Source organism: Hemitrygon akajei, chromosome 4 (genome assembly GCF_048418815.1).
Source record: "Hemitrygon akajei chromosome 4, sHemAka1.3, whole genome shotgun sequence".
NCBI lineage: Eukaryota > Metazoa > Chordata > Chondrichthyes > Myliobatiformes > Dasyatidae > Hemitrygon > Hemitrygon akajei.
In genome coordinates this window covers 98,767,139-98,911,317 of record NC_133127.1, presented here as the reverse complement: position 1 = coordinate 98,911,317, position 144,179 = coordinate 98,767,139, and the positions used below count along the sequence as shown (strand labels likewise).

General features: G+C 43.5%; 1 protein-coding gene across 1 annotated transcript; it reads left to right on the top strand.

The window, feature by feature from the left end:
• Window positions 1-47,701: 47,701 nt before the first annotated feature.
• Window positions 47,702-123,499, top strand: cpe (carboxypeptidase E). Its single transcript, XM_073043084.1, has 9 exons — window positions 47,702-48,025; window positions 92,503-92,699; window positions 96,924-97,088; window positions 101,601-101,718; window positions 107,428-107,610; window positions 118,170-118,309; window positions 118,803-118,902; window positions 120,263-120,381; window positions 122,325-123,499. The coding sequence occupies exons 1-9, from the start codon at window positions 47,767-47,769 to the stop codon at window positions 122,421-122,423; spliced, it is 1,380 nt and encodes a 459-aa protein (XP_072899185.1). The 5' UTR covers window positions 47,702-47,766; the 3' UTR covers window positions 122,424-123,499.
• The last annotated feature ends 20,680 nt before the right edge of the window (window positions 123,500-144,179 follow it).

The window sequence follows — 144,179 nt, the reverse complement described above, 5'->3', positions numbered from 1 at the left end:
AGTGTGCTGACTGGCTGCATTACGGCCTGGTGTGAGAACACTAATGCCTTTGAGTGGAAAATCCTTCAAAAGGTAATGGATTCAGCCCAGTACATCATGGGTAAAACTCTCCCAACCATTGAGCACATCTACATGAAAAGTTGTTGTAGAAAAGCAGCATCAAAGATCCTCACCACCCAGGCTATCTCCTTTCTCACTGTTGCCATCAGGTAGAAGGTACAGGTGCCTCAGGACTCGTACCACCAGGTTCACGAACAGTCACTACTCCTGAACCATCAGGCTTTTAGACAAAAGGGGATAGTTACACTTGTTTGAGGACTCTTTTATCTTGTTTTTTCATGTCATTATTTATTGCTATTTATCTATTTGTATTTGCAGAGTTTGTTTAAAGTTTACAGCTTACAGTTTATAGATCCTGGTTATGGTTACTGTTCTATAGATTTGCTAAGTATGCTCACAGAAAAAAGGGAATCTCAGGGTTCTATGCAGTGATATGTAAGTACTCTGATCACAAATTTTACTTTAAACTTTGAAAAGTAGAGGGCTGAGGATGCAGCCTTGTGGGGCATCAGTATTGATGAAAATTGTGGCAGAGGTATTACTGTCTACTCTTACTGATTGCAGTCTGTTGCTCAGGAAGGCATAGAAACATAGAAACATAGAAAATAGGTGCAGGAGTAGGCCATTCAGCCCTTTGAGCCTGCACCACCATTCAGTATGATCATGGCTGATCATCCAACTCAGAACCCTGTACCTGCTTTCTCTCCATACCCCCTGATCCCTTTAGCCACAGGGCCATATCTAACTTCCTCTTAAATATAGCCAATGAACCGGCCTCAACTGTTTCCTGTGGCAGAGAATTTCACAGATTCACCACTCTCTGTGTGAAGAAGTTTTTCCTCATCTCGGTCCTAAAAGGCTTCCCCTTTATCCTTAAACTGTGACCCTTCGTTCTGGACTTCCCCAACATTGGAAACAATCTTCCTGCATCTAGCCTGTCCAATCCCTTTAGAATTTTATACGTTTCAATAAGATCCTCCCTCAATCTTCTAAATTCCAGTGAGTATAAACCTAGTTGATCCAGTCTTTCTTCATATGAAAGTCCTGCCATCCCAGGAATCAATCTGGTGAACCTTCTCAGTACTCCCTCTATGGTAAGAATGTCTTTCCTCAGATTAGGGGACCAAAACTGCACACAATATTCTAGGTGCGGTCTCACCAAGGCCTTGTATAACTGCAGTAGAACCTCCCTGCTCCTGTACTCAAATCCTTTTGCTATGAATGCCAACATACCATTTGCCTTTTTCACGGCCTGCTGTACCTGCATGCCCACCTTCAATGACTGGTATACAATGACACCCAGGTCTCGTTGCATCTCCCCTTTTCCTAATTGGCCACCGTTCAGATAATAATCTGTTTTCCTGTTCTTGCAACCAAAGTGGATAACCTCACATTTATCCTCATTAAATTGCATCTGCCATGAATTTGCCCACTCACCTAACCTATCCAAGTCACCCTGCATCTTCTTAGCATCCTCCTCACAGCTAACACCGCCGCCCAGCTTCGTGTCATCCGCAAACTTGGAGATGCTGCATTTAATTCCCTCGTCTAAATCATTAATATATATTGTAAACAACTGGGGTCCCAGCACTGAGCCTTGCGGTACCCCACTAGTCACTGCCTGCCATTCTGAAAAGGTCCCGTTTACGCCCACTCTTTGCTTCCTGTCTGCCAACCAATTCTCTATCCACATCAATACCATACCCCCAATACCGTGTGCTTTAAGTTTGCACACTAATCTCCTGTGTGTGACCTTGTCAAAAGCCTTTAAAAAATCTAAATATACCACATCCACTGGCTCTCCCCTATCCACTCTACTAGTTACATCTTCAAAAAATTCTATAAGATTCGTCAGACATGATTTTCCTTTCACAAATCCATGCTGACTTTGTCCAATGATTTCACCTCTTTCCAAATGTGCTGTTATCACATCTTTGATAACCGACTCTAGCATTTTCCCCACCACTGATGTCAGACTAACCGGTCTATAATTCCCTGGTTTCTCTCTCCCTCTTTTTTTAAAAAGTGGGGTTACATTAGCCACCCTCCAATCCTCAGGAACTAATCCAGAATCTTAGGAGTTTTGAAAAATTATCACTAATGCATCCACTATTTCTTGGGCTACTTCCTTAAGCACTCTGGGATGCAGACCATCTGGCCCTGGGGATTTATCTGCCTTTAATCCCTTCAATTTACCTAACACCACATCCCTACTAACATGTATTTCCCTCAGTTCCTCCATCTCACTAGACCCTCGGTCCCTTACTATTTCCAGAAGATTATTTATGTCCTCCTTAGTGAAGACAGAACCAAAGTAGTTATTCAATTGGTCTGCCATGTCATTGTTCTGTATGATCAATTCACCTGTTTCTGACTGTAAAGGACATACATTTGTCTTGACCAATCTTTTTCTTTTCACGTATCTATAAAAGCTTTTACAGTCAGTTTTTATGTTCCCTGCCAGCTTTCTCTCAATCTTTTTTCCCTTTCCTAATTAAGCCCTTTGTCCTCCTCTGCTGGTCTCTGAATTTCTCCCAGTTCTCAGGTGTGCTGCTTTTTTTTTTGCTAATTTATATGTTTCTTCTTTGGACTTGATACTATCCCTAATTTCCCTTGTCAGCCATGGGTGCACTACCTTCCCTGGTTTATTCTTTTGCCAAACTGGGATGAACAATTGTTGTAGTTCATCCATGCGATCTTTAAATGCTTGCCATTGCATATACACCGTCAACCCTTTAAGTATCATTTGCCAGTCTATCTTAGCTAATTCACGTCTCATACCTTCAAAGTTACCCTTCTTTAAGTTCAGAACCTTTGTTTCTGAATTAACTATGTCACTCTCCATCTTAATGAAGAATTCCACCATATTATGGTCACTCTTACCCAAGGGGCCTCGCACGACAAGATTGCTAACTAACCCTTCCTCATTGCTCAATACCCAAACTAGAATGGCCTGCTCTCTAGTTGGTTCCTCGACATGTTGGTTCAGAAAACCATCCCGCATACATTCCACGAAATCCTCTTCCTCAGCACCCTTACCAATTTGGTTCACCCAATCTATATGTAGATTGAAGTCACCCATTATAACTACAGTTCCTTTATTGCACGCATTTCTAATTTCCTGTTTAATGCCATCCCCAACCTCACTACTACTGTTAGGTGGCCTGTACACAACTCCCACCAGCGTTTTCTGCCCCTTAGTGTTATGCAGCTCTATCCATATCGATTCCACATCCTCCAGGCTAATGTCCTTCCTTTCTATTGTGTTAATCTCCTCTCTAACCAGCAATGCTACTCCTCTTACTATCTTTCCTTTCAGTTAGTCCTGACGAAGGGTCTCGGCCCAAAACGTCGACAGCGCTTCTCCCTATAGATGCTGCCTAGCCTGCTGTGTTCTACCAGCATTTTGTGTGTGTTGTTGTTTGAATTTCCAGCATCTGCAGATTTCCTGGTGTCTACCCCACCTTCTTTTCTTTCCTGTCTATCCCTCCTGAATATTGAATATCCCTGGATGTTGAGCTCCCATCCTTGGTCACCCTGGAGCCATGTCTCTGTGATCCCAACTATATCATATTCATTAATAACTATCTGCACATTCAATTCATCCACCTTGTTACGAATGCTCCTCGCATTGACACACAAAGCCTTCAGGCTTGTTTTTACAACACTCTTAGCCCTTATACAATTATGTTGAAAAGTGGCTCTTTTTGCTTTTTGCCCTGGATTTGCCTGCCTGCCACTTTTACTTTTCACCTTACTACTTTTTGCTTCTACCCTCATTTTACACCCCTCTGTCTCTCTGCACTTGTTCCCATCCCCCTGCCACATTAGTTTAAATCCTCCTGAACAGCAGTAGCAAACGCTCCCCTAGGACATTGGTTCCAGTCCAGCCCAGGTGCAGACTGTCCTGTTTATACCGGTCCCACCTCCCCCAGAACTGGTTCCAATGCCCCAGAAATTAGAATCCCTCCCCTTTGCACCATTTTTCAAGCCACGTATTCATCTGAAATATCCTCCTATTTCTACTCTGACTAGCACGTGGCACTGGTAGTAATCCAGAGATTATTACCTTTGTGGTCCTACTTTTTAGTTTATCTCCTAACTCCCTAAATTCACCTTGTAGGACCTCATCCTGTTTTTTACCTATATCGTTGGTACCTATGTGCACCACGACCACTGGCTGTTCACCCTCCCATTCCAGAATGTCCTGCAGCCACTCAGAGACATCCTTGACCCTTGCACCAGGGAGCAACATACCATCCTGGAGTCTCGTTTGCGGCCGCAGAAACGCCTATCTATTCTCCTTACAATCGAATCCCCTATCACTAGCTCTCCCACTCCTTTTCCTTCCCTCCTGTGCCGCAGAGCCACCCATGGTGCAATGAACTCGGCTGCTGCTGCCTTCCCCTGATGAGACATCTCCCCCAACAGTATCCAAAACAGTATATCTGTTTAGGAGGGAGATGACATCAGGGGACTCCTGCACTACCTGCCTACTGCTACGCTGTCTAGTGGCCACCCCTTCCCTTTCTGCCTGTGTAGCCTTTACCTGCGGTGTGGCCAACTCACTGAACGTGCTATTCACGACTTTCTCAGCATCGCAGATGCTCCAGTATGAATCCAATTGCAGCTCCAGACACTCAATGCGGTCTGCCAGAAGCTGCAGTTGGACACACTTCCTGCACACATAGTCGTCAGGGACACTGGAAGTATCCCTGATTTCCCACATGCTACAGGATGAACAAACCACGGGGCCGATCTCAACTGCCATGACCTACCCAATACTTGCCTCAACTTTTGAAACTTTCTCCTTTGAAAGGAACTTACCTGGCCTTACCTCACTTGGAGTGAAGCTCGATCTCTGCCTCTTTTCGTTGAAGCCTCTCGAGTCAAAGCCTCAAATCTCCACTCCTTCACTGGCCCACTTACCCACTGGCCGCTTTCCACAGGCCGCTCTGCTTGAGGTAACCCTCTATTTATTTGTTTGAGCTTTTCAAACTGCTTGGTCACCTGACCTCGATTGCCCAATCAGCTGCTTTCTGCTGAGTCTGAGCTATTCAAATCTTGATTGACTTGATTGCACAGTCCAACTGCCAAAACGGCCAGAATCTCTCGAGTCAAATCCTCAAATCTCCACTCCTTCACTGGCCTACTTACTCACTGGCCGCTTTCCACAGGCCGCTCCGCTTGAGGTAACCCTCTATTTATTTGTTTGAGCTTTTCAAACTGCTTGGTCACCTGACCTCGATTGCCCAATCAGCTGCTTTCTGCTGAGTCTGAGCTATTCAAATCTTGATTGACTTGATTGCACAGTCCAACTGCCAAAACTGCCAGAATCTCTCGAGTCAAAGCCTCAAATCTCCACTCCTTTACTGCCATCCTTCACTGGATGGCAAACATCCAGTTGTAAAGTTAGGTGCCGAGTCCAAGGTCTAGGAGTTTCGAGACGAGTTTGCTTGGAACTTACATAAATTTGCTGACGTCATTATGGTTATAGGATGAATTACAGTTGCAATGAGTCAGCTTCCTGGAGTGAGATAGAGCATCTGGTTGAGTCGTGCCACAATGACAACCTCTTGCTCAATATCAGTAAAACTAAGGAGATGATTGTTGAATTCAGGAAGGGGAAGGGAGGTGACATACATCTCAGTACTGGGAAGAGTCACTGAGCACTCGAACAAACATCTACAGATGTACTGCATTATGTCTGGTATGGCAACTCAAACGCATAGGAATGGAGGAAGCTGCAGGACTCAGTCCGATACATCACGAGCACATTCCTCCCACCATTGGTGACCTCAACAGGAGGCACTGCCTCAAGAAAGCAACATCCATCATGGAAGAGCTGTCTTCTCACAGCTGCCATTGGGCCGGCGTAGAAGCCTGGAGTCCCACATCAGCACTTCTCTTCAACCACTTGAGTCTTGAGCCAACCAGCACAACCCTATAACTACAGTTTAGCAATCTGATCACTTTGCATTAAAATCGACTTGCTTTTGTTCATACTGCTTTCTTTCTTATTAAAATTTCATATCATTTGATATTTCTTGTGAATGTTGCTTCTATGAAACTGAAATTCTCTACTACAGAAGACAGTGGAGACTGAGTTATTAAATATATTCAAGAACAAATGAATATGCATTCATCATGCCAAGATATCAAGAGAGGATAGAGCTGGGACAGAGTTCTGAGTGAAGCAGGCCATGAGCCCATGGATACATAGAAACATAGAAAACCTACAGCACAATACAGGCCCTTCGGCCCACAAAGTTGTGCCAAACACGTCCCTACCTTAGAAATTACTAGGCTTACCCATAGCCCTCTATTTTACTAAGCTCCATGTACCTATCTAAAAGCCCCTTAAACGGCCCTATCGTATCCTCCTCCACCACTGTTGCCGTCAGCCCATTCCACACACTCACCACTCTCTCAGTGAAAAACTTACCCCTGACATCTCCTCTGTACCTACTCCTCAGCACCTTAAACCTGTGTCCTCTTGTGGCAACCATTTCAGCCCTGGGAAAAAGCCTCTGACTATCCACACGATACTCCCTCACTATTCTTCTTTTATACTATTTACTTATTTGTTGTAACTTTTGAGTCTTGCACTGCTGCTCCAGAACAATACATTTAATAAAAAATGTCAGTATAAGAAAACTGCTTCTATGTAGCCAGAGACAACCCATGAAGCAAGCAAGTTAGTCTTGTTAATTATAAGATAGACTTGAATGTGTAATGACTCTTGCGCTGGTGTGTGTACTGAATGAGTGGTTAAATTCATTTGCATTCCAAGATTAATCATAAATGTCATGCTGATTTTAATTTTACGTATAACGGGTAAGTTTTTTAATGCAAAGTGTGGAGAGTGCGTGGAATGGGCTGCCAGCAACGGTGGTGGAGGTGGATATGATAGGGTCTTTAAAGAGACTCCTGGATAGGTATATGGAGCTTAGAAAAATAGAGGGCTATGGGTAACCCTGGGTAATTTTTAAGGTAAGGACATGTTCAGCACAGCTTTGTGGGCCAAGTGGCCTGTATTGTGCTGTAGGTTTTCTATGTTTCTATGTAAGAGCAGATTATTATTCAAATAGTAAAATATTGGAGTATGCTGTTGTGCAGAGGGACTTGGGAGTACTTGTGCATGAATCACAAAAAGTTGGTTTGCAGGTACAATAAGTTATTTTGCATGTACAATAGATTATTAAGAAGGCAAATGGAATATTGGTCTTCATTGCTAGAGGGATTGAATTAAGAGCAGGGAGGTCATGCTGCAACTGTACGGGGTACTGGTGAGGTCGCACCTGGAGTATTGTGTGCAGTTCTGGTCTCCATACTTGAGGAAGGATATACTGGCTTTGGGGGCAGTGCAAAGGCGGTTCACCAGGTTGATTCCAGGGATGAAGGGGAGATTGAGTCACCTGGGACTATACTCTCTGGAATTCAGAAGAATGAAAGGAGATCTTATAGAAACATACAAATTTTAGAAAGGGATAGATAAGATAGAAGTAGGAAAGTTGTTTCCATTGGTAGGTGAAACTAGAACTAGGGGACATTGCCTCAAGATTCAGGGAAGAAGATTTAGGACAGAAATGAGGAGAAGCTGTTTTTCCCAAAGAATGGTGGATCTATGGAATTCTCTGCCCAGGGAAGCAGTTGAAGCTTCTTCACTAAATATATTTAAGACATAGTTAGATAAGTTTTTACATAGTAGGGGAATTAAGGGTTATGGGGAAAAGGCAGGTAGATAGAGCTGAGTTTACGGACAGATCAGCCATGATCTTATTGAATGGCGGGGCAGGCTTAATGGGCCAGATGGCCTACTCCTGTTTCTATTTCTTATGTTCTTATGATACAGAGATAGGTGGAGGGGTAGGTAGTGTCGAGGAAGCAATGCGATTGCTTCAGGACTTAGACAAATTGGAAGAATGGGCAAAAAAGTGGCAAATGGAATACAGTGTTGGGAAATGTACAATAATGCATTTTGGTAAAAGGAACAATAGTGCGGACTATTATCTGAATGGGAAGAAAATTCAAACATCAGAGGTGCCGAGGGACCTAGGAATCCTTGGGTAAGACTCCCAGAAGGTTAATCTACAGGTTGAGTCTGTGGTAAAGAAGCCAAATGCAATGTTGGCATTTATTTCAAAGGGGAATAGAATATAAAAGCAAGGAGATCATGCTGAGCCTTTATAAGACACTAGTCAGGCTGTACTTGGAGTATTGCCAACAGTTTTGGGCTCCATATCTCAGAAAGGATGTGTTGTTATTGGAGAGAGTCCAGAGGAGGTTCATGAGGATGATTCCAGGAATGAAGGGGTTAACATATGAGCAGTGTTTGGCAGCTTTGAGCCTGTACTCAATGGAATTTGGAAGAAAGCGGGTGGGGGGGGGGGCGGGATCTCATTGAAACCTATTGAATGTTGAAAGGACTAGACCGAGTAGCTGTGAAAAGGATATTTCCCATGGTGGGGGAGTCTAGGACAAGAGGGCACAGCCTCAAGATAGAGGGGCATCCATTTACAGTAGAGATATGGAGAAATTTTTTTAACCAGAACTTCGTGTAATTGTGGAATTTGTTACCACAGGCAGCTGTGGAGGTTATATTGTTGGGTGTATTTGAGGCAGAAATTGATAGGTTCTTGTTTGGACATGGCATCAAAGGTTATGGGGAGAAGGGCGGGAAGTGGGGCTGAGGAGGGGGAAAATGATCAGCCATAATTGAATGGCAGATCAGACTCGATGGGCCAAATGGTCTAATTCTGCTCCTATGTCTTATGATCTTATCAGTCAATAATTAGTGCTAAGGGGAGTCATTGTGCTCAGAGAAATAGATCTATACACTACAGTTCCTTCAGTTCAGTTTAGGGAAATAGTTTCCTCTTACAACAATTGTGTTAATTAGGGGCAAGGGGAAGTGATTTCTAATTGCTAATGAATAACCCCTTCTTGGGCTTCCAGCCAGGTGTGGGTATCAATTTTAACCCATGTTTCGATGACAAACTCTGCAATCTTCATCAGGGATGATTCCTGGGCATGTCTAGTCCAGTGGTATTTATACCCCCCCCCCCCCCCCCCCCCCCCGTTAACTGTCCCTCCTGATTGGAAGAAGATGGCAGAGTCTGTCATTGAAACTTCAGTTAAAACCGATACCTGTACCCTGCTGGAATCCTGAGAAGAGTTTATTTGTCACTTACGCCGGGAAAACACTAGGTCCCTTTACAGCACAGAAACAGGCCATCTCAGCCCTTCTAGTCTGTGCCAAATGCTTACTCTCACCTAGTCCCACTGACCCGCACTCAGCCCATAACCCTCCATTCCTTTCCTGTCCATATACCTATCCAATTTTACTTTAAATGACAATACCGAACCTGCCTCTACCACTTCTACTGGAAGCTCATTCCACACAGCTACCACTCTCTGAGTAAAGAAATTCCCCTTCGTGTTACCCCTAAACTTTTGCCCCCTAACTCTCAACTCATGTCCTCTTGTTTGAATCTCCCCTACTCTCAATGGAAAAAGCCTATCCATGTCAACTCTATCTATCCCCCTCATAATTTTAAATACCTCTATCAAGTCCCCCCTCAACCTTCTACGCTCCACTTTTTCCTAACTGTTATTTTGTTTAAGTCCCTATAACCTATGCAGTGTCTCTGGCTCCCATTTTTTTTTGGTTACAAAGAAGAACCCTGTTCCTTATGCAGAGGTGGAGGGTCTGATTAATCCTGAGGCAAGAGTCGCTTGAACATACTTGTCCAGGGCCAGCCTTTGCGTCCTGACAGAAAAAAGAGTCTCCCTTGCAGTGGTCATTCCCTGACAATAACTCCATGGAGTGGCTGTGATCTGCTTTCGAAAAATCTCAGGGAAGTTGGAATACTTGGGAGATGGGGCGGTACTCTTTTGAGATCATCAGAGGTCACAAACTTGGGAAGGTCAGAGGCAACTGGTGGCAGAATCGGGAACTGGGGAAGCTTTTGGGAGGCAGGCCTTATGACAGCTGGAAGTCCAGCCAGAACACTGGCATTAGACCATTAGACTGGCATTAGACCAGTCTATAACAGGGCCATGTTGCAACACCACAGATACCCTAAGATAAGAGAGACCCCAGAGGAATAGGTAAGGTGAAATCTAAGCATTTCTAGTGGTCCCCTATCTGGAAGCACAGGAGCACTGAAACAAGTGTCTACCATCAAGAGCGATGGCTGTCAATGGATGGTTTAATGGAGACTGGGATTCCCATCTGCTGGGCCACCCCAGATCTAAAAAAAATCACCTGTGAAGCTGGAGTCCATAGATGCCTAAAGGGCTAGTTCCTTTTTGCCTCAGGCCAGTAAAGAGGGCATGTGTACCCCAGAGGCCATAGGATTAGGAGGCATCTTCGGGACCATCACAGACCTTCCTATGAAAGATAGCCTTCAGATCCATTTGCCCAGGGCTGAAATGGCTGGCAAAAGAGGGCACAGTTTTAAGGTGCTTGGAAGTAGGTACAGAGGAGATGTCAGGAGTGAGTTTTTTTACACAGAGAGTGGTGAGTGCATGGAATGGGCTGCCGGTGATGGTGGTGGAGGCGGATACGATAGGGTCTTTTAAGAGACTCCTGGATAGGTACATGGAGCTTAGAAAGATAGAGGGCTATGGGTAACCCTAGGTAATTTCTAAGGACATGTTTGGCACAACTTTGTGGGCCGAAGGGCCTGTATTGTGCTGTAGGTTTTCTATGTTTCTATGTTATCTCTCTGGACAAGTAAGTGGAAGGAGCCCTGCTTCTCCACAATAAAGGCACTGTCTCTCTCATCTTCCTGTTGTGCTCAACAGGGGCGAGACTGGTCCTGCCAGCTGCGTGGGTGCTCAGTTGCGGTAGCGGACGCTTGCGGTGAGATACTTGGATGTGGGTGAAGAGTAATCATACCTGGTGAACTCACCATGACACTCCCTCTGGAGCTCCGACATCTGATTACCCATCGAATAATAATCTGAGCAGCCAGTATTCATCGAGGACCTGAACTGGTTCACCTTTGAGCTTTTCATTCAGTCCTGTGTAGGACGTGACAATGAGTGCTTCTCCGTTCCACCTGCTCTCGAGTGCCAGTATCCAGACCTCGATGGACGACGTGGCATCACTCAGCGAACTTTGTCACATACGGGGAAGTTTGCTAGCTGATCTGTAATGGGGTGATGGAAGACCCGTCTCATGATACCCACAAACATGCCAATGGTTGAACATTCTGGATCATCTCTCTCCCACAATGCCATAGCCCACGCCAGAGCCTGACCCGACTGGATGTGCCATCTTGATCCGTTCAGTGTGGGAAACTTGAAAGGTTGCAGTTTGAAGACAAGAGAGCACTGCGTTAGGAACCCATGGCAAGACTTGGGGTTCTCATCAAAACGTTCAGGATTGGGGTGGTTGGGAGACCTTTGGACACTGTCTGGCCCAGTCAGGGATGTTCCTGACTGTCTAGCTCTGGATTTTGGAGAGAGTCTTGATGGACGTGACTAGCTCGAGCAGCGTCTCTTCGTGCCAGCTGGCTGCCGCACCTCACTGCACCATGGCTAACAGAGAGTCGAATCCAAATGGATCCAGTCGTACTGTCACATTGTATCTGCAGGATCACAATGAGACTCAGGAGGGTCAAACAAAACTAAGAATTTATTAACAAATATACAGTAGAACCTGCAAAGTCTTGGAGAACTTAGCCAGAACTTCACTAGTTGAGGATCAGGATGACTGAGGGTTAGCAGTGCCTCTTTAAATACACTCCAGGGCACAAAAGAGTCTGTGCCCAACTGATAAAACCCCAGACTAATAACAAGCTTACAAGGATACGTAACTGGACACCTTAAAAGTCGCGGAAAATTAATTGGAAGTATTCAAGGACAATTGCAACTTAAACATAAACTAGAGAAGACCTAAGAATAACACTAAAGAAAAACATGTAACAAAAAACTTAAAGCCCTCAGAACACTGTACCAACAATCCAAGGTTGTGACGGTATCATTTTAGAAAGAATTATCATTTAGCAGTAGTCCAACTCAGAGTGGCAGTACACTCCGCCCAGCACTATCCTGGTTTCCCATAGTCGCACAGGCAACTGCTTGTCGATATTGTGAATGTATCAATAGTATATCATAAATATGGGATGATACCCTGACTGCTCACTGCTCCTCAAACTGAACATGGTGAATATCTTTTCTTCAGGCCAGACACTGGAATGATGAAGGGATTATAGAAGGAGATTTTTTAAATATCAGAAACCAAATTCGAACCTCATGATTTACAAGCACATCCTTTGTTATGAAGACATACAGCTCAATTTGCAGAGTCCAAAGCCCTGGAATTATGACTAAAACAAGTAAATGAAACAGAACCAGTCTTGATACGTACTGACTCTATGTTAGGAAGAAAGAGGTCTTTCCTTCTGGTCAACTACTGGATGGGATGTACATGGAGATTAACTACTTCCACATTTGTCCATTTGGAAGAATATTTATGAATTACTATTGACATGACCAATAATACAGTCGTTATATATTCTAGGACATACTGCTGGCCACTTACATAGCTGGAGTAATAAGCTAACCAATGAGCAAGCAAAACAAGACGACAGATTGTGTGTTTCTGGGGAAAATGAGGAAGGTGCAGGACACATATTGTATATTCCAAAAATGAAGAAATACTCAGATGGTAAAATAGTACAATTGTGGCTGACAAGGGAAGTCAAAGCTAATGTAAAAGCAAAAGAAAGGGCATACAACAAACCAAAAATTGGTGGGAAGATATAGAATTGGGAAGTTTTTAAAAACCTATAGAGAGCAACTAGAAAATTCATTAGAAGGGAAAAGATGAAATATGAAAACAAGCTAGCAAATAATATCAAAGTGGATAGTAAAAGTTTTTTCAAGTATGTTAAAAATAAAAGAGAAATGAGAGTGGATATAGGATTGTTAGAAAATGAGGCAGGAGGAATAATAACGAGGGACAAGGAGATGACTGATGAAGTAAATGAGTATTTTGCATCAGTCTTCACTCTGGAAGACTCTAGCAGTGTGCCAGATGTTGTAGTGTGTGAAGGAAGATAAGAGAGAAAGTGCTTAAAAAGTTGAAAAACCTAAAGGTACATAATTCACCTGGCCAGATGAACTGTACCCTAGGGTTCTGAAAGAGGTAGCATTAGAGATTGTGGTGGCATTAGAAATGATCTTTCAACAATCAATGGACTAGGGCATGGTGCCAGAGGACTGGAAATCGCATAAGTTACTCCTCTCTTTAAGAAAGGAGGAAGGCAGCAAAAAAGGAAATTATAGATCAGTTAGCCTGACCTCAGTGGTTGGGAAGATGTTAGAGTCAATTGTTAAGGATGAGGTGATGGAGTGTTCGATGACACAGGACAAGATAGTACAAAGTCAGCATGGTTTCCTTCAGGGAAAATCCTGCCTGACAAACCTATTGGAATTCTTTGAGGAGATTGCAAGTAGGTTAGATAAAGGGGATGTAGTGGATGTTGTATATTTGGACTTTCAGGAGGCCTTTGACAAGGTGCCACATATGATGCTGCTTACCAAGTTAAGAGCCCATGGTATTAAAAGAAAGTTACTAACAAGGTTAGTAACCAATAGGAAGGATCATTCTCCAACCCATCATGGACCCTAGTGTACCCACCACACTGCTGCACTTTCCCACACCACTGTGGCATTCCCTGGGGGGTCGCAACAGGCTACATGAGGACCTGGTCTGCACAACAACCGAGGCCATGCAGCTCCCCACGCCGTCAGTCTCGCCAATGAACCAGTGAATTGGACATACAATATTCGGCATTACCAATGTCCACCAGGGTTTTGCGATCACAAGAAATACTTTCAAGACAATTGTTAACACCATATGTTGGATCACACTCCACCTCCACCTCCACGCACCGCTTGTGACACCTTCCTCCTTGGGTGGCTTCAGCAGGCCGTAGCAGGGTGAGCAGCAAGTCAGGCTTGACTGCTGTCGAGCAGCTCATTAGTGGGGGAGGCCTGCAGTACTTGATGTTCTGAATATCTAGCAGTGTCTTGCAAGAGTAAAAGAGATGTAAAGAATGTAAAATGCCCTTTGTTTGGACCCAGAGAGGCAGCTGCAACCAGCCAACTGACAACTTGATATGCATCAACAAAGACCAGATTAAACTCAGTCAAATGAAAAGAATATCTCTCAATACTCTGAGCTGACACAGCAGGTGTTATCCTTAGTGATTAAGTCAACTCTTATCACAAACGACAACATGGAGGTTATTGCTGTTTAATAACAATGACAGCAAGTGATTACTAGCCTGACATTAGGACAGGTCCCTTTGGATTTCCTTTCATGTCGTTTAATCAGCCAACTCTTACGTACTGACAAACGAACACCTAGCCCTAATGGAGGTACCGCCAATACACTCTTACTAAATGTTCATGAATTAGATCTCAGTTCTCGGGTGGAAGGGATCGATATTCACTAGTAGCACCCTCCTTCAGTTTATTGGCATATTTTATTTCTAATTTCTGTGCCTTCATTTCTGACAGAGTCTGTCTATCTGATAACACATTGTCTGGTGAACTTAGGGTACACCCTATGTCATCGACTCAGTTCATTCGATGGTTAAACAGAGCCTCCATACCAATGGAGCCCCATGGAGAACTGAATATTTCCAACCTTACTGAACCCTCATGTAGCCCTCTCACCTGAGTTAGCCATTACTGTGAGTACAGCCTAACAATGCGTGGGAATAATGATGAAAAGGTCATTTCCATTAAGTAAACATGTCTAGGGTAAATATGATTCAGGTAAATAGAACCATAAAATGTTGAATGAACCTTCTAAGGAAAACGAAGGCAATTACTTGTATGAACACTGAAACAGCCATGCAAATTTACTATTCACCAGGAAGCAATAAGCCAGTATAAACTTAGATTGAAATTGAGAAAATACTTTAAACTATAACAAACACAGTAATGCTACATAATACAAAATAAAGAAAAGGCCTGTCACTTACACATAAATATTAGTCTATATCATGCATGTAGTTGCTGGACCTCATTTTGTGTAAACAATCCAGTTTGCGGCACTTTGTTTACTCACGATACTGAAATACTTTTGCGCTGAAGAACCCATCCCAGGAAACAAATATTCATACAACTTCCAAGGAAAAAGCATTGAACTTTCTCCAATGTCGTGTGCTAACTAAAAGCTATCTGTACTTTCTCGATGAGAACATTTCTTCAGCGGTTTGAACGGGGCACGACTGCGCAAGCGCATGGAGGTCGGCCAGTGAGAACAGCGGGAAGAGTTTAAAAAGAAGACAGAGTTACAGTGCAGGTGATGGAGTAGGGGAGACAGAGTAAGAAGGCTTTGGTGATAAGGGGTCGAGGCCAGGTAGGTTATCTGTTCAAAATAAAGACAGAAAGTATGTGTGTGAGGCCGGTTTTCTGTGCTCAGTGTCAGATATGGGAGGTCCTGGAGACTCCTGCCCTCCTGGACGACCACATCTGCACCCGATGTGTCAAGCTGCAGCTCGTGTTAGGGAACTGGAGCTGCAGCTCGATGACCTTCGTCTGGTCAGGGAAAATGAGAAGGTGATAGAGAGGAGCCATAGGCAGGTAGTCACCCCGGGACCACAGGAGACAGAAGTGGGTAACAGACAGGAGAGGGAAGGGCAAGAAGCAGGTGCTAGAGAGTACCCCAGTGGCTGTCCCCCTTAACAATAAGTATTCCTGCTTGAGTACTGTTGGGGGTGGGGGTGGAACTACCTGGGGGAAGCAACAGTGGTTGTGCCTCTGGCACAGAGTCTGGCCCTGTGGCTCAGAAGGGTAGGGGAAGGCAGCAGTGATAGGGGACTCTATAGTTAGGGGGTCAGACAGGCAACTTTGTGGACACAGGAAAGAAACACGGATGGTAGATTGCCTCCCAGGTGCCAGGGTCTGGGATGTTTCTGATCACGTCCATGATATCTTGAAGTGGGAGGGAGAACAGCCAGAGGTCGTGGTACATATTGGTACCGATGACATAGGTAGGAAAAGGGAGAAGGTCCTGAAAACAGACTACAGGGAATTTGGAAGGAAGTTGAGAAGCAGGACTGCAAAGGTAGTCATCTGGGGATTACTGCCTGTGCCACGTGACAGTGAGAATAGGAATAGGAAAAGGTGGAGGATAAATGAGTAGCTGAGGGATTGGCGCAGGGTGCTGGGATTCAGATTTCTGGATTATTGGACCTCTTTTGGGGCAGGTGTGACCTGTACAAAAAGGACGGGTTGCACTTGAATCCCAGGGGGACCAATATCCTGGCGGGGAGGTTTGCTAAGGCTATTGGGAAGAGTTTAAACTAGAATTGCTGGGGGGTGGAAACCGATCTGAAGTGACAGAGGAAAGGCAGGTTGGCTCACAGATAGAGAAAGCTTGGAGACAGTGTGAGAGGGAGGTTAGGCAGATGATAGAGAAGGGACGCGCTCAGTCAGATAGTTTGAGATGTGTCCATTTTAATGCAAGGAGTATTATGAACAAAGTGGATGAACTTTGAGCATGGATCAGTACTTGGAGCTATGGTGTGGCCATTTCAGAGACATGGAATGTGCAAGGGCTGTCTTGAGACAAATCAGAGTAGATAAATCCCCAGGACCTGGCAGGGTATTCTCTTGGACCTTGAAGGAGACTAGTGTTGAAATTGCAGGGGCCCTGGCAGAAATATTTAAAATGTTGATATCCACGGGTCAGGTGCCAGAGGATTGGAGAACAACTCATGTAGTTCCGTTGTTTAAAAAGGGCTCAAAAAGTAAGCCGGGAAATTATAGGCCGGTAAGTTTGACATCGGTAGTAGGTAAATTATTGGAAGGAATACTAAGAGATAGGATCTACAAGTATTTGGATAGACGGGGACTTACTAGAAAAAGTCAGCATGGCTTTGTGCGTGGTAGGTCATGTTTAACCAATCTATTAGAGTTTTTCAAGGAAGTTACCAGGAAAGTGGATGAAGGGAAGGCAGTGGATCTTGTATACATGGACTTCAGTAAGGCCTTTGACAAGATCCCGCATGGGAGGTTAGTGAGGAAGATTCAATCACTAGGTATACATGGAGAGGTAGTAAATTGGATTAGACATTGGCTCAATGGAAGAAGCCAGAGAGTGGTAGTGGAGGATTGCTACTCTGAGTGGAGGCCTGTGACTAGTGGTGTGCCACAGGGATCAGTGCTGGGTCCATTGTTATTTGTCATCTATATCAATGACCTGGATGATAATGTGGCAAATTGGATCAGCAAATTTGCTGATGATACAAAGATTGGAGGTGTAGTGGACAGTGAGGAAGGTTTTCAAAGCTTGCAGAGGGATTTGGACCAGTTGGAGGAATGGGCTGAAAAATGGCAGATGGAGTTTAATGCAGACAAGTGTGAGGTATTGCACTTGGGAAGGTCAAACCAAGGTAGAACATACAAGGTAAATGGTAGGACACTGAGGAGTGCAGTAGAACAGAGGGATCTGGGAGTACAGATACATAATTCTCTAAAAGTGATGTCACAAGTAGATAGGGTCATAAAGAGAGCTTTTGGTACATTGGCCTTTATAAATCAAAGTATTGAGTATAAAAATTGGAATGTAATGGTGAGGTTGTATAAGACATTGGTGAGACTGAATTTGGAGTATTGTGTGCAGTTTTGGTCACCTAATTACAGGAAGGATCTTAATAAGGTTGAAAGAGTGCAGAGAAGGTTTACAAGGATGTTGCCGGGACTTGAGAAACTGAGTTACAGAGAAAGGTTGAATAGGTTAGGACTTTATTCCCTGGAGTGTAGGAGAATGAGGGGTGATTTGATAGAGGTGTATAAAATTATGATGGGTATAGATAGAGTGAATGCAAGCATGTTTTTTCCACTGAGGCTAGGGGAGAAAAAAACCAGAGGTCATGGGTTAAGATTGAAGGGGGAAAAGTTTAAAGGGAACATTAGTGGGGGCTTCTTCACACAGAGAGTGGTGGGAGTGTGGAATGAGCTGCCAGATGAAGTGGTGAATGCGGGCTCACTTTTAACATTTAAGAAAAACTTGGACAGGTATATGGATGAGAGGGGTTTGGAGGGATATGGCCCGGGTGAGGGTCAGTGGGACTAGGCAGAAAATGGTTCGGCACAGCCAAGAAGGGCCAAAAGGCCTGTTTCTGTGCTGTAATGTTCTATGGTTCTATGGTTCTATGAATGGCCATTTCAAGTGCTGGGTTTTAGATGTTTCAGAAAGGATAGGGAGAGGGGCCAAAGAGGTGGGGGTATGGCACTGTTGATCAGAGATAGTGTCATGGCTGCAGAAAAGGAGGAAGTCATGGAGGGGTTGTCTATGGAGTCTTTGTGGGTGGAAGTTAGGAAATAGAAGGGGTCAATAATCCTACTGGGTGTTTTTTTATAGACCACCCAATAATAACAGAGACATCGAGGAGCAGATAGGGAGACAGATTCTGGAAAGGAATAATAATAACAGGGTTGCAGTGGTGGGAGATTTTAATTTTCCAAATATTGATTGACATCTCCCTAGAGTGAGGGGTTTAGATGGGGTAGAGTTTGTTAGGTGTGTTCAGGAAGGTTTCTTGACACAATCTGTAGATAAGCCTACAAGAGGAGAGGCAGTACTTGATCTGGTATTGGGAAATGGTCCTGATCAGGTGTCAGGTCTCTCAGTGGGAGAACATTTTGGAGATAGTGATTATAATTCTATCTCCTTTACCATAACAGTGGAGAGGGATAGGAATAGACAAGTTAGGGAAACATTTCATTGGAGTAAGGGGAAATATGAGGCTATCAGGCAGGAACTTGGAAGCATAAACTGGGAACAGATATTCTGAGGGAAATGTACAGAAGAAATGCAGCAAATGTTCAAGGGATACTTGCGTGGGGTTCTGAGTAGGTACGTTCCAAAGAGACATGGAAAGGATGGTAGGGCACAAGATCCGTGGTGTCCAAAGGCTGTTGTAAATCTAGTCAAGAAGAAAAGAAGAGCTTATGAAAGGTTCAAAAAACTAGGTAATGATAGGAATCTAGAAGATTATAAGGCTATCAGGAAGGAGTTTAAGAATGAAATTAGGAGAGCCAGAAGGGGCCATGAGAAGGCCTTGGTGAACAGGATTAAGGAAAACCCCAAGGCATTCTACAAGTATGTGAAGAGCAAAAGGATACGACATGAAAGAATAGGATCAATCAAGTGTGACAGTGGAAAAGTGTGTACAGAATCTGAGGAAATAGCAGAGGTACTTAATGAATACATTGCTTCAGTATTCACTACAGGAAAGGATCTTGGTGTTTGTAGGGATGACTTGCAGTGGACTGAAAAGCTTGAGCATGCAGATATTATGGAAGAGGATGTGTGGAGCTTTAGGAAAGCATCAAGTTGGATCAGTCACCGGGACCGGATGGGATGTACCCCAGACTACTGTGGGAAGCAAGGGAGGAGATTTCTGAGTCTCTGGCAATGATCTTTGCATCATCAATGGGGATGGGAGAGTTTCTGGAGGATTGGAGGGTTGTGGATGTTGTTCCCTTATTCAAGAAAGTGAATAGAGCTAGCCAAGGAAATTATAGACCAGTGAGTCTTACTACAGTGGTTGGTAACTTGATGGAGAAGATCCTGAGAGGTAGGATTCATGAACATTTGGAGAGGCATGATATGGTTAGGAATAGTCAGCATGGCTTTGTCAAAGGCAGGTCATGCCTTACGAGTCTGATTGAATTTTATGAGGATGTGACTAAACACATTGATGAAGGTAGAGCCGTAAATGTAGTGTGTATGGATTTCAGCAATGTATTTGATAAGGTACTTCATGCAGGGCTTTTTGAGAAAGTTAGGAGCCATGGGATCCAAGGGGACATTGCTTCATGGATCCAGAACTGGCTTGCCCAGAGAAGGCAAAGAGTGGTTGTAGATGGGTCATATTCTGTCTGGAGGCCCGTGACCAATGGTGTTTTCTGGGACCCCTACTCTTTGTGATTTTTATAAATGACCTGAATGAGGAAGTGGAGGGATGGGTTAGTAAATTTGCTGATGACACAAATGTTGAAGGTGGTGTGTATAGTGTGGAGGGCTGTCAGAGGTTACAACAGGACATTGATATGAGCAAAACTGGGCTGAGAAGTGGCAGATGGAGTTCAACCCAGATAAGTGTGAAGTGGTTCATTTTGGTATGTCAAATATGATGGCAGAATATAACATTGATTTTAAGACTCTTGGCAGTGTGGAGGATCAGAGGGATCTTGGGGTCCGAGTCCATAGGACACTCAAAGCTGCTAAGCAGATTGACTCTGTGGTTAAGAAGGCGTACGGTGCTTTGGCTTTCATCAATCATGGGATTGAGTTTAAGAGCCAAGAGGTAATGTTGCAGCTATATAGGATCCTGGTCAGACCGTCACTTGGAGTACTGTGCTCAATTCTGGTCACCTCACTACAGGAAGGACATGGAAACCATAGAAAGGCTGCAGAGGAGATTTACAAGGATGTTGCCTGGATTGGGGAGCATGCCTTATGAGAATAGGTTGAGTGAACTCAGCCTTTTCTCCTTGGAGCAACGGAGGATGAGAGGTGAGCTGACAGAGGTGTATAAGATAATGAGAGGCATTGATCCTGTGGATACTAGACACTAGAGACTAGAATACTACAGCACAGTACAGGCCCTTCAGCCCTCGATGTTGTTCCTTTATTCCTTAAAAAGAAGTACTAAACCCACACTACCCCGTAACCCTCCATTTTTCTTTCATCCATGTGCCTGTCCAAGAGGCTCTTAAATACTCCTAATGTTTTAGCCTCCACCACCATCCCTGGCAAGTAATTCCAGGCACCTACAACCCTCTGTGTAAAAAAACTTACCCCTGATGTCACCTCTAAACTTCCCTCCCTTAACTTTGTACATGTGCCCTCTAGTGTTTGCTATTTGTGCCCTGGGAAACAGGTACTGGCTATCCACCCTATCTATGCCTCTCATAATCTTGTAGACCTCTATCAAGTCCCCTCTCATCCTTCTACACTTCAAAGAGAAAAGTCCCAGCTCTGCTAACCTTGCCTCATAAGACTTGTTTCCCAATCCAGGCAACATCCTGGTAAATTTCCTCAGCACCCTCTCCATAGCTTCCACATCCTTCCTATAACGAGGTAACCAGAACTGAACACAATACTCTACGTGTGGTCTCACCAGAGATTTGTAGAGTTGCAACATGATCTCTCTACTCTTGAACTCAATCCCCCTATTAATGAAGCTAGCATCCTATAGGCCTCCTTCACTACCCTATCAACCTGTGCAGTGACCTTGAGGGATGTATGGATTTGAACCCCAAGGTCCCTCTGTTCATCCACACTCTTAAGTAACCAACCATTAACTCTGTACTCAGCCTTCTGGTTTGTCCTTCCAAAATGCATCACCTCACACTTATCCGGATTGAACTCCATCTGCCACTTTTCTGACCAACTCTGCATCCTGTCTATATCCTCTTGTAACCTTTGACAAACTACAGAACCATAGAACCATAGAACACTACAGCACAGTACAGGCCCTTCAGCCCTCCATGTTGTGCCGGCCCATATAATCCTTAAAAAAGTACTAAACCCACACTACCCCATAACCTCCATTTTTCTTTCATCCATGTGCCTGTCCAAGAGGATCTTAAATACCCCTAATGTTTTAGCCTCCACCACCATCCCTGGCAAGTCATTCCAGGCACTCACAACCCTCTGTGTAAAAAAACTTACCCCTGATGTCTCCCCTAAAATCCCTCCCTTAATTTTGTACATATGCCCTCTGGTGTTTGCTATTGGTGCCCTGGGAAACAGGTACTGACTATCCACCCTATCTATGCCTCTCATAATCTTGTAGACCTCTATCAAGTTCCCTCTCATTCTTCTACGCTCCAAAGAGAAAAGTCCCAGCTCTGCTAATCTTGCTTCATAGCAACAGCTCCTCCAATCTTCGTGTCATCCGCAAACTTACTCACCCATCCTTCCGCCTCTTCATCCAGGTCATTTATAAAAATCACAAAGAGCATGGGTCCCAGGACAAATCCTTGTGGCACTCCACTAGTCACTGACCTCCAGGCAGAATACTTTCCTTCCACTACTACCCTCTGCTTTCTTCCTGTAAGCCATTTTTTTATCCAAACAGCCAAGGTTCCACTGATCCCATGCCTCATGACTTTCTGGATGACTCCCTTGTGCGAGACCTTGTCAAATGCCTTGCTAAAAACCATGTAGACACCACCTACTGCCCTACCCACATCAATTTCTTTTGTTACCTCTTCAAAAAACTCAATTAGGTTCATGAGGCATGACCTTCCCTTCACAAAGCCATATTGACTATCCTTGAGTAGACTGTACTTCTCCAAATGCTTGTAGATCCTATTCTTAAGAATCCTTTCCAGTAGTTTGCAGACCACCGACGTAAGACTCACTGGCCATTTCCCACTTATGTACTGTTTTGATAATTCTGACCCAATCCAAACCTGAATTTTCCTACGAAACAAAAAATCTTTTATCCAATTAAAATCTCTCCCACCAACCCCATCTTGTGCAGTTTAATTAACAATCTTTCCTTCAACATCATGTCATAGGTTTTTTTCTATGTCAAAAAACACTGCAACTACTGACTCTTCATTTGCCTGGGCCTTTCTTATTTCAGTCTCTAACCTTATCACTGAGTCCATGGAATTCCTTCTTTTCCTAAAACCACTCTGATAACTTGCCAGCGTTCCCCTCTTCTCAAGCTCATACGATAACCTTTCTGTTATCATCCTTTCCATTATCTTACATATATTTGATGTTAATGCTATTGGCCTGTAGCTAGTGGGTTTTGACAGATCCTTGCCAGGTTTCCTTATTGGAATTACTACTGCTTCTTTCCATGCACTTGGTAATCTTTCCTCCTCCCACACTCTGTTATAAAAATGCAGCAACTGTAATAGCGCTCCTTCTCCTAGATTTTTTAGCATAACATAGCATATTAGATCTTTACCTGGGGAGGTTGGTCTTGATCCCTTTATTGCTTTCACTATCTCTGATTCATCAATTATATCATCAGTTTCTTCCTTCCTGTTTAACACAACTGGGTATTGACTCATTGTTCTTTCCCTTCTCCTTTTCCCTTCTTCAGACAAATTTTCTGAACTGTGTATCTTTACAAATGACTTGGCCATGATCTCAGGCTAATCCCTGCTGGAGACTGTTGTTTCCTCCTCAGATATCATTACTGGATATTCCCATTCCCTTCTATCTCCTCCCATCCTCTTAATCATTCCCCATCCCTCTCCCACAGACGTTGTTCTTGTTACAGAAACTCCTCCAACTTGCCCTTTTAGCTTGACATATAGTTCTTCTCACCACTGCCTGTGCCTTCTTATATTGAATCAAATGCTGCATATTATGGGTTCTTTTAATAGTCTGAATGCTCTATTTCTGTCTTTTACAGCCTGACAACATTCCTCTGTCCACCATGGAACCAGTTTTCTATTCATCCAATTTTAGCTCCTCGGTATAGATCCTTCTGCTGCCATACTTGCTGAAGTCATCTGACTGTTTAATTCATCTATATTTCCAGAAATGTCAATCCTGGTCAATGCTTCTTCACTCAACTTCTGGAACTTACCCCAATCTGCTTTTCCAAACACCCACTTTGGGATTCCACCACCTGATCTTACTTCAATTCTTTCACCCACTGAACATGAAACTGGGTAGTGATCACTGCCTACTGTTGAAGCAGTCCAAACTCCCCAGTTACTAACTCCAGCCAAGGTATTAGACACTAACGTAATATCTAATACTGACTCAGTTCCTGTTGTTATGTTTATCCTTGTTCCTCTACCATCATTCATACACACCAAATCCCTTTCTTCCATCAAATCTTCAATTACCTTTTCATTTGAATCTGTAAACAAATCCCCCCATATTGTGCTGTGAGCATTGAGATCTGCACATCACACTACTTTATGTCTGTTTTGTCCTTGTATCCTTAGTAGGCTATCCAAATCCAACCTTTTACATGGATTATAGTAGTTAATTATAACCACTTCCTCCCCTCTCTCCCACACTTCCACCACTATGTATTCCTGATCATCTCCCTTTTCCAGTACCCTATATACCTTGTTTGATTAATGTAGCACAACCCCCTCCTCCCCCTAGATTTCTATCTTTCCTTATCATTGTATACCCACATACCACAAAGTCTAAAATTAGTTTCAACCAAGTCTCCTGAATACACACTACATCCGGTTTTACAACCATTTCTTTAATAAACTGCTTTAATTCCTGGCTATTGGTCAGTAAGCTCCTTGCATTCCATTGCAAAAGAATCACCATAATTAGTATTAACCAACCCATGACACTTCCTGTTTTGGCTGATTAGTGAGGTTCTCCCTCACTTTTTCCCATGTCAATCCTACTAACCCTAAATGGTTCACTGCTGCTTTGACCACCAGCTGAATTTTGTCACTTCTTGACTTTACCTCAGCTGTGCTATTAATCACTCCTGCAATGAATGTTACTAGAGGCTTTTTGTCTATACAAATCCTGTCATTTGTTCTTTGTTGCATCTCTTGCATCCTTCTTGCTCCCTGTTCATTAGGAGCATTATTCTGCTCTCTTGACATTCTTACAGCTTCTGCATAAGTGATATTTCTTTTCACTCTTATTTCTTTAATTTTATTCTCCTGTATCCTAACCTCACACTCGCTATATGCCACATCATGAGCTCCTCCACAATTACAGCATTTTGGTTGCACTCCTGTTCCACACTTTCCATATTGATGATCACCCCCGCACTAGCACATCTCCTCTGCCTATTACAGTTTTTAGCTATGTGTCCAAACCTTTGACAATTATAGCACCTCAATGGCTTTGGCACATACACCCTTACTGGGTAACTCATGAAACCCAGGAGAACCTTCCCTGGCACTTTTTCTTCTTCAAGTTCAATCAATACTCTTTCACTTTCCTTTTTCACTCCCTCCTTTGTTGTTTTCAGTCTTTGAACATTCATTACTTTTCCCCCTTTGATATTCCTCTTTAACTCCTCCATATTTATACTCATTGGTACTCCCGTGATCACTCCTTTACATCCATCACCATTTCGTGCTCCCACGCTCCCTGTGTATTCCACCTTACATTTTCCTCTCTCTCTTAATTTGAGTGCTTTCTCAAGCTGTTCCTCATTCGCACATCTTACCAATAGGTTGCCATCATTAAGGACTTTTGAAAATACTATTTCCCCTATCTTATTTGCCAGTGTTGTTGTTAGCACAAGTGGGTTAATTTTCTTCATGTTTCCTTGAGCCTTCTCATTAAACCTTATTATGACACCACCTTCTCTCTGAACTTGTTCATCTTCCTCACTTTCAGAACTCTCTCCACTATCATTTCTTATTCTTTTACTCCCTTTGTCTTAGTTTTCATTCATCCGTCCCCTCACTATCTCCTCATTCCCTTTATTTCTCCCTTCACAAGCATCCATTTCTCCATAGCTGCCTAACTTTGATCCACTCCTCTTCCCTCCGCCCCAGCTGGGAACAGCCTTGAAACAAAACTACTCAAAGAAAGTTGACATATAGACATGACCTGGCCCTCTCTCCTTGCCGTTGCTCCCATCAGAGAAAACCGCGTGCCTACTGTCTTCTGCTTGTTATCAACGACACCCTGGTCCCAAGCTTCCCTCGGATTGACAGCGCTAAGCAACTGAGATCCTTTGTTTGAGCTTTTCAATTTTCGATTGCCCAATCAAACTGCTTGGCCACCTGACCTCGAATGCCCAATCAGCTGCTTTCTGCTGAGTCTGAGCTATTCAAATCTTGATTGACTTGATTGCATAATCCAACTGGCAAAACTGCCAAAACCTCTCGAGCCAAAACCTCAAAGCTCCACTCCTTCACTGATAGTCAGAGGCTTCTTCCCAGGGCTGAAATGGCTAGCATGAGAGGGCATAGTTTTAAGGTACTTAGAAGTAGGTACAGAGGAGATGTCAGGGGTATGTTTTTTTACGCAGAGAGTGGTGAGTGTGTGGAATGGGCTGACGGCAATGGTGGTTGTGGCGGAAGCAATAGGGTCTTTTAAGAGACTCCTGGATGGGTACATGGAGCTTAGAAAAATAGAGAGCTATGGGTAAAACCTTGGTAGTTCTAATGTAGGGACATGTTTGGCACAGCTTTGTGTGCTGAAGGACCTGTATTGTGCTGTAGGTTTTCTTTGTTTCTGTGTTTCTAACATTGTCTGCGTGAGGATATTCCCACAGCGGTATCTGTCCTTCCAAAAGGGTTCTGGGAGTGTTTCACTATGTTCTTCTCTGATTTTCATTGTCCACTTCCACTCTCCTGTGCTCCCTCCATCCTGTTCCCAAGACAAATCCTATTGGCCAATTCAACAAATCAACTTATCAATCAATCGAATTTTTCTTCTAAACAGCAAAATTAAATACACAATTGTTTAATATAATAAAGGGAAAATGTGTCAATTCATCTCGGTTAGGCCCAATCCTTAACAAAGTAAAAAGAGAAGACCTGGTCAATTATACCCAGAGTCCAGTATCACCAAAGTGGGAAGAAACTTATGTAGATGGTGTGTTTGGTATCAGAATGCCAAGCTACGTTTACCAGTGGGTGTGTGCTCCCATGGGAGAGACATAACCAACCCTCATGTTCTGACACTTTTTTTCCGGTCGCTCAGAATTAAATGTACAAACAGAATTCTCACCAGGTGAGCTGTACCTTTCCTTACCTCACTACTAGAGGTAACACGCCTCTATAAATGTTTCACCCTCCATGAAATCACGTAGCTGATGATATAGTTTTCTATAACTAAACTGTCAGATTACTAATCTTTAGACAAAAGAAGACAGCAATACGTTATCAGTAATTTGCTTATAACTCTCATTTTTAGAAAACCTGAATAAAATCATACACCACGTTGAAAGCAATGTGAACACCCCGTGAAAGAAATGAACTATCTTCAGTTCAGTGAAAGACGTTACCAGCTGACCTGATGAACTAACGCTGACAAAGACAGTGATCCAAACTTACATCAAGGAAATGGCAAGAACTGTTTGTGAGGAAGAAAGCTTAAAGATGGACCAATATGGACACTGATGCATCGTTGTCACTCGTTTATGGAAAAATTGTAACGGTAACGATGCTTTGATATTTCAGAAATGTGTGCATCTGAGATGAAGGAAGTGAATACTCTAAAGAGAAAGCCGCACAGAAACCCCTACATTGGGAAGTTCTCAATTAATTTTGCGAACATCTGGTCAAGGAAGGCTCCTCTAGAACCGGTTGGTGTAGTGATAGTCTACTCCCAAGAGGAGTCTTGACAGGAGTGATCTTGAAACTGATTCTGTAAGGAGAAGCTCATCTAGAAACCTTCATTTACCAAGAGGGCTGGTGAGGTGGATAGTCACTGTTCAAGGCGCAGGGGGCTTTTTTGCCAAATTCAGCTTTCTAACACAACAGCTGACCATCGCAAGGCTTAGGGTATTTTGAGAAAAAGTTAAATTTTTAACAAATTTTCCTTGCTCAGCTTCTTGTTTTAAGCAAGAACCAGTCTTTAGTCCTTAATATAATTTGCAAGCCACAATCTGAAGCTAAAAGGATGTGGCTTACAAAGTGAAGTGACCATGGATTTTTTGTCTGCATTAGACAAATGCAAGACAAACGAGGCCATATTAATTGGCCTATATTAAACTAGGCAATTACACCTATGTAAATTATTTGTCCCAGCAAAGGTATCTGGAAAGCATCACATGCAGATGACGTCATCTAGTAAAAAACAGTATAAGTGTCAGGCATTTTAAGAATGGTTGAGGAATGAATGAAAATGGGGTGACCAGAATCCATTCCTCTGTTGTCATTTTCTACAATGGACAACTTATTTGTCTGCAGCTTGTTGACATGCCTTTTACTCCGCTATTTAAGAAGGGTGGGAGGCAGCAGAAAGGAAATTATAGACCTGTTAGTCTGACATCAGTGGTGGGGAAGTTGTTGGAATTGCTTATAAGGAATGAGATTATGGAGTACCTGGAGGCACATGACAAGATAGGCCAAAGCCAGCATGGTTTCCTGAAAGGAAAATCCATCCTGACAAACCTACTGCAATTTTTTGAGGAAATTACAAGCAGGGTAGACAAAGGCGATGCAGTAGATGTGGTGTACTTGGATTTTCAGAAGGCCTTTGACAAAGTGCTGCACATGAGGCTGCTTAGCAAGATGAGAGCCCATGGGAATTATAAGGAAGTTACCAGCATGGGTGGAGCATCGGCTGATCGGCAGAAAACTAAGAGTGGGAATAAAGGGATCCTATTCTGGCTGGCTGCCAGTTACCAGTGGAGTTCCACAGGGTCGGTGTTGGGACTGCCGCTTTTTACAATGCATGTCAATGATTTGGACTATGAGATTAATGATGTGTAGCTAAATTTGCAGATGATACAAAGAAAGGTGGAGGAGTGGGTAGTGTTGAGGAAACAGACAACTGCAGAGAGATATAGATAGTTTAGGGAAATGGGCAAAGAAGTGGCAAATGAAACACAATATTGGAAAGTGTATGGTCATGCACTTTGGTGGAAGAAATAAATGGGCAGACTACTATTTAGGTGGGGAGAGAATTCAAAATGCAGAGATATTGACATTGGAAAGGGTACAGAGAAAATACACAAAAATGTTTCCAGGAATGAAAGTGTTACTATATGAGGAACGTCTGGCAGCTCTTGGGCTGTATTCCCTGGAGTTCAGGAGAATGAGGGGGGATCTCACTGAAACATTCTGAGTGTTACAAGGCCTGAACAGGTTGAATATGGCAAAGTTACTTCCATATTGAGGAATTAATGTACAATATAATGTAGGGGAGTCTAGGACAAGAGGCACGAATTCGGGAATGAAGGACATGCATTTAGAACAGAGATGTGGAGAAATTACTTTAATCAAAGGGTGGTAAATCTGTGGAATTTGTTGCCACGAGTGGCTGTGGAGGCTGAGTTATTGGGTGTATTTACGGCAGAGATAGATAGGTTCTTGATTAGCCAGGGCATCAAGGGGTATGGGGTGAAGGCAGGGGAGTGGGGATGACTGGAAGAATTGGATCAGCCCATGATTGAATGGCGGGGCAGACTCGATGGGCTGATTGTCCTACTTCTGCTCCTATATCTTATGGTCTTTTTAGCTTATAGGATTTACACCTGTGTTTTTGGAAATTGTTTGTCTTTTAGAAATCACTTATAATTTGGAAAGCTTATATAAGATGGAAATCCCCTGTGTTTTAAATGTGTTTTAATTTTTTTTATCTAAACTTAAACACTTACCACTAAAAATAAATAAATTGTGTTTAAACTACTTCATTAGCTGGAAGTATCTCTGCTCAAATGGTGGGTATTGGCAGCTAACTCACTGAGGAGGATAAAGTGGGAAGTGATCTAGCCTTTAAAAAACAGGTGGCCATAGTGTAACTCCTTTAGTGAAGGTACCTATAGCTATATATATCGGATAAGGCTTAAGATCTTCATTTGAGTTCAGAACTTTGCGGACAGCAAACCCTGTACCATCTCAACGTAAGTGTATATGCATAAATTAGAAATCTCACTAACAAAGAAGTAATACGAAAATGATGCATGATAAGGTATGAATAAAATCCTGCACGATTCAACTTGCTCATTCTCTGAAGTTTCGACTTCAGATATTGCTACCATCCATTATTATTCTATAGCACATTGTTTGTCCAGTTTGATTGTGAACTGGGGAGGTCGAACAGAGCCTGTTATTAATTTCAGTATTGTACGTAATTGGTTGGAATATATTGTACATTAATATACAGGCAGGTAATGCTAGTACATATTAACCAATGCATTCAGTTAATACAATTTTGATTTTAAACCAGGCTGTTAATCACATTCTGGGTTACGTAAGAACATAAGAAATAGGAGCAGGAGTAGGCTATCTAGTGCTTGCTCCGCCATTCAATAAGACCATGGCTGACCTGACCATGGACTCATCTCCACCTACCTGCCTTTTCCTCATAACCCTCAATTCCCCTACTATGCAAAAATCTATCCAACCTTGTCCTAAATATACTTACTGAGGCAACCTCCACAGTTTCATTGGGCAGAGAATTCCACAGATTCACCACTCTTTGGGAAAAGCAGTTACTCCTCATCTCTGTCCTAAATCTACTCCCCTGAATCCCCTAGCTGGCTTCAGTGGATAATTGACATATCAAATGTGTGAGAAAACTAGAGAACCCAGATAAAACCCACACAGCTAATTTGTGAATCCAGTAAATATGCTGCCTACTGAAGCTAAACACTCTGCACATGCTTCCTCAAGGGGCTTGTAAGTTAGTGTCATGATGCAATGAGTCTTTAGCATATTTTTGCATTGTAACTGTGGAAACTGATTCAAACAGCTGATAATATTGCAGCCTCAGAATATTGAAGATCATTTCCCATTATAAAGAAATTTAAAATTGCAATGACATCTCAAATATAGAAGCAGCAGTAAACTATTCACCACATCTGCCATTCACAGCGATCATAGTTGATTGTTTTGTTAATGTCATGCACACATCTTGGTTCCATATCCACAATGTTTACCAAAGGTTGAAAAGTCTCAGAGAGAAGGTTTTTATGGGAAACAGTATGTGTGAGGTAGTGATTTTTGACTGTTTTGTTCAGATAGCATTTTTTTGGGTTTTAAGACTTTGTTTCCATGTCGTGATCTCTTTTAACTGCAAAAATGAATTAGCTTTGTCCATTTTATCAGTTTCTTTCAAAGCCATAAGATCTTCAGTTATTACCTCAAACCTTTTATAATCCATGAAACACAAGTTTCATTATCAATCCCATGGGACTGTGCCTACATTCTGTTGAATCCAAGATGCTCTGCTTTCAAGATCAATATCTCCATTTTGAGTTGTACTCAGTCCTGTGCACAGTCCCTTTAGTTATCACATGTACATGGAAACATACAGTGAATTGCATCGTTTTGCATCAAATCAAATGAGTGAAGGTTGTCCTGGGCAGCCCCTCACTAGCAGTGCCATGCTTGCACTCCGACAATTTACTAACCCTAAGCTGTACAGGGTGTACATCTTTGGAGTATGGGGGGAAACCAGAACACCTAGAGGTAATCCATGCAGTTCTGGGGAGGAAGTAGAAACTCCTTACAGACAGCGGCAGGAATTGAACCTCAATGTTACAGCTGGCTGCTGTAAAGTGTTGCGATAACCACTAGGCTACCGTGAAGCTACAGATCTAATCGAACTACAATGTTGTGTAGTTGAACCATTTCTATTTTATCCCTTCTGCTATAAAGGCTATATTTCCATTAGAAGCATTTTTTGTGTTTGAAATGATAGCTGGTATGGGAACTGTACCTCCCTTAATCACAGGACTCTGCCGAGAGTGGTGCGGACAGCCCAGCGCATCTGTAGTTGTGAATTTCCCATGATTCAGGACACTTACAAGGACAGGTGTAAAAAGGGTCCGTAGTATCTTTGGGACCCTGAGTCACCCCAACCACAATCTATTCCAGCTGCTAACATCCGGGAAGCGGTACCGCAGTATAAAAGCCAGGACCAACAGGCTCTGGGACAGCTTCTTCCACCAGGCCATCAGACTGATGAACTCACGCTGATCTGAGTGTATCCCATTGACTGTTCTATTTATTATAAATTATTATAAATTACTATGATTGCACATGGCACATTTAGGTGGAGATGTAAGGTAAAAATTTTTACTCCTCATGTATGTGAAGGATGTAAGAAATAAAGTCAATTCAATTCATTTCAATTTACTTGGATGTGTAAATGCTTCTTTGAACCTGTGGCTTTCCAAGCTTAAAGTCTTTTCTAAAATGTTCAGATCCTTTTAAATTCAAAATGGATAGTCACCAGTCATCTACATTGAAATCCATATCTCCACACATTGGGACTGCAGCGGTTCAAGAAGGCAGCTTATCACCACCTTCTCAGGGGCAACTGGGGATGAGCAATAAATGTTGGCTTAGCTGGCGATGCCCACACCCCATAAGTTAATTAAAAAAAATTAACTATCAATGTTTATTGCTGATTTCATGCTCCTTTTATATTTGGTTATAATGTCACCAAGTTATTTTTTTTTATCAACATACAACTATGACCTTTGCAATAGTTAAGCTATTAATAACTGTGATGTAACTTTAAAACTCTGGAACAAATCTTTCGATCATCATTTGCGATATGTTCCACATTGATGCATATTACACTTGAATTGTGTTAGGATTGCTGTGTTCCTGTTCAAATAACCAGAGCTAATTACAGTCACGTCTGAATCTCTTAAAGGGAAGCTGAAGATACCCACCAAGTGGGCATCTTATTTCATGGATGCCAGTTTCAAAATCTTATTGGAAACTGGTGAACTGGTGGAACTGCTGCCTCACTGTGCCAGAGACTCAGGTTCAGTCCTTTTCATTGGGAGGTGACTATGTGGAAATTGCTCATTCTCCCTGTAACTATGTGGGTTTTATCTGGGTTCTCCAGTTTCCTCTCACATTTGATATGTAACTTATCCACTGAAAATTGCCCTTAGTGTGTTAGGTGGGTGATGGGAGTGTTATGGGAGGAATATAATGGATTAAGATCATAAGATCCGGGTATTCCCTAACCGGAACCCTTGGATGAATTATGAGGTCCAGTCCCTTTTGAAGGCTAGAGCTGCGGCTTTTAGGTCCAGAGATACCAGTCGCTACATGGAATCCAGGCATGAACTCCGGAAAGCCATTAAGGGCGCCAAGAGGCAATATCGAGCCAAGTTGGAAGCACAGGCTAACCAGAGGGATGCCAGTAGACTATGGCAGGGTCTAAATGAGATCACTTGAGTGCAAAGAAAAGGCTGGGAATATCAATAACTGTAGAGCTTTTCTTCCTGATGTACTTAACGTATTCTACGCAAGATTCGAACAGAAGAGGAGCATCCCGCCCTTTCCAGATGAACCGGACCTGCTGGCATCGAGATTCATCGTCACTGAGGAAGACAGTAGAAGAACCTTCCTGAAGATAAATCCAAGGAAGGCGACGAGCCCAGATGGCGTCCCGGGACGGGTTCTCCGGGCCTGTGCAAGCAAGCTAGCTGGAGTGTTTACTGACATCTTCAACTGCTCCTTGCTTCAGTCTAGGATCCCCTCGTGTTTTAAGAAGCCAACGATAATCCTGGTGCCAAAGAAAAGCAAGGTGGCATGCCTGAATGACTACCGACCTGTGGCTCTGACATCAATTGCTATGAAGTGCTTCGAGCGATTAGTTATGGCACACATCAACCATAGCCTACCGGTCAACCTCGACGCTTTGCAATTCGCCTACCAGAGCAACAGGTCAATGGCAGATGCCATCTCTCTGGCACTACATTCCTCCTTAGAACACCTGGAAAATAAAGACTCATATGTAAGGCTCCTTTTCATGGACTACAACTCTGCCTTTAATACCATTGTAACCCCTGGGTCGCCTCAGGCATCGCTCAAACTCGTTCTCGTCTAGGGGGAGCAGCCTTCGGCCCCGCCAAACTGGGTAATCAGCTGGTGTGGATGCTGTGTGATGTCCCTGCCTCACCCAAAAAACAGACAGTACACCTTATGCAATTAAATGAGTACAATTTATAAAGATTACTATAACTAAGCGATTACTAACGATACAGTATATATGAAGAAGAAAAAAAAAGAAAAGACGCCAAACTTATCAAAGTCCAAACCACTTCGTGCACAACCGTTGGAGCTCAATTACTGAAGTCTTCTAGCATTCGATCCCCTCCGAACTCCTCGACCCGCCTCCTGGGACCACCCACGGTGGTCGACCAGACGCTCCACACTCCTCTGTCTCCGTCTCCTCTCCTCACCGAAAACCTTGGGCCGGGGACCCCCGCTCGGGGTCCGTTCCGTCGCCCAGCTTCCAGCATCCCGTCCTCTCTCTCTCATTCCATCGCGCTGACTCCCCAAAATCCCCGCCAACAATCAGTTTACAGTCCCAAACAAGCTTCCAGCACTTATCATAACATAGGTGCCAGCATTCCTACTTTTAACAAAACAAAGATGCCATTTTGAGTACATACACAGTAACAAAGGAAAAGAAGAAACCCCCTTTACACTCTCCCCCCACCAAATAAAAGTCATGTCCTCATGACTATTAGATAACTCATCACCTTTCCTGCCAACACACCGTAACCCAAGCACAAGCAGTGACATCTCCTCCCCACACAGTAAACCTCACACCATGTTCCTTAGGCGCTATATAGGCCAACTATCTGGGCGTTCCCTAACCCTTCTGAGACCTCCGTACCCCCCTCACTTAAACCCTTAGGCTAGGACACAGCTGGGGATACCTTGGGTCCACTACCAACCCCTCTTTCAACCTCTCACTCATGCCCCATACTGCACACAGCTAACCCTCCCCACTACACCTGACTCAGTGGAAGAAGGGCCAAAGGTCCCTTCCTCAATCGAGGGAAAGTCAGCAAAAAGCAGCATGTACCACACATCCAGCACATCGGCCTTCGAATCCATATTCTTCCTCATTTCTTTGATCGGTAGCTGCTGTTGGATCTTCTCCAAACGGAAACACGTGGCCTGCACTGCTCCTGCAGTTTCTTCAGCCTCCTGCAATTGAGATTATCATCTTCTCTGGTCCCTGGCTCAGCAGTTCTGACTCCCGCATCCCGGCCATCTCAATCTGGAATGCAGTTACTCCAACAGCTTCTTCCACCCCGACCTGAAAAGCAGCAGTTAACGATTGGTCACCCTCCAGTTCAGTATTCACTGCACTTCTCTCCAGCTTTTTTTCTCCTCATGACTTCTTCCAGATCAACCTTCAGGTTTTGCACTTCATTTGAACTGTCGATGGTCATCTTCAGGTTCCCTTCAAGCTACCGCTTCCCCCTTCCGAGATTTGTCCGCAATTTCTTCACCTCCGCAAACTCCCTTCTCCAGGCTCTCAGTTTGCGGTGGCCCTCAGTCAAACAACTTTCTTCGTTCTCTCCAACTTGTAAGTCTTTCAAATGGTTCCAGATCACTCTCTCCGGTCTCTCAGTCTTCATTTCAAACTTGATTCCGTAGAGACAGTCACTCACGAGCTGCGACCTTCGCCAGCCCTGGCACGTGTCCAGAAAACACTTTAACTCTGTAGTTCTCAGCCGCTCCTGCAATGACCTCACTTCATATTCTCCTGAGGCAAATCCAAATACCAAGAGATCATCCACATACGTCAAAATTCCAAACGCCTCCACACCCCCATGGTCTTCCACATGCCCTGCAGGAAGGTTGCAGGGGCTCCGGAGATACCCTGTGGTATCTTTTCGGACCGGAAGACTCCTAGGGAACTTATAACCTCCGTCTTCTCCTTGTCGGCCTCACTCATCGGGATCTGGCAACATCCACTCCTCAGATCCAGCACCTTAAACCTCTTCGCACCACTCAGATAGGCCATCGCCTCTACGGCCCAATATAATCCACACACACGCTGCCTACGTCTGCCACGGCTGTAGGGGCCAGTCGCCGCAACCTCTGCCTCACCGAGGTGTCTTCAGCAGTCAACTCCCCTCCCTGGTGGTATTTCGCAGCGTCCACTAAGAGGGTCTCACCCTCAGATACTCCCCCAGGCCATACCACCACCGGCTCTTGTTTGAATTCGGTATCGGCCCAATGCTGCTACACACGTCCGCACAAGCAGCTCGAAACTCTGGGTGCATCGATAATGCCTCCAAACAGCTCGCACCCGCCTCCTCCGGGCAGGCCCCCAAGCGCACCAACAGGATATTGGTTCTCTCCATAACCGAAACGCTGCCCGTCTCAACAGCATCACAGCATCAGCATTAACGATTCACGAACCTCAGTCACCTCCAAATTTGCCTCTAAGAACTCCATTTTCACTGACCAACAACCGTCGTCTTTGTAATCACTGGCACTGGTACCCCAAATCTCCAGTGCCGTCAATGTCGTCAAGGGTAAAGGCTTCCAATAACGGTTATAAAACAAACTGTACAGCAACTTGACCTGTGCCCCGGTGCCGAGGATGGCTTTAACTTGACTTCCATCCAACCGGAACACCACCTGAGTGCGTGGTCCCTCTAAGCCTTCAGGAATAGGGTCTGTTCCTTGTGGGAGTTCCTTGGTACATTGCTGGGAATGTGCTCCCCCAGAGACCCCAAGCCGTTCCCCCACTGGGCCTCCTCTAAGTTTCCCGACACCTCTCGGATCAACGGAACAACTGATCCCCTTGACAGATCCCCTTGACAGATCCCCCTGGCTCCGCAAGCAATTTATCTGCCCTCCTAACCAAAAGGGATACCCTAAAAACTTCCCACCAATCTCCTGCCACGGATATGATAAGCCCCTCCAGCTGCGGCATTTGACTTCCAGTCGAACCACACGCATTTTCCCACACTTTCCCAGAACTGGCAGCTGTCACTTCGAGGTAATTGCGCCCGACAGTTCTAACAACGCTACCAGCCCGCCTACTCAAACTTTCAACCAATCCCTGTCGCTTTCCCTCAGCCAAGCACTGCCACTCACCCAACAACTGAGAGGTCTGCTCCGCCCACATCTCCGCCCCTTTAGGGCTGGACATTATTCCAACAGCCGGGCGGAGCCTACCACTGCTGAAACATTCCAACCAGACCTTCCTCGCTCTCTTAACAGCATGGACAGCCCATGGCTATGTTTTACAGTCCCAAACAAGCTTCCAGCACTTATCATAACAAAGGCGCCAGCATTCCTACTTTTAACAAAACAAAGACGCCATTTTGATTACATACACAGTAACAAAGGAAAAGAAGAAACCCCCTTTACACCATCATTCCAAATAAACTGATTCCTAAGCTCCGGAACCTGGGTCTTAGCACTCAGATCTGCAGCTGGATCATCAACTTCCTCACAGACAGGACCCAGGCTGTAAAAATAGGGGACAAGCTCTCCTCTACAATCACTCTGAGCACTGGTGCCCCACAAAGCTGTGTACTCAGCCCCCTGCTGTACTCACTGTACACTGTACACCCATGATTGTGTAGCCAAGTTTCCATCAAACTCAATATATAAGTTTGCTGATGACACCACAATTGTAGGCCGCATCTTGGGTAATGATGTTGGAGTACAGAGAGGAACTTAAGAACCTGGTGGCATGGTGTGAAGACAATAACCTATCCCTCAACGTCAGCAAGCCGAAGGAATTGGTTGTTGACTTCAGAAGGAGTAGCGGACCGCATGACACCATCTACATCGGTAGTGCGCAGGTGGAACAGGTCAAAAGCTTTGTTCCTCGGGGTGAATATCAAAAATGACCTGACTTGGTCTAACCAAGCAGAGTCCACTGCCAAGAAGGCCCACCAGCACCTTTACTTCTTGAGGAAGCTGAAGAAATTTGGCCTGTCCCCTAAAACCCTCACTAATTTTTATAGATGCCCCGTAGAAAGCATTCTTCTAGGGTGCATCACAACCTGGTATGGAAGTTGTCCTGTCCAAGACAGGAAGAAGCTGCAGAAGATAGTGAACACAGCCGAGCACATCACACAAACCAATCTTCCATCCTTGGACTCACTTTACACCGCACGCTGTCGGAGCACTGCTGTCAGGATAATCAAGGACACAACCCACCCAGCCAACACACTTTTTGTCCCTCTTCATTCTGGGAGAAGGTTCAGGACCTTGAAGATTTGTATGGCCAGATTTGGGAACAGCTTCTTTCCAACTGTGATAAGACTGCTGAACGGATCCTGACCCGGATCTGGGCCGTACCTTCCAAATATCCAGACCTGACTTGCACTACCTTACTTTCCCTTTTCTATTTTCTAATTATGATTTATAATTTAAATTTTTATTATATTTACTTTGATTTGTACTTCAGGGAGCGCGAAGTGCAGAATCAAATATTGCTGTGATGATTGTACGCTCTAGTATCAATTGTTTGGTGACAATAAAGTAAAGTAAAGATATAGGAGCAGAATTAGGCTATTTGGCTCATCAAGCCTGCTCCGCCATTTCATTATGGATGATCCATTTTCCCTCTCAACCTCAGTCTCCTGCCTTCTCCCTGTATCCTTTCATGGCCTCACTAATCAAGAATCTATCAACCTCTGCCTGAAATATACCCAATGACTTGGTCTCCATAATCTACCTACAGCAACGAATTCCACAGATTCACCACTCTCTAGCTAAAGCAATTCCTCCTCATCTCTTTTCTAAAAGGATGGCCCTCTACTGTATACTTAGAGTAAGAAGTGGTTAATGTTCAGCACGGTGCCAGTGGACGGTAGATGTGTTTCCACGCTGTATTCCTCTGACTGTAGGAAGAAGTGGAACCTAGGGGCCTGACACTCAGTCTGCCCAGAAAGTTGCCAGACACGGTGCTATTGGGAGAAACTAGAAAGGAACACAAATTGCTAATTCCACATTTAACAGTTTATACCTGCTGTTAGTTTCTATCGTTTGCTGCATTTCTCTTGCTTGTCCACGCATGGGTGGAGCTTTTGAACATTACATCTTGTGTTTTAATTAACCTGAGTTACAATACCAGAGGACATCCATTTGAGGGTAACTGTTTCAGAGAGTGTCGAACCCAGGAAATCTTCACGGGAAAGAAAGTTAACCCCAAAAATGCTGGAGCTAAAGCAACAAGAGGCTTCTCAGAGGGAGAGTAAATTCATCAAGCTATATGAAAACTGGAAAGAACAAGTTAGAGCTACACGCACCAAACTTAAGGATGAGTGCTCCGACCAAGACTTAGGTGACATGATGGATGCTGTTGAAGGGCTGGAGACACAAGTGAGAGATGTATGTGAAAATATACGATCCCAATCGGCACCTTCTACTGAGATTTGAAGAAAGATGGATTCCTGCACAGCAGTAACAACAGATTTGATGGGGCTAATGAAAGTACGTATGAGTGAAGTGGGGCAAAAGGAGTTTGATGCTAAGGCAGAAATCGCAAGACTTTGTATGGTATTCGATAAAGAGTATGCCCAGTTGATATTTGGGACTACAATCTCCAAATCCACTGTTTGAAGCCACCACTCAAGCTGTTTATCAGAACAGCAAAGCATTACGGTAAAAAGAGCAGAGTGTGCTGCACAGTTTGCTGCAAAGCAGGCCGAAATGGAGATGGAAGAGGCTATTGCTATACGAAGGCAAGAACTTGAAGGACTGGAAAATCAGGGAGATCTTCAAGTAATAGCCACAAAGGTTAATGCTTACTCTGAAGCTGACTCAGGTGAGGCCTCGGGAGGAAAGTAGAACAGCAAGCAGTGAGCCGGCTAATTGTCCTCCAATACCTTATAAAGAAATTAAAGGGGAACAAACAAGTAAGAACAATAATAGACAATAGACAATAGGTGCAGAAGTAGACCATTCGGCCCTTCGAGCCTGCACCACCATTTTGAGATCATGGCTGATCATCTACTATCAATACTCGGTTCCTGCCTTGTCCCCATATCCCTTGATTCCCCTATCCATAAGATACCTATCTAGCTCCTTCTTGAAAGCATCCAGAGAATTGGCCTCCACTACCTTCCAAGGCAGTGCATTCCAGACCCCCACAACTCTCTGGGAGAAGAAGTTTTTCCTTAACTCTGTCCTAAATGACCTACCCCTTATTCTCAAACCATGCCCTCTGGAACTGGACTCTCCCAGCATCTGGAACATATTTCCTGCCTCTATCTTGTCCAATCCCTTAATAATCTTATACGCTTCAATCAGATCCCCTCTCAATCTCCTTAATTCCAGCGTGTACAAGCCCAGTCTCTCTAACCTCTCTGCGTAAGACAGTCCAGACATCCCAGGAATTAACCTCGTGAATCTACGCTGCACTTCCTCTACAGCCAGGATGTCCTTCCTTAACCCTGGAGACCAAAACTGTACACAATACTCCAGGTGTGGTCTCACCAGGGCTCTGTACAAATGCAAGAGGATTTCCTTGCTCTTGTACTCAACTCCCTTTGTAATAAAGGCCAACATTCCATTAGCCTTCTTCACTGCCTGCTGCACTTGCTCATTCACCTTCAGTGACTGATGAACAAGGACTCCTAGATCTCTTTGTATTTCTCCCTTACCTAACTCTACACCGTTCAGATAATAATCTGCCTTCCTGTTCTTAATCCCAAAGTGGATAACCTCACACTTATTCACATTAAACGTCATCTGCCAAGTATCTGCCCACTCACCCAGCCTATCCAAGTCACCCTGAATTCTCCTAACATCCTCATCACATGTCACACTGCCACCCAGCTTAGTATCATCAGCAAATTTGCTGATGTTATTCTCAATGCCTTCATCCAAATCGTTGACGTAAATTGTAAACAGCTGTGGTCCCAATACCGAGCCCTGTGGCACCCCACTAGTCACCACATAATAATGAACAAACAAGCAATACTAACAATGACATCGTTAGTACAAGCCCTACATGACACAATGGTTCTCACCAGACTTCCTGCACCTGAGCCCTCAGTCTTCCCAGGGGACCCACTTAGGTTCATAGAGTGGAGCACAAGTTTCAAGGCATTGATAGAATGGCGATGCACAAATCCAGCTGACAGGTTGTTCTACCTAGAAAAATATATTGGTGGTGAGGCACAATCTGTATTGGAAGGAAGCTTCTACAGAAAGGACAATGAAGCCTACGACCAAGCATGGGAGGCTTTGAATGCTCAGTATGGCCACCCACTTCGTAATCCAGCGCGCATTTAGAGAAAAACTGAATAACTGGCCAAAGACTGGCTCGAGGGAGTCAGTTAAACTGAGACAATTCAGTGATTTTCTGACAGCCTGCAGCAATGCCATGCCACACATCAAAGGGCTTCAGGTGTTAAATGCCTGTGAAGAGAATCAAAAGATACTCCAAAAACTCCCTGATTGGGTGACCCCTCACTGGAATTGTTGTATGACAAAGCAGTTTCAACAAATGGGGGAATTCCCTGATTTCAAGGAGTTTGCTGATTTTGTGGCACAAGAAGCAGAAATTGCGTGCAATCCTGTAACATCCTTTCATGCCTTGAAGCCAACTGAAGAAAAGCCATCTAGAGAAATGAAGCGCACAAAGGCTAATGTGGTCATCACAAATGTGAAAGCATCGGATAAATCAAGCATACAGTGCTGCGGAGGATTCAAATGGATCCAACAAGGTGAACACTTCAGTTTCATCTTCAAACCCAGTCACATACATGTGCCGTGGAGAAAGTCACTCCACCCACAGATGCCAGAAGCTCGCCAATAAGACTGTGGAGGACAAGAGAAGGTTCATATTGGACAATAACCTGTGCTTTGACTGTCTTGGATTGTAAGATCAAAGCTACTTGTAGCTTTTGTAAGAAGCATCTTCCAACACTATTTCATGACGACCGTCCTTCTGCTGCAGCAGACACATCTTCTAATGTTATGCAAGCTGAAGAAAACACATCTTCCCTTTCTTGCAGCATAGACAGAGGCGATGGTGGGAGCACATGCATGATAGTGCCTGTATGGATTTCTTCAATCACCACCCCTAAAACAGAGACCCTAGTGTATGCCCTACTGGATACACAGGCAGCAACACTTTTGTGGACCAAGAGGTATGTGAGAAGATGGGGGCAGGATTAGAGCCTGTCAAGTTAAAGCTTACCACTATGATGGGAAAAAATTCCATTGTTCAGAGTGGAAGACTTAGTGGGCTTAGAGTTAGAGGGTTTTCCTCGCAAAGTTTCATCAACTTGCCACCTGCCTATACCAGAGATTTCATCCCACTTGAACGTCCCCACATTCCTACCCCTGAAATGGCCAAAAGGTAGAAACATCTGAATAGAATAGCACAGGAAGTACCAGAGCTGATGGATTGCGAGGTAGTACTCCTGACAGGCTACGACTTTGGCACCACGATAGGAGGTGACGATGAGCCGGATGCCATCAGGACTGACCTGGGTTGGAGCATTGCCGGCAGCTCACCACGGGTCGCAAAGTCAACTCCAGAGCTTCTGGTGGGCGATCCTGAAGTCAAAACGACACAAGTATTCGAAACAAAGGTGGTAAAAGAGGACAATTTCTTGGAGAGACTTAAACATTCTCAAAATGGCATATGGCATTGAATGTGGTTGCCCGGATCCAGCAATTAGCAAAGAGAGCCAAAACAGCAAAACCCATAAATATTGAAGACAGAAGAAAGGGCAGTCTTGTGCTTGTAAAATTGACTCAAAGGGATGCTTTCAAAGAAGAAATGCGAATACTGAGTCATGACACACTGCCACACAGCCATCCATTGTTCCAACTTGACTCAGTATTGCAAGATGGTGTTCTCAGGGTGGGAGGGCAATTAAAGAAGGCTTCTTTACCTCTCGACTTGAAGCATCCAATAATCCTACCAAGAGATGGTGTGGTCACACGTCTGATCCTAGATTACTGCCATGGAAAAACTCAGCACCAAGGCAGAGGACAAACCCTTCATGAATTGAGAGCAAATGGTTACTGTGTTGTTGGTGGCAGCAAAGTTGTGGCGAACTACATTAAACAATGTGTTACGTGCAGGAAAGCTCGCAGGCCAACAGAAACGCAAAAGAATGCGGATCTTCCTGCTAACCGTGTCGATCCCTCGCCACCATTCTCATACTGTGGGATGGATTGTTTTGGAACATTTCACACTAAGCAAGGTCGAAAAGAGTCCAAGAGATACAGTCTCATATTCACCTGTCTGTCCTGGAGGGCAATTCACATAGAAATGTTGGAAGATCTAACAACTGATACCTTCATAAATGCTTTACGGTGTTTCATAGCTATCAGTGGAGCTGTAAGAGAAATCAGATTGGATGAAGGGACAAACTTTGTTGGGGTGAAAAATGAACTAACAAAAGCCTTAAAGGAAGTGGACAAAGACAGACTGACTGCTTACTTGGCCGAAAAACAATGTGACTTCACCATGAATGTACTTGATGCCAGTCACATGGGAGGTGTTTGGGAACGGCAGATCAGGACAGTTAGGAGCGTCCTAAGCTGGGTCCTCTCACAGAGCATTGGAAGATTAGATGATGCTTCTTTGAGAACCTTTTTCTATGAGGCCATGTCAATTATAAACAGCCACCCACTCACCACTGATGGTATCAACGATCCCAAAGGCCTAGAGCCACTTACCCCAAACCATTTACTTACCATAAAAATCACTGTCCCGCTGCCTCAACCAGGAAAATTTATGGCAGAAGATCTGTATGCCAGGGAAAGGTGGTGCAGAGTGCAATACCTGACAGATCAATTTTGGAGTAGATGGAAGAAGGAATATCTAGCAAACATCACCCCCAGACAGCGCAGGCACTCTTCAAGAGGAAATGTGAAGATTGGAGATACTGTCATTGTAAAAGAGGAAGGGATTCCTCATAGTGAATGGAGACTTGGAAGAGTGCTTGATGTTTGTGAAGATGAAGATAGACTGGTGCGAAGAGCCACAATACAATTAGGAAATAAAAAACTTGGAAAAGAGGGTCAACGACTCATTAATCCATCCATTCTTGAATGTCCTATTCATAAATTAGTTATCCTTGTAGAAAACAACTAAATTGTGTTTCAGTGGAACTAATTTCTAAACACCTGCCTGTGTGGAGAGTTTACAGTATCAGTCTTGATCTTAGAGTTTGTTATAAATACCAATTATTTGGTTCTGGAAATTATTAGATTTATTCAAATATTTGTATAAATGTTATCATAGATCATAGTAGTTTGGTGGGATTGTGACTGTCTCAGAGACATGTTTCATTGAGATGTTTATTTTATGTTCTTGTCATATATTCATGATTATTTTATCATCTTAAAATATTTTATGTAAGGTTTTATTTAATGTAGAGCGTAATGGGTCACATGACCAGAGTTTAACAGGTCATATGACCAGAGTTTAATAAAAGCATGACTGTGGTATTATGGGTCAGAACCAACATGGAAGCAGAGAAAGACATATGGCCCTAAAATAACCTTATTCTGTATGTGGTCCACAAGGTGCACATGGTAATTGTTTTATTTGTTTTATATTGTGTACAATATTGTTGATGTGCCTTTATATGGACAGTGTGATATGTTTTTAGTGATTTATTTGATTTCAGCACACTTCTGATGTGCTAACGTGTTTGGGCCTGTTTATTGGTGGATATTAGCTTGAGAGACTTTAAAAGACAGAGAGATGTATGTTTCAAACCTTTAATGACCTTTATTTTCTTGTAGTTCTCACGGTGTCTACTGAAGAAAGAGAGAGAAATAAAATAAATCTTCAAGGACATCTGTATGTTGCGTGGCCATTATTTCATTGGACCAGTGCAGTTACAGAAGGTGATACGTGAAGCCAGGTGGGTAGGAAAGGTAAAGGGCTGGAGAGGATAGAATCTGATAGGAGAGGAGAGTGGACCATAGGAGAAAGGGAAGGAGGAGGGACCCAATAGGAGGTGATAGGCAGGTGAGAAGATTTGTTATTTGCATATAGGAACTACTTAAAATACAAGCCAATAACTCATTATTACATTGCAAAGAAAATACCAATTAGTCTAAGGATTATGCAATCAGATCCAACAGTGTCAGCTATCACTAGCCATCACTCGTACTGCCAGACTTACACACTTATCCCAACTAACATCCTGATGGCATTTCAAGTCCTAAATACACATTCAGCCTCTTCCATAACTGCAGGCATATTATAAGCATGTTGCAATACTGACTAATATTGTTGGACACTTAAGTGAGAAGCTTCAGACATGGAGTACAAACTATTGCAAAGCATCAGCACTGTTATGCAATTAAACACATTATAGAAACATAGAAAACCTACAGCACAATACAGGCCTCTTGGCCCACAAAGCTGTGCCGAGCAAGTCCTTACCTTAGAACTACCTAGACTTCCCCATAGCCCCCTATTTTTCTAAGCTCCATGTACCTATCCAGGAGTCTCTTAAATTACCCTATCATTTCTGCTTCCACCACTGTCACTGGCAGCCCATTCCATGCACTCACCACTCTCTGCATTAAAAAAACTTAACCCTGACATCTATTCTGTACCTACTGCCAAGCACCTTAAAACTGTGCCCTTTCGTGCTAGCCATTTCAGCCCTGGGAAAAAGCCTCTGACTATCCACACGATTAATGCCTCTCATCATCTTGTACACCTCTATCAGGTCACCTCTCATTCTTTGTCGCTCCAAGGAGAAAAGGCTGAGTTCACTGATTCTGTTCTCATAAGGCATGCTCCCCAATCCAGGCAACATCCTTGTAAATCTCCTCTGCACCCTTTCTATGGTTTCCACGTCCTTTCTGTAGTGAGGCGACCAGAACTGAACACAGTACTCCATGTGGGGTCTGACCAGGGTCCTATATAGCTGTAACATTACCTCTCAGCTCTTAAACTCAATCCCACAACATTTATATTCAATAAATGTTAATTACTTGTTTCTCCATATTCCTACATGATATAAGTAGTCTGAAATTATATATAGGTGTTCAACCTCAAGTGGTCTATCAAAACCATGAAAAAATCCAGCGGAAGCAGCACTTACAAAAAAAAAATAGCTGTTATTTTCTTTCCTTATTTCAAAAGGGAGGAGCTCGTGTATATATTTCATTGTGACATAGAAAGAGGCCATTCAGCATATCAATGCCAGCTCTCAGAGAATTTCCTTCAATCTTATTCTCTCACCAGCCACTTACAATGGTCACTAGGTATAACAACCAGCCCAGGGGGACCCATATGGTCACTGTGCAGACCCTACATGGGCAGCAGCAATTGGGAGTGTTAGACCTGGGTCATGAAAGCCTCATTAGCTAGAGAATTCTGCCATCCAGATTAAAAAGAATTAAACTGGCTGACAGGGTGGAGAAGGTGCTGGTGATCACTGGCTGTATTGCTGCAGTTCTAGCTGGGAGCTGCATCGAAGATCATTGATAATGACTGAATAATGACACAAGAAACTTCTCAAGGAGCTAAATGGTTTGAGGAACATCTGTGGGTGTTATGGGGTGGGGTGGGGAGAGGAATTGTCAATGTTTTGGTTCAAGGTGTTGCGTCAGGCCTGGGAGAGGAGAGGGGAGATGGTCAGCATACAGATGGAAGGAATGGGGAGACAGAGGCCAGAAAGATGATTGGCAGATGAAGCAGGGATTTGCAAATCTTGGGTAGTTTTTATGATAGGTGGAAGCAAATCACAAAGTGGCTGATGGAGTCACGTGATGAAGGGGGAGGATGAAGGTGGAGGCAATTAGCAGGACTGTAAGTAGGAAAAGAATATTCATATCTAATTCCATTATTATCCCTCATCCCACAGTGATCTAGCTTCTTAACACTCAGCATCTGTCCTCGTTCCAATTTCTCCTCCTCAACAGGTCATACACTTTTGACCTTCTGATTTGATATTGTCAAGACTAATCATCAGGCTACTCCTTAGTGACAGAGGAGGAGACAGTAGGGGTGAAAGTTGTTTCCTGATTGGTACTGCTCAACATGTCAAATGGTAAATTCTGTACCTTCTGATCAATTTTAGAAATTCTGATTCATTGATTTTAACAGAAACAAACTTTGGAAACAGAGCTCAATGCACAAACTTTAGCATATTAAGGATTTTACAAGTCTGATCCAAGAGTGACATTCTAGAAGACAGGATTGCTTAGTTTGATTTTCACCAGCTCAGATCCTTTCATTTCACTTAGGACACAGGGTAGGAAAGAGATGGGATCTGTACCTAGCACATTTCCAGACAAAATTGGGCTGTTGTTGGTTTGGGGGAAGATGGAATAAGTAGCAGATTGTGGGGGGGGGGGGGGGTTAAGGTCACTCAGCAGTTCCATTTCTGAGGACTCAGATGTTGGAGAGATCTAGAGACGCAAGTTTCAAATAGAGATGTTTGGAACTTGTCTGGCCTGCCTGAAGCCCCCTGTGAGGTGTCTGGGAGAAAAGGGTCAGGAGATTCTCACGGCTACTGATGGAGCCTGGAGTCGTTTTTCCGCATCACGTATGAAGTAGCGGCCAGCTCCCCATTGACACGGGGCACCAAACGTAATGCAGTGTCTGATAGATGACTTCCAACTTCGGTCGGAACACACTGTAACAATCTTAAATAGAGGTGCTACTTTAGACACTCTGATGCCATCAGGGCTCGGGATTTAATTTTTAGTATGACACCAGTGCCGCTCTTCTCATTTCATAGATTTGCCAGTTGATTCCAGTGCCCTGTGAAGGACTAAATTTCTGTCAGGTTGAGGGCATGCATTCTCCGATGACTGCCCCCAACCTGTCATCGGAGAGGAATCTCAGAGTACGAGATGCTGTGGGCTGCACCAAGATGTCTACCTCCAGAGCAGCCCAGAAAAGGAGCTGGAGGAGCTCAGCAAGTCAGGGTCTTGATCTAAAATGTTGACAGTTCATTTCCCCTCTTGGACGCTGTCTGACTTGCCGAGTTCCTCCAACTCCTTTGGGTGTCGCTCCAGATTTCCAGCATCTGCACCCTCTTGTGTCTCCATCTAGATCAAGAGTTGCTCTTGAATCCACTACTTCCGTTCTCCACTCGAAGGAAGCAGCTTCAGGAGTACCGCGTTGAAGCGTCCACGCTGGAGACACACGGAGGGGAATGTTGACCATCCCCGGGAAGGAGGTACAACCCACTGGAACGCGGTTGGCCATGTAACTGTGCGCATGCGGGCTGAAGCTGCTCCGCCCCTCCACACTGCCTCCGCCGCCGCCTCGGCTTGCTTCCCATTCAGCCGCTCGCTGCCAGCCAACGTTTGAAGCAGATGGCCGGCTTGACCATGACTTGGGGACGCCTCTTGCTGCTCTGCTCGGCCGTGTCCTGGGCCAGGGCAGCGGTGACTGCTCAGCCCTCGGACGAAATCGACTTCCAGTACCATCAATACCAGCAGCTGCGCGACGTGCTGGTCGGAGTCTGGCTCCAGTGCCCCAGCATCAGCCGCATTTACACGGTGGGCAAGAGCGTCGAGGACCGGGACCTACTGGCCATCGAGATAACGGACCATCCCGGGGTGCATGAAGCCGGTAATGTGCACGTTCAAAGCCCCGCGAGTCTGCGCATTAAACGGATTGTCGTTAGAAAGATTATTTGATGGTTGGCTAATCTTTATGTTAAAATTGTAGGGTGGTGGGTGCTTGTGCTGGGCTATGACCCTGTCTTTTGAAGGTGGGTGGATAGAGGCAAGCATTCTTTGATGTTCTGAACCTGATGTGCTCTGTCCTCGTTCGATAGTCGCCAGATATTTTGTAATGACCGCTGATCAACTTCCCAGCGTTAACCTTTGCTGAAGGGTGCGTCAGCACCTGCCTGGTAGCTCGCTTCTATCCCACAGCTAATTATATGGCGCTTCACACTTAATGTACCTTCACATCATCCCTCTCCTCCCCGAGAGGAGATAAATTAAATTAAAACATGACGTTATTCAGCCCACCGGCGCCCATTTAATTTCATAAAGAAGCCTTCCAATGTAATTCCTTTTATATTCACATGGAGTACTCGAGATTGTTGCCTGTACGGATTTATCCATTAATGTTTTTTTTTGTCTGGGGCATCCCATACGATGGAAGAAGTCTGTTATCTAAGATTATAATTTTAAATTTTAGAAAGGGACAATCGATTTCTTGGGATCATTGAGATTTCACGACGCAGATAGGGACTCGGCTCTTTATGTCTATGTAAGCGAGTGACGAATCCCAGTTCGCCGCTGTCGCTCTCCATCTCTAGCATTGTTGTTGATACTTAGAAAACGGATGCAACCGAATCACCGCGGCGCATTTTTATATTATTTTCGTTGTTGAATCAATTTTCGCTCTCGTAAATAATACATTTAAAATATCTGGCTCCATTTTTCTGCAAAATGTTAATATTTGCAGATGAGCAGTTGAAAACACAATTTGAAAACGTATTAACCACAGTTCATGGCTTTGCTTCTAGACGCATTCAGTTCGCAACGTAAACATTGTTTGAGGTGTGGGTTGCTTTATTGTGCAAACTTCACCAAATATGTAACGGGAGAAAAGAATTCTTTCAGGTTTAGTTCTGAGAATTAACTCTGCTATAAAACAAACTATTGTACTACTTGGAAATGTTCCAAATATTTTAGCTCGTACAACGAGTACAGATTATCGTCATGATCCTTGGTATGAGGAGGAAAAAGCGATTGGTATTTTGACTAAAATATGCAATACTAAAAATGCCTTACCTAACTGAAAGGGGGAGAGCAAAACTAAGAGGAGAATGTTACTTCCCAGTATAATTTCAAATGGCCAGATTCTAGGCAATTGAATGCAATTCCCCCTTGTGAGTGGGACAGTATTATGTTCAAAAAATTTCAAAGTAGATTTATTATATAAGTACATATTTGTCACCATATACAACTCTGAGGTTCGTTTCCTTTCAGGTATAATTGAGGAATTAATTTCAGTTGCCTGTATCCTTGTTCAAATTAATGTATTAATGGTATCATCTTACCATTTCTCCAAGTGTTTGTGCCGATTTAAAATGTTTCAACACAATGGTTTGTGGCTTAGTTTCCTCAAGGTTTCTTTCTGAACTGAATGCCAAGGTACAATTTTAACAACAAACAGCATTTCAGAAATAGTTTGCTTTAATAAAAACACGGGCAGTTTATTCTGCCTGCAGTTTGGTGCTCGCTGTGGTGCAATGAGAATATCCGTGTGATTCGTGTGAGTGATAGACCAATGGTGACAGCTTGTGTGGCTGCTGAACACGAAGACCAGCACAGTTTCGAGCACAGAACATGTTTAAACCTCTTCCGATTTAAACAGTTTTTCTTTAATTATTGAGCTTCCAATACCTGCTGTTTCTTGCAGCTTAACACCCTCCGTGTTTTCCATAACCACAAAAGATTCTGCAGATGCTGGAAATACTGAACAACACACGCAGAATGTCAGAGGAACTTAGCAAGTCAGGCATATTTGTGAAGGTGAAGACCCTTCATCAGGACTGAAAGTGAGTGGGGCAGGAAGCTGGGGGGAGAAGGAGGAGAACAAGCTGCCAGGTGACAGGTGAGACCAGGTGAGGGAGAGGGTGTGTGGGTGGGGGAAAGGAGAAGAAGTTGGGAGGTGATTGGTGGAAGAGGCAAAAAGGCTGAAGAGTGAGTGAATCTAATAGGGGAAGACAGTTGACCATGGAAGAAAGGGAGGGTAGGAGGGGAAAAGAGTTAGGTAATGAGAAGTTAACCAGAATGGGAAATAGGGAAGGAGGGTGAGGAGGGAGTAATTACGAAAAATTGGAGAAATCAATGCTTATGCCATCATGTTGGAGGCTGCCCAGAATAAATATGGTGTTGCTTCTCTAACCTGAGTACGGCCTCATTGTGGCAGCAGAGGGGGCATAGACAGACATGTTGGAATGGGAAAGAAAAGTCTAATTGAAATGGTTAGCTTATTCTGGCTTCTGCTTCCTTCCTTGTCAATCCTGTTGATGTGCCTTGCCCCAAAATTTTGTCTCCTTACTCCTGTTGATAGTTAACACAAAGTACACTGCAGATGCTGTGGTCAAATCAACACGTACAAACAAGCTGGATGAACTCAGCAGGTCAGGCAGCATCCGTTGAAATGAGCAGTCAATGTTTCAGGCCGAGACCCTTCGTCAGGTCGCCTTGGCCTGAAACGTTGACTACTCATTTCAACGGATGCTGCCTGACCTGCTGAGTTCATCCAGCTTGTTTGTACGTCTTGATTTGTCCCGTTGATAATTGCTGCTTGACTTGTTCAGTATTTTCTCTCTGTCTGCATTTCCTACTCCTCCAAAAAAAATTCCCTTAACTGCTTCCAGTTACTAATAATATTTCAGCTTGTTACTCCCTCTCAGGTATTTAAGAGCATACTCATTAAAAGTTGCTTAGGTGGGTCAGTGTGTTGAACAGGTTGATCAACTAATGACATAATGCAGGAATGTAAACCAATAGCAGACAGCCCTTTGTTGTTTTGACGTTAAAAGGTAGGGAGGAGTAAACAAATGAATGGAGTTTACATTTTTAATAAAATGCATTTTCCTTTGATTGCTAAACTGACTGAACTTTACATTGTAACACGTTCTATAGGAGGACATTGCTCTGGAATTATTATTGCTGCCAGAATAATGTTTTTTTTTCCTGAATCTGTGTGGTACTGAAAACAGCATATTCTGCGTCATCCTTTTCACGCAGCTGGAGAATTGTAGCTTATTTGATTGTTGTGCAAACTTGCTAAGGCAAAAAGGGAAAGATTAATTAATCTATTTATATATTGACATATAGAGCAGAGTAAGCCCTTTGAGCTGTGCCTCCTAGCAGTCCCCCAATTTAACCCGAGCCTAGTAACGGGACAATTTACAGTGAGCAATCAACCTACCAGCCAGTATGGCTTTGGACTGTGGGAGGAAACCGGAGCACCTGGAGGAAACCCATGTGTTCACAGGGAGAACGCACAAACACCTCACAGGCAGCGGTGGGAATTGAATCTGGGTTGCTGGTACTGTAAAGCGTTGTTTAACCACTACATCACCGTGCCGCCCCAGATGTTTTTATTCCTGGTGTCCGGCATTCACAGTTTAAAGGGGAACTGAGGGGAAATGTTTACACAGAGGGTGGTGGGTATGTGAAATAAGCTACTGGAGGGATTGGTGGAGGTGGGTGAAATTGCAAACTTTAGACTGGTAAATGGATAGGAAACATGCAGAGGGATATGGGTCAAATGCTAGCAAATGGGAATAACTCAGATAAGCAACTTAGTTAATATGGACAGTTAATAAGGGCCTTTTCCCATGTTGTCTGGCCCAATGTTCCGTTACTATGGTATAATAATGAAGCTGTAACTGATTTATTGATGATAATAAAGCATTATCAGATTGTGTATGGAAAATACTAGAAATAGCTGTTGAGGCAACATCGGTGTCAAGCTTAACCTGCTGATCAGCTCTAACAGTTTCTGTTGTATTTACCCTCCCTTCGTGCAGGCAAGTTAGAAACAAAGATCTTCATCTAATTAGTATAAGGTGAGCATTTCCCCAAAGGCGCATTGGAAAAATTTGTGTCTGACATGTTTTCTGGGATTTTTGTTGTCAATTCTGATGCAAATTTGCCAGAGATTGGAGGTAAAATCAAACATTGTTCTGAATAAAGGCACAAAATTAGCGATGGTTTACCAGCACCTGGCACTTGTCCTGAGCATAAAGCAAACTGACCATGTAGTGTCACTTGAGGCATGAATCATTCTGTTCCTCCTTCATCTTAACAAACATCATGCTTCTGGTGTTTTGAATGTAAGGTATAATATATTGAAGTCCTGAGCAAAGCACTTTAAAGCTAGAGGTTATATTTCTTTTGATCATGTCTCTTCTATTTATGATTTGGTAAATATCACTGATATTTCCCAAGAGATGATGTAGGAAAAATTAATGAACCAATCAATATTTCCATGGGTAATAAAATATTCAACAGTGATCTAAAAGAGTACTGAATAAATTAGTTGATAAATTATTGTCACATTGATTTTTTAAGCAATGGTTTATTCACATTGAATTAGAATAAGGAGGATTGAGGAGGCCAGTTTAAGCCACTCTGAGGAAGTGAGTGGAAATTGTTGTAATGGCTTATTTTGGTCAAGTTAAACAAAATTGTAAGTCATTTTCAACAGGACATTATCTTTATTTTAACATTTTGTGAAGGCAAGTTGTATTGATTGAACTGAACAAAACTAATTATAACTATTATGCAATGTATTCCGGTCCTGTGAAATGAAGCAGCTTAATGGTTTTACACACCGGAATACAAGCAAAGGAAATACGCAATTGGTTTCAAGGACGATGGGGTATAAAACGTTTAAGCCCATTTCAGAAGACATGAAGTGTGGATTCCCTTCATGCAGGGAATAGCTGATGAAACAAAACGTGACAACATTGGCCTCAGACTGGAATTTGTAACAATTATTTGGTTCCTTCCTAAACCAATCAAAAGGCCAATCTCTTTAATAAAATACAGTGACAAAGGTAAATTCTCCTTCCTCATCCTTTTCAAATTGACTGCAGACTTCAGATTCTCTTCCACATGGATCGGTCATCCCCTCCAGTTTATCATTTACATGATGCATATTGATGCCCAAGATTAAAAGAAAATCTGTTTCTTCATATATGCTGATGAGATCCAGCTCTATCCCATCTGCACCTCTGTGAACCTCCCCATCATTGCAGGAATGTCAAAATAATTTTCAATGTTTGATCTCTGCCACAAATGCTTTAATCCTCTCCCTTGCAGCTGTTGGGGATTGAATCCAGTCATTTGTAACTTTAGTGTTATATCAGACCTCAATATGATTTATGACCACAACACATCAGTACATTCATTATTTGCACCCAATAATGTGCCTGATAATTGGCCGTGTATCAACTCCACTCCTATTGAAATGTGTGGCTGGTGTGACAATAATGTTAACAGGATGTTAATAAAAAGTGTGGCTTTCTGAGTGGATTACTGTCCTGGAACATCTGTAAAATTTACATAATGCAAAACATTGTCCATATTTTTTAATTTGCACCATTATACTGTAAGTTCACTAATTAGTCCTGTGGTCAATCCTATTTAAACAGTATTGATGTTTGAAATCCTCATCTTTGTTTTCGCGCCTTTACCTCTTTTCTGCACAATCTCTGTAAACATGCAATTCACAGTGATACTATGCTCCGTGTCAATTTTAATTGCTGTGCCATTAGCAGTAATGGCAATTCCAAATTCAAAGTAAATTTAAAATCAAGTACATATCACCATATACAACCCTGAGATTCATTGTCTTGCTAGCATACTCAATGTTTCCGTAATAGAATAATAACCATAATACAATCAATAAAAAACTTGAGTGTTTATCCAGTATCCAAAAGACAACAAAATTGAATAATAATAATAATAATAATATATAAGCAAGGAGTCTTAGAAAGTGAGTCCATAGGTTGCGGGAACATTTCAGTGATGGGGCAAGTGAATCTGGGTGACGTTAAAAGAACCTGATGGTTGAGGGGTATTAACTGTTCCTAAACCTGGTGGTGTGCGTCCTGAAGCTCTTGTACTACCTTCCTGATGGCAACAGCAAGAAGAGATCATGACCTGGATGGTGGGGGTCCCTGCTGTCGGATGCTGCTTTCATGTAGATGTGTTCAATGGTGGGGAGAGCTTTACCATTAATGGACCGGACTGCATCCACTACTTTTTGTAGAATTTTCCATTCAAGAGCATTGGTGTTTCCATACTAGGCTGTGATGTAGCCAGTTAATATACTCTCCACTACAGAAGTTTGTCAAAGTTTAAGGTGTTATGTGGAATCTTTGTCAACTCCTAAAAAGTAGAGGCACTGCCATACTTAGTAATCACACTTGCCTAGGACATGTCCTCCGAAATAATAACAAAGAGGAATTTAAAGTTGCTGACCCTGTCCAGCTCTGATCCTTTGAGGGCTGGATAATGGATCACTGGTTTTCTCTTCCTAAAGTCAGTAATCAGCTCCTTGGTCTTGCTGACATTGAGAAAGAGGTGACTGCCATGGTATCACTCAGCCAGATTTTCAGTCTCACTCCTAAATGATGACTCATCACCATCTTTGATTCGGCCTATGACAATGGTGTTGACAGCCAGCTTGGAAATGGCATTGGAGCTGTGCTTAGCCACACGGTCATAAGTGTGAAGTGAGAAGAGCAGGGGGATAAGCACACAGTCTTTGGTGCACCTGTGCTAATGGAGATTGCGGAGGAGATGATGTTGCCGATCCATACTGGCCGAGTTCTGCAAGTGAGGAAATCAAGGATCCATTTGCATACGGAGATATTGAGGTCTTGAAGCTTATTGATTAGTTTTGAAGGGATGGTGGTATCGAATGCTGAGCTGTAATCAATAAAGAACATCCTGACTCTCAGGCAGAAGTCCATATGTCATCACCAATCTCCCAAAATACTTCATAACTATGATGTAAGTGTTACTGGGTGATAATCATTGAGGAAGGTGACTGTATTCTTCTTGGGCACCAGTATAATTCAAGCTTGCTTGAAGCAGGTGGGTATCACAGACAACCAAAGTGAGAGGTTAAAGATCTCAGTAAACTCTCCAGCAGCTGATCAGCACAGGTCTTTGGTAACTGGCCAGGTTCCCCGTCTGGCCTGCATACTTGTGTTCGCCCTCCTGAAGGCTGCTTGCACGTTGGCCTCAGATCCTGAAATCATAGGATCATCGGGGCTTTGGGAGTTTGTGATAGTTCCTCCACATTTTGATGGTCAAACTAGCATAGAGGGCATTGAGCCCACTTGGAAGCAAAGCCCTGTTGCCACCCATGTTGTTTGATTACTGCAGTTGCTGACATGGATCAAACTCCACAAACCTTTTCAAATCTCTCCCTATATTTTTACATTTTTGAAGCTCCTTGCTATCTTTGATTTGACACCTAACAGTCCTTGTGTGGTTCGACCGTTAGAGACCCTAGGATATAGGAGCAGACTTAAGGTAATTGGCACATTGAGAATACTCTGCCATTTCATCATGGCTGATTCACCTTTCCTTTCAGCCCCAATCTCCTTCCTTCTCTCCTGTATTCTTTCATGTCCTGTTTAATCAAGAACCTATCAACCTCTGTCTTAAATATACATAGAGACTTGGCCTCTACAGCTGCTTGTGGCAAAGAATTCCACAGATTCACCACTCTCTGGCTAAAGAAATTCTTTCTCATCTCCGTTCTAAAAGGACATCCCTCTATTCTGAGGCTGTGTCCTCTGGTCTTGGATACTTCTACCGTAGGAAACGTGTTCTTCACATCCACTATCAAGGCCTTTCACCATTCGATAGGCTTCATTAGGTCACCCCTGCGTTTGAGGTGCTTTCACTGTGTGCTGCGTCTGCGAGGCTGAGTCTGGCGGCGCCTTGGAAGTCCATAGCGGGAGTATTCCCTTCTGTTGCCTGCGTGGGATGACGAGTCTGTCGGGACTCTGAGGACTTGTGGAAACTGTGTGGTGATTTCTTTTGAACTTATAGTCTTTTAACATCTTTGGATTATTTTTTACTGTGCCCATGGTCTGTTTTTATCAATTATGGTATTGTCTGCACTGTTGTAACTATATGTTAACTGTAACTATATGTAACTATGTGGTTTTGTGTAGATCTCGTAGCTTTAGTTTTTGGTTTGTTGGGTGGTAGAGTTGGTCTCCTGACCTGGTGTGTCTGGGTAGTCTCTGGATGGATTGGAGTTCCTTTCTGGGGAACGTGCTAAGATGATATGCAACAGCCTCTCCGGACTCTGGATTGGGGATTGCCAAACGTTATGGGGATTTTCTGGTGTTTTCTGTTTTGTCATGTGCTTTTGTGATATCATTCTGGAGGAATGTTGTCTCATTTTTTAAACTGCATTGCATTTGTGGTTTCTAAATGACAATAAACTGAAATTCAATTCAATTCAATAGGTGCCAGGAGGGAGGTCAGTCGGGAGGGACGAATGGACAAGGTAGTTGTGTAGGAAATAATCCCTTTAGAAAGCAGAAAGTGGTGGGTGGAAAGATGTGCTTGGTGGTGAGATCCTGTGGGAGATGGTGGAAGTTACAGAGAATTGTGTGCTGGACACAGAGGCTAGTGGGGTGGTAGGTAAGGACAAGAGGAACCCTTGCGACTTGCAAGAGGAACCACAGCCTTACTACTTGTTTAGGGTCTCTATAGAATTCCAGTCAAGGTCTTTTGATACGCAGTTCCTTAGCTCTATTGACAATGATTCAGCACCTTCCGACTCTATGTCACCTTTTTAATGATTTGATTTCATATTTTACCAATAGAGCAGTGCCGCTCCTCTGCCTTCTTGCCTATCCTTTCAAAACAATCTGTATCCTTGGATCTTGAGCTCCCAGCTATAATCTTCTTTCAGCCATGATTCAGTGATGCCTACAACATCATACTTGCCAACCTGCAACTGTGCAACAAGTTCATTGAACTTATTCCGTATACTGCGTGCATTCAAATATAAAACCTTTAGTCCCGTATTCACCCTTTTTGATTTTTGTCTGTCTTTTAACATTGCAGCTCATCCCGTTGACTGCAATTTTGCCCTATCATCAGCCTCTCTTCACTAAACATTGCCCTGTTTGTAAGCCAACTACCTCATCTTCAGCACTGTCACTCAGGTTCCCATCCCCGCCAAATTAGTTTAAAGCCACCTGAACTTTTCTGGCCAACCTGCCTGCAAGGATATTCGTCCCCTTGGTTTCAGGTAATACCCGTCCCTTTTGTATAGGTCATATCTTCTCCAGAGAGATCTCAATGATCTATAAATCTGAACCCCTGCCCCCTGCACCAGCTACATAGTCACCTGCCAAATCATCCTGTTCTTATCCTCATTGGCATGGTGCACAAGCAGCAATCCAGAGATTACTACGCTGGAGGTCCTATTTCTCAGCTTTCTATCTAGATCCCTAAAATTTCTCTTCAGGACATCCTCACCTTACCTACCTATGTCATTGGTGCCACTATGTATTAAGACTTCTGACTGCTCACCCTCGCCCTTTAGAATGTCACGGACCTGATCTGTGACATCCCTGATCCTGGCACCAGGAGGGTAACATACCATCTGGGTGTCTGTATCGCACCCACAGAACCTCGTCTCTGTTCCTCTGACTCCTATTAATACTGCAGTCCTCGTCACCTCCCTGCTCTTCTGAGCCACAGCACCAGACTCAGTGCCAGAGACCTGGTCACTGTCTCTTTCCCCTGCATTGGTCATCTCCCTCAATAGTATTTAAAGTTGTATATGTGGCGACCCACTTCCTAGCGCACTCGAACCGACTCACAAATAGCCAGTGCGCAGGCACAAAGGCCAGGTCCGCAACAAAGGGAAAAAGCCTGCGGGGGTTTGTGAGTACGTGTCCCTTAGAGCATCCGCACCCGGGGAGGGCGGGATGAGGGAGGCTTTAAAGCAAGGCTGTGAAGTTTGAAAAAAATCATCTTTAATTGCAGTTTACCGACTCCGTGTCGTTATTTTAGCGCTGCGTGTAGCACACCGCTACATATACATTATTGAGGGGAACAGCCACAGGTACGTTTCCCCTCCTCCTCCTTATGTTCATATGTCTCATTTCTGTTCTACTGAGCAGACTATCTATATCTTGTAGCTGAAGGTCTTTCTCTTTTGGAAACCACAGGTGCAACTTTTTTTGTCATTTTCAAAATACTCCTCCATGCATCCTATATTTAAATCCAATTTTTAAAAATATACTCTACAGAAAACACACGGCTACATACAGAATCCTGTGGTAATTCACTGTTATCACCCTTACTCCGCAAAACACTGGTAATTCATTATACCCCAGGTAGCCTCCAATCTGGTGGCATGATTGTCAATTTCGCAAACTTCTGGTATTTTCTCCTCTTCTCTTCTCCCACCCCTTCCTTCACCATTCTCCGTTCCCATTTTCCTCTCTCATTTTATCTCCTTACTTACCCATCACCTCCCTCTGGTGCTCCTCTCCTTTCCTTTCTTCCATGGTTTTCTGCCCTTTCCTATCAGATTTCCCCCTTTTCCAGCCCTTTATCTTTTTCACCAATTGACTTCCCAGCTCTTTACTTCACCTCTCCCCTTCTGGTTTCACCTATCACTTGCCACCTTGTATTTCTTCCTCCCCTCCCCCACCCTCTTATTTTCCCTTCTCATCTTTTTTTTTATCTCCAGTCCTGATGAAGGGTCTCAGCCGGAAACGTCGACTGTTGACTCTTCTCCACAGATGCTGCCTGACCTGCCGAGTTCCTCCAGCACTTTGTGTGTGTTGCTCTGGATTTCCAGCATCTGCAGAATTTCTTATGTCTATGATGTCTACAATTGATATTTCCCAATTAAAATCAGGCAATTGAAAACCTCAGTCCTACGGATTTTGCATGTCTGAGAGATGCCTTCACTGGTATGTGTGTTTGTACCATTGTTGCATTTTAGTTTAACCCAAAAGCTCCTGTGACTTGCCGTCACTTTCTCACAGGCGTGATTGTTTCTTTTGACAAGAAGTCACAACACGTCCAAAACATTGCTTTTCTTATCAGTGGTGATGACTGACCCATGAAATTTCCTGGCTTTTTAAAATTTCTGCTCTTTTATGCCATTGCTGCAGCTAATGCAACAATAAGGAAGTTCACAAAAATGATTCCAGGATTGAAAGGCTTATCATAGGAGGAGCTTTTGATGCCTCTGGGCCAGTAGTCACTGGAATTCAGAAGAATGAGGGGGGATCTCATTGAAACCTATTGAATGTTGAAAGGCCTCAATAAAGTGGATGTGGAGAGAATATTTTCTCTGGTGTGAGTTTAAGACCTGAGGACACAGCCTCAGAATAGAGGGACATCCATTTAGAATGGAGATGAGGAATTTTTTAGCCAAAGGGTGGTGAATCTATGGAGTTTGTTGCTAGAGGCAGCTGTAAATGCTAAGTAATTGGGTATATTTAAGGCAGAGGTGATAGATGCTTGATTAGTCATGGCATGAAGGGTTATATGGATAAGGCAGGATATTGGGGCTGAGAGGGAAATGGATCAGCCATGATAAAATGGCGGTGCAGACTTGATGGGCCAAATGGCTTAATTCTGCTCCTTTATTTTAGTGCTATCGGTGAAATTTCTTTGGATTGAACTCCTTCCTTTTGGGTATCTAATGTGATGCAAACCAGACTGTCTCTTTGTCCATTTTCTAAAGATTGTTTCCTCTGTTTTCCAAACAAACTCACTAATTATCTGTTTCTTGCCTTTTGAACTAAAGTTTAGCTACCCACCCCCTGCCAAGGACACTAGCAAACCTACCTGTGAGGGCACTGGTCTAGGCTCCACTAACTATAGAATTCCCTTTTGCCATTGCTCTTGACTGCTTTCTTCCTTTGCAGGGAACCACCCAATTCCCCAGGGAACCTTTTTCTCACCTGTGCATACTGGTTTGATCTGTTTAGTCTGTCTGATACTCACCCAGTTCCTTTCTGTCAGCACCTTTTGAAACAGAGGAGCCACTAAAACAATCAGTCTCACTCACAGATATCTGGACCAACGCACGCATGCACACACGCACACACACACCTGGAGGTGGGTCAGGCAGCATCCGTGGAGGGAAATGAACCGTTGATATTTTGGTGCGAGACCCCTTAATCAGAACTGGAAAGAAAGGGTGGACAGAAGTCAGAATGGATATAAGGGGAGTGGGGAGAAGCATGAGGCTGGTGGAAGATAGGAAAGTGGGTAAGGAGGGGAAAGTGGGAATGATGCAAGAAACTGGAAGATTAGAGGTGGAAGAGGTAAAAGACTAAACAAGAGGAATACGATAGGAGAGGGCAGTAGACTCCCCCTCCCCCCCACTAGGATTCTCCAGTCACCTGCCAACACATGCTCTTCCCCTACTTAATCAGCCTTCAATCTCTTCACCTGTATATACACAACAGCTACTATATAGATATCCACAGCATAGTAGAGATCTAATCATGGTGGAGGATTTCTTACTCTGTGGCATAACATTTTCCCTGACAAACTGGGTCATTCACCTTGGCAGGAGGGGCTTGTGGCTGTGAAACAATCTCAGGTTTTGGAGCCTCCTCTGTGGTGGTGGTAGGAGTTGACTCTGGGACTGCAGGAAGCTCTAGAAACCTTCTGGATATGTTGGCATCCTGAACAGTGCATGGCAAGCTTCACTGGCTGATGTGGATCATAACTTACTGGTAACACCGATGTCATCTGGGTAGCACTGAGTGCCTGGCAGCCTTGCAGCACCTGGTTCACAGCTTTCTGCCAGAGTGCAGGAGCTTCTCCAAAAATAAGCCTACTATAGTGATAAAGCCCTTTGTGGGCATTTATGGTGAGAAACACTTTGGACTCTTCTTCCATCTCCATGTGTAAGTAAGCCTCAGCTAATTCCACTTTGCTGAAGTGTTTTCCTTCAGAAAGGTTTGAAAAGATATCCTCTATCCTGGGCAGAGAGTATTGATCTACTTTCAGTTTTGGGTTTCAGCTGTTGGGTATTTTTACTCTTGATATTGGAGCTGACCACAGTGATGTGCCATTTATTTTTTCCCTTTTTGTTTGCAGATAGCATCTATTGAGCACGTTATACTTGGTAAGGAGAACATTTGCTAAATCCTGTGTATGTCTACTTGCTGAAAACTGAACAAAGATTTTGCAACTCATAATTATTCTTTGCTGTTTGATCTGGAAAACATCTAGTACACAGCTCAGTGCAAACAATGACAGCAGATGTTTCAAGTATGTTTAAGGCATTTTGAAAGGCCAATGATTAAATGCCAGGAAATTAATGAACATTGGAATATTGGTACAAACCTAGCAAACAAACAAACAAACAATTATAACGCTTACGCGATGGGCTGGTATATGTCTAGGGGGAAAAATTCCAGCCACACACCAACCCCACCTCCCGTATACGCAGATGCTGTGGAAAACAAGTTAACGCAGCATTGCACACACAATATCAAGCTCACACCAGATACAGTTATAGAATATAATTTAAGGATTTTACTAGAAGTAAGTGATTACTAACGATACAGTATATATGAAGGAAAAGAAAATAAAGAAGGCGCCAAAACTTATCAGAGTTCGGTCAATTTAGTGCACATCATTGGAGCTCAACCATCGAACTGTTCAACCCCTCGTCGCTTTCCGCCGATCTCCATGTCCTCGCACCTGGGACTACTCGAAGTGGTCAACCAAGCAGTGTGGCACATGTCCACCTTCCTCGGCGTCTTCTTCCCCACTCTCGAAAAGATCACGAAATCCCAGCTCCCAAACCCACAAGAAGACAATAACATCCAACCCCATTGGTTAACAAATGAATACAATCCCCATTATCAGCAATTCTAAACCTAAACAAGCTGAGAGAAGCTTCGAGAATGCTCTGCAAGAAAACACTCTCTCCAGTTAGTGTAACAAAGAAGCAGTTTTACTTTTAACAAACAAAGAATCCATTTTGATTAACATACGCAGTACATTCTCCCCCCACCAATAAAAGTCATGCCCTCATGACATTACTAATGTTCCCCAATGCTTCTTGCAAAACACAAAACCCAACCCAGGTGCAGAAAGCAGCGACATAACTGCTCAGGGTGGTAGAGATCACATTCGGTTCTCCTGGCACTGCATATGTCAACCGCTCTGGGGGGTGCCTACTTCTCTGAGATCTCTGTACTCCTTTTGCCGACCCTTCTGCCTCAGACACCACGGGGGACACTCCAGGCCTACTTGATGGACCCCCACCCTCTCCCTCACTGGGCTCCCTCTTCACCTAAGAACCCCATGTCTCGGACACATACTTTAGATAGGACTTCCCGGGTAATTCACCCACTTTAGCCCCAAAACACATCAATGGGCAACCTTGCTTCCTGCCCGAACATCAGATAATAAGGCGAGTACCCTGTAGTGTCATTGCGAGTACAATTGTAACAGTGAACCAATTGTCCAATATGTCGACTCCACTTACTTTTCTGCCCAATCTCCAGCATCCCGAGCATATCCAACAGTGTCCGGTTAAACCTCTTGGGCTGAGGATCACCCTGCAGGTGATAGGGGGTGGTCCTGGATTTCTCAACCCCAAGCATAGTCATGGATAAACCGGCTCTCAAAGTCCTGTCCCTGATCACTATGGATCTGCCTGGGGAGGCCATAATGAACAAAGTACTTCTCCCATAACACCTTCGCCACTGTCGTCGCCTTCTGATCCTTAGTGGGAAACGTCTGAGCATAGCGAGTGTAATGATCGGTGATGACTAAGACATTCGCGGTGTTGCTGGTGTCACGGAAGCGTGGTTTGCCTTCTCTGCTAACGTCACATCCCCCTTCTCTACCGCCTTCCACACAGTGCCAAGATCTGGGTCATTTCTCTGAGCAGCTGCCACTTCCCCCGGACTCAGTTCCAGCAACTGTTTAGTCTGCAGTGCGGTCAGGTGACAGTAAGCTTGGGGCAGGGCATCATCAAAAGCCCCCAAAGGGTCCACAGCTCGCTCCAGACTTCCCCTTCCCTCGGCCTTCACGATGATAGCAAACTGACACATAGCTTTCACTCCAGGGGCAGGAATGCTCTCCCACTCCTCGTCCTTCTCCTGTTCCCCTGGCTCCCGACGTGACAAAGCATCCGCATTGACATTCTTGCTTCCTGGCCGGTACTTCAGGCTGAAATTATATACCGACAAGGCCACCAACCACCGACATCCTGTGGCATCCAGTTTCGCCGAAGTCAGGATATAAGTGAGAGGATTGTTATCCAGTCTCACCTCAGACTTGGCCCCGTATAGGTAGTCGCTCAACTTGTCCACCACCGCCCACTTCAGCGCCAGGAACTCCAACTTGTAAGTGGGATAGTTTCTCTCAGATGGCAACAAGCTTTGGCTGACAAATGCCACCGGTGTCAATGCGTTGCCCCATTCCTGATACGGAACAGCCCCTAGACCCTCTCAGCTGGCATCAGTGTGTAGCACATATGGCTTTTGGGGATCAGTAAAAGCCAACATCGGGGCCTGGGTCAGTGCCCTCTTCAGGGATTGGAATGCCTCTTCACATCGATCATCCCATCTCGAGCCAAAGGGCTCCGCCGGGTTCCAGTATCCTCCTGTGTCTTGTCCTCGGTCCCTCTTCCTTTTCTTTCCCACCGGGGGATAGCCACACAACAGCTGAGTCAACGGGTGACACATTCTGGCGTATCCTTTCACAAATCGGCGGTAATACCCACAGAACCCCTAAAATGAGCGCAGAGCGCTCACGTTCTGGGGTCTCGGCCAGGTGGTCACGGCCTCTATCTTGGTTGGATCAGTAGCCACTCCCTCTTGCTAAATGATATGGCCAACGTAGCTGACTGACGACTTGCAGAACTGGCATTTGTCCAGGGAAAGTTTCAACCCTTCCTCCTTAAGCCGGCTCAACACCTTCAACAGCCTCTCCTCATGTTCCTCCAAAGTCGATCCAAACACTATCAAATCGTCCAGGTACACCAGCACCTCCAACAGATTCATATCCCCCACAGTTCTCTCCATGAGCCTCTGGAAGGTGGCTGGGGCCCCCGATATGCCTTGGGGCATTTGTTCGAACTGAAAGAACCCCAGCGGGCAGTTAAAGGCCGTCTTCTCTTTATCGCCCTCACTCATCGGGATCTGGTAATACCCACTCCTTAAGTCCAGCACACTGAACAATTTCGCTCCACTCAGGTGGGCCAACGTGTCCTCGACCCTCGGGACAGTATATTGATCAGGGACAGTTCGCTGATTCAAAGTCCTATAGTCAACACACATGCGCACCCTCCTGTTCTTCTTCCGTGACACTACTATTGGGGACACATAGGGGCTTTGGGACTCAGCTATGATTATCACAGGAGAATCCCCAAAGTTAAAAGCCTCTGTAGTCAGCTCCCCTCAGTTTTCCAATCCTTCCCCTTTAGTGGTCCTCACTGGTGCGCTAGACATTACTGTCACCGGGAACAAATGTGCCAGCGGCATCCCTCTTTTAAAGGTGATTTCTCTTGCCGTGGTGTTCCTGACACTTATGGCTATCCGCCTCGCATGTACAACTGCTGGCCTCTGCACTTCAGGCCTCACGCTGGAAATCGTGTCTCCCTCTCAGGATCATCTAGGGCATCTACTAACAGGGCTTCACCCGCCGGCACTCCGGGGAATCTGGGGGTCCCCATCACGAGTGCCACCTCCCCTGGTTGGATCACCTTAGGCCTTGCCTGCGTACACCACACCGTCCCTCGTTTATACTCCGGGTCCAGCCCTTGGGGGCACCCCCTTCTTCGAATACCGCCAGAAACACTGGATGCACTGAGAGGATCTCCAGGAAGTTCTCCCCACCCCCCTTCTCCTTACAAGCTCCCAGGAGCTGTTGCACAACGGGGGAGTTAGTCCCCACCAGGAGGGCAGCACCACCGGTTTCCACCGGGTCCGGACACATCAACACCAACGTCTCAATAGCTTCGGACACTCCCACATCGACCTCTGAGAACTCCAATCTCACCGATAGGTACCCATCATACGGGTAATCACCCTCGCTCACACCCCAAATCTGCACTGTGTCAAATGGGGTTACGGGCAAGTGCTTTAGATACTTGTAGAATGACCGGTACGATAAGGTCACCTGCGATCCCGTATCAAGAACAGCTTCCCTCTATCCGTAGGCACACACTGGCACGGGGTCCTACCAGCCCATCTGGAATAGAGGCGTGGGCACCCGGTGGTCCCCTGGCTGATCTCTGGGAACGTGTTCCTCCAGAGGCTCCAGTCCGTTCCCTCACTGAGCCTCTCCAAGTTTCCCCACACCTCCCCCTTCTTAGTCGCCGGGGAGCTTGGCCTCCGCGGGACTCCTTGTCTCTCACAATCCCACCGAAAGTGTCCCTCCTCTCCACAGCTATAGCACACCCTTGGCTCACAGTCCCACCGGAAATGCCCCTCTTTCCCACAATTAAAGCACACGCTGCCCGCTGCCCCTCCTCTCCCGGGAAGGCCACCACTCCCAGCCCATTGCGCAGGCCGCCCCCTGGAGTGGGTACTTTCCCTGTCCTTCCCCTCCAGCAGGGGGTCCCTACTCCCCTGGGACCCCTTGGGTTTCTCGGTCCTCCACCCAGGCACCACTTCCTGTATCGCTGAGGATCGCTCCCGGTGGCCCGAGCACCTTTTCTGCCCCAACGCTCTCTCTTCCTCCTGCACCTCTCTAATCAGTTGCCCGAATGATGGAGGGGGGCCCTTTCTATAAGCCTGCCAGATACTCCATGCCACCTTGTCCTCCTCCAGAGAGCTGCTGAATATCTGACTCATCCTCACTCCAGCCACGTCGGGTGTCTTCACTACCCCCTGGTGCCACAATCCCGTAAGCATTCTCTCCAGCTGTACTCAGAGAGCTTTTCCCCTCTCCATTGGTGCATGTGTTGAAACTCTGCTAAAAGCAGCCAGGGATCCCCTGACAACCCAAACACTCCCTCCAAAACTTCTATACACTCCTCCACTGAGGCCCCAGGCTTCTCAGCTTTCAACTCCCGGACTGCTTTGGCCGCCGAACCCCTCAAACTTCCCACCAATCGCTGCCTCTTCTCCTCATCCGAGCCTGGCCACTCCTCTAACATCAGAGACGTATGCTCGATCCAGGTCTCATAGTCCACCTCCCCATCCGGAGTAGGCTTGGTTCCTGAGAACACCCCCAGCTTCAGCCGTGGCCTCTCGGCCACTCCCGCCAGGGAGTTAAGTGCAGCTGCCAGCTCGGAGGCCTCCACCCTACCTGGGGGGCAGGGCCTAGTCACGCCTTCCCCCTCCGACCTCCCATTACTAGTGTCGGGCACCTCTCTGGGGGCCACTTCTAGTTCCAGCTCCTTCTCCAGTGTCTCATCATCCTCATCCTCCGGGAGGGTGTGGAGCCCCCATGGCTCCGCCTCCCCTGGAATGCTGACCGTCACTGGCAGTTCCAACGTCATGATGTCAGCACTCGTACCTACCAACACCCAGCTAGACTCCACCTCTTTACCACACCGTCCAGCTACCAGTTCTACCTTCCTCATACCTTTGACCAAACTCAACCCCCGCACTAACGCATCTCCCGAAACCTGAAAATCCACCCCGCATACCACACACGCATAATGCAGGGGTACATCTTCTAAATCGCACCAGTTTACAATCTTATCTCTGTCCATCTTTGCACTACTGGCCTGCGCGATTCCACAGCCACTGAAAATCCAATCCCGGACACGAGCGCCCCACAAATGTAACACTTAATGCGATGGGCTAGTATACGTCTAGGGGAAAAATTCCAGCCACTCTCCAACCCCATTCCCATATACACAGGTGCTGTGGAAAACAAGTTAACGCAGCATTGCACACACAATATCAAGCTCACACCAGATACAGTTATAGAATATAATTTAAGGATTTTACTAGAACTAATGATTACTAACGATACAGTATATATGAAGGAAAAGAAAATAAAGAAAAAGGCGCCAAAACTTATCAGAGTTCAGTCAATCTAGTGCACATCGTTGGAGCTCAACCATCGAACCTGGGATCATCCGAAGTGGTCAACCGAGCAGTGCGGCACACGTCCACCTTCCTCGGCTTCTTCTTCCCCACTCCCCCAAAAAATCACGAAATCCCAGCTCCCAAAGCTACAAGAAAAAAATAACATCCAACCCCATTGGTTAACAAATGAATACAATCCCCGTTATCAGCAATTCTGAACCTAAGCAAGCTGCGAGAAGCTTCGAGAATGCTCTGCAAGAAAACACTCTCTCTCCAGTTAGCATAACAAAGAAGCAGTTTTACTTTTAACAAACAAACAAGCCATTTTGATTAAAACACGTAGCACACAATAAATAACTAATAAACACAAGAATATCTTCAGGTGCTGCAAATCCAAAGCAACGCACACCGTATGCTGGAGGAACTCAGCAGGTCAGGCAGCTGAGCGTGTATGATAGTTGATGTCTGGGCTGAGACACTTCAGGAGTGAGAAGGTGGGGAGATGGGAAAGAGGCTTGCTGGAAGGTGATTGGTGAAGCCAGGTGGGTTAGAAAGGTCAAGGGCTGGAGGAGAAGGAATCTATAGGAGAGTAGAGTAGACCTTGGGTGAAAAGGAAGGAGGAGGGGACCTAGGGGGAAGCAACAGGCAGGTGAGAGGAAGTAAATGGTCAGAGTGGGGAATAGAGGAACGGGAAGGATTCTGTTTACCGGAAGGAGAAATCGATATTCATGTCATCAGTCTGGAGAATACCCAGATGGAACATAAGTCACTTTTATTTTTATTGTCATTTGGACCATAACTGCTGGTACAGTACATAGTAAAAATGAGACAACGTTTTTCAGGACCATGGTGTTACATGATACATTACAAAAACTAGACTGAACTATGTAAAATAAACAACACAGAGAAAGCTACACTAGACTACAGGCCTACACAGGACTGCGTAAAGTGCACAAAAACAGTGCAGGCATTACAATAGATAATAAACAGGATAGTAGGGCAAGGTGTCAGTCCAGGCTCTGGGTTTTGAGGAGTCTGATAGCTTGGGGGAAGAAACTTACATAGTCTGGTCGTGAGAGCCTGAATGCTTTGGAGCCTTTTCCCAGACGGCAGGAGGGAGAAGAGATTGTACGAGGGGTGCATGGGGTCCTTCATAATGCTGTTTCCTTTGCGGATGCAGCGTGTAGTGTAAATGTCCGTAATGGCGGGGAGAGAGACCCCGATGATCTTCTCAGCTGACCTCACTATCCGCTGCAGGGTCTTGCAATCCGAGATGGTGCAATTTCCGAACCAGGCATTGATGCAGCTGTTCAGGATGCTCTCAATACAACCCCTGTAGAATGTGATGAGGATGGGGGGTGGGAGATGGACTTTCCTCAGCCTTTGCAGAAAGTAGAGATGCTGCTGGGCTTTCTTTGCTATGGAGCTGATGTTGAGGGACCAGGTGAGATTCTCCGCCAGGTGAGCACCAAGAAATTTGGTGCTCTTAACAATCTCTACCGAGGAGCCGTTGATGTTCAGCAGGGAGTGGTCACTCCGTGCCCTCCTGAAGTCAACAACCATTTCTTTTGTTTTGTTCACATTCAGAGACAGGTTGTTGGCTCTGCACCAGTCCGTTAGCCGCTGCACCTCCTCTCTGTAAGCTGACTTGTCGTTCTTGCTGATGAGACCCACCATGGTCATGTCATCGGCGAACTTGATGATGTGGTTCGAGTTGTGTGTTGCAGCACAGTCATGGGTCAACAGAGTGAACAGTGGACTGAGCATGCATCCCTGGTGGGCCCTCGTGCTCAGTGTGATGGTGTTAGAGATGCTGCCTCCGATCCGGACTGACTGAGGTCTCCCAGTCAGGAAGTCTAGGATCCAGTTGCAGAGGGAGGTGTTCAGGCCCAGTAGGCTCAGCTTTCCAATCAGTTTCTGAGGGATGATTGTGTTGAATGCTGAACTGAAGTTTATGAACAGCATCTGAACGTATGTGTCCTTTTTGTCCAGCTGGGTTAAGGCCAGGTGGAAGGTGGTGGCAATGGCGTCATCTGTTGAGTGGTTGGGACGGGACGCAATCTGCAGGGGGTTTAGTGAAGGGGGCAGCAGGGTCTTGATATGCCTCATGACGGGTCTCTCGAAATACTTCATGATGATGGATGTAAATGCAACGGGATTGTAGTCATTAAGGCAGGACATTGAAGACTTCTTTGGCACGGGGACGATGGCGGCCTTGAAGCACGTTGGAACGGTGGCACTGCTCAGGGAGATGTTGAAGATGTCAGTGATAACATCTGCTAACTGGTCTGCACATCCTCTGAGCACTCTACCAGGGATGTTGTCTGGTCCAGCAGCTTTCCGTGGGTTGACCCTGCACAGGGTTCTTCTCACATCAGCCACGGTGAGACAGAGCACCGGGTCATTTGTAGGAGGGGTGGACTTCGTCACCGCCATGTCATTTTCCACCTCAAACCGGGCGTAGATGTTATTCAGCGCATCTGGGAGGGAGGCATCACCTGCACAGTCAGGTGATGTTGTCCTGGATGCCCTTCCACACGGGCCGCATGTCGCCACTGTCTTGGAAGTGGCTTTGGATTAGCTGGGCATGTGCACGCTTTGCTCCTCTGATGGCTCGGGACAGTTTGGCCCTTGCTGTTGTTAGAGCTGCCTTGTCGCCCGCTCTGAAGGCGGAGTCACGGGTCCTCAGCAGCGCACGGACCTCCGGGTTCATCCATGGTTTCTGGTTAGCGCATGTAGTGATGGTCTTGGACGTGAGTAACATCATCAATGCACTTGCTGATGTAGCTGGTCACTGATGCTGTGTACTCCTCTAAGTTGGTAGAGTCGTCATCGGTTGCAGCCTCCCTGAACATGGGGCCTCCCTGAGGGTGGCCTCATCTTGGCACAAAAGGAGGCCATGGACTGACATGTTGAAACAAGAAAGGGAATTAAAATGTTTGGTAACCAGGAAATCCCGCTTGTGGCCGATGGTGCGGAAGTACTCTAATCGAATCTGGCTTTAAATAGCATAATGTACTGATCTGACACATTATGAAATACAGACTTGTGAAATTTTGACTTGTTATGTGAAAGAAAAATATGCAACAATTTTATCAGACCAGTAGCACAATGTGTGCTTCGGATCCATTGAGGAAGTTGTGTAACATGAAACATGTACCCACATTGGCATGTGTAATTTAGCAGTGGTTATGTAAATCCAACTATATGAAGAACAGTTTGGATCAAGAAAAAACTGTCCTTTCAGGAATTTGGTGTGTACATGTGTGTCAAATGTGCATTTTTAGCAGCAGTGGACTCAAAGAATTAGAACTATGGATCCACACATACCAGACCAATTTGTATGCATATCACAATTAAAAGACGATTTACAGACAGTGGGAGGCTTTACATTTAAAGAACAATTATTCCCAGATAAATATTACAGCACATAACCTTCCTTCTCTAATTATTACTTTAAAACCATTTATTGCTTCTGTAACCCAGATTGCTCTGATAGCTTTGTCTAGATCATGTGAAGTGACGTGAGAAATTCTTTGTTCTGTCTGTATCCTGTCTCATGAGTTGCCTTGGATATGAGATTAGATTGTCAACGGTGAACAGATGTTCAGCTGCAGTTTACATTAGCAAATGAGTCAGGAAATACACGACTGAAGTTTTATCATCACCATTAGAATATCGAGGATTCATTTGTCTCTCTGCTTGCTGGGTTTAATCTACCCCTTTATGAAGTTGTTTAACAAATTCATCTGGAAACTTTGAGGATCTGTGTCTAAATACTAATTTCTTGTGTTCATGCTTACGTGGTGTTAGTAAGCCTTTATATTGTAATTGGTGCCATAACTTACAGATATATGGTCTCTTTAATCATTTGTGCAACTGCGATTGGAAATCTGGGCAGAAATCAGGAGATACACATCTTATGGATTGATTGACAGTGTAACATTTCCTTCATCCTAGGAAATAAAAGCCATGAGCTTCAGATGTGTGCAAATCCACTGCTGATTATTGAAGTGTTTCCCTTGCTAGCCGAAGGTAGAGCATTCCTATGAAAGTTCGTAAGCCAGAATGTCGTAAAGTGAATAAGCAATTACCATTTAGTAATATGGGAAAAATTTGTGAGAGTTCCCAGACCCAAAAAATAACCTACAAAATCATGCCAAATAACACACAAAACCTAAAACAACAGTAACATATATAGTAAAAGCAGGAATGATATGATAAACACACAGCCTGTATAAGGTAGAAATACTTCTCTGCAATCATTGCAGCACTGTCTAGCATAGCAAATATCTCACTACATAGTATATAATCTCACTATGGTGTAATCTCACTACGTAGCGCTACTAGCATAATGGAAGCACTCTCAGCAGAAGCACTCTCTCCAGTAACCTTTAAGCCATGAAGCTGCCAAATCATACCAAATAACAAATCATGCCAAATAACACTTAAAAATACACAGCCTATATAAAGTAGAAATAATGTATGTACAGTGTAGTTTCACTTACCGGAATCGGGAAGATAGCGAGCACATTGATGATGGTGTGTTAGGCTGAGTCGTCGGAGGTTGGGGTGGTGGGAGGTACAGGAGACTGGGATGTCATCTCTTCGTCTGTTTCCATCAGGGCAGGCAGGTCACTAACGTCTTCTATGTCTGCCTGCCTTGATGTCGAAGGTCGAGGTTCGTTGTCTGCTGTGGCTGATGTGGAAGGCTTGAAAAACAACAGTATGCTTGACTGCTTAGCCTCGCGTATTTTTCTATCATACAGTTCTTTGTAAGCATTCAAAACGTTTAAACGAGGAAGACGGTAGAAGAGCCTTCCTGAAGATAAGTCCAAGGAAGGCGACAGGCCCAGATGGCATCCCGGGACGGGTTCTCCAGGCCTGTGGAAGTGAGCTAGCTGGAATGGTTGCTGACATCTTCAACTGCTCCCTGCTTCAGTCTAAGATCCCCTCGTGTTTTAAGAAGGCAACGATAATCCCAGTGCCAAAGAAAAGCAAGGTGGCATGCCTGAATGACTATCGACCTGTGGCTCTGACATCAATTGCTATGAAGTGCTTCGAGCGATTGGTTATGGCACACATCAACCATAACCTACTGGTCAACCTCGACGCTTTGCAATTCGCCTACCAGAGCAACAGGTCAACGGCAGATGCCATCACTCAGGCACTACATTCCTCCTTAGAACACCTGGAAAATAAAGACTTATATGTAAGGCTCCTTTTCATTGACTACAGCTCTGCCTTTAATACCATCATTCCAAATAAACTGATTCCTAAGCTCCGGAATCTGGGTCTTAGCACTCAGATCTGCAGCTGGATCTTCAACTTCCTCACAGACAGGACCCAGGCTGTAAAGATACGGGACAAGCTCTCCTCTACAATCACTCTGAGCACCGGTGCCCCACAAGGCTGTGTATTCAGCCCCCTGCTGTACTCACTGTACACCCATGATTGTGTAGCCAAGTTTCCATCAAACTCAATATATAAGTTTGCTGATGACACTACAAATTGTAGGTCGTATCTTGGGTAATGATGTTGGAGTACAGAGAGGAAATTAAGAACCTGGTGGCATGGTGCGAAGACAATAACCTATCCCTCAACATCAGCAAGACGAAGGAATTGGTTGTTGACTTCAGAAGGAGTAGCGGACCGCACGACCCCATCTACATCGGTGGTGTGCAGGTGGAACAGGTCAAAAGCTTTAAGTTCCTTGGTGTGAATATCACAAATGACCTGACTTGGTCTAACCAAGCAGAGTCCACTGCCAAGAAGGCCCACCAGCGCCTTTACTTCCTGAGAAAGCTGAAGAAATTTGGCCAGTCCCCTAAAACCCTCACTAATTTTTATAGATGCCCCGTAGAAAGCATTCTTCTAGGGTGCATCACAACCTGGTATGGAAGTTGTCCTGTCCAAGACCGGAAGAAGCTGCAGAAGATAGTGAACATAGCCCAGCACATCACACAAACCAATCTTCCATCCTTGGACTCACTTTACACCGCACGCTGTCGGAGCACTGCTGTCAGGATAATCAAGGACACGACTCACCCAGCCAACACACTTTTTGTCCCACTTCCCTCCGGGGAGAAGGTTCAGGAGCTTGAAGATTCGTATGGCCAGATTTGGGAACAGCTTCTTTCCAACTGTGATAAGACTGCTGAACAGATCCTGACCCAGATCTGGGCCGTACCTTCTAAATATCTGGACCTGACTTGCACTACCTTACTTTCCCTTTTCTATTTTCTAATTATGATTTATAATTTAAATTTTTTATTATATTTACTTGGATTTGTACTTCAGGGAGCACGAAGCGCAGAATCAAATATCGCTGTGATGATTGTATGCTCTAGTATCAATTGTTTGGCGACTATAAAGTAAAGTAAACATCCTGCAAACCTGCCCTAAACCTACGTACCCTTTCAAGATTAAAGTCATACTTTTCTGCAATCATTGCAGCGTTGTCAATCGCAGCAAAAATCTCACTCAGTTTCTTCATGTTCAGTTCCTGGATGATTTCACTTTCGGGCCATTCACTACTGCGTTTGGTTTGGATTGTTATCCTTTCCTCTTGCAATTGCATCAGCTCTTCATCTGTCAGTTCTTGGTCATGGGATGCCAAAACTTCTTCAACATCATCTTCATCAGTTTCCACAAGCCCAGCCTCCTTAGCCAAACTCACTATTGCCTTTTATCACACGCTTCCTTTTTTACGTAACAGTAAAAACGCCTTCTGTTAGCGAAAACAGGTAACTAATAATAGCGAGGTATTATAAAGCGAACGTTCAAGAAACGGGGGCCACCTGTACTTTATTAAGCTGTTTCAATACAAATTCTCTACGTCTCCAGCAACAGCTCATCTTCAACATATCTTTAACATCACACAACTCAGAGCTGTTATAAAGAGAATTATCTATAAAACAATGCTTTTGACACCTGGAGTGGATTGTGGTTAATTGGGACACACAGACTAGCATATTTTTGATCAATTAAGTGGCTACCCAACAAGCTGAAGTTTCATAGAAATAGTTCAAAAAAATTTTAAAAAGTCAGCTGTATCAAGTTATGTATTTAAATGAAATACAGTATAAATTAGTACTGTAATAGTATTTGTAGTGTTCTATAAAACTGTATTAGTTCCAAATACTTATTGACAGAGGAATTTATCCATGTTGCATTCTTTTGACTGTAAATTAACCAAATCACGCAGACACAGCGTGCGGATAATGGACTGCTTTCATACAACGCTGTCGACAATTGCAGCCTATTAATATTTATTTTTACTGACATTCAGGATGATTGTTGAAACTTTCCAATTCTTTGTAGTTTCTAACTGGAAGTAGTGAAATCGTTTCATTTTCATTCCCGGCCTTTTCTGGCATCTCCAAGCCTGAATGCTTGAAACTACTATGAGCAAAGCATTTCTGAATTGTCCTACTGCTTATTTCTCGCCAACTATCAGTGACAAACATCACTGCTTTTTGAAGAATCGGAATCAGGTTCATTACCACCAGCATGAATCATAAAATTTGGTAAGTTAGCAGCAGTACAATGCAATACATGATAATATAAAAAGAAAATAAATAAATAAATTGAAGTAAGTAGATATAGTATATGTATATTAAATAGTTAAATTAAAAATAGTGCAAAAACAGAGATAATATTTAGAAAAGTGAGGTACTGTTCATGGGTTCAATGTCCATTCAGGAATCAGATGGTAGAGGGGAAGAAGCTGTTTCTGAATCATTGAGTCAAAGAATCAAAGAATCATTGAATCAAAGAAGCCTTTGGGCTTCTGTACCTCCTACCTGACGGTAACAATGGAAAGAGAGCATGCCCTGGGTGATGAGGGTCCTTAATGATGGACACTACCTTTCTGAGGCATTGTTCTTTGAAGATGTCTTGGATACTACAAAGGCTAGTACCCAAGGTGGAGCGGACTAACTTCACAACTTTCTGTGCAAACACGAGGAAATCTGCAGATGCTGGAAATTCAAATAACACCCACAAAATGCTGGTGGAACACAGCAGGCCAGGCAGCATCTATAAGGAGAAGCACTGTCGACATTTCGGGCCGAGACCCTTTGTCAGGACTTTCTGTAGCTTCTTTTGCCCCTCTGCAGTAGCAGCCCCCCCCCCCCCCCCCACACACACACACTATATAGTGATGCAGAATGATCTCCATGGTACAACTATAGAAGTTTTCGAGAAGTCCTGGTTAGATCTTTAGAGATCTTGACACCCAGGAACTTCATTCTCTCCACTTCTGATCCCTGTGAGGATTGGTTCGTGTTCCCTCATCATTAAGGCAGCTTACACTACTCTTCTTAGACACTGGTAAAATTGTTGCCCTTTTGAAGCAGGTGGGAACTTTCGGCCATTGTAGGACAGGTTGAAGATGCCCTTGAACATTCCCACCAGTTGGTTGGCACAAGTTTTCAGAGCTTTGCAAGGCTTGACCCTCTTGAAAGATAGCCTGACATTGGCCTCTGGGACGGAGATCACAGGGCACTGGTTGCAGCAGAGATCTTCACACCTGTAGTTGTGTTCTCCCTTTCAAAGTGGGCATAGAAGGCTTTGAGCTTTTCTGGTAGTGAAGCATCACTGCCATTCATGCTTTTGGGTTTTCTCTTTGTAGGAAGTAATGTCCTGTAAACCCTGCCAGAGTTGACATGCATCTGATATTGCCTCCAACTTCACTTGGAATTATTTATTCACTCTTGAAATAGCCCTCTGCAAGTCATACTTGGTTTTCTTGTACAGACCTGGGTCACCAGACTTGAATGCCACAGATCTAGCCCTCAGCAGACAACGAACCTCTTGGCCCATCCATGGCTTTTGGTTTGGGAATGTACAGTAAGTTTTCGTAGGCACACACTCATCCACACAGGTTTTCCTGAAGTCAGTAACAACGGTGCCATACTCATCCAGCCTCTGAGATGAATCCCTGAATACAGTCCAGTCCATCAATTCGAAGTAGTCTTGTAAGCACTCCTGTGCCTCCCTGGTCCATACCTTTTTGGTCCTCACTACTCGTGCTGCGGTCTTTAGCCTCTGTCTATACTCTGGGAGTACAAGTACGGCTGGGTGATCAGACTTCCCAGAGACAGACACGGACAGACAGACACACACCCTGTTAAATATTGTTTGCTCGATGTCCTGTCTAATGGACAAGCAGTGCATGCTTCTGATACAAACTAGAAACTTTGCCACATTCTCCTGTCCCAAATAAACAAAGGGAATCCTGGCTGTTCTTTCAATTATTTTTAATTGTCCCAAATAAGTGGCTGCCCTGAATAGTTCAATAACCCAATTAACCAGAATCCACTGTACTATTTTGGTCAGAGAAGTAGGCTTCATGATGCATTTAAAGGTTGGAATTGTTTGAAAGGCAGAGGGGTTAAGTGTGAATTCTCAGGATTTTACAATGGTATAGTCCTTAAAAACGAAAATGTACAGGAAGCCAGAATTACAGTTAGTATTCTCAAAAGCTTTCTGTGAAGAAGAGCAGAGATAGGAAGCAAAGGAAAGATTTGATTTTTTAAAAAAGTATTAAAGATCTTAAAGATGGGAGATTTCAATATGCAGGTTGATTGGGAAAATCAGGTTGAAAACGTATCTCAAGAGAGTGAGTTATCTGGGGACCTTTCCTAAATTACTTTCCCAGTTTATAAAGTTTAACTTTTATGTATATTTTTACCTTCTCTTAAGCGAATGTCTTTTTTAAAATTATCCATTATTATCCATCAGCTTTTTTCTTTGGTAGTTGACTTTTTTATATAAAAAAATTTATTTTATGATGTATGACTTATCTTTAAATTTTTGATTACAGAGTGGTATACCTCTGTGTTATGCTATAACATTTTGATCAATTTTATTACAATATATGAATGTACACAAGTTATGTTGAGATGTATATGTGTTGCACTCTGTAAATCTTGTTTTTTTTCTTCTGAATAACAATATTGTAAAAAGAAAGAAAGAGAGTGAGTTTGTTGAATGCCCACAAGATGGCTTTTTAGAGCAGTTTGTTGTTGAGTTTACTCTGGGATCAGCTATACTGGATTGGGTGTTATGTAATGAACTGGGTTAGGGAACTTAAGGTTAAAGAACTCTGAGGAGGCAGTGGTCACAATATGATTGAGTTCAACTTGAAACCTGATAAGGATAAAGTAAGGTCTGACATAACAGTATTTCAGTGCAGTAAAGGAAATTACAGTGGTATGAGAGAGGAGTTGGCCAAAGTAAATTGGAAGGAACTGCTGTCAGGGATGACAGCAGAACAGCATTGGTGGAGTTTCTGGGAAAATAAGGAAGGTGCAGGATAGATGTTATCCAAAAACAAAGAAATACTCAAATGGCAAAATCGTACCACAGCGGCTGACAAGGGAAGTCAAAGCTAATGCAAAAGAGAGGGCATACAACAAAGTTAAAATTAGCAGGAAGATAGAGGCTTGGGAATCTTTAAAAAAAAAATTACAGAAAGCAACTAAAAGAATCATTATGAGGGAAGAGGTGAAATACGAAAGCAAGCTAGCAAACTATCAAAATGGATCATAAAAGCTTTTTCAAGTATGTAAAAAAAAAGAGATGAGAGTGGATATAGGACTGCTAGAAAATGAGGTCAGAGAAATAATAACTGGGGACAAGGAGACGGCAGATAAATGAAATGAGTATTTTGCAACAGTCTTCACTGTGGAAGACACCAGTAGTGTGCCAGATGTTGAAGGGTGTGAGGGAAGAGGAGTGAGTGCAGTTACTATTACCAAGGACAAGGTGCTCAAAAAACTGAAAGATGTAAAAGTAGATAAATCACCCAGACTAGATGAACTGCACCCTAGAGTTCCGAAAGAGGTTATGGTAGAGATTGTGGAAGCATTAGTAATAATCTTCCAAAAATCATTGGAATCTGGCCACAGGACTGGAAAATTGCAAATGTCACTCCACTCTTTAAGAAAGGAGGAAGGCAGCAGAAAGGGAAAAAAATAGACCAGTTACCTGACCTCAGTGGTTGGGAAGATGTTGGCATCAATTGTTACGGATGAGGTTATGGAGTACTTGGTAATGCAGGACAAGATGGGACAAAGTCAGCATGGTTTCCTTCAGGGAAAATTTTTGAGGAGTTGGACTTCTTTGAGGAGGTTACAAGTAGGTTAGATAAAGGGAATGTAGCGGATGTTGTATATTTGGACTTTAAGAAGGCCTTTGATAAGGTGCCACACATGAGGCTGCTTACCAAGTTAAGAGCCCATGTTATTACTGGCATGGTTAGAGAATTGGCTGTTCGGTAGGAGGCAGCGAGTAGGAATAAAAGGATCCCTGTCTGGTTGGCTGCCAGTGACTAGTGGTGTTCCGCAGGGGTCAGTATTGGGACCACTTCTCTTTATGCTGTATATCAATGATTTAGATGATGGAATAGATGGCTTCGTTGCCATATTTTCAGATGATACAAAGATTGATGGATGGAAAGTAGTGTTAAGGAAACACGTAGGCTGCAGAAGGACTTAGATTAGGAGAAGGGGCAAGAGAGTGGCAAATTAAATACTGTACAATGTTGGAAAATACATGATCATACACTTCATTAGTAGAAATAAATGTGCAGACTATTTTCTAGATGGGTAGAAAATCCAAAAAATCTGAGATGCAAAGGGACTTGGAAGTCTTTGAGCAGGCACCCTAAGGATTAACTTGTAGGTTGAGCTGGTACTAAGGAGGGCAAATGCCATGTCAGCATTCATTTCAAGAGGTCTAGAATACAAGAGCAGAGATGTGATGCTGAGGCTTTATAAGGCACTGGTGAGGGCTCACCTTGAGTATTGTGAACAGTTTTGAGCTCCTCATCTAAGAAAAGATGTGCTGGCATTGGAGAGGGTCCAGAGGAGGCTCACAAGGATGATTCCGGGAATGAAATGTTTATCATACGAGGAATGTTTTAATAATTCTGGGTTTGTTCTCGCTGGAATTTAGAAGGATGAGAGGGGGATCTCATTGAAACCTTTTGAATGTTGAGAGACCTAGACAGAGTAGATATGGAAAGGATATTCCCCATGGTGGGGGAGTTTAGGACAAGAGGGCACAACCTCAGGATAGAGGGGTATCCATTTAAAACAGCTGCTGAGAAATTTCTTTAGCCAGAAGTTGATGAATTTGTGAAATTTATGACTGCAGGCAGCTGTGGAGGCCAGGTCGTTGGGTGTATTTAAGGAAGAGATTGATAGGTTATTGATTAGCCATGGCATCAAAGGTTACAGGGAGAAGACTGGGGAAGGATCAGCCATGATTGAATGGTGGAAGAGTCTTGATGGGCCAAATGGCTTAATTCTGCTGCTATGTCTTATGGTCTAATGGACATGAGCTTCAGGTTGTTGCAGTGCAGACCATCTAGCCTGTGCAGGCTGCTGGATGAACTAGAACCCGTTCTAGGTGCAGCATTGTACTTAGGTTGGTTTTGTGCCTAGAGCCTGCATTTAATTTTAAGTTCCCAGTTCCTATCTTTTTGGTGCATATTCCCGAATGACAGTAACATTTTCAGATAATTAGTTGAAAAAGCCTGGTAAACTGTATACCAGTAGAGACAAGTGACGTATGTGCTTATAAGCTCTGTCTGCATCAATAAATTATAATAAAATGATTTACTTTTTGAATTTAGAAAAATGGGTATGATAATCCTGGCCTGTTGGAGATATACACTGACCTTGTATGTATGGAAAGAACGGTGTAAAGTCTGAGGAGATTTAGTTATACCGTCCCACATGACTGATTTTAATGCAGCACAGATTGATGGCCAGATGCTTCTAGCAGAACTGCTAAAGGGCTCATTAAAGATAACACATGGGTTATCATCAAATTCTTGATTGGCCGCCTTAACCATTTGAAACATTCAGATGTTTCCTTTTCTCATTTGTTCACCTGTTTACTTCTGATTTTACTGCATTAAGATTTTAATTAAAAGCCATCAAAGGATTATATAACTGACGTGTTGCTTACACACTGTGATTCAGATATGCCGTAATCACTCACTCCTTTGTTCACAAGATTAAATGTGGCATTAGCTTTCATTGCATGAGTCTGAGAATGCGTTGGCAATATAAATTTCCACTGGCTAGAAGCCATCATTATTTCATTTACTCAGTGGAGATCTGGCAGATTACTGGGGCTGGATTACACCATGAAAGACACCTGCTGACAAATTTTAGGAAGGTGTACATACATTGCAGAATTGGACATGTCACCATATGCCTCTAATCGTTAGTGGACAATTTGAATGGTTATTTTGTATCTAGTTATAGTTAATGCAGTATTCTGACTTCCTCATTCTTGTAAAAAAAATTCTGTGAGTCAACCTATAGATTATAAAACTTGTATTTCTATTATGCAATCAACCAATTATTAAGCATCCTTTCAGTGCTGCTAAGGGTTTCAATTGATCATAAATTTGCAAGAATATACTCTGCAACCAAATTAGAGGGATTTTCTTTTTGGTAGTTGTTATACTGTTATTCTTAAATTTTCTTACCATAAACTAATATTTTTTACTGTAAAAACACTTTCTAATACTCTGGCATTTATTGTCAATGTAAAAAAAAGATTCTAGATGCAATTTGGCCAAATAACTCTACATTTTGGTTGAATATCCTGCTATATTTTCTTCATTGCATTTGTAATCATATTTCCTTGGGACTCTTTGATTGTTACTGCCTGGTGAATCAGCAGGAGCTTTAGCTGATTCATATTGTCCACAGGGAAGGATGATTTCTATCCCAGTGCCACAAACATCTCATTGTTATCTGCTGGTGTCTTGTCCATGCATTAAAAATAAATCAATGTGTCTCTGTAAGTTGGAACTAATAGACAGAAATACATCATGCTCTGAGCTGCTTCAATGTTTTAATCATTTGATAGATTTGTCCATATTTGAAATTTTAGGATACTTTTTCAGTGATCTTAAAAGGAAGAGGCAACTTTGTACTTTCCTGTGGTCTCTGATATTTTGCCATTATTTATGAAATGAGTTCAACATCTGCAATAAATATTATGGATGAAATTTGCATTGTTTATTTAAAAAAAACTGTTGAACTAGTAGTAGCTGGAATTCTGTGCTCAGTATCTAGAAGATTGGGAAGGGGGCCACTTGGATTATTCTAATGCAGTCATACACAATTTAGTATAATCAAAAAATCAAGAATTCAGCATGACACAATGTAAATATACAGGAGTCCCCTGCTTTATGAAGGTTCGCTTTACGCCACTTCGCTTTTACAAAAGACCTACATTAGTACCTGATTTTGCTAACTGAAAGAAATCTGAAGTGGATTTTCGCTTTTACGAAAAAAGGCACCCACTTTAAACTTGTGTTTACCCCTAGAAAGACTACCATGACCGTGAAGCCTTGTGCGAGCAGGTGTGTGTTCATGCGTGTATGTGCTGATTTTTTTTTCTCTTTCTACAAATTGGTTTTGGTTAAATCTTCCCAATTCTGATAAGTGAAACTACACTGTACATACATTATTTCTACTTGATATAGGCTGTGTATTTATCATATCATTCCTGCTTTTGCTATATGTTAGTGTTATTTTAGGTTTTATGTGCTATTTGGTATGATTTGGTAGGTTTTTTGGGTCTGGGAATGCTCAAAGATTTTTCTCATAAATTAATGGTAAATGCTTCTTCGCTTTACGACATTTCGGCTTACGAACGGTTTCATAGGAACGCTCTACTTTCGGATAGTGGGGAAAACCTGTAATGCATTTATTGGCATAAAGTGAGTGTTTCAGCGAGCTTACCTGCAAAACGAGCTCACAAACAAAAACGAGGTAGTTTCTCAGATATCAGGGATAGAAATTTGCATTGGCAACAAACAATCTTCATGCAATATTGTTAGTGTCTGTGCATTGTTATTCACTTCTAGAATTTGGTTGTGATGAAGTTAGTGGAAGCAACATTGGATGCCAAAGTTCAGCCATCACATATATAGTATGCTTATTGCTCGCGGCTGGTTGAGCTTCTGTCCTTTAGCTTTTGCCGATGTTGTGGAAGATGTCCAGATGAACTCCTCTTGATCTTGCCAGTGGAAGAAAACCGCAATCTCTGATTGTCCAAGATATTGTGGCGAGCATTTGGTTCATGAATACACTCACAACACATTTGACCTCAGCATCTGCAGAGTATTTTGTGTCATTTGGTTCATGATGTCAGATGAGAAAAGCTTGTTTTAACTCAATAGCTATTTTTATTGTGATAAACACAAAAACAGGCTGGGTGCTATGACCCCAGAGAGAGAACTCACTCACATACAGATGAGGGAGGTGATTATTACACACCTCGGTTACAGACAGGGTGACCCACAAATGTGAACAACTGTATAACCCAAGTTAAAATGTAACAATAAATGAATTTGAATGTCCCACCACCATCCCACAAAAGGATTGTAACACAAGAACAATAAATAGCGCTGGCCCCTGGGAATGCTGTGGTGGGCTGTTGACCCTACCCCATCCCGAGTGCTACAATATGTTACCTTTGGCTTGAGCATGGCAGTTAGTATCCTCGGTAGGGTTGTGTCAACTGCCATCACTTAAATCCAGACCTTTAAGAAAGAAGGCTGAGGGCAAAGTTACATCCAGGTAATTTGAATCTGGAGTGATGAATTTTCAATATCATGGCAGTTTGGGGTCCTGATGGATGCAAGGATCTCTGGTACACATTTCAAAGTTCAGAGTCAATTTATTTTCAAAGTACCATATACAACCCCGAGATTCATTTTCTTGCAGGCATTCACAGTAAATATAAAGAAACATAATAGAATCAATGAAAGACTGCACCCACCAGGTCGGACAAACAACCAACGTGCAAAGTGAACAACAAACTCTACAAACACAAAAGAAAGCAGAAAATAATAATAGAACATTAGAAGAAGAGTCCTTAGAAATGAGTCCACAGGTTGTGGGAACAGTGTAATGATGGGACGAGTGAAGTTGTCCCCGTCTGGTTCAAGAGCTTGATGGTTCAGGGGTAATAACTGTTCCTGAACCAGATGGTATGGGTCCTGAGGCTCCCCTACCTTCTTCCTGATGGTAGCAGTGAAAAGAGAACATAGCTGGGGTGGTGGGGGGCCCTGATGATGGATGCTGCTTTCCTGCAACAGCACTCCATGTAGATGTGCTCAGTGGTAGGGAGGGCTTTATCCATGATGGACTGGGCTACTTTTTCCGTACAACGGCACTGGTGTTTCCATACCAGGCTGAGTTGCAGCCAGCCAATGTACTCTCCACTACACATTTATAGAAGTTTCTCAAATTTTAGATGCTGTGCCAAATCTCTGCAAATTTCTAAGGATGTTTAGGTGCTGATGTGTTTTCTTCATAATGACACTTAAAGCGTTGGACTTGGGTACAATTTGTTCAAATATTACTGCATTAACTAATCAATGCCTAGTACCGTGCATCATAAAATGCATAAAGTAACTGGGAGAACGTGTTGTTGATAATTACATGCACAAATAGCTCAGTAACTTAGTAACGAGTGCCATTAGTATAACACAGTGTCAATGTAGGAAACTCTGAATAGGTAAGTAAAGTCAGGCACTGGTTATCTACCTTGAAGATGATGAAATATAATGGACTGTTTTTGGGAAGGAGGGAGAGGGGAATATATATCAGAGCTCAGCCTTGATAATGTTAAATAACTGAGTGGACACATGACCAAGAAGCCAGTTTGTTTTCCCATTTTCCGAGTTCCTTTTGTTGTAAAAATTTTTATTTCATCATTCAAGGAAATTGTCTTCATATATGACAGCTTTTGGGCAAGTCTTTCTCTGAAAAGTGTTCCAGAGGATTTAGAAAATCTGATTGTGATTGTATTTACATTTTTTCAAGCATTTACTCCTGCAATCTATGGCGCGTAATTAAGTAAGACTTAATGATGCTATGGATCACATTTAATTCTATGTCCCATTCCCATTCTGATATGTCTGTCCATGGCCTCCTCTATTGTCAAAATGAATCCAAACTCAGGTTGGAGGAACAACGCCTTATATTCCATCTGGGTAGCCTCCAACCTGATGGCATGAACATTGATTTCTCTAACTTCCGTTAATGCCCCTCCTCCCCTTCTTAGCCCATCGCTGATTTATTTACAAACGTTTGTATTTCCCCCCCTCCTTTTTTTTCTCTCTCTGCCCATCAGTCTTTTTGCCTGTTCTCCATTTCCCTCTGGTGCTCCCCTCCCCCTTTCTTTCTCCTTAGGCCTCCCATCCCATGATCCTTTCCCTTCTTCAGCTCTGTATCCCTTTTGCCAATACCTTTCCAGCTCTTAGCTTCACCTCACCCCCTCCTGTCTTCTATCATTTTGGATTTCTCCCTCCCCCTCCTACTTTTAAATCTCTGACAATCTTTTCTTTCAGTTAGTCCTGACGAAGGGTCTCGGCCCGAAGCATCAACAGTGTTTCTTACTATAGATGCTGCCAGGCCTGCTGCGTTCCTCCAGCATTTTGTGTGTGTTGCTTGAATTTCCAGCATCTGCAGATATCCTCGCGATCACAGATTTAGTTTCCTCATTTACACCAGAATTTTTTCAGATTTTCTTTCAGTGCTTATAGTTGGAAGCACATGTTGAAGATGAAGTTTCTTGATTGTGATTATATTACAATTTTCAGCAAATATGCTGTAGATGTCTGGAGCACGGTGGGTGCAGACTGGAAGACCTAGAGAACAGACTAGTATAAATGGGGAAAAAGATGGATGGGGTGGTGAATGGAAGATTGAAGAGGGGTTGTGGAGAACTTGGAGAAGAGGCCAAGAAGCAGGATGATAAATATGTGTCATGTTCTATGTCGTTGGTGATCATGGTCTTCCCATGATTGTTCTTGGCAGATATTTCTGCAGAAGTGATTTGCCATTGCCTTCTTCTGGGCAGTGTCTTTACAAGATGGTTGACACTAGCCATTATCAATACCTTCAGAGACTGTCTGGCTGGTGTCAGTGGTTGCATAACCAGGACTTGTGATATCCACCACCTGCTCCCATGACTTCACTTGACCCTGATTGGGGTGGGGAGGGGGAACTGACCTGGTACTACACCTTGCCCAAGAGTAACCTGCAGGCTAGCAGAGGGAAGAGCGCCTTGCACCTCCTTTGGTAGGGATTTACCTCCACTCTGCCACCCTAGATAAAAGATCGGGGTTCTTAAAAAAGACTATGGTGAGTGAGGAGGAACGGAAACTTACTGCTCTACACTACCTGTTCTGTTAAATCCATACTTGAACATGTAATGCCTGGGAAATAATTTTCATATTTGGTTTACTTGTGGTAAGTGAAAGTAATATTGGGGAGCTCTACATTTGCTCTGCGTGTTGGCTCTTGCTGCTGCACAAATTAAAATGCAAAATACTGAGAACATGAATTTGTGGAGTCATTGAAAGTGAGCCTGTAGGTTGTGGAATCATCTCAGTAGAGAGAAGATATCACGTTGGTTCAGGAGCCTGATAGTTGTAGGGTAATAACTGCTCTTGAAACTGGTGGTGTGGGACCTAATACTTTTGTACCTCTTGGCAAATGGTAGTATTAAGAAGAGAGCGTGGTCTGGCTGCTGGGGTCTTTGATGCATGCTTCTTTCTTGTGGCAGCACTCATTGTAAATGTGCTCGTGCTGGGGAGGGCTTTGCCTGCGATGGACTGTGTTGAATCCACCGCTCTCATTTCTGTGCCTTGCTGTTTCCTTACCAGGCCATGATGCAACCAGACAGGATGCTCTCCACCATGCGTCTGTAGAAGATTGCCCAAGTTTAGATGACGTGCTGAATCTGTGCCAACTTTGGAGAAAGTAGACGCAATGTTATGTCTTCCTTTGTGATTTTACTTGTGTGCTGGACCCCGGGCAAATCCTCTGATATGATAGCGCTAAGGAATTTAAAATTACTGACCCTCTTCACCTCCGATCCCCTAATGAGGACTGGTTAATGGACCCCCATCATCTTCCTCCTGTAGTCAATAATCAGCTCTTAGGTTTTGCTGATGTTGAGTGAGAGGTTGTCGCTGCACAGATTTTCATTCTCCCTCCTATATGCAGATCCATCACCAGCTGTGATTCAGCCAACAACAGTGGTGCCATGGCTTTAGAGCTGTACTTAGCTACACAAAGGCATAAAGTGAGTAGAGCAGGGGCTAAGCACACAGCCTGGTGGTACACCTGTTCTGACAGTAATTGTGGAAGAAATGTTGTTGCCCGTCTGTACTGATTGGGGTCTGCATGTGAGGAAATTGAGGATGCATTTGCATGGGGGGCATGGAGGTCTAGCTCTTGGAGTTTAGTGATTAATTTTGAGGAGATAATATTGAATGCTGAGCTGTAGTCAATGAAGAGCAGCCTGATGTATGCATCTTCTCTGTTCAGATGTTCCAGGATTGAGCCAGTGAAATGGCAACAATGTGGTAGGCAAACTGGAGTGACTCTGGGTCACTCCTCAGGAGTTGACATACTCCTTGACATTTAATCACTGTGGATCTAAAGTGCAACTGGGTAATGGTCATTTTGCAAGTGACAACTGCGGTGTATTCATTCAGATCCTCTAAGTCCTTGAATGTGGCCCAGTTCAAACTCGAAGCAGCCTTGTAGTTGTGCCTCTGACTCCCGTGACCACCTCTTTGTTGTTCTTGCTTCTGGAACCTTGATGTTTAGCTTCTGCCTGTTTGCAGGTGGAAGGACAGCCAGGTGGTCAGATTTCCTGAGACGCTGTCTAGGGATCAAACGGTAGGCATTCCTTGTGGTAGTATAGCAGTGTTCGAGTGTGCTGGGACCCCTGTGCTGCAGGTGATATGTTGCTGCTAACTGGGCAGAGATTTCATCAAGTAAGTGATTGAAGCCCCCAGCGATGATTTGAAATGTGTTGGGGTAGGCTATTTCTTGTTTGCTTGTTGCTGCATTCAATACTTCGAGTGCATGTCTAACATTGGTCTTTGGTGGTGTGTAAACTGCAGTCGGGATCACAGAGGAGAACTCACTTGGTAAGTGGAGCAGTTGGCACTTGATCATTAGAGGTTTTAGGTCAGGATGAACACGAGTGTGACACGACCACCATGTCTGAGCACCATGGAAGTTCGTCATGAATCACAGACCCACCACCTTTTGCCCTCTTCGAATCAGCAGTCGGGACCATCCATTGTATGGAGATGCCCTTGGGTCTTGCCAACATATCTGACATTTCTGAGGTCAGCCATGTCTCTGTGAAACAAAGAACACAGCAACCCTTCATTTTCTCCCCCCAGTACACCAACCTTGCCCTTAGTTCCTCAGTATTTTTTCTCCAGAGACTGTACATTTGCTGGGTAGAGGAAGTTTCGTACCCCAGCGTTTTAGTCTGGTTCTTCTCCCTCTCTTCTGGCCATGGTGATGTGGCTGCTGAAAAGTGGCAAGTCTACCAAGTCCTTCAGAAGACTCTGAAATCTCTGGTTTAAAAGTGTGTTTCTTCAAGGGAAAATGCAGGCTGCAGATTGCAATGATAGTAGTCCAGAAGAGGTATATCTAGAAGTTTTGTGTGCAGCCCACAAAACGTTGCAAACCAGTACATCAAACCCAGCAGGTCTCCTCCTGTGTTGTCATATTGATTGTTTCATTTATTGCTTGTCCTGTAGCATGGTGGCAAATGTAAAAAAGTTCCCAGTGTAGCATTTAGCACAGTACACCACAAACAGTAAGATGTGAAACCAAAATTACAAATGCATATAATATGTAATGTACTGTGTGAGTGCAATTAATTCATTGCAAATCCTCTTTCATATTTTTCATAGCAGTCATAAGCTTTTATATCCTAATAAATTATACTAATATTTCCTATACTTCTATCAAATTGAAACTTGTAATAATGAGAAGATGGTATGTGTTTGTCTTTGGAACACTGATGAAGGGTCCATGAAGTGTTGGGCTAGAAACACGAAGTGTTTATCCATTGAATATTACTATTATTACTTTATTGTCGCCAAACAATTGATACTAGAGCGTACAATCATCACAGCAATATTTGATTCCGTCCTTCGCGCTCTCTGGAGTACAAATCAATAATACGTATAATAATAGTAAGTATAGAAATTTAAATTATAAATCATAAATAGAAAATAGAAAAGGGAAAGTAAGCTAGCAACCGAGAGACAGGTCCGGATATGGAGTTGAATCAATAGAAATTTTGTTGTGGTCATCAAATCAATACATAAAATATCATCAAATCATAACTACAGCACAGAAAAAAGGCCCTTCAGCCCATCTAGTCCATGATGAGCTAGCTATTCCATGATCCTTCACATACCTACTGAGAAAAAGTGATGGTACTGGTCAGAAAGAAATATAGTTATAAAAATAACAAGAAACTGATGCTACATTTTACTCTTTTGAGCAATACTATGCCAACACAAAGACAGCACAGATTCTGTTATTGTACGAAATCTGCATGAGACAGTGAGGTGTCCGATCAACTATGATACTTCCTCGATCTGTATAAGCACCAGGTACCACTCCCACACAGATAATCCACAGGAAGTCTGAATAAGGCATCTAGCTTCCTATATAACCATATAACAATTACAGCACGGAAACAGGCCATCTCAGCCTTTCTAGTCCGTGCCGAATGTTTACTCTCACCTAGTCCCACCAACCTGCACTCAACCACAACCCTCCATTCCTTTCCTGCCCATATACCTATCCAATTTTCCTTTAAATGACAATATCGAACCTGCCTCTACCACTTTTACTGCAAGCTTGTTCCACACAGCTACCACTCTCTGAGTAAAGAAGTTCCCCCTTGTGTTACCCCTAAACTTTTGCCCGCTAACTCTCAACTCATGTCCTCTTGTTTGAATCTCCCCTACTGTCAATGGAAAAAGCCTATCCACGTCAACTCTATCTACCCTCCTCATAATTTTAAATACCTCTATCAAGTACCCCCTCAACCTTCTACGCTCCAAAGAATAAAGACCTAACTTGTTCAACCTTTCTCTGTAACTTAGGTGCAGAAACCCAGGTAACATTCTAGTAAATCTTCTCTGTATTCTCTCTATTTTGTTGACATCTTTCCTATAATTCGATGACAGGAGCAGAATGTTCCTTGCAGAACATTACAAAGAGGCATAGCATAACACACTAACACTGATAATGACAGCAACAATAATCATCTTTCATTGTATATCCCTTCCATCATATAAAGCTTTCCAAGTCATAAAAACAAACACAAGAACACTGGTCAAGCTCTGTGGAGAGAGAAAAACTGTTCCAGGTCAGTGCTCAACATCAGAGCTAGGGAATGTTGGACATTAGGCAATCTTTAAATAGCTGAGAAGAGGGAGATGTGGAGACAACAAAGGTAACGTCTCTAAGATGTGAATGATGCTGGTGCAGGCGCTATTTAAGGGAGAGTAGGGAAGGAATGAACTCTCTCTGGGGATGATGTAAATAATGGAAGATGAATGAGACTAGAGGAAAGAGACAGAGAATTGCTCCACAGACGCTGCCTGATGTATTAAGTATTTCCAATAGTTTAACAACAACAGTAATGGAAGAACAGCCAGTTTGAAGTTTCAAAGTGCAGATGTAAATGATAGGGCAGATGTGGGTGCAAGGAGGTGAAATAAGGGATTGGTAGGTAAGGTAGCTGATGAGGAATACAATGTGGTGTTATTATCTATGACTATGATCATTACTTTAGGAGAATCCATTTGAATGACGGGAACTGTGAACTATTCTTGTCCTTAAACACTTTTAATACTGGTTTAAGAACTGCACAGAGTGTACATCAACTCTGCTTCAAACACTAAGACATAAGACGTTCTGTTAGATAACACAGAACGGATACAGCTTCATCCCTGCCCCATGTAGATATGCAGTTCAAAGGAAGGATTCCATTCTGAATAGTTAAGAAAAATGGTAAGCCATTTTATACTTTCATCTTGGTTTCTAAATTAACATTAAAAATAAGTTCTTTGAGATAATCTGTGTGTCCCTTTAGTCAGGGCAATGTTCATACTGAAGCACAGTGTGAATTGATTTTCCTTCCTTTATTTGAATTCACTTTAGAACTTAAGTTGCAAACAAAAATACACATCACAAGAGTGAGATTTATAAAGCTACAGAAGGGTATTTGTAGGCGATGGGATGGCGTGGTGTGTTGGCAAGGTTTGCAATGGAGTTCCAGTGCAATGAAAGCCAGTTCTGTCTGAAAGCTTTTAAGTAAAACGAATTGGCATACTTCAATGTCTTTTTGTAGGGAAATTGTTACCAAATGCTTTCAGCTGACAGTTTCTCACTTAGGTGACAAAAAGAACAGCTAGACTGAAAGCAGCAGCATGAATTTAGATGTGGTATCTAAATCCAGAGAAGGAAAGGGAAGCTTTGTGTGGAACAGATTGGATAGAGCTTCATAATTTCTCCAGCCAGGTCAAGATGCATTTGGGTGAAAATTGTTTTCCAGTATTGTGACTTGTTAATTTGTAAATGTTTTTTAGAGTATATATTTGCAGCTTCATCTGAAGTAAACATTTTTAAAACTGTGAAGTTCTTCATAAATTTATAAATTACATTGTTTTAAGATGACTGTCTTTAGAAACATAGAAAACCTACAGCACAATACAGGTCCTTTAGCCCACAAAGCTGTGCCGAACATGCCTTTACTTTAGAAATTACCTAGGGTTACCCATAGCCCTCTATTTTTCTAAGTTCCGTGTACCTATCCAAGAGTCTCTTAAAAGACCCTATCATTTCCGTCTCCACCACCGGCGACCGGCAGCCCAATCCACATACTGACCACTCTGCGTTTTAAAAAAAAAACGTACCCCCTGACATCTCCTCTGTACCTACTTAAAACTGTGCCTTCTCGTGCTAGCCGTTGGCTTGTATTGATTCTGTTATTCTGCGCTGCTTACATCTACTGGATAAATGAGCATAAGGTCTTGGTGTGGTGGATCTGCAGCAACTTGGTTTCTACCTTGTCACTTTTCCATTGAGGTTAAACTGGCTGTCAAAAAAAGTTCAGAAAGTAGCTTTTTACTATCAGAGTTCATCTTTGTCACCAGGTACAACCCTGAGATTCATTTCCTGCGGGTATACTCAGCAAATCTATAGAATAGTAACTGTAACAGGATCAATGAAAGATCAACCAGAGTGTAGTAGTAGGTAGCCATCAATCCCAGGGGGTCATGGGCTTGTGCCTCTGGTGGACTGTGTCCTCTCCAGGGTGCAAGCCTGGGTGGGAAGATTTGAAGAACCGTCTGTTGCCCATGCAGTGGGTTCCCCCTCTCTGCATCACTGATGTATCCAAGGGAACGGCAAGCGTCGATACAGTGTCGTTGCAGAGGTTGCCAGAGTGAGGTTGTAAGTAACATCAAACTGTATTAGAGACCCCGGCTCCAGATTTCTTCCTCGGGGTTTACTCCTGAAGCCTTTCCCATGGGTGGGTATGGTCGCGAGGCAGCGGAGGTTTAAAATCAGTGTTTTCCTTCTCCGAGATGGGCTGCCTGAAGGCTGATGAACTCTACCTGCCCGAAGCAACTGGTTTTGAGGCTCCAGTGGGTCCGCCTTTTCCATTTTTCCTGTCAGTAGAAACAGTTCCACCAGGCCTAGTAGCTAAGCCACACGTGAAGGCTGAGAGTTGGACTTGGTTGTCAGAGGCTGTCGCACACCATTTGGAGCACTTTATAGGTAGTGGGAGCTTATCCCCACTACCACCCCCAGCTATGACAACCTTAAGAACCAACTAGACTGTAGAAGACAACAGACTATGCAAATATAAATAAATGGCAATAAATAATGAGAATATGAGATAATGAGATGGAGTCTTTAAAGTGAGATCATCTCAATGGATGGGCAAGTGAGTGTAGTTATCCTCTTTAGTTCAAGAACCTGATGGTTGAGGGGTAGTAATTATTCATGAACCTGGTGGTGCGAGCCCTGAGGTTCTGGTACCTTCTACCTGATGGCAGCAGCGAGAAAAGAGCATGGCCTGGGTGGTGAGGATCTTTACTGGCATCAATTTCATGTTACTGGTGAAGACCATTCGACTTCCCTGTTAATCGCAGATGGCAGCATATGTAGTATTTTGAAACATTTTCAAAGAGATTTTTATTTCTTCTTTTCCTTGAAAGTAAATCTGTTACTTCATTTTTGGCTCTGGTTTTACCCCATCATTACCCCAGAATTATCATTAAATACTTGATAATAAGTATTTGAGAATTTATCGCTCAGTCCCTATTAGCAAAGTGTGTCGCTGAGGGTAGATGAATGAATTCGTCACAGTTCTTTGCCACATCTCTGTCTACCTCGGGCTGTTTTAAGCAGCCGTTTACAGTGGGGTGAGCTCACTTGTTTCCAAGCATCACTTAGACTGACATTGAGTGAGCTAGTTGTTTTATCTGTCCTGTTGCCTGAAGTTCAGGCAAAGTGAGGGGTAAAAGAGATGCTCCTGTACTTCATTTTCCCTTTGTAAAATTGCAAATGGTTCTCAAGTGCCTGAGGGCCACAGGTCTTTTATAAAATGCTCATGCACCTTGTCTGCCTTGCAGGAGAGCCGGAATTTAAATACGTTGGCAACATGCATGGGAACGAGGCGGTGGGAAGAGAGCTGCTTGTCTTCTTGGCTCAGTATCTGTGCAACGAGTACCAGAAAGGAAATGAAACCATTGTCAGACTGATTCACAGCACGCGGATTCACATCATGCCCTCCATGAATCCTGACGGGTTTGAGAAGGCATATTCACAGGTAACTCAAGGCCTGAGATACTGGCTCCTCTGTCTCAGTGTTTCTAGTAAAACTGAGATAACCTGGTTTGGAAGCATTCAGGTTTGAAGCAATGTTGAAAGTGCATCTGATATCAAAAAAAATTTCTTTTCACTCTGCTGAAAGCATTGTCAAACTGCAGTTCAAAGTGAATATATTATCAGAGTACATGTATGTCACAACATACAATCCTGAGATACATTTTCTTGTGGGTATACTCAATAAATCCCTAGAATAATAACCATACTAGAATCAATGACAGCAAACTGAACTGGAGCTCAGCAATATTTCTTTCACCGTGTGCAAGTTTACACAGTAACATTAAACAAGCTATTCGAATGTGCATGTAGTCACTGCCAAGGTTGGTCATTTTCACATCTGGTCCATTTGCTAGCAGGGATCTAAGAAGAGCCTTTGCAACCCAGACCAGAAATGGCAATGACAGGTTTAGAACCACTAGTCTGAAATCAACAACTCATCCTAGACAGAATGTGGGTCCTTTGTTGTCTGTCATCTGTGTCAATGGCCTGGATGATAATGTGGCTAACTGGATCATCAAATTTGCAAATGACACCAAGATTGGGGGTGTAGTGGGCAGTGACCCAGATTCAATTCTCACTGCTGTCTGTAATGAGGTTGTGTGTTTTTCTTGTGACCATGTGGGTTTCCTCCCACAGTTGAAAGATGTACTGGTTGGTAGGTTAATTGGTCACTGTAAATTGTCCTGTGATTAGGCTGGGGTTAAATTGGTATTGCTGGACAGTGTAGCCTGACAGGCAGGAAAGGCTGACTCCACACTGTATCTCAAGAAAGGAAAAAAATAACTATCTGTACCTGCAGGGGCAACATGTCAACCTCAATATTTTTAATATTGATTGTGTATATAATCTTTGTTTTATGTGATTCTTGTACTCTGTGCTTAAAGGTACACTGAGATGAGTAACAGGCAGAGTGATACCATTAATGGAGCTCTCTCCCTGCGTTTCCAAACTCTCTTTATCTGTAATCTCTTGAAGGAGGCTAGCATGGGTGGGAAGTCAGTTTTTAATGTTCAGTCCTAATTGCCATTGAAAAGATTGAGAAGCTAAAAAGAAGAGAAGCCTTGCTGACCCATTGTAGTGTTGTGGTATAGAAATTAACATTGTGCTGCTGTGGGAACAGCTCCACTGCTGTAAATAGTCCTGTTCCATGTCTGGAGGCACAAGATCTGACTGCCCAAGCATAGCGTGCGTGCGTGTGTGTGGATCTCTGGTTTGTCATGACTTATACAGCATAAATTAGTGCAGCTAGTTTTCCACCAGTTATCAAGTGTCCATTTACATAAATCCCATTCTATTGCCTCTGCTGACCATAGATTGTATCTCTAATCTACAAGATAGGAGTGATTTAGACAGCATAAAAGATTAGCTTGAACTCAGCTCGCTGGAACTGGAATGCAACAATTCCACTAGCCATTTTGTGTGTGTGTGTGTGTGTGTGTGTGTGTGTGTGTGTGTGTGTGTGTGTGTGTGTGTGTGTGTGTGTGTGTGTGTGTGTGTGTGTGTGTGTGTGTGTGTGTGTGTGTGTGTGTGTGTGTGTGTGTGTGTGTGTGTGTGTGTGTGTGTGTGTGTGTGTGTTCGTTCATCTGTATAGCTTGTGTGAAAGTGCAGAGAGAACTTAGTGCAGAGAGAACTTAGTGTTACCTGGACATTCTTGACCTAATGTGGCAAGGTTGGCATCATAAAGAATAGCATTTCCCTGAGTCAAAGCAAAAAATGCTGGAAACACTCAGCATATCAATGATCCACTGTGGAAAGTGAAATGAAGTTTATATTTTTGATTGAAGTTCCATTGACAGACGTTGCCTAAATGTTAACACTGTTCCTGTTTCTACAGATGTTGCCTGATCTGCTGAGTGTTTCCAGAATTTTCTTTTTGTTTCAGATTTCCAGCATCTGCAACTCTTTGGCTATCACTTTACTCCGGAGTAGATGTGAGGCATGTGGAAGGAACTAGCAAATCAGCATTGCCAATTGTCCACATTCACTTCAATAAGCCAAACAGGCACTTAAAATCCTGCAGCTCACTCAAAATGCTGGAGGAACTCAGCAGGTCAGGCAGCACTCTGCAAATGTCCTTGTGTCAGATTGGATTCTAGCACCATCTTGTGGACAGAAAAATATAATCTAGTAAAATACGAAGATTCAAAGTACACTTCTTATCAAAATGTATAGCCCAGAGATTTGTCTTCCCACAGACAGCCATGAAACACAGAAAACCATTAAATAAAATCAAACACCCAAAGTGCAAAAAAAAGGAACAAATCGTGCAAACGGCAAAAAAAGCGAGCAAAAAGCAGAATATAAACACCACCAGACCACAGGGTTATCTAGAGTCCAAGCTGAGTCCTGCTCAGTTCAGCGTTGTAGGTCTACAGGACACTGAACTGGTCTGCCTCAATCAAAATTGCACAAAAATAGCAACAAAGGAGTGACCAGAAACACAAAACGTGAATTACAGAGTTCAAACCACAGACCGAAGGCATCAATGATACATTGGAATGGGAGGATATTTGACTGTTTATTAATAGATACACTGTCAGTAATTATTGCCTCTTATCAACATGGGAGCTTATTGTGTAGACTGCTTTCAGATGCTGGTTGTAATGAGAAATATAAATCCAAATACCTTCCTATCTATGAGATCTGACCAAAGGCAGGTAAATAGGACTAATGTGATTAGTTGGAGATGGGTACAATGGGCAGTATGGATGTGCTGATTGAAGGGCCTGTTTCTATGTCATATGACTTTGATTCTTAATCATTCGTGTGTGTGTGTGTGTGTGTGTGTGTGTGTGTGTGTGTGTGTGTGTGCGCATCAGTTAGCTGTAAATGCATGATGCAATGTGGCAAAAAAAATTCCCAAATCCAAAATCCTAGAGTAGTTTCAAGCTTTTGTATTTAAGGCAGGGATTGATGGATTCTCGATTGGACATGGCATCAAAGGTTACGGGGAGAAGGCCGAGAACTGGGGTTGAGGAGATAGAAAGAAAGGATCAGCCATGATTGAATGGTGGAGCAGACTCAATGGGTCAGATGGCCTAATTCTGCTCCTATGTCTTATGGTCTTGTGGTCTTGCCTCCTCCAGTCTAATTTTAGTACAGTGGAATGGCTAGGTTGTCTTTTAAGCTCCAATTCTTTCTAGTAACATATGGTTGCTTCTGATTTAGGTTTGTAATGTCTTCTTTGAGAAAATTTCTTCTTATTTAGAATCAGAACCTGGTTTAATATCATTGGAATACGTCATAAAATTTGTTGATCTTGTCTGAAAGGCAGATATTTCCTATTGCTTTTTGGACAACTGGGCAAACCTGCCTTGCTGTTGTTACCGTAGCCCTTTGCTCATGTACAGTGATTGTAGGGAAGTGTATGGTTATGTACTTTGGTAGAAGGTGCAGACCGCTTTCTAAATGGGGAGCAAATTCAGAAATCACAGGTGCAAAGGGGCTGGGGAGACCTCGTGCAGGATTTCCCAAAGGTTAGCTTGCAGGTTGAGTCAGTGGTAAGGAAGGCAAATGCAATGTTAACGTTCATTTCAAGAGGAATAGAATATGAAAGCAAGGATGTGATGATGAAGCTATATATGGCATTGTTTGGCTACACATAGGGTATTGTGATCTAAGCCCCTTATCTAAGAAAGGATGTGCTGACATTGGAGAGGTTTCAGAGGTGCTTCATGAAAGTGATCCTGGGAATGAAAGGGTTAATGTATTTGATGGCTCTTGACCTGTACTCACTGGAGTTCAGAAGATTGGGGGGGCATGCAGGAATCTCACTGAAATCTATTGAATATTTAAAAACCTAGATCGAATGAATGTGGGGTAGTTGAGTACCAGAGGGCACAGCCACAGAATAGAAGGATGTCCCTTTAGAATAGAGATGAGGAATTTCTTTGGCTAGAGGGTGGTGACTCTGTGGAATTCATTGCAACAGATGGCTGTAGAGGCCAAGTCTTTGGGTGTATTTAAAGCAGAGGTCGATAAGTCTTGATTAGTAAGGGCGTCAAAGGTTACGGAGAAAAGGCAGGAGAAAGGGATTGAGAGGGACAATAAATCAGCTGTGATGAAAAGGCAGAGCAGGCTCGATGGTCTGAATAGCCTAGTGCTGTTCCAATGTCTTGTTGTATTTGTAGTCTTGGTGTTGTTTACCCCTGCTTTTCTCTTCCAGACGGATGCGAAGGACTGGTTCGTGGGCCGCAGTAATGCGCAAGGAATAGACCTCAACAGAAATTTCCCTGATCTTGACAGGATAGTTTACATTTATGAACAGGAAGGAGGACCCAACAACCATCTTCTGAAAAATATGAAGCTTTCTGTGGACAGAAACACAAAGGTAGGGCTTACCGACAGATCCCTGAGACAAAACAGCATAATTCTCTGTTACTGAGTAACTGCACACTGTTCACAGACAAAATAGATCTAATAACTCCAAAAGCAGCTCATGACCAGGTGCCACTTGTGGCCAGCTCAGTTTCTGAACTTGTAGACCACTGGAGCCTGGTCATTACTTTCAGGAAAACAGCATACACATTTGTATTTGCCTGATCCATTCTGGCTTGTGTTTCTTCTACCTATTTGGACATGTGTTTTTGAGAAGTATTCTCTTGCAAGTATTTTAGCCTTGCTCTGAAATTGAGAGTTCTCTAAGACATAGGAGCAGAATTAGGCCATTTGGCCCATCAAGAATGCTCCTTCGTTCAATCATGGCTGATCCTTTTTTTTCTCCTCTGGTTCCCAACCTTCTCCCTGTAACCTTTGATGCCATGTCCAATCAAGAATCTATCAATCTCTGCCTTAAATACACCCAACGACCTGGCCTCCATAGCTGCATGTGGCAACAAATTACATAAATTCCCCACCCTTTAGCTAAAGAAATTTCTCTGCATCTCTGTTTTGAAAGGGCACCCCTCTGTCCTGAGGCTGTGCCCTCTTGTCCTAGACTCTCCCACCATGGGAAACATCCTTTCCACATCTATTCTGTCTAGGCCTTTCAACATTTGAAAGGTTTCAATGAGATACCCCTTCATCCTTCGGAATATATTGTTTGATTAAGTTCTAGTGTGGCCTGGTGCTTCTCAAGCTGGTAAGGATCAATAACACCCAAGTCCTCTTTTATCCTCAGTCAGTAATACTTACCTTGGCTTCAGTAGCTATAGCTTGGCCTTCTGGCACTTTAATGCACAGGCTATGACACCCATTATAAGAGCTGAAGTGAAAGGACCGTGTCACTCTGGGGAGGGGTAGGTGGGGTTTGGAACTGTCAATAGTGGAACCTATAGGTGTCTTGTAACTCCAAAAACTAATTGAAAGAAAACCACGGGAGCCTGGAAATTGTGTCTACTTTGTTTTACTTTAGTGAGGCACTCTAATATTATGATGTAGCGTAATGATGTACTTGTACATATAATCTGTAATGAACTATGTAAACAGCAAAGAATGCAGAATCAAACAATATATTTACAACATTACTCAAATATTACATACAAACACTCCTTCCTGCTTTGCTATAAACTTCAACTCAATATGGAATGCATCTCAATACACAGTATACTATGTAATACAACTACTATATAGACATCTACAGCATTGTAACATATAAATTCTCCTATTCATGCCTGAAGACTTGATCGCTGTGGAGAATTTCTTACTCTTTTGGGATATTGTCTTTCCTGACAAGGTTGGTGGGGGGAGGTCACTCTGCATCGGTGAAACAATCTCAGGTTCTGAGGCCCTCTCCATGGTGGTTGTAGGAGTTGACTCTGGGACTGCAGGAAGCGGTTCTGACATGTTGACACCCTGAACAGTGCATGGCAATCTGCTGATCTATCCCAGGCCTCCAGACAAAGCTTTGAACTAACACTTTCACTTTGACCATGCCTCGATGACCGGCATGTAGCTCCTCCAACACTTGGCTCTCAGCTTGGATAGTACAACAGTTCTCAATCCCCACCTAAAGTAACCTCCGTCAAGGGCGAGTTTATCCAAGGACTGGTAAAAATGAGGGAACTGGAATTTATGCTTATTAATCAAATAATCATCATTCTGCTAGAAATTGAGGCATAGATTATGAGGACAAACTGATAATGTTAAACTTGTATGAATCCTTGATCAAGCTTCACTTAGAAAAATGAACTTTTTCAGTTCTTGTGTCTGCCAAGATAAATACCAAATATGATACTTGGCTTTAGTTCAGAGCAGAACCCAAAGAAAATGAGACTCTTTAAATGAAGATGGGATCTGAGTGAAGTGTTCAAAATTCAGAAAAATTTGTGCTGAAACCCCAGTGTTATCTGCTCCATGGTTTCAATCTTTCTCCAGTGCCTAAAACTGGACAGGATTAATGACATTTTCAGGATCACTCCAATGGGTGGTGATTTGGAAGAGCTGTTTTAAGATGTATCTGATGAAATCAGAATTGTGGACCGTTGGTATTTGATAATATTCATAATATATTTATCAAATGGTTCTGTCTGCCAGTCATCCCTCCCTTACGTGAAACAGACTCTATGCCAACTGGTATCTATCACCTTTCTCATCAGATTCCGGTATCTGCAGCCTCTGTCTCTCCACTTATCACTTTCCAGCCCCTGTCTCTACTTCCACCTTCCCTCCCTCCACTTGGTTCCATTGCCCCTTTTTTCTGCATTCCTATCTATCTCTAACTGTCACCCGCCATTTGTCTGTTAACGTCACCCACCCCTTCCTCCACCAGGGTCCATCTGCACGTTATCTCTCTCCTCACTGGTTTCTACTTACTGTTTGGCAATTCCTGCCTCACGCCTTTTATACAGACCGTCTTTTCCCTACACCCCTCTTTACTCCCTCAGTCCTGATCAGCCATCCCTCTGCCTCCACAGATATTGCCTGACCCTTTGACTTCCTCCAGCAGTTTATCTTTTTACATCCTAAATTTGTATTTGTCTTTTCAATGAACAACTCTTGCTAGTCTAATGGTAGTCCTGCAGCTTGTAAATGTGCCTTGACTTATTTAGTGAAGGAATTTTGCCACACGATGGACTGTTCCCTCTGCTAGTATAAATCGCTTTTCTGTCTATTCATGTTGTCTAATTGATCGCTCTATGAATGTTCATGTTGTCTATAAACCTTTCAAACAGACCTTCCATTGGTTCATCCAGAATGAATATGATGAACACAAAACTACTGTTCAACTATTCTAAGTAACCACAAACAGTCTTGTGATAGATTTTGGGTTATTTACAGTCTTGGGGTTGCTTGGATATTGTTTGTAATAACCAGACAACATGGCAATCTGTTTTGCTCCTTCTGTGCAAACTGGGCCTTCCATCAGTGGCATTGTAGGCTGGTTTTAAGATTGCTCTCACATGGTGCTTCTGCCAATCGGTGTGCACCCAGTGGGTTTATGAAAGTTAATGGGCTGCACTTACTGAGCAGCAGTTGGGAAAGTCAAAACGAATGCAGCGTGCTTGATGAGAAAGTGTCTGTGGGTTACTGTTTGTATTGTGGTAACTTGCTCATGGAACATAATGTACTGTCTTTATTTCTGGATTTGGCTACACAGGCCATTAATGTGTGACGTACAAATTAAGTAGTTGTACTGTTAATGAATGCACATGTCTGGAAAGAGCCTTTGTCCTGCAGTTTTATGATAATGTTTGACGTGATATTATCGAGGGAGCTATTTGAATTTACTCCAACAAATCCACTAGGTGGGGTGTTTGCACTTTGTTGAAACTCCAGATGCATTTATTCTGCACCTCTACGAACACTGGAATGGTACAGAAATGACTAATGTGGCTTCTGAACAAGGTTGACAAATGCATTTGAAAAGTGTTTTTAAAACAAAATAAAGAAAAGATTTTGCAGTGTTGTAGTCAAAAGTTGGCAGGCGACATTGTGTAACATAACTCACCACTCACACCCCTCTTCAAATCGAAGTGGAAACTGCAGCCAGTTTCAGACTCCTGACAGTGCACATCTGTTGCTTCCAGAACACACCCTCCACAATAAAGACAGCTTATCAAAGCCACTGCTTTCTGACGAGGCTGAAGTGAGCTGGTCTGGGCACATAACTACTTACCACCTTCTACAGATGCACAGTGGAGAGCAGCCTAACCTGCTGTGTCACTGAAACAGTGCTGTAGTTTTTAAATTTATTTTACATTTATTATGTTTTTTTCTTTTTTCCCATTGTGTTCTTTTATTATGTTTCTTTATGCTGTATTGGATCTAGAGTAATAATCATTTCATTCTCCTTTACACTGTTTACTAAAGAGTGTCAATAAGTGATTTTGGATCTTGAATAAGACTCTGCAGATCCTATATTCTGGAGCACTACTGGAGGAATCCAGTGTCGGGCAGCATCTATGGAGGCAGAGATGATGGCTGGTGTTTCAGTTTAAGATCCTGCATCAGGACTGAGGGAGTAGAGGGGAGATAAAGAGGTGAGGGAGCGGATAGACATGGGGGTTAGTAGGCGAGAGAGAGAACCAGGTGAACCAGCTCTCCCCTCTCTATACCATCAGGGATGGTACAGGGTCTCGAACATCTATCTACTTCCACAGATTCTGCCTGACCCACTGAGTTTCTCCAGCAGTTTGTGCTTTCTTTTGCAACAGGCAGCTTTGTGAACCTAAATAAATGGAATTGCAAGCAGGAAATCACTGGGTTAGGAAATAATAAAACCAAAATCAGGTACTGATTGAAATAGTATATTTGAGCAACAAATCCAAACTCCTGTAGTTAATGCCTTGGATACAAAAGTCTTCATGTCCAAGTTGATGGTGGGCATGAACATACTCTACATGTCAAGATCTATTGTAATTGTCTGAAGCATGATTATACTGAGAAAATATTATTTCTGCAGCTTGCTCCTGAGACAAAAGCTGTAATTTACTGGATCATGGACATTCCATTTGTGCTGTCTGCAAATCTTCATGGTGGTGATGTTGTAGCAAATTATCCTTACGATGAGACTCGAACAGGTAAGCATGAACTCTGTTAAAAAAAATAAAGTTGATACATAAACTAAACATGAAATGAAAGCAAAGTACAGGCACAGTGTTACTTTTTGGTTAGCACTGTTGTGTTCAGATTCAAGACTGAACATGGTGGATACAAAAAGACAAGATTGGAGGCAGAAATCCATCGTGGTTTAGCAGGGCAGTAAGTAACCTCACCCAGTATGGGTGTGGGGAAGCTCCAGCATAATTATTTACTTCAATACAAATTTCCTTCTGTGGCCAAATATAAAGTTGGTGTGTAAACAATTTTATAGTACCTATAACTTAATTTGTTTTTCATTTGGTCAAAGTTGTGTTTTTTGAAATAACGTTTTCAAATATCTAATTCTGTTTAAGGTTAAAAAGCATTATGGGAAGGTTCAGTGAACGTCCACACCTGATGACACCTTTACTCATGGTTTTAAAAACAAAGAATATTTTATCATTTTGGCAAAAGCAATCACAAAGTAACTGATGAATACATCTTTAATATGCTTTTCTGGACAGTTGTTTAAACTGTTGTAGACAGATAAAATCAATTGTGGAGCTCTAGTTACCCATTTGCAACCAATAATGGAAACCCATAATGGAATTAAATATTGGGCGGGAGGTATTTCACCAAGCCCGACAATGAAAGCGATGATATACGCCACCTAGTAACCCTCGGCTACACTACTAACTCATAATAGAGGTCAACATTCTTCTCTTTTGGTGAACCTTGTAGTGTGGCATGTACAGAAGGTCACATGACTGACCTTTGATTTTGTCTTTAACATAGGCATTAAACACACACCATCAAAAACTTGTTTCTCCAGTTTCACAGGCAGCATCGACTCCCGATTTCCTTTCACTGTCAGCTGTTCAGGTCCACCTTTCAGGCGAGACAGAGATGCATGCACACCACCTGCATTCAGTGTTCAATGCTGTGGCTTCTCGACGTCAATGAAGCAAAGTGTACACTAGGTGAACCTACTCTCTGTCTCCAGTGCCATCTTGAGCTTCCTGACATCTTGAAGCAGCTTCTCTTCCCATCCCCACACAAACATGCAAGTATTGTCCATCAGTCTTCACAGTGGAAGCAGGAGGTCAGAAATGTGAGAGTGTCAGAGGCAGAAGTTCAGTTCCTATTACTGAGGAGAGGGTGCTTGGGAAACTGAAGCGTATGAAGATTGATAAGTCAGCTGGACCAGATGGACTGTACCCCAGGGTTCTGAAAAAGGTGGCTGAAGAGATTGTGGAGGCATTGATAATGATCTTTCAAGAATCACTAGATACTGAAATGGTTCTGGAGAACTGAAAAATGCAGATTCACTCCACTCTTTAAGAAGGGAGGAAGGCAGAAGAAAGGAAATTCTAGACCGGTTAGCCTGACATCCGTGGTTAGGAAAATATTGGAGTGGATTACTAAGGATGAGTTTTTGGGGTCTTTGGAGGCACATGATAAAATAAGGCAATTCCTTAAGGGTAAATCTTGCCTGACAAACCTGTTGGAATTCTTTGAGGAAATAACAGGCAGGATAGACAGAGGAGAATGGCTGGATGTTGTGTTTGGTGGTAAAGAAGGTCTTTGACCCGGTGCTGCACATGAGGCTCTTTAACAAAGTAAGAGCCAGTGGTATTACAGGAAAGATACTGGCATGGATAGAAGATTGGCTGAATGGCAGGAGACAGAGAGTGGGAATGAAGGGAGCCTCTCCTGGTTGGCTACCAGTGACTAGCAGGGGTTGGTGTTGGGATTGCTTAATTTCACATTATATGTCATTGATTTGGATGACTGAATTATGGCTTTGCGGCCAAGTTTGCAGATGATACAAAGACAGATGGAGTGGCAAGTACTGTTGAGGAAGCAGGACTTAACAGATTGAGAGAAAGGGCAAAGGAAGGGCATATGGAAGTGCGCTTTGGTAGATAAATAAAAGCATTTCTCAAGGGGGAGAAAATTCAAAAATCAGAGGTGAAAAGGGACTGGGGAGTCCATGTGCAAGATTACCTAAAGGTTAACTTGCAAACTGTCAGTGTTAAGGAAGGCAGATGAAATGTTAGCATTCATTATCATGAGAGGACGAGATTGCATGCCAAGGATGTAATGCTGAAGCATTATAGGGCATTGGTTAGACTGCACTTGGAGTGTTGTGAGCAGATTTGGGCCCCTTATCTAAGAAAAGTTGTGCTGACATTGGAGAGGTTTACGAGAATGATCCCAGAAATGAAAAGGTTAAGATGGAGGAAGAGGCGGTTGGCTCACAAATAGGGAAAGCTTGGAGGCAGTGTGAGAGGGAGGATAGGCAGGTGATAGAGAAGGGATATGCTCAGACTGATGGTTTGAGATGTGTCTATTTTAATGCAAGAAGCATCATGAACAAAGTGCAACTGTACTGGGAGCTATGATGTTGTGGCCATTTACAGAGACTTGAATGGCTCAGGGGCAGGAATGGTTAACTCCGACTGCCAGGCTTTAGCTGTTTCAGAAAGGACAGGGAAGGAGGCAAAAGAGGTGGGGGCATGGCACTGTTGATCAGCGACGGTGTAATGGCTGCAGAAAAGGAGGAAGTCATGGAGGGATTGTCTACAGAGTCTCAGTGGGTAGAAGTTAGGAACAGGAAGGGGTCAATAACTCTACTAGGTGTTTTTATGGACCACCCAATAGTAACAGGGACATTGAGGAGCAGATAGGGAGACGTTCTGGAAAGGTGTACTAGTAACAGGATTGTCATGGTGGGAGATTTTAATTTCCCAAATATTGATTGGCATCTCCCTAGAGCAAGGGTTTAGATGGGGTGGAGTTTGTTAGGTGTGTTCAGGAAGGTTTCCTGATACAATATGTAGATAAGCCTTCAAGAGGCTGTACTTGATCTGATATTGGGAAATGAACCTGGTCAGGTGTCAGATCTCTCAGTGGGAAAGCAGTTTGGAGATAGTGATCACAATTCTATCTCCTTTACCATAGCAGTGGAGAGGCATAGAAACAGATAAGTTAGGAAAGCATTTAATTTGAGTAAGGGGAAATAGGAGGCTTTCAGGCAGAAACTTGGAAGCATTAATTGGGAACAGATGATCTCAGGGAAATGTGCAGAAGAAATGTGGCAAATGTTCGATAGGGTCTTTTAAGAGACTCCTGGATAGGTAAATGGAGCTTAGGAAAATTGAGGGTTATGGGTAACCCTAGGTAATTTCTGAAGTATGTACATATTCAGCACAGCATTGTGGGCTGAAGGGCCTGTATTGTGCTGTAGGTTTTCTATGTTTTCTATACTAGGCGCATTTGATAGCTCTGAGCCAGTACTCAATAGAGTTTACAAGAATGAGGGGGGATCTTATTGAAACTTTTTGATTATTGAATGGCCTAGATAGAGTGGATGTGGGGAGGATGTTTTCTGTTGTGGATGAGTCTAGGACCAGAGGCACAGCTTTGGATATGAGGGCTGTCCATTTAGAAGACAGATGAGGCATTCCTATAGCCAGAGGGTAACAGATCTGTGGAACTGATTGCCACAGGCGGCTGTGGAGGCCATGTGTATTAAAGCAGAGGTTGATAGGTTCTTGATTAATCAGGGCATCAGAAGGCAGGGGAATGGGTTTGAGAGGGATAATAGATCAGCCATGATGGAATGACAGAGCAGACTTAATGGGCTAAATGGCCTAATTCTGCTTCTCTGTGTTATGGTCTTGTGGTCCAGCCCTGTCTGTTGATGGCCATAGTTTGGCCTAACACAAATTTAAAAAGAGATTTAGCTTTATTTGTTTCATGTACATTGAAACATAAAAACTTACAGTGAAATGCGTGGTTTGTATCAACAACCAACACCGTTGTTGATGCAAATGATGTGTTGTATACGCTGCTGGCAACCCTCAAGGTCGCCTTTTTTCTGACACAATGTACTAACCCTGACCCATCCACCTTTGGACTGAGGAAGGAAGTTGGAGCACTTGGAGGAAACCCACACGGTCATGGGGACAACGTAGAAACTCCCTACGGACAGCGACAGGAATTGAACACCAGTTGGCAATGTAATGACATTACACTACCTGCTGCAGATGCTGGAATCTGAAGCACCAAACATTCTGCAGGTACAGCAGCTCCTGGCCATACATTCCTGATGCAGTGTTTTGACCCAAAACATCAACATTTATTTCCTCCTACCAATATTGCTCAACTCGCCGAGTTACTCCACAAAATCAGTTGTAATGTTTCAGGTTCCTTGGGTAACCTACTTCCAAAGTTGGGAACATTGGATTTTACTTTTCCTGGTAACCCACACCCCCTCTGTTCCTTCCACCAAAGTGCACTCTCCCTTTTTTCCATCCCTTCTCTCTTTGTTGCCAAGATTTGCCACCTAACCCCACCAGCTTCCATCTGACCATCGTCTGTATACCTGCATTTCTTTTCCCTTTCTCATCCCCTATCCCTTGCCTATGTGGTTTCATTTGCATTTTGATACGAGTTCTTCAAAATTTTATTTTTTTTCCTTGCAGATTCCAACTTCTGCAGTATCTTGTGTAAGCTGTCCTCTATAGTTGGTGTGAGTTTTTTTTCTACCTAGGGAGTGCTCCCTGGACTTTAGATTTGTTTTGAAGGCATTTGTGATGTTGCAGGCATGGTGAATTGTGTAAAAGCAACAGGAATTTATTCAGCCGTGGGATTTGTACAGATTCACCCAATTGACCCAAAGTTTGAAGTGTGGTCTGGCAAAAGTAAAATGTGGAAATGTTTGACGTCTGAAATAACAGAGAATGCCAGAATTAACCCAACAAGTCAGGCAGAACCTAGACACTAGAATAGTACAGCACAGTACAGGCCATTTGGCCCTCGATGTTGTGCCGACCCATATATTCCTTAAAAAAGAAGTACTAAACCCACACTACCCAGTAACCCTCTATTTTTCTTTCATCCACGTGCCTGTCTAAGAGGCTCTTAAATACCCCTAATGTTTTAGCCTCCACCACCATCCTTAACAAGTCATTCCAGGCACTCACAACCCTCTGTGTTTAAAAAAAAAACCCAACTTATCCCTGCTTACCCCTGATGTCTCCCTTAAACTTCCCTCCCTGAACTTTGTACCTATGCCCTCTGGTGTTTGCTATTCATGCCCTGGGAAACAGGTACTGGCTATCCACCCTATCTATGCCTCTCATAATCTTGTAGACCTCTATCAAGTCCCCTCTCATCCTTCTACACTCCAGAAGGAAAAGTCCTAGCTCTGCTAACCGTGCTTCATATGACTTGTTCTCCAATCCAGGCAACATTCTAGTAAATCTCCTCAGCACCCTCTCCATAGCTTCCACATCCTTCCTATAATGAGGTAACCAGAACTGAACACAGTACTCTAAGTGTGATCTCACCAGAGATTTGTAGAGTTGTAACATGACCTCTCTACTCTCTAATCTGTGGAAAGAGAAACTGTGTTGATGTTTTAGACTGATGACTGTTCATTACTTTGTTTCAAAACTAATAAAGGCCAAGGCCCAAAATTGTGAGTGTAATTTTTTTCTCCATACTCAGCCAGGATTTCCTGATTTCTGGCAAACCCATCCTTTCATTTGTGCAGTAAGCTGGGTGAAAATGAAATGGCTAGCTGGGATCAATCTGAATTGCATTTTATAAATTAGTGTTAATGATTGCAATAGTGAAATTTAAATATCGAATAAAACCCTTTGTATTTGTTTGTTCCAACATACGTTCTTGTTTGGCAGGTTCTTCACATGAATATAGTGCCAGCCCAGATGATAAGATATTTAAAAGCCTGGCTGAAGCCTATGCTTCTTTGCATCCAGTCATGTCAAATCCTCACAGAAAACCATGTCACAAGAATGATGACGACACCAGCTTCATTGATGGAACGACAAATGGAGGAGCTTGGTACAGTGTTCCGGGGGGTAAGTGGAAATCTATCCATGAACAATCCACCCTTGTTATAAAATGCATAAACCTGATAGAGGTGTACAAGATGATGAGAGGCATTGATTGTGTGGATAGTCAGAGGCTTTTTCCCAGGGCTGAAATGGTTGCCACAAGAGGACACAGGTTTTAAGGTGCTGGGGAGTAGGTACAGAGGAGATGTCAGGGGTAAGTTTTTTACTCAGAGAGTGGTGAGTGTGTGGAATGGGCTGCCGGCAACGGTGGTGGAGGCGGATACGATAGGGTATTTTAAGAGACTTTTGGATGGGTACATGGAGCTTAGAAAAATAGAGGGCTATGGGGAAGTCTAGTAATTTCTAAGGTAGGGACATGTTCGGCACAACTTTGTGGGCCAAAGGGCCTGTATTGTGCTGTAAGTTTTCTATGTTTCTACCCTAGGGTTTGTGGAGCCATCAGGGTGGAAGGTGGAGAGTTGTGGACAGATTCCGGGGGGGGGGGGGGTGTCTGTGAATTTGGATGGGAAAATAGTTGCATCTTTACTTTCACTAACCGCTAACTGAAATTCAACATTTCCTTAAATTATTTTATTTTAAAAATATTTTATAAACATAGAAAACTTACAGAACAATACAGGCCCTTTGGCCCACAATGCTGTGCCGAACATGTACTTACTTCAGAAATTACCTAGGGTTACCTATAGCCCTCTATTTTTCTAAGCTCCGTGTACCTATCCAGGAGTCTCTTAAAAGACCCTATCATTTCCCCCTCCACCACCTTCGCTGGCAGCCCATTCCACACACTCACCACTCTACATAAAAAAAACTTACCCCTGACATCTCCTCTCTACCTACTCCCCAGCACCTTAAACCTGTGTCCTCTTGTGGCAACCATTTCAGCCCTGGGAAAAAGCCTCTGACTATCCACACGATCAATGCCTCTCATCATCTTGTACACCTCTATCAGGTCACCTCTCATCCTCCGTCGCTCCAAGGAGAAAAGGCCGAGTTCTCTCAGCCTATTCTCATAAGACATGCTCCCCAATCCAGGCAACATCCTTGTAAATCTTCTTTGCACTCTTTCTATGGTTTCCACATCCTTCCTGTAGTGAGGTGACCAGAACTGAGCACAGTACTCCAAGTGGGGTCTGAGAAGGTTCCTATATAGCTGCAACATTACCTCTGGGCTCCTGAACTCAATCCTGTGATTGATGAAGGCCAATGCACCGTACGTCTTCTTAACCACAGTCAACCAGCGCAGCAGCTTTGTGTGCCTAATGGACTCGGACCCCAGGATCCCTCTGATCCTCCACACTGCCAAGAGTCTTACCATTAATACTATATTCTGCCATCAAATTTGACCTACCAAAATGAACCACCTCACACTTATCTGGGTTGAACTCCATCTGCCACTTCTCAGCCCAGTTTTGCATCCTATCAATGTCCCGCTGTAACTTCTGACAGCCCTCCACACTATCCACAACACTTCCAACCTTTGTATAAGTCAAGTTCACTCAACCTATTCTCATAAGGCATGCCCCCCTATCCAGAGAACATCTTTGTAAATCTCTTCTGCAGTCTTTCTATGGTTTCCACATCCTTTCTATAGTGAGGTGACCAGAGCTGAGCACAGTACTCCAAGTGGGGTCTGACCAGGGTCCTGAAATACAGTTTTGATTATTGTATTTCAGAATAATTGGTTTCTTTTGTAATCCTATGTATTTCATTTTGTATATTTAAATACATTGTTCTGAGAAGGGGTTCATTAGCTTCACTGGACTGCCAAAGGAGTTCATGGCATAAGAAAGGTTAAGAACCCCTGTCATAGAAGAACCAAATCTTGTCTTTGTCTGAAGGAAAAATTTATACAATGTCTTTCACCTTTCCCAGAACACACCCAAAGGACTGCACAGCTGTTGACTTTATTTCAAGTGTAGTGACTTTGTTGAGTAGGCAACTGAGACAGAAAATGTATATAAAATTAGATAAGTATCTGGTTAAGATGGTTTAATACTCTTAGCTGAAGGCTGAATTTGGCCAAGTTCATCAAGAGGACAGCTTCCACTTCCCTGGAAATGTATGCCGCAAATTGTTGTTGATTGTGTGTGCTACATGCCAAGTACATTGAGGTTAGCTTCAGACTGTAATCCACTTTCAAAATATGTTTCCCTAGTTGAAACATTCATCTCTTAATGGCTAGCTTTTTGTGCTTTAAGAGTAAAAGTTCACAAATATTTTAACTTTGATTTAGATGTTAAGGAAATTGTAATTAAATGGATGATGAGTAATTTAGAAGGAAAGTGGTGATTATGGACAGCTCCCCAACGTTCTGCTCGGTGTACAGAGAAAAGGACAACATTTGCATAGAATTAAACGTTCTGATGTGACTGATTATAAATCTGACCGTGTGATTGAAATTCAAAGTACATCTGTTATCAAAGTAAGTATGCAGCATACAACCCTGATATTCGTCTTCCCCACAGACGGCCATGAAACAAAGACCCATGGAACCAACCCGTTCAAAGAAAAGTAACAACCCTCCCCACCCTCACGTGCAAAAAAAACCATGCAAACCACAACAATAAAAAGCGCTGAGTATAAAACACAAAATCCAAAGGCATATTCCAGTTCAGCTCAGTGTTCGTTTTCTGCAGGCCACACTGATTCAGAAATCATCCAAAAGTAGCAACGAGAAAAAAGAAACTAGAATACATCATAAACCTGAATTAGAGTCCAAATCTACAAACCGCAGTGTCTGAACTATGCTCCAGCACCATCCTCCGACAGCATTGAAGGCTCGAACACAAACACAAGGTTCCTCCCTCAGGAGCAGAAAGTGAGAGGAAGAGCACCACGTGCAGACACCCTCCTCCAGCAGCAGCGAACGAGTGGGAGTAGACAGCCCTGAATACTTGCTGCTGCACCTGCCTCGATGATTTCAATCTTCCTCGTTTAATTATCGTTCAGCCGTGCATTAATACAACCAAAGGAAACAGTGTTCCTCTGGGGCCAAGGAGCAAAACGTATGCAGCACATTCAAGATAGTGAGCACACATACAGTCACGTAAAGTCAAGATGAAAAAGGAAACACATATAAGGTTTAGGAAGCTAAAATCAAACAGGCCTGGAGGATTATAAAGAAGCCAGAAAAGCACTCAAGAAGGGAATTAGGAAAGCCAGGAGGGGCCATGAAATGTCCAAGGCAAATATGTTTGAAGAGAATCCCAAGAAGATAACTAGGGAGTGGATAGGATCACTCAAGGATAAAGGAGGGATTATGTGCTTGGAGGAGGGTGAGGGCGAGGTCCTAAATGAGTACTTTGCATCATAATTTACCAAGGCTAAGGACATGGAGGATAGCGAGATCAGCGTGGAATATGCTAGTCTGCTCAGGCACCTTGAGGTAAAGGAGGAGGTAGTGTTGGGACTCTTAAAGAACATTATGGTGGATAAATCCACAGGGCCTGATGCTATATCCCCCAGGTTATTGAGAGAGACGAGAAGAGATTGCTGTGCTGTTCACCAATATCTTCGTGTCCCCTTTATCTACAGGGAAGATACCAGAGGACTTGTGAGTAGCTGATGTTGTTCCATTATTCCAGAAGCAGAATGGGTAAACATTTTAGACCGGTGAATCTCACCAAAATCAGTGTTGGGGAAGTTAGAGAGGAATCTTAGGGATGGAATTTATGAGCATTTGGAAGACCATGGCCAAATTAGGGACAGTCAGCATGGCTTTGTGCTGGACGAGTCATTTCTTACAAACTTGATGGTGTTTTTCAAAGATGTGGCGAAGGTGATTGACGAAGGTAGAGTTGTAGATGTTGCCTACTTGGTTTTTAATATGGTATTTGACAAAGTCCCTCATGGGAGGCTCACCTAGAAGGTTAAGATGCATGGGGTCCATGGTGAATTGACCATTTAGATTCAGAATTGGCCTGTCCATGGAAACCAGGGGAATGATCAATGTGATCTATTATGGCTCAAGGTCAGTGACTTATGGTGTTCTGCAGGGATCTGTACTAGGGTATCTGCTGTTTAAAATATACACTCAGTACATTTGTACACATCATTAATGTAAGTGTAAATAACTGTATTTGTATCAGCCAATCATGTGGCAGCAACTCAACACATAAAAGCATGCAGACACGGTCAAGAGGTTCAGTTGTTGTTCAGAGCAAACACCAGAATGGGGAAGAAATGTCACGTTGACTGTGGATGGTTGTTGGTGCCAGTGTCATAAGGAGGGCATTGAGAGCAGACCCAAATGCAAGACACAGACACTGAAGTACCAGGGAAAGTGGGACCTGGTGTGTCAGAAAGCAAGTGGGGGAGAAACAACGCTTGACAAGACACAGGCCCTGGACGAGACTAGGATACAGGGCCTGGGCTAAGACTAGACTAGGAAAGTGGGACCTGGATGAGGAACTAGGAACCTGGACAAGGACTCTGAGTCAGAAACTGGACAGGGAGCCGGAACTTGGGTCTTGACTCGGGCTCGGGCTCCGGATCCAGACGAGGACTGGACGTGGCAAGGCAACAGGACTGGACCTGGGGGCAGGATACGGGACTACAGGGCTGGACGAGGATGTGAAGCTCAGACTAGGTCTTGGTCAAGGGAGAGCAGGAACGCAGAGCCTAGGTCGAGGGAGAGCAAAGTGGAGAGAGGCGTAGCTGGACAGGGATACTAGCCCTGGATGAGACCAGGACTCAGGGCCTAGGCTACGACTTGGACATGACTGGAACCTTCTCGGAGCCTAGGACATGGAATGGAACCTCCTCAGAGCCTTGGACTTGAGCACTGGAGCACAGGAACACAGAACTCAGAGCCGGGACCCCTCCCTGGGAACAGGACATAGGGCCGGAGTTTTACAGAGAGTCAGGACCCCTCCTTGGGAACAGGACATAGGGCCGGAGTTTTACAGAGAGTCAGGACCCCTCCTTGGGGACAGGACATAGGGCCGGAGTTTTACAGAGAGTCAGGACCCCTCCTTGGGGACAGGACATAGGGCCGGAGTTTTACACAGAGTCAGGACCCCTCCTTGGGGACAGGACATAGGGCCGGAGTTTTACACAGAGTCAGGACCCCTCCTTGGGGACAGGACATAGGGCCGGAGTTTTACAGAGAGTCAGGACCCCTCCTTGGGAACAGGACGTAGGGCTGGAGTTTTACACAGAGTCAGGACCCCTCCTTGTAAACAGGACATAGGGCCGGGACTCTCACACAGACACTAAACACGGGGACACAAAGAGACAGTTCCAAGTTCAATGATAGATAGCTCCTTTTGTTGGCGTGGCAAGGCTCCGGTCTCACTCCGGCGGCTGAACTTGACAGCGATACAGGCGTGGGTAGCAGAAAGAAGGGGAAGGGGAGGGAACAGTCTAGCCTCAGGGTAACGGCAAAGACTGCCTGGCTTACCCAATGGAGGCAAGGGCAGGGAGGGACAGATCCAACCGCAGCATAATGGCAAAGACCCCACAGAGGCGAGGACAGGATATTGACAAGATGAACCCGCCCCCAAGACGAGAATCAGGTGCCTATGATTAAACCCAAATGAAACAAGGGGCAACCGGAAGACCTGGAGTCTGGAGTCCACAGACCAGACCATGAACCGGAACGTGGACTTCATGGACCAGACCACGACAACCAGATGGGTGGTTTGAGTATCTCAGAAACTGCTGATATCCTCGGATTTTTACACACAACAGTCTCTAGAATTTACTGAGCATGGTGTGGAAAACAAAAAATAAAATCCTGTGAGTGCAGTTCTGTGGGCACAAATGCCTTAGTAATGAGAGAGGTCAGAGGAGAATTGCTAGACTAGTTCATGCTGACAGGAAGGTGACAGTAACTCAAATAACCATGCGTTACAACACTGGTGTGCAGACGAGCATCTCTGAATGCACAACGCATTGACCCTTGAAGGGGATGGACTATAGCAGCAGGAGACCATGAACATGTACCTCCTGTACCGGGTAAAGTGCCCTCTGAGTGTTTATCAATAACATGTAGATGAGTGGGTTAGTAAGTTTACCGACAAAGCAAAGATTGTTGTTCTTGTACGAAGTGGAGAAGACTGGCTACAGGCTACAGATCAGTTGCACACATGGGCTGAGAAATGGTGGATGATGTGTACCAGGCCAGATGTGAAGTGTTACACGTTGGGAGATCATATGTAAAAAGACAGCACACTGTTCATGCCAGAACCCTTAACAATGCTGATGCGGACAGGGATCTTTGTGTGCAAGTCCATAGGACCCTGAAAGTGGATACACAGATTGATGGGACAGCAGAGAAGGTGTATGGTATTCTTGCAATTATTAGGCATTGAGTTCAAGAGTCAGGAAGTTTTTTCAGCTTCAGTTAAGCTGCATCTGTAGTACTCTATTCACTTCTGCTTGCCTCATTATAGGAAGAATATGGAGTCTTTAGAGAGGGTGTAGAAGAGTTTTACCAGGATGCAGTCTAGATTAGAGCACATGCACTATAAAGAGAGGTTGGACAAATGAGTTTTTCTTTGGACTGGAGCGGTTGAGGGAAGATTTGATAGAGATCTTTTAAAATTGTAAAGAAGTCATAGGTAAACAGCCACTATCTTTTTCTCAGGGTTGAAATGTCTAATACCCGAGGGACTGCTTTTAAGGTGGGTGGGGGGGGGGGGTAAGTTCAAAGGTGATGTGTGGAACAAGTTTTTTACACAAGAATATATGTAGTGCGCTGCTGAGGTGGTGGTGAAGACGAATATGCTAATGGTGTTTAAGAGGCTCTGAGATAGGCAGTTGCGTGTGCAAGCATTATGTAAGCAGAAGAGATTAGTTCAGTTGGGCATTTGATTACTAAGGTAATTAGTTGGGCACAATATTGTGGCCTGAAGTGTTTGTTCCTGTGATGTACTTTTCTATTCTGTGTTAAAGTGGCCACAGACATCAGCAAACACCGAAGTTATAGTGCACAGGATGACCTCAGACTATGGAAAGTAGAATGAGGGAGGTTGACAGGAAAGCACTAGAATGGTCAAATTTAAAGATGACCAGAGTGTGGAGGAGACATTCGGTAAATGAGCTAAGGTAAAGTGGGAACTATGTTGGAGATACAGGTCCTGACCTAGGATCTTAACCCGGAATGTCAACAATCACTGAACCCCCAAAGATGCTGCCTGACCTGTTGACAGTCTTTTCCCCCACTGGGAACTGTGTTGTTGTGTAGTAGTTAGAAGGTGCTTTCTGCCCACCCCCACCCCCTTTGCACCCTTTACTATCTGGTTTGGGAGCAGCAAGGTTAATTGAAATGAATTGAATTGACTTTATTACTTGCATCCTCCATATACATGAGGAGTAAAAATCTTTACATTAAGTCTCCTTCTAAATGTGCAATGTGCAATTATAGTAATTTATAATAAATATGTATAACAGGATAGTCAGTATAACATGGAAATACAGTTGCGTCAGCATGAATTAATCAGTCTGATGGCCTGGTGGAAGAAGCTGTCCCAGAGCCTGTTGGTCCTGGCTTTTATGCTGTGTTACCGTTTCCCGGATGGTAGCAGCTGGAACAGTTTGTGGTTGGGGTGACTCAGGTCTCCAATGACCCTTCAGGCCCTTTTTACACTCCTGGTTTTGTAAATGTCCTGAATAGTGGGAAGTTCACATCTACAGATGGTTAAATGGGAGCTTCTGCTTAAAATGGATTAACTTCACTCACCACAACTCTGAACTGATTCTACAACCTACAGACTCACTTCCAAGAACTCTTTAAGAATGTAAGAACATAAGAAATAGGAGTCGGCCATCTGGCCTGTCGAGCCTGCTCCACCATTCAATAAGATCATGCTGATCTGACCATGGACTCATCTCTACCTACCTGCCTTTTCCCCATAACCCTAATTCCCCTACAATGCAAAAATTTATCCAACCTTGTCTTAAATATATTTACTGAGGTAGCCTCCACTGCTTCATTGGGCAGAGAATTCCACAGATTCACTCTTTTGGAGAAGGAGTTCCTCCTCATCTGTCCTAAATTTACTCCCCAGAATTTTGAGGCTATGTCCCTATAGTTCTAGTCTCACCTACCAGTGGAAACAACTTTTCTGCCTCTATCTTATCTGTCCCTTTCATAATTTCATATGTTTCTATAAGATCTCTTCTCATCCTTCAGAAATCCAGCAAGTACAGCCCCAGGCGACTCAAATCTCTCCTCATAGTCTAACCTCCTCCAAAGCCTCCAAAGCCAGTATATCCTTCTTCAAGTAAGGAGACCAGAACTGCGCATAGTATGCCAGATGAGGCCTCACCAGTACACTATACAGTTGCAGCATAACCTCCCTGCTCTTAAATTCAATTCCTTTAGCAATGAAGGCCAACATTCTATTTGCCTTGATAGCTTGCTGCACCTGCAAATCAACCTTTTGTGATTCATTCACAAGAACTCCCAAGTCCCTCTGCTCAGCAGTGTGCTGCAATCTTTTACTATTTAAACAATGATTTGATCTTCTATTTTTCCTTCCAGAGCGGATGACCTCACATTATACTCCATCTACCAGACCCTTGCCTACTCACTTAACCTATCTATATCTCTCTGCAGACTCTCTGTATCCTCTGCACAATTTGCTTTTCTACACAATTTAGTGTCATCAGCAAACTTAGACACACTACACTTGGTCCCCTCTTCCAGATCATTAATGTATATTGTGAACCGTTGTGGGCCCAGCACCAACCCCTGTGGTATGTCGCTCACCGCTGATTGCCAACCAGAGTAACACCTATGTATGCCAATTCTCTTCTTCCTATTGGTTAACCAATTCTCTATCCATGCTAATACATCACCCTCAATTCTATGTATCCTTATGGATAAGTCTTTTATGTGACATCTTATCAAATGCCTTCTGGAAATTCAAGTAAATAACATCCATTTGTTCCTCTCTATTCACTGTGCTTGTTATATCCTCAAAGAACACCAGTACGTCTGTCAAACAGGACCTGCCTTTGCTGAATCCATGCTGCATCTGCCTGATGGATCCATTTCTTTCCAGATGCCTCACTATTTCTTCTTTAATGATAGCTTCAAGCATTTTCCCAACTACAGATATTAAACTAACTGGCCTATATTTACCTACCTATTGCCTGTATCTTTTTTTGAACAGTGGCATGACATTGGATAGTCAGAGGTTTCTTCCCAGGGCTGAAATGACTAACACGAGGGGACATAGTTTTAAGGTGCTTGGAAATGGGTACCGAGGGGATGTCAGGGATAAGTTTTTCATACAGAGAGTGGTGGGTGCATGGAATGCACTGTCAGCGATAGTGGTGGAAGTGGATACAATAAGGTCTTTTAAGACAACACGAGTGAATCTGCAGATGCTGGAAATAAATAAAAACACAAAATGCTGGCAGAACTCAGCAGGCCAGACAGCATCTATGGGAGGAGGTAGTGATGACGTTTCGGGCTGAAACCCTTCATCAGGAGGGTCTTTTAAGAGCCTCTTAGATAGGTACATGGAGCTTAGGAGAGTAGAGGGCTATGCACTAGGGAAACGCTAAGCAATTTCTATAGTAGGTTACATGGTCGGCACAACATTGTGGGCTGAAGGGCCTGTAATGTGCTGTGGATTCTGTATTCTGTGTTCTTCCAATCTGTCGGAACATGCCCAGAGTCCAGAGAAACTCTGTCATTTCTTTCCGTACCCTGGGATGCATTCCATCAGGACCAGGGGACTTGTCTATCTTTAGGCCCAGAAGCTTGTTCAGCACTACCTCTATAATAATAGCTATTGTATTGAGGTCCTCACCTCCCCATTGCATCCACATCTTTTCTTTTTAGCATATTTGGTCCAGGTGCAGGTCAGTGGGACTAGGCAGAAAAATGGTTCGGCATAGCCAAGAGGGGCTGTTTCTGTGCTGTAATGTTCTATGGTTCTATTAGATCTGTCTTCTGCCATGAAAACTGAAACAAAATAGTCATTCAAAGCCTCAGCCATTTCCTCACTACCCAATATCAATCCGCCCTTTTTGCCCTCCAAGGGACCTACGTTCACTTTGGCCAGTGTTTTCTGCTTCATATAATTATAAAAACTTTTACTATCTGTTTTTATATTTTGTGCTAGTTTATTTTCATAATCTAGTTTCCCTTTCTTTATTGCTTGCTCAGTGTCTCTCTGTTGCTTTTTAAAGTTATCCACTGTTTCCCACTACTCTTTGCGACTTTGTATGCACAAGCTTTTATTTTGATGCCTTCCATTATTTCTTTACACTCACATTCTCAGTATTTTTTTTACTTGCATCTTTTGCAAGTTGGTTTTTGGTCAGTTTTTGTTTATGTACAGTTTTTCTTAAGTTCTATTGAATTGCTTTTTTATTGTATATGCCTACAAGAAAATGAATCTCAAGGTAGTATATGGTAACATATACATACTTTGATAATACATTTTACTTTGAACTTTTGAACACTTATGTATGTTATTAATCTCTATAGTATATGTCCATGTTGCTGAACATTTTTCCCCTTATTGTATCATTGTTCTTATCTGTATATCACAGTTAACATAATAAGATTTTGTATTTTTCTTCAATCTTTTATTTCCCAGGTATGCAAGATTTCAACTACTTGAGCAGTAATTGCTTTGAGATCACATTGGAACTAAGCTGCATGAAGTTCCCCCCAGCAGACACACTTTCACAGTACTGGGACGAGAATAAAGACTCCCTGATTAATTACATTCAGCAGGTTAGCAAACAATAGTTGCAGTAGCAAACTATTTGCCATTAAGTTCAGCATGGGTAGTTTATTGTATTCTTCATCTTTTACTTCATTTTCAGTGAAGGTACTGATTATGGAAAGTATGACATTCCTACTGTTAAATCAATTACATCTGGCAATGGGGAAATGAGAAACCATGTTTAGCTTTTGGATGTGTGATAGGTCAGGCATCAAAAAGCATGTTGGCACATTGAACATAAATTTGCTGAAGATTCCTATTATGCAAATGGTTTATCCTTAATGCTTTTTTTACTTTTTTAATTTTGTTTCTTGTAAAATATGATCTGGGTGCTATTAAATGCAACAAAATAATTTTAGTTTTATTTTTCTCTTTCTCATTGCAATAATGCGGCTGGGCTTTTGAAATGAGATAATCCAGTTCACAGCCAACTTGCCTCCTACACTAGCAGGTTGTATAGATTTCATTTGCTGGTAATGACATCACTGTGTTGTGTTTCAGATCCACCGCGGCATTAAAGGGTTTGTCCGTGATTATCATCAGAACCCAATTGCTAATGCTACGATATCTGTTGAAGGCATAAATCATGATATCACCTCTGGTATGTTTGAAATTATTATATTTCTGTGTTGGGAATGGTAGTGGCAATTCAGAGAAACTCTGGTGCATTTTAATGTAATCTTTATTGATTAACTATATTGAATCTTATTAACAATTATTCGTGATGAGAGGAGGGAAGGAGAAAGGGAATGCTGTGTGTGAAATGATTTACAAAACCTTTGTTAAGTTCCCAACATGACCTCAGCTGGGAGAGTCTGCATCACATCTGCTTTTGGGTACAATTAAGCTTGGCCAAGCTGCAGTCGAGAACAATGATTAAACATTTGGTAAAGAACAATAACCTCTTTTAGTTGATGTGGTTCTCGCTCCTAGCATCTCTTCAGATTGTTACTCTGAATTGTGAGGAATCAGCTATCTACAGGAGTGAAGCAATATTTCTACCATTTGTACAACATAACAGAACTTTTTGTGTAATACTGTAGGGATGAAAACTGGCAGTTTTCACACAGTCTGTGCTGTAACTCCTTGGAAAACAATCGAAACAATTAAGAATGTGTTTCTTAGAAAGAAAGTGAGAGAAATTGTTTTTCCTCCGAATATACAATAAGACATAAGCTATAAAAGTTCATAAAACTACAAAGATATTACAAAGATCAGACATAAGTTATAGATGTTATAAAATTACAAAGATATTACAGAACATTGATGATATTGATTTAGGTTTTTCCGCCAATAATATAGTAAAAAACTGGGGGATGGGCGGGAATCAGTCATTACCTGAATAGATGTTGATTTGGAGCTAATAAATCATTTCATGAAGCTTTTATCTGCTGAGAGAGGAAAAAAAATTGAGGGAGAGAGGAAAATAATTGGGGGACATATTGAGAAGATCAATGGTTGGAGATGGGGCTTCACACTACTTTCCCACATAATCTGATGCTAGGTAGCTAAACTATTGCACACAGTTTTTCTAAAATATTCGTCTTTAAGTGTTACAGTTCAGCAACTAACTATTTCTTCATCTTTACTTCAATTTATGCAAACCCATTTTGGCACTGGAAGGAAGAGATTGGTGGTAGGGAACATGGGATTTGTGAATTAGTTACTTTTTTAATGTTTCTGCAGCTGAAGTGATCCATTCTCATGAGGCCTCAATGATAGCATCCACATCACTTCAAACAACTTAATCCCACCATTTTTGATACAGTAATGTCCAACTTCTATGTAGGCCTCAATATGCATGAGTCTCAAGACAGGTGGAAAGTCTGTTGTAATCAATGTGACTACCTTTCGTTGGCATAAGTTTAAATTGCTAAGTCTGTCCAAGGCATTGTCAGTCTGGAAAATATCTGCTGTTTCAGTAAAATAGCCACACATAAGCATTGTATTCTTTATTTCAGCAAAAGATGGTGATTACTGGCGGCTCCTTGCTCCCGGAAACTATAAAATAACAGCTTCTGCTCCTGGCTATCTGGCAATAACTAAGAAAGTGGCAGTCCCTTATAGCCCAGCTGTAGTGGTAAGCTTCATATTTTGCTTAATCGTTTGTGCATACTGCTTCACATTTTGCCCCCTTAAAGTGAAAGAAATATAAGAGAGATAAAATCCTACAGTCGCATTCCAGAGAAAAGGTGAGAGTTTGTACTCTGCAATTCCACAAATGTTACTAAAAGTCTGTGACATTGAGGCAATTATGAAGTGGGTCTTCAGGCAAACTGTTGTGATTCAGAGGAAGACTTGTCTGGCACAAATTTTGAACGATGTGTCAAAGGGACTTGGTCAGGATTCCATATGGTGAGAGTTCCTGCTTCTCACTTTGCCTGCTGAGTGGGGCTTGATGGAGATGCCTTTTCCAAGTGAGACAAGGCACAATGGCCTCCTAATGTTAAAAGGCCTGAACAGATTGGATGTGGCAAAGCACAACTTCAGGAGTGAAGGATATCCATATAGAACTGAGATGCGGGGAAATTACTTTAGTCAGAAGGTGGTAAATCTGTGGAATTTGTTGCCACGAGTGGCTGTGGAGGCCAAGCCATTGGGTGTATTTAAGGCAGAGGTAGATAAGTTCTTGATTAGCCAGGGCATCAAAAGGTATGGAGTGAAGGCAGGGGAGTGGGGATGACTGGAAGAATTGGATCAACCCATGATTGAATGGCAGAGCAGACTCAATGGGCCGAATGGCCTACCTCTACTCCTATATCTTATGGTCTTATGAATCTACCATGAGAAGATTTTTTAAATGAACTTAGTAAAAATGAACAGACTAGCCTGCTTTCACAACTTAAAAAAAAAGTGAGTTGCCTTTTAACTTTACTCATTGACTTGGGACTAATGTGAGGCATCCTTGTGGATTGCTTTTGTACTTGACTGCTGTTATAGTTAAGATTATGGCGCTTCTGTAGCTTTTTATATGCTCTGTCGTGCTTTTTCTATGTTAAAAGCACATGAATGTTTGTAGAGGAAGGAAACTCAGTGGAACTTGGATTGGTGGTGAGAGTTGATCTCCACAGAAAGTGCAGTTTGGACACAAGCGAATGTTCTTTCATTAAAATGTCACACTGCAGTGACGATAGCCTTGGAAAGCTGGTGCCTGTCAATACTTTGGTTATTATGTGGTGTCTCTGAAAGCTCTGAGAGTAGTTTCTTCACCCAAAGGCATGTTTGTCTTCCTGCCGCCTTCGGAGCAAAGGCTATATCAATGCCTCTCATAATGGAGGGATGCTCGCAATGTCCTTCTGAGCCACCCATTGGATGAGCACCTCTGCAATTAAATGCTGACAAAAACATTTTGTTGGTTTGAGTACATTCTGTTTGGAAGACACTTAAGCTGTCTGGTCTTAAGCTGTAGTGGTCTGGAGATGCCCAGTCAGATTTCCTGATCTCATCAGAGTATTCATTTAAATAGTGGCAAAAAGCAATATAGCATTAACCTACTTCTACTGGAAGTGTTCCAGGACACTTTATAAAAAGTGTGGGAATGAATGTGTGAATTGTGAATAATGCCATCAGCTGAAACAGAGAAAAATTCAGAAGAGCTAACGTCACTCAGAAATGGATATGCCCCTTTTAGGTCCATGACTGACTTGATTTCACCCAGAAATGATTACAAGTGCAATCTGGTCTGGGTGAAGTCAAATTCTGCATGGCTGTAGTCCAATTTCTCAGCAAAGTTAACAACCCTGAACTGATTTTTCACATAATGATATCAATAAATATTAACTTGCTGCATTTCTCAAAGACGCAGAAAACCAAACGATACTAGAAAACTTAAACCAGTCTTGCATGACACATCCTTCTTCCTGGCAACCACGTGGCTATTGTATGTAGATCGGAAGGATTTGGTGTTGTGGGCTCTCAAGCTCAGTGGACAGAATGGTGTCATTCATACGTATACATGTTCCCTACTAAATAAAGGAGTGATTTTTCCAACTTCTTATTTTGATCTGTACACTTTTTTTGCAGCTTGACTTTAGCCTTGAATCATTTTCTGAGCGAAAAGAAGAGGAGAAGGCAGAAATAATGCAATGGTGGAAGATGATGTCTGAAACACTTAATTTTTAAAGAGGAGGATTCTACTTGTGCTTTCATGGAAAATGACAGCAAATTGATCCTTTTTAAAAAGTCATTTAATTATTATGTTTGATGTTTTAATATTACTTGAGATTAATGTAGGAAGTGATGCCTTGAGGTAAGGCATTCTATCTGATCTTATTCCAACTACTTCAGCTGCAATACATGTTTGTATTTGCCAATAATTTCAACTGTTCACCTTACTGAAAGTTGGTTTCTGTTCCCCCATGGCCTTTTTTTTAGATACATGTGATTACTGCGACTGTGCGTGTTTGTGTCTCTGGAGTGATTCATTAAAATATCCCATGAGGTGTGTCACATCAGGTAATGCTTGGAATTTTTTGAAGTAGCCCGTGACAAATTAATTTTGTAAGATCTTTGTGGAGTTATGTAACTGTCTATTGAGAGTATTCAAATTGAAATGGAAAGTGTGTTTTGAAGGCAAATGAAGGGAGACTCTCACATCAAAACTGCTGTTGATTAGTTATAAGAATGTTAATATACTATCATGGTTATAATATTGTCTGTACATTGTATGCTACAATTTAATCAATCCTACAGTAACTGATATTTTATAATTCCTGAACTATGAAATTAAGCACTTAATGGAAGCAATTTTTCATGTTCATGATGCATTCCTGTTCTGACCCTAATCATATGTGAAGATCTGAAACCCAAGTTATTAGATTAGTGGTAAACAGTTTAAAGGTTTAGATTATGTCTTTGGGGAATGTAAATGCATTAAATTTGTATGTCAGCAGTCTAACTTAATAGCCATGCTTTCCGTTTGTTTGTTAGTTAAGACTAACAAATTTAACACATGGTGGTATAGTTCATCCATGTCTTCATAATCCTGTTGCATCTGAATGGTCATAATGCTACTCTCATTTCTCCATAGAAAGGTACTGTACACAGTTTCTGTACACTGAACGTTATATAGTTACCTCAGAAGTATTAGTGGATGACACCTACATATATTCATGGTCATAATTGACTCAAATTAACTGACCTGTGATTTGTTGTTTTATTTATTGTGTTTGTGATTAAATTTAATTATTGTCCAATAATCAAGGATTTCTGTAATTTGTCCGCATGTGGTCTTTCTGCTTAAATTTGGTCGTATCAATGCCAGAGAAGAGTTTGGAGCAGTGTAAAATAGCAGCCATACAGGAGAGTGCCCACAGCCGATGCAATTGATCACTCATTGCTCATTCACTTGGTTGACCAGACGAAGCCTTATGGGTTTAAACCAGGAACTGGATTGTGCAGCTGCAATTCTTTTTTTTTCCAGTTTCAGTGAAAAATAAAACTTGGGGAAAATTCAGAAACTTTCTGCAAGTTGCGCAAACAATTTCCTGTTAGATTTTCCATGTATTTTGGCTGTGACGGAATGTGTGGTGGGAGTAGGGGAAGTTGTCAGGCTAACAATCACAATCTCTTTTGACGTCCACTCATGAAGCATTTTCTAATTTACGCATATGACTGGATACTGATCATTTTAGTCACATTTTTGAATGGACGGATGTTGGAAGTTGTGAACAATTTAGTTTCAAATGTAAATATGTACTGAAGAACACCAAGCCAATAATGGTTTCCATATTTAAAGTTATGACTTATAGTTTGTGTTTGGCAGCATAATTTGTGTGAAATCATGTTTAGCTTTTATCAATCCCAGAGGCGCAGCCTGGGTCTACATCCAAATCAAATGATATCATTAATTTTAAAACATTAACTTCTTAACAATTAATCTTTGATGTTTAGAGAAAAAAAATTCCATTTCCAATTTCATACAGTGTTTTTTTTTACTGTTGGTCTCTTGGTTCACTGACCAAAAATAATTAAGCAAGTGAAAAATCGGAGAGCATCTCCAATCCTGGTCCCAGTCTTGGCCTGTCAGCTTGCAGATTGTTTTCTGGAAATTGTTTATCGGATTCCAAATAAAATGGTGGAAGAGTTGGCTGTTAATAAATATGCAATGTCCTGCTTATGGTATTTAATAAACTACATATCAAAACATTTGACCTAATTAGAGCATTTGGAAACCTGTAGGTCCAAAACCAGGATTGAATTTTACTTGGAATCAGATGAAACTGTGAATTGCTTCCGGATTCCCCTCCACCCCCCCACTTTGATCTACTATGTGGCAAGACTGGCTGATTTGAGGAGTGGTGTGGTGTTATAGGGGTTTGATGAGAGGAATAATGTTCCTGATGCCTGACAAACAGAAATTCTGGAATTTCAGGCATTTCAGTAGTTTGATTATAAATCATTAAAAACATTGGTTTTTTGAGATTCATGTTGAGTAGTTACCAAAACAAAATAAATGAATAAGTGACACTGCGGAGACTGAATAATGGTGCTGGTGAACCTCTGTGACTTCTGGCTGGTGGCTAACGAAACAAGGACAGCAACTAAACACTTTGCTAACCACACTTTTTCTGTCAAACGATCATCGCTGGTGATCGGCTGTAACTTCCCTTTGGACTTGGAAGTATTTCGATGGGGCAGAACTGAGGCAAGGCGAGGTAGCGGGCCCATTGCCGAGAGCGTGAAAGATTGGGCACAGACCGAATCAAAGCTGCGGGCTCTGGGCACCAGAAGCGACTGAGCACAATGTGTGGACAGAGATTTACAGGTCGTACGGAAGTGGCAAAGTCTGGCACATCCGAGCGGCAGAACCTGTTGTTGGGATGGAGAGTTAAGCGCTGGTACAGATTGAAAAGGTCAAGGTGTCGGGGCCTGAGATAAGGTACAGCCCAATTAAGATAGCTGCTCCACAACGGTTACTTGGATCTGCATTGAGCTATGGGACCCTCTTGTGGACTTGTTCAGAAACACTATTTGCTTGCGGTTATTGTTGGCATTATGTCTTTTTTTCCATTGCACATTGGATGTAAGATGGTCTTTTTTTATGGGTTATTTTATTTTATGTTCTTATGGTATGATGTGTTTTTTTTTATTCCTGCATGTTGTGTGTTAGACAGTCTTTTTTCAAGTATAAGCGGTTTGTTTTTGGGTTTCTGTGTTTTGTGGCTGCCTGTTAGGAGACGAATCTCAAGGTTGTATAATGTGTACACTTTGATAATAAATGTACTTTGAATGAAAGCACATCCCATGGAAATTCAGCAGCATCAGCATGGTGTCGGAAAGGGCACAATGAATGAGGTCCTCTCAAGACAGCCAGAGAACAAGACTAATATTCCAGGTTTGAGGTTGTAGGTATTTTGTTTCAGTCCTCATTTTTCTTCAATATTAGCTATATCCTTTGTATGTAAAGACTCAAACTAATAGCTTTAATCCACAGACAACATTGTTGGCTGATGGTCTGGAAACCTTGTCTTGATTTTTGCTCAACATTTCTGGCATGTTTTTGGCAAAATGCATGTTGATGAGCCCAACCACGTTTCCTCCTGCTGATAAAACCAGCTGGATCTCTGCTTGGCACCAAATGGATTTTATCATTATTGCATTTGCTTTCAGATAAACTGTTGGAAATAAATCTTCATAGCCATTGGAGAATTGAAATCATCTGGACTGGTCTGTGGATGTTGGCAGGTTTTGTTAACTGTTTAAGATGATGTGCATGTGCAATAAAGGAAGGCTTCATAAACTAAAGCAGTAACATTTTTAGGTAGTTGGAATGCTAAGTATCTGATGCCCAAGTGGAAGGGAGCTGAGGACTTCCCATTTATTAATTCCACATTGCAATGCAAAAAGCTCCATGGCTAGAAGGAAGGATTTTGTGGGCTGGATGGGACCACAAACCATATGTTCTGTGGCAAATGCCTTCAAACAAGGAGAGTCCACATGTGCAGTGGAGTCCAATGGCATGCAATGGATGCCTGGATTTTCATTCACACACATACGCCACTGATGCAGAAGCAGGGACAGCACTTATCTAGGCTGTTTCAGTATTACTTTAAACAGACTTTGAGGATTTCATCATTAGGGATTTTTCTTTAAGTCATGAACTTAGCCAAATCTTCAGCACCTGTTCGGTGTCCCATGCTCACAACCACCAATATTGATACATGTCTCACCAGTTACCCAAGTCCCTAAACACGCCATCACTGATCTGATGCTGTCTTTAATCCTTCTGAGTGACTGAAAGTAATGAAATGCAGATGTGGGAAGTCTGGGGTCAAAATAAAAGGGTGCTAAAATATTCAGTTAGTTAGGCAGCATCATATGGAGAGAGCACAGAATTAATTCTAGGTCAGTAACTCTTCATCTGGGGCAGAGAAGGTTGGAGGGAGAGGAGATGGGGTGGAAAAACAAAAGGAATAGCAATGGTGGAGACTGAGGTTGTCCTGGTGAGACAAGGCTTTTTGAGCCATCTAGTTAACAAGTAAAGAAAGACAGTCAATAAGTGAGGTATAAAGTACATTTGGGAACTGTAAGATTCAATCCCTTGAGATCTGAAAAAATGAATACAGATTAGACAGAATCTGTGGCATGAGCAAGACAGGGATGTAGTGGATTACCTTTCACCAGAACAAGCTCCTCATCATCATTATGTGCCGTGTTGAATGACGTGGCAGTCACGGTCTATGACTATGATTGTTCTTGGCAATTTTTTCTACAGAAGTGTTTTGCTATTGCCACCTTCTGATCAGAGTGTTTACAAGACAGGTGACCCTAACCACGATCAATACTCTTCAGAGATTGTCAGTTGTCACATAACCAGGACTTGTGATCTGCACCAGTTGCTGATACGACCGTCCACCACCTGCTTCCATGGCTTCACGTGACTCTGATCGGAGGTGCTAAGTAAGGGTGACCTGCAGGCGAGTGGAGGGAAGGAGTACCTTACACCTCCTTTAGTAGAGACGTATCTCCACCCTACCACACAAGCTAGTTCTGAAACAAACTGGCTAACTGAGCTCATTGAATTCAATATTGAAACCTGAGAGCTATATTGTGCCCAGACAGAATATGACAGTTGTGTCTTGTGCTTACATTGGTGAAAAGGATCTTACGTCTGTTCATTTAGAACCTTATTGAGCAAGCATGGGGCCAGATTATATTAGCCCAAGCCTGCAACTCAGGATTGCCTTCTGCATCATTCCCATGGCTGTTAATGTTTTTTTCCAGCTGTAAGCAAACTGGTCCTTCTGAGGGGATCAGTTGAAAGCAGTAAATTGGCCTCAGGTTTCAGAATCCCGTAATGATACTTGACAGCTTCTGGTGTCAGAGGCTGGGTCAGACAAAATCTTACCCTATGCCTGCTGAATCATTTTCCTTGTTTAAATAAACACATATGGGGAAGAATGAGATTGGGCTCACGAATGCACATGAGATTTGGCACCTAATTTGTTTCATAATTTTGATAGAAGACATTTCAAAAAGGATTTGTAAGTTCATAACTTTAAAATATTTAAATTAACTAAATATAATAAATATTTATAGAAGCATATTTATTTGAGAATCTGGTTTATTGGAAGTGCTTAAATTAAGACAGGCCTCAACAGGATAAACAGGAAAGATCTTTTTTTCAAAGCAGATGCTTCAACAAAGAGGAGGAAATTAAAAAATCGTGAGGTGATGGAGCAGATTGAAGTTAAGAAAAAGCTTTTACAAAAAAGACTGGTGAGTGTGTAGAATTGACTACCTGAGTGGAACTCGCTGTCTAAGACACTCAGCCCAGTATCTTGAAAGGTGATGAAGGTTCTGTTTCCACCACCTTTACAGCAGTCAGTTGCTGACCCAACTACCAATTTAGGTTCCCCAGTTATCAATCGCCGCACTGAGGGAGGCAGATCCTTCCTGTCCCACCCTTTCTAGGCATCACAATTTCATGCACAGTGATTAAATCTCTTGATCTCCTTTGTTCAGTTGAGGACAACTGCATTTTAGACAGCCTCCCTACATAATTACCAACGCTCCAGCTCCCTCTTCAAGACTGGAAAGAAGGGTTGAATAAAATGGTGGAGGGGCAGAGTGGGTGGAGAAAGAGGCTAGCTGGAAGGTGATAGATCAGGTCATTTGAGTGGGAAAGGTCAAGGACTGGAGAAGAAAGAATCTGGTAGAAGAGTGGATGATAGAAATGGAAGGAGAAGGGGACATGGGGAAGTAATAGGCAGGTGTGAAGAAGTGAAAGGACAGAGTGGGGAATAGAGGAAGTGGGAGGTGGAATTAATTCACCGTAAGTAGAAATAGATACTCATGCCATCAGGTTGGAAGGGACCCAGACAGAATATAATGTGTTGCTCCTCCACCTGAGAGTGGCCTCATCTTAGCACAAGAGGAGGCTGTGGATCAACACGTCAGAACAGGAATGGAAATATTTTCTGCTTTCTTTCCATTTTAACCACTCCTTTCCTATAAGAAGGTGAGCAAAACTGTATCCATTACTCCAAGTGTGGCCCTCCTTTAGTCAGTGTTCTGACTGATGAAGGCTAGCATGCTAAACACTTCCTTCACTACTCTGTCTATCTGTAACTCCATTTTCAACAATCTAAACACTTGTACTCCTAGATCCTTTTGTTCATTCTCTAGTGCCCTACCCTTCATGGTGTAAATACTACTCCGGTTTGACTATCACGTCACACTTCTTTGTCACTCCTCGGTCTGTCTCCCTAACTGATCAAGTAATGATCAGTAACTGACTGTGGAATTGATGATGACCTTTTTCACTATCAGTAATACCTCCTTATCTTGTGTAATCTGAAAACCTGTTGATCAACCCAGCTGTATCCAATCCAAATTATTTATATAAATAAAGAATAACGAAGGTTTCAACATCGACCTGCAGTAATCCACTAGTCACCAGGCTCCATCTGGAGAAACAACCTTAATACACCTTCCTCTGCTTCCTACCTCTGAGCCAGTTTAGCATCCACCTAACTAGTTCCCACCGGCTTCCATGAGACCTAAGCTTCTAGCACTCAAAACCTTATCAAAGGCCTTGAAGTCCAGATAGACAACATTTACTGCCCTACCCTCATTTACATTTTTGCCTGCCTCTTCAAAGAACTCTAAAAGGTTTATCAAGTATGACTTTCCAAGCACAAAGCCAAGCCGACTGCTCCTAATCTGACTTTGTCTATCTAAATGCTGGTAGATCCTATCCCTCAGGATTGCCTCCAGTAACTTCCACAAGATTGACATCAGACTCTCTGGCCTGTAGTTCCCTGCCTTGTCTTTGCTACCCTTCTTAGACAATGGAAAAACACTAGACATCTCCCAGTCTTCAGGAACGTCACCAGTAGCTAATGATGAAGCAAATACCTCAGAAGGGGGCTCTTGAATTTCTTCTCTAGTCTTCCACAAAGTATGAGAATGCCCTGGGAATTTGTATCTTAATACACTGTAGCTCTGCAAATACCTCTTGTCTGGTAATGTCAATGTTCTTCAAAACATTTCCATTTGTTTCCTTTAGCTCTTGAGCAACCATGATTTTGTCCTCACCAAATACCAAGGAGAAATAGTTGTTAGATGCAGGTCACCTTGCTGATCTCAGCAGGGCCACATACTCTCTCTTGCCTCTCTTTTACTCCTGATATAGCTATAGGACCTCTTGGGATTTTCATTAATTTTACCTGCCAGATTCATTTCATACCCCCTCTTTGCCCTCCTGATTTTCTTCTTAAAAGTAATCTTAATCTTTTTATAGTTATCCAGGGATTAACTTGTCCCCAACCTCCAAATCCCAATCCATGCTTCCTTCATTTTCTTGACCAGAACCTCAATATCACTTGTAAGCCGAGGTTCTCTAAGCATGCCAGGTTTACTGCTACTTCAATATTGTAGGACTCTCATTGAAACCTATCAAATATTGAAAGGCCTAGATAGAGCAGATATGTAGAGGATGGTTCAAATACTGTGGTGGGGGAGCCTAGGACCGGAGGGCACAGCCTCAGAATAGAAGGATGTCCATTTAGAACAGGGATAAGGAGGAATTTATTTAGCCAGATGGTGGTGAATCTGTGGAATTCATTGCTAGTATAGCTGTGGAGGCCAAGCCATTAAAGCAGAGGTTCTTGATTAGTAAGGGAGTCAAATAAAAGATAGATAGATAGATAGATAATTTATTCATCCCCATGGGGAAATTCAACTTTTTTTCCAATGTCCCATACACTTGTTGTAGCAAAACTAATTACATACAATACTTAACTCAGTAAAAAAAATATGATATGCATCTAAATCACTATCTCAAAAAGCATTAATAATAGCTTTTAAAAAGTTCTTAAGTCCTGGCGGTTGAATTGTAAAGCCTAATGGCATTGGGGAGTATTGACCTCTTCATCCTGTCTGAGGAGCATTGCATCGATAGTAACCTGTCGCTGAAACTGCTTCTCTGTCTCTGGATGGTGCTATGTAGAGGATGTTCAGAGTTTTCCATAATTGACCGTAGCCTGCTCAGCGCCCTTCGCTCAGCTACTGATGTTAAACTCTCCAGTACTTTGCCCACGACAGAGCCCACCTTCCTTACCAGCTTATTAAGACGTGAGGCATCCCTCTTCTTAATGCTTCCTCCCCAACACACCACCACAAAGAAGAGGGCGCTCTCCACAACTGACCTATAGAACATCTTCAGCATCTCACTACAGACATTGAATGACGCCAACCTTCTAAGGAAGTACAGTCGCCTCTGTGCCTTCCTGCACAAGGCATCTGTGTTGGCAGTCCAGTCTAGCTTCTCGACTAACTGTACTCCCAGATACTTGTAGGTCTTAACCTGCTCCACACATTCTCCATTAATGATCACTGGCTCCATATGAGGCCTAGATCTCCTAAAGTCCACCACCATCTCCTTGGTCTTGGTGATATTGAGACGCAGGTAGTTTGAGTTGCACCATATCACAAAGTCCTGTATCAGTTTCCTATACTCCTCCTCCTGTCCATTTCTGACACACCCCACTATGGCCGTGTCATCAGCGAACTTCTGCACATGGCAGGACTCCGAGTTATATTGGAAGTCTGATGTGTACAGGGTGAACAGGACCGGAGAGAGTACGGTTCCCTGCGGCGCTCCTGTGCTGCTGACCACCGTGTCAGACCTACAGTCTCCCAACTGCACATACTGAGGTCTATCTGTCAAGTAGTCCACTATCCAATCCACCATGTGAGAGTCTACTCCCATCTCCGTTAGTTTGTGCCTTAAGATCTTGGGCTGGATGGTGTTAAAGGCACTAGAGAAGTCAAGGAATGTAATCCTCACAGCACAACTGACCCCATCTAGGTGAGAGAGTGATTTGTGCAGCAAATACGTGATAGCATCCTCCACTCCCACCTTCTCCTTATACGCAAACTGAAGAGGATCCTGGGCGTGCCTGGTTTGTGGCCTCAGATTCTGTATTATCAGCCGCTCCATGGTCTTCATCACGTGCGTCGTCAAGGCAACAGGTCTGAAGTCATTCAACTCCTTTGGTTGTGGTTTCTTCGGTACTGGGACAATACAGGATGTTTTCCACTGTCTGGGTACTCTTCTCTGCTCCAGGCTCATGTTGAAGATGCGCTGTAGTGGTTCTCCCAGCTCAGTCGCACAGGCCCTCAGTAATCGTGGGGAAACTCCATCCGGTCCAGCCGCCTTGCTGGTACAGATCTTCCTCAGTTGACCTTCCACCTGTGCAGCCGTAATCCTGGGCGTGGGCAAGGTCTCCTGTGAGTGGCTATTTTCCTGTGAGGGAAGTAAGCCTGGTGTGGATTTCTGCGGTGAGGATGAGATTGTGCTGTCGAACCTGTTGAAGAAGTTGTTCAGCTGGTTCGCTTTCTCCACATCTCCACTTATGTTCGCCCCCTGCTTTGCACCGCATCCGGTGATGATCTTCATCCCATCCCACACCTCCTTCATGCTTTTTTTTCTGCAGCTTTTGTTCTAGCTTCCTAGAACAGGAGAACGGGGTTGAGAGGGACAATAAATCGACCATGATGGAATGGTGGAGAGGACTCGATTGGCTGAATGGCCTAATTCTCCTCCTATGTCTTATGGTCTTAATACTATAATTTCAAGTAAATTTATCAACAGGTTCTGAGACCTGGGGCTCAATACCTTCCTTTGTAACTGGATCTTCAACTTTCTGACCAATAGGCAGCAAACAGTAGGGATAGGCAGCAATGTTTCTGCATGATTATTTTAAACCACCAGGTTATATCCTCAGCTCCTCCCTGTACACATGACTGTGTGGCTGGATTATGCTCTGACTCCATCACGTCTGCAGATGATGTTGTTGTAGTGGGCTGAATCTCAAAAAAGCAATGAGTCGGGAGTACAGGAAGGAGATCAAGAGCTTTGTAACCTTGTGTCTTCACAACAGTCTTTCCCTCAAAGTTGGCAAAGCACAAAAACTGGTCATTGACTGAAGGAAGTGGGGTGGTGCCCTTACTGATATCTTCATCAATGAGGAGCTGACAGCATCAGGTTCTGAGGAGTGAACATCATCAATAACCTGTCCCTGTCTAATCAAGTGGATACAATAGCCAAGAAAGCTCAGACGTTATTTCTTCTTCCTCTGGAGGTTAAAGAAATCTGGCACGTCCCCAATGGACCTTACCAATTTTTAATTGGTGCTCCATAGGAAGCATCCTGTGTGAATGTAACTGCCCTGCCTATGACAGCAAGAAGCTGCAGAGAGTCGAGGACAGAGCTCATCACATCGTGGACGGCAGCCTCCCCTCTATAGACTCTGAACTTCTCACTGCTTCTGTAAAGCAGCCAGCATTATCAAAGGCCCACCCACTCCTTCGGGAAGAAGATGCAAAAACCTTGTATGGACAGCTTTAGCCCCATTGTTACAGACTGCTGAATGGTTCCCTAGTTCAGTAGATGGACTCTTGACCTCACAGTCTATCTTGTAATGATCTTTCACCTTATTATCTATCTGCACAGTACTTCCTCTGTAGCTGTGGCATTTTATTCTATATTCTATTATTCTTTTACCTTGTATTGTGTCATTATGATCTGTGTGAAGGGTATGAAAGACAAGTTCATTTACTGTACCTCAGTACGTGTGACTATAAGAAACAATTACCCTTCACCCTAGCTCCTGAATTCTATCTACAACTTTATGTAATGGTGTTGTGTTTTTTTTTTACTGACGTGCTGTCAGTCTCTGCACCAGGTCAGAAGCCAGTGTCATTCTTTCACTCACTTAGAAATAACTTAGTTAAGGTGACACAATTTAAACCTATTAACTATCAAACTTTAGAAGAAATTGTGCTACACCTGAAATCCTCCTCCTGTTCCCTTGACATCTTACCTACAACATAAAAAAAAATGTTTTTAGTTGCATTGAGCCAAACATTTTGAAAAAAGTCAACAATTCGCTTCTATCAGGCTGCTTCCCAAAAGCCCTGAAAACTGCAGTTATTAAGCCTCCTTTAAACAGAACAACTGAGATGCCTCAGTAATTAGTAACTACAGACTTGTATCAAACTTACCATGTTTAAGTAAAATCATTGAAAAGGTTGTTTATCAGCAACTTACTAGCTTTTTGGCACTAAGCAACTGTATGGATGTTTTCCAGTCTGGATTTCGATGACACGAAGACTGTTCTGGTCCAGGTCTGAAATGACATCCGTTTAAACCATGATGATGATAAAATTTCAGCTTTGGTTTTACTGGATCTTAGAGCTGCTTTTGACACAGTTGACCATGGCATATTACAGGATAGATTGGAAAATGGAGTGGGAATTGCCGGTACTGTGGCGACCCACTTCCCAGCGCACTCGAACCGGCTCACAAAGGGGCGCGCGCCGGCATTCAGGCCGGTCCCAAAGAGGGCATCAAGCCTGCTTCACCAGCAAGGGGAAAAACCCGCGTGCGGGACGGGACTGTGAACACGTGCCCCCTACAGCATTCCCGCCCGGGGAGGGCTGGATCAGGAAGGCTTTAAAACGAGGCCGCGAAGTTTGAATAAATCTCTTCTTGCAACCGCAGCTCACTGACTGCGTGTCGTTATTTCAGTGCTGCGTGTAGCACACCGCCACAATTGGTGACCCTGACGGCCCAAACCATATTTGGACCAGAGATGAACGATGCTGCATCTGTTCATGCAGTTTCATTAAAACTGCCAAGCTTCTGGACGCTGCGACCTCACCTATGGTTCCAGCAGGCAGAAGCCCAATTCCACATTCGGCAGATAACCTCGGATGCCACACGTTACTACTACGTGGTGAGCTCCCTCGACCAGGAAACAGCTGCCCAGGTTGAGGAGTTCATACAGTCGCCCCCAGCGGATGGCAAATACACAGAATTCAAAGCCCTGCTCATAAGGACTTTCGGACTCTCACGGCGCGAGCGAGCTGCCCGCTTACTGCACCTGGATGGCTTGGGGGACAGGCCGCCATCAGCTTTGATGAACAAGATGCTCTCCCTGGCCGGAGGTCACAAGCCCTGCCTCATGTTTGAGCAGGCATTCCTGGAGCAGCTGTCCGAGGACATACGCCTGCTGCTGTCCGACGTGGATTTCAGCGACCCCTGGAAGGTGGCGGCCCAGGCGGACGTGCTGTGGAAAGTCAAGAAGGAGAGTGGGGCGTCCATCACACAGATCACCAGGCCACGGTCCCAGCAGCAAACCAGACCAGGCCCGGCCGCAGAGCCCGCTAACCCCAGAGGTAGGGGTGAGGAGACCAATGAACAATGGTGCTTCTACCACCAGCGGTGGGGCGCAGAAGCCCGCCATTGTCGCCCGCCCTGCAAGTTCCCGGGAAGTGCCAGGGCCAGCTGTCGCTGATGGCTACGGTGTCTGGCCATCGGGATAGCCTCCTGTATGTCTGGGACAAGCGGTCGGGACGCCGCTTTTTGGTCGACACTGGAGCTGAGATCAGCGTCTTACCTTTGACGAGTTACGACACCCGCAACAGGGCACCAGGTCCCACCCTGAGGGCCTCGAACGGCAGCACAGTAAGGACCTACGGCACCCATACGGTGCGGCTACAGTTCGGCTCCAGCCGGTTCACGTGGGACTTCACACTGGCCGCCGTAGCCCAACCGCTCCTGGGAGTGGATTTTTTGTGAGCTCACAGCCTACTGGTCGACCTGCAAGGGAGGAGACTGGTCCACGCCGAGACCTTTCAAATGTTCTCCCTGGGTGAAGCCCAGTTGCCAGCCCCACACGTAGACTCCATCACGCTGTCCAACAACGACTTCACCAGAGTCCTGGCGGATTTCCCATCGGTTCTGGCACCGCAGTTCACGGCAGCCGTGCCCAGACATGGGGTTCAGCACCACATCCCGACACACCCCTCCATGCCCATGCTCGAAGGCTTCCCCCGGACAAGCTCCGACTGGCAAAGGAGGAGTTCAAGCGGATGGAGGAATTGGGGATCATACGGCGGTCCGACAGCCCATGGGCCTCCCCCCTGCACATGGTGCCCAAAGCAACAGGGGGCTGGAGACCATGCGGCAACTACTGCAGGCTGAACGAGGCTGCAACACTTTACTGCTACCCTGTGCCGCACATTCAGGACTTTGCAGCAAACCTGCACGGATCTTCTCCAAGGTAGACTTCGTCCGGGGGTACCATCAAATCCCGGTGCATCTGGACGACATCCCCAAAATGGCACTCATCACCCCTTTTGGCCTTTTCGAGTTCCTCCGCATGCCGTTCGGCCTAAAGAATGCCGCACCGACGTTTCAGCGGTTAATGGACGCAGTGGGACGCGACCTGGACTTCGCTTTCATCTATTTGGACGACATCCTCATAGCCAGCAGCAGTCGTCAGGAGCATCTGTCCCACCTCCGTCAACTCTACGCCCGACTGAGTGAATACGGCCTGACAATCAACCCGGGCAAATGCCAGTTCAGGCTCGACACCATCGACTTCCTGGGCCACAGGATTACTAAAGACGGGGCAACCCCTCTGTCCGCTAAGGTAGACGTGGTCCGCCATTTACCCCGACCCGACACAATCTAAGGCCTTCAGGAATTCGTGGGTATGGTGAATTTCTGCCACCACTTCCTCCCTTCAGCTGCCCGAATCATGCGCCCCCTGTTCGCCCTGATGCCGGGTAAGGGCAAGGACATTACCTGGGACGAGGAGTCCGGCGCCGCTTTCATTAAAACCAAAGAAGCCTTGGCAAACGCCGCGATGCTAGTGCACCCCAGAACGGACGTCCCTACCACCCTCACAGTGGACGCATCTAACACGACAGTCGGTGGAGTGCTGGAACAACTCATCGAAGGTTGCTGGCAACCCCTGGCGTTTTTCAGCAAACACCTACGACCACCCGAGCTCAAATACAGTGCTTTCAACCGGGAACTGTTGGTGCTATACCTGGCAATCCGGCATTTCAGGTACTTCTTAGAAGGCAGGTCCTTCACCGCATTCACGGACTACAAACCTCTTACCTTTGCGTTCACAAAAGCATCCGACCCCTGGTCGTCCCGCCAGCAGCAACATCTGTCCTACATCTCCAAATACACGATGGATGTCCGGCATGTCTCGGGTAAGGACAATGTCATGGCGGATGCACTCTCCCGCACTAACATCCAAGCCCTGTCCCAGGGGGTAGACTATGCAGCACTGACGGAGGCGCAGCAGGCAGACGAGGAGATCCCTAGTTACAGAACCGCAGTCTCTGGTTTGCAGCTCCAGGTGAGAGGGGTTATGTGGCGACCCACTTCCCAACGCACTTGAACCGGCTCACAAAGTGGCGTGCGCCGGCATTGAGGCCGGTCCCAAAGAGGGCGCCAAGCCTGCTTCACCAGCAAGGGGAAAAGCCCGCGCGTGGGACGGGACTGTGAATACGCGCCCCCTACAGTACTCCTGCCCAGGGAGGGCGGGATCAGGAAGGCTTTAAAACGAGGCCGCGAAGTTTGAATAAATCTCTTTTTGCAACTGCAGCTCACTGACTCCGTGTCGTTATTTCAGCGCTGCGTGTAGCACACCGCTACAATATGGTACTAAAGTGGTTTCAATCGTATTTACAGGACAGGGTCTATTTTGTATCGATCGGTAGATGTATATCTGACTGAACAAAATAACATGTGGAGTGCCTCAAGGGTCCATACTAGGGCCTCTTCTGTTAAATGTATATATGCTCCCTCTAGCTCATATCATGGTAAGCAACAAAATATCTGACCATAATTATGCAGGTGACACTCAGATTTATATAATAAGGTCATCGTAACTATGGTACCATACAATCACTAAAAAACTATATTGAACAAATCTCTGATTGGATGAGCCAAAATTTCCTGCAGTTAAACAAAGATAAAATTGAAATAATTGTTTTTGGTGCCAAAAAAGAATGATTAAAAGTCAGTGCTGAACATTATGAATAAAGTGCTGGGAACAACTATTAGAGATTAGAGTGAGTAGGCTACATCTTGTTCGGTAACACAAAGGTACAACTAGGATCTGGGATTGGAGCTTGGGTAGGGCTGGAGTTTTGTGAAGATGGTTTTTATGGACTGGAAAGGTGGGTTCCAGTTTATAAGATCACAAGAACATAAGGAGCAGAATTAAGTATCTGGCCCAACAAGTCTGCTCTGCCCATTAATCATAGCTGATTTATTTTCTCTCTCAACCCCATTCTATTGCCTTTTGCCAATAAGCTTTGATGCCCTTCTTAATTAATTACCTATCAACCTCATCTTTAAATATACCTAATGACTTGGCCTCCACAGCCACCTGTGGCAAGGAGTTACACGGATTCACTTCCCTCTGGCTGGAGAAATTTCTCCACATCCCACAGGTTCCAAAGGAACCTTCTATTCTGTGGTCGTATCCTCCGGTGCTAAGCTCTTCAATCACTGGACACATCCTCCGCAATATTTGCTGCATTCCAATGAAATCCACCCCTCTACATTCTTCTAAACTCTAGTAAGTATAGGCCCAGAGCCATAAAACTCTCCTCATATGTTAACATTTTCATTCCTGAGATAATTCTCACAACCTTCCTATTGACCTTTTCCAGTGCTAGCACACCATTTATTAGATATGGGGCCAAAACTACTCAGAGTACTCCAAATGTAGTCTGACCAATGTCTTATTAAGCTTCAGAATTACATCCTCACTTTTATATTCTAGTCCTTTCAAAATGAATGCTAACATTGCTTTTACCTTTCTCACTGCCAGCTCATCCTACAAATTAACCTTTAGGGAATCCTGCACAAGGTCTCCCAAATCCCTTTGCACCTCTGATTTCTGAATTTTCTCCCTATTTAGAAAACAGTCTGTGTCTTTGTCCCTTCTACCAAAGTATGTAACCATACACTTCCATACGCTGTATTCCATCTGCCACTTCTTTGCCCATTCTCCCTATCTGTTTAAGTCTTTCTGTAGCCTCCCTGCTTCTTCAAAACTACCTGCCTCTCCGCCTGTCTTCGTATCATCTGCAAACCTGGCCATAAAGCATCACTTCCATCCTCCAAAAAGGCCCCGTTCATTTCCACTCTTTGCCCTCTGCCAGTCAGCCAATCTTCTGTCCATGCTAGTTAGTATATTTCCTGTAATACCATGGACTTCTGGTTAGCAGCCTAATGTGCAGCATCTTGTCAACAGAAATTCCAAGTAAACAGCGTTCACTAGCTTGTATTTGCCAATTTTGCCTGTTGTCGCCTCGAAGATTCCAACAGATTTACTGGGCATGATTTCTACTTAAGGGAACTAAGTACACTACGGCCTATTTTATTGTGAGCCTCTAAGTACCAGAAATCCTTATCCTGAATGATGGACTCGAAATTCTTGCCAACCACTGGTCAAGCTAACTAGCCGATAATTTCCAGTCCTTTGCACCCCCCCCCCCCACCTAAAGAGTGGAGTGACGTTTGTGATTCTTCATTACTACTGAATTCTAAAGCGGAAGAAGATTTTACCAGTTTTGGTAAGATAGCTCTATGAATGTAAACCATTCTAAATGCTCCTATAAAGTAATTTCAATTATTGAAAATTACTCCCATGAAGGACACCCATATTAAAACACATTGAAGAATCTCAATTCAAAGTGAGTTCATTTGACAATTAAAGATTCCCTCAACCACTTCCTAATTTTCCTTCACAAGTTATTAGAAGGTCAAGCTCCAATTATCATCTAAGGTGAGGATGATCTGTCTGTGTGTTATATTTTACACCAGCCCGACACCTCCTCTTCTGACTCCTGAGGAGAGAGTCCACATTTTTGACGGCTGCAGTTGCTCTAGTGTCTGACAGTGCTGGATCTATTGAATGATAGGAATCCTTGGAACAATTATTGGAAAAAAAAAGCACCTTGATAAATATGAGTAGTTGAAAGAGATTTTATTTCATGTAAATAAAAGCTCCAAAGATCACTAGTTAATTTGATTTTAATTGGCTGGACACCAGAAATGATTTCATCTCTTGTTTGATGACAGTGTAAGAGGTGTGACATGTCCTCAGAATCTGATTCAGGTTTCATATAACCATATAACAATCACAGCACAGAAACAGGCCATTCCGGCCCTCCTAGTCCGTGCCGAACTCTTAATCTCACCTAGTCCCACCTACCCGCACTCAGCCCATAACCCTCCACTCCTTTCCTGTCCATATACCTATCCAATTTTACCTTAAATGACACAACTGAACTGGCCTCTACTACTTCTACAGGAAGCTCATTCCACACAGCTATCACTCTCTGAGTAAAGAAATACCCCCTCGTGTTTCCCTTAAACTTTTGCCCCCTAACTCTCAAATCATGTCCTCTCATTTGAATCTCCCCTACTCTCAATGGAAACAGCCTATTCACGTCAACTCTATCTATCCCTCTCAAAATTTTAAATACCTCGATCAAATCCCCCCTCAACCTTCTACGCTCCAATGAATAGAGACCTAACTTGTTCAACCTTTCTCTGTAACTTAAGTGCTGAAACCCAGGTAACATCCTAGTAAATCGTCTCTGCACTCTCTCTAATTTATTGATATCTTTCCTATAATTCGGTGACCAGAACTGTACACAATATTCCAAATTTGGCCTTACCAATGCCTTGTACAATTTTAACATTACATCCCAACTTCTGTACTCAATGCTCTGATTTATAAAGGCCAGCATTCCAAAAGCCTTCTTCACCACCCTATCTACATGAAACTCCACCTTCAGGGAACTATGCACTGTTATTCCTAGATCTCTCTGTTTCACTGCATTCCTCAATGCCCTACCATTTACCCTGTATGTTCTATTTGGATTATTCCTGCCAAAATGTAGAACCTCACACTTCTCAGCATTAAACTCCATCTGCCAATGTTCAGCCCATTCTTCTAACCGGCATAAATCTCCCTGCAAGCTTTGAAAACCCACCTCATTATCCACAACACCTCCTACCTTAGTATCATCAGCATACTTACTAATCCAATTTACCGCCCCATCATCCAGATCATTTATGTATATTACAAACAACATTGGGTCCAAAACAGATCCCTGAGGCACCCCGCTAGTCACCGGCCTCCATCCCGATAAACAATTATCCACCACTACTCTCTGGCATCTCCCATCTAGCCACTGTTGAATCCATTTTATTACTCCAGCATTAATACCTAACGACTGAACCTTCTTAACTAACCTTCCATATGGAACTTTGTCAAAGGCCTTGCTGAAGTCCATATAGACTACATCCACTGCCTTACCCTCGTCAACATTCCTCGTAACTTCTTCAAAAAATTCAATAAGGTTTGTCAAACATGACCTTCCACGCACAAATCCATGCTGGCTACTCCTAATCAGATCCTGTCTATCCAGATAATTATAAATACTATCTCTAAGAATACTTTCCATTAATTTACCCACCACTGATGTCAAACTGACAGGTCTATAATTGCCAGGCTTACTTCTAGAACCCTTTTTAAACAATGGAACCACATGAGCAATACGCCAATCCTCCGGCACAATCCCCGTTTCTAATGACATCTGAAAGATCTCCGTCAGAGCTCCTGCTATCTCTACACAAACTTCCCTCAAGGTCCTGGGGAATATCCTGTCAGGACCCAGAGATTTATCCACTTTTAAATTTCTTAAAAGCGCCAGTACTTCCACCTCTTTAATTGTCATAGGTCCCATAACTTCCTTACTTGTTTCCCACACCTTACACCATTCAATATCCTTCTCCTTAGTGAATACCGAAGCAAAGAAATCATTCAAAATCTCTCCCATCTCCCTCGGCTCCACACCTAGCTGACCACCCTGATTCTCTAAGGGACCAATTTTATCCCTCACTATCCTCTTGCTTTTAATATAACTGTAGAAACCTTTCGGATTTACTTACACCTTATTTGCCAAACCAAACTCGTAACTTCTTTTAGCTTTTCTAATCTCTTTCTTAAGATTTCTTTTACATTCTTTATATTCCTCGAGCAATTCCTTTACTCCATGCTGCCTATATCTATTGTAGACATCCCTCTTTTTCCGAACCAAGTTTCTAATATCCCTTGAAAACCATGGCGCTTTCCAACCTTTAACCTTTCCTTTCAACCTAACAGGAACATAAAGATTCTGTACCCTCATAATTTCACCCTTAAATGACCTCCATTTCTCTATTACATCCTTCCCATAAAACAACTTGACCCAATCCACTCTCTCTAAATCCCTGCGCATCTCCTCAAAGTTAGCCTTTCTCCAATCAAAAATCTCAACTCTAGGTCCAGTCCTGTCCTTCTCCATAATTATATTGAAGCTAATGCTATTGTGATCACTGGACCCGAAGTGCTCCCCAACACATACATCTGTCAGATGACCTATCACATTCCCTAACAGGAGATCCAACACTGCCCCATCTCTAGTTGGTACTTCTATGTATTGTTGCAAAAAACTATCCTGCACACATTTCACAAACTCTAAACCATCCAGCCCTTTTACAGAATGAGCTTCCCAATCTATGTGTGGAAAATTAAAATCTCCCACAATCACCACCTTGTGTTTACTACAAATATCTGCTATCTCCTTACACATTTGCTCTTCCAACTCACGCTCCCCATTAGGTGGCCTATAATACACTCCTATCAGTGTTACTACACCTTTCCCATTCCTCAATTCCACCCAAATAGCCTCCCTAGAGGAGCTCTCTAATCTATCCTTCCAAAGCACCGCCCTTAAGATTTTCTCGGACAAGCAATGCAACACCTCCTCCTCTGGCCCCTCCTACTCTATCACACCTGAAGCAACTAAATCCAGGAATATTTAGTTGCCAATCACACCCTTCCTGCAACCATGTTTCACTAATAGCTACAACGTCATAATTCCAGGTATCAATCCACGCTTTAAGCTCATCCACCTTTCTTACAATGCTCCTAGCATTAAAATAGATACATTTAAGATACTCTCCACCTCCTCCTCTCTTTTCATCCCTAACAATGCATTCGAATTTATTATCCTTTTCTTTCTTCTCCCCTACATCTTCGGGCTGAGCGCATCCCTTCTCCATCACCTGCGTTTCCTCCCTCACACACTGTCTACTTACTTGCTCTACTGGTGAACTAACCTCCTCTCCCATAGTTTCCTCAAATTGATTTCCGCCCCACCATCTTACTAGTTTAAAGTCTGCCCTGTGGCCCTAGCAAACCTCCCCGCTAGGATATTGATCCCCCCAGGATTCAAGTGTAACCCGTCCTTCTTGAACAGGTCACGCCTGCCCCAGAAGAGGTCCCAATGATCCAGAAACTTGAATCCCTGCCCCCTGCTCCAATCCCTCAGCCACGCATTCATCCTCCACCTAATTCCATTCCTACTCTCACTGTCGCGTGGCACAAGCAGTAATCCTGAGATTACTACCTTTGCGGTCCTTCTTCTTAACTGCCTTCCTAACTCCCTATACTCTCCTTTCAGGACCTCTTCCCCTTTCCTACCTATGTCATTGGTACCTACATGTACCACGACCTCTGGCACCTCACCCTCCCACTTCAGGATATCTTGGACGCGATCAGAAACGTCCCGGACCCTGGCACCAGGGAGGCAAACTACCATCCGGGACTCCCGATCACCTCCACAGAACCACCTGTCTGAACCCCTGACTATCGAGTCCCCTATTACTATGATTCTCTTTCTTCTATCCCTACCCTTCTGAGCTACAGGGCCGCCCTCTGTGCTGGAGGCTCGGCCACTGTCACTTCCTCCAGGTAGGCTGTCCCCCCCAACAGTACTCAAACATGAGTACTTATTGTCAAAGGGTACAGCCACTGGGGTACTCTCTAGTACCTGCCCCTTCCCCTTCCTGACCGTGACCCACCTATCTGCCTCCAGTGGCCCCGGAGTGACCACCTGCCTGTAACTCTTCTCTATCACCTCCTCACTCTCCCTGACAGGCGAAGGTCATCGAGCTGCAGCTCCAGTTCCCTAACTCGGTCCCTCAGGAGCTGCAGTTCGGCGCACCTGGCGCAGATGTGGATGTCCGGGAGGCTCGGAGACTCCAGGACCTCCCACATCCAACACTGAGAACAACAAGCTGCCCTCACACTCATACTTCCCGAATAACTGAAAATAACAAGGAGAACTAAAAGATAAGCCTACTGTGCCCTCTTCTGCCTAAGCCCTCTGAGCCCAAGCCCTACACTCTGCTCCTGGCTCACTCTGCTGCCCGCAAATGAAGCTGCCCGCTGCTTAAGGCTGCGTTCTTTTTATATCTTCCCTCCTTCCCAGGCCTCCTTCACACGCCTACGCAGTCCCGCCTCTCAGAACTCCGATCTGAGAAGCAATTTGAAAATGGCCGCCGCCGCACTTCCTCTCAAAGCCTCGCTGTCCTCTTCCAAAAAAGATATCTTCCAAAAAATATCACTGGCATATGTCGTGAAATTAGTTGGTCTGCAGCAGCAGTACAATGCAATACATTAAAAAAGTTGAATTAAAATAAGTAGAGCA

Bases quoted from the DNA above. Each gene is read 5' to 3' on its own strand.
- cpe (XM_073043084.1), top strand. From the start codon at position 47,767: ATGGCCGGCTTGACCATGACTTGGGGACGCCTCTTGCTGCTCTGCTCG. The intron at 118,310-118,802 runs GTTAGCAAACAA...GTTGTGTTTCAG, and splicing joins TGATTAATTACATTCAGCAG to ATCCACCGCGGCATTAAAGG. The intron at 118,903-120,262 runs GTATGTTTGAAA...TCTTTATTTCAG, and splicing joins AAATCATGATATCACCTCTG to CAAAAGATGGTGATTACTGG.